Source organism: Bos indicus, chromosome 3 (genome assembly GCF_029378745.1).
Source record: "Bos indicus isolate NIAB-ARS_2022 breed Sahiwal x Tharparkar chromosome 3, NIAB-ARS_B.indTharparkar_mat_pri_1.0, whole genome shotgun sequence".
Lineage (NCBI taxonomy): Eukaryota > Metazoa > Chordata > Mammalia > Artiodactyla > Bovidae > Bos > Bos indicus.
Window position 1 is genome coordinate 108193665 of NC_091762.1, and position 122060 is coordinate 108315724.

A 122060-nucleotide genomic window follows, 5' to 3' on the forward strand; every position below is an offset into this window, starting at 1 on the left:
GACATGACTGAATGACTAAGCACAGCAACCTGCATCCATGAAACCCTAGTGTTGTTTGGGAACCAGAGGGTATGCAGATATGCACACACCCGTGTTTCAGCCTGAGTGGTTGGTACCATGTGCATCTATTAACCTGAGTCTACAGTGTGGGCAGCTTTGTGTGGGAGTGTGCTCCACCAAAAGCATTTAGGTGTACTCCCCACCTTCCTCCCACCTTCCCTCCAAGCAGGGACAAGGGAGTCAGAGCAGCAGGATCAAGCTGTGCTGTCCCAGGAACAGACTGCTGCTGGATTGGCCTGCTCCTCTATCCAACACCCATGTGATGAGTCCTTTCCTGGCTCAGGTCTCACCTCTCTAGATGCCTTTGTCATAAGACTGTCGACATTCACTTAGCTCAGCACCTTTCCAGACTGGGAAGCGCTTCCTTCCTGAAGGCAAAAGCTGCTGGCTTCTAATCCCTTGGCCCTTCTTCCTGTTTTCCAGGGCCCCCAGACCTATATCCCACCGAGTACATCCTGACAAAACAGGCTTTCATTTTAAGCTTTGTACAGAACATAACAGTCATGGAAATTAAGTTTTAACTTTTTTTTAATCTTTAAAATCCACACAGAGCAGTTCCCCCTCTAGGGAATGAGGTGTAAGCAAGCCTCCCAGAATCCTGCTCCTCCCACCTTTGCTCTAAGCATGCTCAGCCCTGTCCTGACTGGTCTCGGCCTACCATCCCTATATGGGCAGGGAAGGGAAGGGTGAGACTCTGGGAAGTCTGTGTCTGCTGCACACACCCTGGGGCTGGGGTCTCTATTTCCAGGGTGAGGGCCTGTACCAAGCCATTTATAGCCTTGCCATCAAGAACTGGCCAGGAGGGCAGGAACACAGAGCCTGGTCTGAGTTTCATCAATAAAGAAGTGCCCCTGTGAGTTCCTGATTCCAAGGGTTTCTACCTTCAGCTGTAAAGTGTGAAAGAAAAAAAAAAAAATCATTCCTGGCTAACTTTTTCAGCCACCTGAATATCCAATAAATGAAGAATGAATGAAGGTAAAATCAGTTTATCCACTAGATAAAACATTATGCAAATATTAAAAATATTTAGTTTTTACTGTGAGCATATATTAAAAATTTAATGATGTAACCAAATGGAAAAGAGCTAACGATTTAATAGTAAATGAAAAAAGTCAGCCATAGAAGAATTTAATTACAACTCCAAAACACAAACACCAACAGTGTCAACCCCCACAGATGGCGGAGACCACCCAGGGTGCTCTTGGTAGTGCTCGCCCCGGCTCCCCTGACGTCCTAGCCTGTAAGTATACGCAAAAGTTACCTGCTGTTCTTGAGTAAGTGTTGGGGTTAGGAATGAACTCATCTGTTTGCCAAACTTGCTATATAAAAGATTATACTCTTTATAAAATGAAAAAAATGAAATTATAGAAAAGTAAGACTGGGGTCAGGCAGTTCCACGCGGTTCAGTGGCTGGACTTTGGCACTTTCATTGCCCCGGGCCTGGGTTGGATCCCTGGTAGGGGAGCTGGGATCTCAGAGGCTGCATGGCTCAGCCCAAAAACAGACTGAATTCAACAACCCACAATTCAGATGGGGGAAGGGGCTTTAATGTTGTTTGTATCGAATGTCAAATCTACAAAAAAATTATGGTTACAAACAGGAAAACCAAGTCACTTCGACCAATGGAATTTGAAGTTACTGGGAGAAGAAAATGTAAACTCTGCTCCATGTGGAATGAGAAGGCTTATCTATAAACTTCAACGCTTCCGACGACTCTCAAATTTGTAAATAGCTGGGGAGTTCACCGTTTCTTTCTTCACTTTTACCTTCTGAGTTTTATCCTACAAAATAAAAAAGTTACCAGTAAAGGCTGTAACAAGAGAGGGCTGTGTAAAATAGAAAGTTTAATAACTAAAGCCCCTAATTCAGCCCATCTCAACATTCAAAAGAGACAAAGCCCTTCGTCCTAAGGCATCCCTGACTGGATGACTCAAGTCCTCCCCCAGGCTTCCGTAATGATGCTGGTTGGCTGTGCAGAAGTTCTTGTGAAAACTGAGAAGAAAGGTACTCAAATCATTAATTCTTTTTTGGTAGGGCTTCTCTTATGGAACCCCAGTTGAGAAAGGCAGACCAAAATGATCTGCAAAGCCAAAGAATTTGACATTTAGAGGAATGATAATAATATGAAAGGGGCATCTTATATTCCTTAGCTCTGCTATTTAACTACACAATGTTGTCTATTTTTAAATACCAGTGAACGACACGCACTGTTTTGTTAACCTGTTTAAATGTTACAGATAGCTGTTCATAAGCTATAAAGTTCACATGCCACCCAATCCTACCCTTGGCTGTTCCAAAGCACTGACTAATAAGCCCCTTATTACCTTCTTAATCAAGGAACATTTCAACACTGTCAGAGTAACAGACACTGGCTCAAACCACTGCCCCTGAGGAGCAGACATTTTCACTGGGGTTGATTTACACAAAGCTGAAATCCAGTTTCAGTTAAGACCTTTACAAGGAAAAAAATAAAATGAATGCCTAAGGCTCTCACTCCTCACCAGAAGGTCTTTGCGAGTCTGAATTTTCTGCGCAATAACGAACAATTTCCTCTCACGCTCAATCCGCTGTGTCAGGCAGTCATACTGCTTCTGCCTCTCTTTCGCTATCCGCTGCAGAGGAAGCACACCTTTTCAGTGAAACAATTAATACAATAAAAACGAGTAAGAAACTGTTTTTGAGTCCACTTAGGCCCAAATGCATAAATGGTTTCGTCAATTCCCTCCTTACTCCAGAATCAATGTAACAAGACACTCTGAAGTTGTCCATTTTAAGAGCACTGCATTCCAGAGGCCAATGGAACCTTGGTGACTTACCCAGGGACACACGGTTCACCTGGAGAGAGGCAGGACTGTGCCTCGAGACTCACAGATCCCAGGAATCTTTCCACTACTACTCAAAGCTGCTTCACCCTTTGTGTGAGCATCCCAGTCACCTAACGTGACACAGTATATAGAGAAGCAGAGAAGGGTCCCTGGGCAGTGACCGCAGAACTCAAGAGAGCAGAAGGACTCTCTGTCAGTAAAAGCTGACCTGAAAATTCTCAGTGCTGATGACCCCTCAAAGTCCAGTGGTCCTGAACTCTTCCTTGGTGACACGGTGCATAGGAACTCACCTGCCAGTGCAGGGGACACAGGTTCGAACCCTCGTCCGGGAAGATCTCACGTGCCACAGAGCAACTAAGCCCATGTGTCACAACTGTTGAGCCGGCGAGCCCTAGAGCCCATGCTCCGGAACAAGAAAAACCACCACGATGAGCTGCACCGCAACGAGAGAGTAGCCCTGCTCGCCACAACCAGAGAAAACCCCTGTGCAGCAAAAAGACCCAGAGCAACCAAAAATAAAAAAAAAAGAAAGAAATGGCCCTTCAATACGAGGGAATTATGACCTCTGAGAAACTGATGAAAGCTTTGGATTCTTTCTTTTTCTGGAGAGTCTTTCTTCACATAAATGTACATATATGTTTGTATAAATTCATACAAACATACATACCTAGTCACATAAAATTTTAAGGTGGGAAGAAGGTGTTCACAGACTTCCTAAAGCCATTCATGGATTTCCCAAACCCTCCAAGTTACAGACTAAAAATTCCCTTGTAAGCCACCACTAGCAGTCTCTTATTAATCAAAATAATTTTGCTTTCAATAAGAGATTTAAAACCACCACCACCACCAGACAAAAGGGCAAGATTCAAACTTTCCCAGCTTCTCCAAAGGTATGTTGGTGAACTGTCCTACACAGGACCAATCTCTTTAGGGACCACTGCATACTTGAGACGCGTCAGTAACACAGCTAATTGAAAACACAACTCCCTGACAAACAAGGTTAGCACTAGAACACTAGTCAGCCAGCTCTTCAGCTGGAAGTGTTATCTTCAAATATTACTGGGCCTCAGACGTAAACGATTCACCAATTCTAGCATAGTCTCACAGCAGTGGTTTCAGACAGCTTTTGTTTTCACTTCATTGCACAGACTGTCAAATTTATGGGATTACCCAATATAGTCAAACTAATTACGGGTATTTATATTACTAAAGCAAGTTTAGCTGCCTCTGAGCTAGAGAAGCTGCTGTGAAATTAAACATTGGAAGCAAAGCTGATGCGGTGTAAATGATTCAAATCAAAACAGAACAGCTGTCTGCTTGAAACACACTGACAGCAGTTTTTTAAATGAATCAGTCAGAAGTGAGAGTTCAACTCCAGAAGACTTGGAGGAAAAGCATGTCTTCTGCATGAACCCAGTTACAGCAATGGAAAACACCATAAGGACAAATCGATCCAAAATCTGGGCTACAAATGCAGAACATGAAAGACCTTGGGATATGCATAGGCACTGTTAAAGGTTTAATATCAAAGTATACCAAATCCCTTCATCTTCAGTGTCCCCCTCCCCCCTTCTCTGTATTTTAAAACTGTTACCATCTGTTACAGCATTGAAAGCATAAGCCCAGGGTCAGAAGTGGAGTCAAATGCAGACCTAGGGAATTCCCTGGTGGTGCAATGGTTAGGACCCTGTGCTTTGCTGGGGCCCAGATTCAATTTCTGGTCAGGGAACCAAGGTCTCACAAACTTCACAGCATGGCCAAAAAAGAAAAAAAAGAGAAGAAAACAAAGGCAGACCTAAAGACCAGAACCTATGGTCCTGACCACTATGCCACACATCCTCTAATCTTAGAAACTAAGAAACCTTCCTCCACTTCCATTCCCATCACCAAATTCTTCTGTTTCTCCAAAGAGAACTTAGTACTTTTTCCACAAATAATCTCACAGAATGCTGTGCGGGGGGGGTTGGGGGGTGGAGAGGTGAGACAGTATGGGGGAGACAGCGGGGGGAAAAGGAGGAAAGGAACCTAGATTCCCATAAACTCAGACCTGAAGAAAAATGGAGAAACTTACCTTAAGTCGAGTCTGATTGTTAACTCCTTTCACTTTCTCCTTCTGCAAGGTCTCTATCGTGGGTCTGTTAAAGACTCTGTCAACTAGTTCTGGGGCTGTTCGCAGGTGAGTGGCAATATCAAACTGTTCAACTAAAAGTCAAGACAATCCTTAAGGTGCTGTCTCTAACACCAAACAACACAGACCAACATGCTAGACTGTCCCAGAAACCTTCAAACATTTCATACCTTCCTTTTTGGTGTCAAAAAAAAAAACATGTTTATTCTGTTGCTTCCCCTGGAAATCCAGCAGATGGAGCTCTGCTTTTAGTCTTTCAATTTTCTGCAACACAGAATATGGTCTCATTTTATGTTGGGTTCTTCTAGGATATCAGAAATGAATTTGCAAAAGTTTAGACCATTTCACATCATTATCACCAGCCAGCAAAGAATTTGCTTCATTCTTTCAAAAGAAAGGATCACTAAAATGTATCAAGCCAGGCACTGCACAAAACTCATTTAATCCTTACAATAATTCTATGAGATAGAAATAAGGAAACAGCCCCAGGAAGTTCATTTGTCCATAATCATGGGGTTAATAAAAGGCAGGGCCAGAATTTAAACCTAAATCTGTCTCATTCTCAAACTTGACCTCTTTCTACTCTACCATGCTAACTATACCTTTAAAACATTATCATAATTAAGTGTACTTTAAGATTAGAAATGCCAGAAGGAATCAACTTATAACTTGAGATCAATGGATTTCTATTTCTCTTCTTAACCAATAAATACATATCAGAATAAACATTTTTAGTTGTTTACCTTTGCTTCTGCAACCCTTTTCATTTCTATATATTTGATATCCTGAGTTCTCATTAGCTTCAGCTGTTCTGGAGTTACTTCTTCCTTCGTCTCCTTAATAACATGAACTCCATCCTAAAAATCCAAATTGAGAACATACAGTTCCTATTACAGTAAAATCATTAACAAGTTGTTGGCACAGTTCATGGCTGGACCAAAGGCTACATATAACAGCCACTCAATGCACCAGGCCTCTAAGATACATGTTCAACTCAGCACCTCCTGTCACCAACTCAGAACAGCTCCGGCAGTATTTGGATTGAACCTGCACACTACAGACAGAGGTCTAAAGGAAGTGTTCTCTAAATATGGCCCAATGGCTGACATGTCTATTGCATTATGACCAGCAGTCTAGATGTTCAGGTTTGTATACTTTGAAAATGTAGATGATGCCAAGGAAGCAAAAGAGTGTGCCAATGGAATGGAGCTTGATGAACATAGGATCAGAGTTGATTACTCTATAGCAAAAAGACCACATAATCCTACACCAGGAATCTACAAGGGGAGATCTACCTACAGCAGCTCATGCCGTCAAGATTTTACAACAGAGGATATGATTGAGGCTATGATGTTCAGGACTGTCATAGTGGATCTTACAAAGGAAGTGAAGGAGGAAGATGGGGAACTGCTCAAGACAGGGATCAGACCTGCAGAAGACAGTCACCTTCTCCCTACTGTAGTTGTGGAGGATACAGATCACACTCTAGAGCTCAATCATATTCACCTCACTGCTATTAAAGCAAGAAGTTGAAGACTTTCTAAAGCCCGTCCTAGAGTTAGGATATTGTCTGTGGATAATATACTTTTTAAAGTGAACAGTGACTTTTACACCTTCTACGATGACTACTTTTGGTGGAATTAAAATCTTACTTTCATTCTGCATTCAGCACTTTGTTCAATGTTTTCAGAAAAGCATGTTCTGCATATATTTTTTTACAGTCTAAATTTTGATTGCCGAAAAGTTTCTACTGTACAAAATTTCATTTAAATGGTTTTTCTACTGAATCCAGGGTATTCTGAAGATCAAAGCCTGTGTGTAAAATCCTTCCAAACGCAAAAAGCAACAATAAAGTTCGGGTTTTACTTTTCTAACATGAAAAGGAAGAACGGAAACGGTTCCAGGCATCAAACGACTGAGACTCGGGCAGAAACGCATGGTGCTTGTGAAAGGGCAGCTTCACCTTGGATACTGACCAGGAGCACCTGACCAACTGGAGAAGGGCTAAATAAAAGCCCAAGATCCTGTCTCTCCATTTCCTCCCTCATCCCTATTTTCCTTTTTGAGCTGCAGCTCAAAATACCAACTGATCCATTAGGCACTCACCTGGAGTTTAACCCGGGTCATTTTATAGTAGAATTCATCTGGATTTTTTTCCAGAGCCTTTTTCCGGAGAGCTCTGAGGTATTCTTGCTTTTTCCGGTAGTCACTAAAAAGCAGGTTAAACAAGTTCACAGCAGAAAAGAAGAAAAAAAACACAACAAGCAAACTTTACAGGCATCTAGTGATATATACAAAATGAAACTCAAAAGAGCTGCAGTGGTAACTAGATTCGATCCACACTCCACTGTTGCAGACCTTGTTCACCTCTCTGTGGTTTCACTCCTATCCCAGTTTTACCTGAAACTAATAACAGTCATTTTTTCATGTAAGTTTTAGTGCCATTTACATCATTACAGGGAGAGACCCAACAAAGCACAAATTAGAACTACTCAGACAAGGCTTTGAGGCAAGTCTGAGCACCAAGTAACCAAATTAAACTACACGTTGTAGTACAGCACAGCAACTAAAATCGTGGACTCTGGAGCCAGACAGTCTGTGTTCAAACCTTGACTCCACCACTTCTGGCTGAGTAATCTTGGATACGTTAGTTAACCACTCTGCATCCCAATTTAATTTGGGGAATGGGCGTGATAACAGTATCCCCTCAAGGTTGCTAGGTGGAATAACTAAGTATAAAAATGATAACTCTCATAGAACACTGTCTCAGTTATTATTATTATCTGCCTGAAAAACTCTAGGACCCAGAGCAACCCACTGAATTCATCACCATCTGCTCTGGGAGCATAAAAAAGGACCTCAGCTGACATGCATGGCTAACAAATAATTATAAAATACTTTGCAAATAAAGTGCTAAAGAAGAAGAAGAATGGGGATAATTGTTTTATGTTTTCAGAGTTCATTATCACCCACGCTCAGTCCCATGAATCCATCTTTCACATCTCTTCATTCCACACCACACATGGTGATGTAAGAGACTCAACAACTGGAATGTTAGATTTTATCTTGAACGTCAAGAAAAGAGAGAGAAAAAAAGATTCAGCTTTTGGCTCAAACACCAAGGCAGAAGCAAATCAAAGCCACCATGAGAAAACGATCTGGAACAACATAATAAAAAAAATTCACAATGCAATGACAGTTAAATAAATAACACGCCACCTAAACAAAGAGAGAAGTTAGGGTCCCAGAAAAGTATCTGACGGGCCGCCAGAGCTTCTGGCCATTTTATCAATGGCAGGAAACTGTCCCTTGTTGGACTCAGGCAATTCAGCTGCAATACAGGGAGGTTGTAAGCTTTTTTGGCAGCACCTCTACTAGAAGGACTGCACTCACTCTGCACGAAGCTTGTAATCTTTCTTTTTCTCCAGCAGGCCCAGGTGTTTTCGAAAGCCGGGCTAGAAAACAAAAGGAAAAAAAAAAAAGTGCTTAGTTTCCTCAGCAAACACATATCCGAATCAACATGACACCTGACAGGAAGGAGAGTCTCTGGAGCGCTCAGGAGATCCATGTCCTGGCGGCCAATGTGCTACCCCGCTCCCTCCCTCCCCCGACTGGGCTCTGCCCAGGGCTGAGAGGCCACAAGCACTGCCATAGTAGGCTTCCTGGCCTATTAAGGACAGAGAAAGGCAACAATGACTCGGCACTAAACGAGCAGTTGCCAGCTGTACTAAAATTACTACGGACTTAATCCAGGGGTTTATAAAATACTATGAAGGGAAAACATAGTAACAGGGAAGCAACTGTGGTTAAGAGAGCTAAATTTAGAGTCTGAAGAACTGGGTTCAAATCCAAGCCGTACCTCTTAACAATCTATGACCTTGCGCAAGTCACTTCACTTCTCCAAGTTGCTGTTTCGTAACTATAAAGTGCTTCAAAAGATTGAAGTCAAAGGAAAAGAGGGTGGCAGAGAATGAGATGGTTAGATAATATCACGGACTCAATGGACATGAACTGGAGCAAACTCTGGGAGATAGTAGAGGACAGGGAAGCCTGGCGTGCTGCAGTCCGTGGGGTCACCAAGAGTTGGACATGATTAAGCAATTGAACAACAGCAACCATCAAGTGAGAATAACAGGACCTCCTTCTCATGATCAGCCTGAGAATCAAAGGAGACTTTCGAGTGGTAGCCGCCGGGACACAGCAGCTGCCCAGCATAAGTGTCCTGTCAGAATTCTAATTTTGGTACAAAGCATGAGAGAAAACCAAGAATGACAGAAAATACTTTCTCTAATAGAGAACTTGGATAGCATGGGAGGTACGAGGATTAAATCTTGGTATTATCTTTCTACAAGCTATCACTTGTTCAGTACTTAACCTATGGCAAGGTCAGTGCTACCAACTTTTGCCTACATCAACATAACAGGCCACGTTTGCTAAAAATTACTACTACATCTTAGGCAATTTTGAAAACATAAAATTAAAGGAAAGAAAAAATCATTATAAAGAATTTGCATGTACTTTTACTTTAGTTTGTAACATCTAGGAGCTTTGACATTCCCAGAAGGTTTTAAAAAAAAAAAGCCTATTCTCCTATAAGGATAAGTATATAACATGAGTAAATAAAATTTTTATCAATGTGGGAAAAAAAAATCACTACTACAAAGCAATCTGCTAGGCTCATTAAACACAATCTCATTTATCCCCAAACAATCATGGAAAGCAGATAAAGCAGGCACAACTGTTATCCCATTTTTCCAAAAAGGGAAGGCAGTTTAACGAACAGCTTGCCCAAGAACACAGACAGAACTAGTAAGTGGCAAAGCTAGAACTAGACCCATTCTATCTGGGGCCACAGTCTGCTCTTCCCCACTCTCCTACACTGCATCCTCTTCCACTCTGAATGATCTTCATCTTTGATGAAGTACGTAAACTCACTGTTTAAACTTCTATAATAACTTGGACGGGATTTTTAAGTCTATTTTCTCATCCTCACCCCTGAAGTGATGCAAGAAATAACTCAGTATTTAAAAGAATACCCAAGCCCTCTCCTGATCATTATTTTAATTACAGCAAAGGGAGGCTGACAGTAGAGAGAGAAAATCCAAGGGTCAAAAGAGCAACAAAGTGAGGCAGAAATCTTGAAATCTGTCATGTCCACTTGAATGTACACCTGCATTACAGAAGGAAGCCTGGCACTGAATCTGAAATAGTTCACATAATTACCCCTTCCATACCAACTATCTTCCAGTGCTCCCCTACTGCTGCAGTGAGGACCTACAGGAAAGAGTCCAAACTTTACCCAAATAGGGACTGCTCTCTTCAATGTGTTTACCACCCTTTCCAGTATGGCCTTCTCACCTCTCCCACAAAGACCCTCTACTCCCACTCACACATGGCCTCTGTCTTCTCTATGAATCTAAATCAACTACTCAAAATTGTGCCTTTGGTCACACTAGGCAGGCTCTTTAAGCATCAGATTCCTCATTTGTAAAATGAGGATAACATCCTCCTCACAGGGATGTTGTAGGATTACGAGATAATCCTTATACAGCACGTTAGGCTGGACCTAGCATATGGTCAGTGCTCAAAGGGACAGCTATTATCGTTGCCTTCCAAGTCCAACAGATCTCATAGTGATGCTTTCTCTCATCATCTCTCCTTGTTTTTCCTTTTTTTAAGAATTTTTTTTTCCTTTTTTTTCTCCCCCTCTCATTGGGCATTTTTAACACATCTCTTACAAAGCTGCTTCTTTGTTCAACCTTTGGTGGCTTTTGGATTCAGAGATCTGATCCCTGACTTTGTCAACTGCCAGCTATAGGTGTATGTCTTTGGGCAAATTATTCAACCTACCTAAGCCTTAGCTTCTCCATCTGCAAATGTAACATAATAGTGGTGCCTACTTTCACACACTATTGAGAGCTAAATGAGATAATAGAGTAAAGCATTCTGCACTGTCTGGCTCTGGCACATAGTAAGCACTGCTAGCTGTTATTACTTTTAGACGTATCTATATATAGATGGGGAAACAGTGGAAACAGTGTCAGACTTTATTTTTCTGGGCTCCAAAATCACTGCAGATGGTGACTGCAGCCATGAAATTAAAAGACGCTTACTCCTTGGAAGGAAAGTTATGACCAACCTAGATAGCATATTAAAAAGCAGAGACATTACTTTGCCAACAAAGGTCCGTCTAGTCAAGGCTATGGTTTTTCCTGTGGTCATGTATGGATTTGAGAGTTGGACTGTGAAGAAGGCTGAGCACCGAAGAATTGATGCTTTTGAACTGTGGTGTTGGAGAAGACTCTTGAGAGTCCCTTGGAGTGCAAGGAGATCCAACCAGTCCATTCTGAAGGAGATCAGCCCTAGGATTTCTTTGGAAGGAATGATGCTAAAGCTGAAACTCCAATACTTTGGCCACCTCATGCAAAGAGTTGACTCATTGGAAAAGACTCTGATGCTGGGAGGGATTGGGGGCAGGAGGAGAAGGGGACGACAGAGGATGAGATGGCTGGATGGCATCACTGACTCGATGGACATGAGTCTGAGTGAACTCCAGGAGCTGGTGATGGACAGGGAGGCCTGGCGTGCTGCGATTCATGGGGTCAAAAAGAGTCGGACACGACTGAGCAACTGATCTGATCGGATATATAGGTCCAAACAAGGTGGCAAATTACACTACTCCAAACACACCACTGAGCACACAGCAAGTTCACAATAAATGTCTGATAAATGCCATTAAGCCAGAAGACTAAACTGTGGTTGGAGGCCTTAGTTCCATCCCATCCCATCGGTGACACAACTTTAGACACATCCTTCTCCCTTTCCCATCTGTAATACGAAGTTGGACCAGACATCCCTACGGGCCTTTTTGGATAGGATATTGTGTGATTCCTGAGAGTAGTGGAATAATGGATTCTGCCTACATTAAACGAATTCCCACTCAAGTTCCCCACACAGGGACACCCTGCACAAAAGTCCTACGACTGTTTACCTGAATTTGGTGTTTATGACCGGGCAAGCCAATTCTGTTCTGTGAACTTCATTTTCCCCATCTATATAATGGGCTTGGAAAACATGAACATTACGGGGGGAGACATAACAAAAAGCATATGCAGCAGATCTTCAGGGAACCTCAAAACCCAGGCATGATGATGATACTGCATTAGTAACACCGATCTCTTTGGGCTCAGCCCACAGACACAGTGGACAGAGCTGAGCATCTTTAAATACGGACTCCGGTTCCAGTCGGGACACTTAATGGCTGTGTGAACTTTGACCTCAACTTCCCGTAAGAAAATCAAACACTTTTCACACAATATCTTATTTAACCACCTCACCGAAACCTTGCAAGATAGCCCTATCTCCCAGGATTAAGGACAGCCGTTCTTTTCCTAGCGAGAACGAACATGCTCTCCTCCCCAACGGCGAGGCTCCGCCCCAGCCACGCCGGCGTCGCTAGCATATATTTACATATATTTACTTGTACCAGGCCCGCAAGGAGAAGGCCAAGATCCGCAGGTGGTGGGGTAGGGAGGGCTGGGGCGGGAATAGCACATGGGGCCACCGGCAAGCGCTCAGTGGGGCCTGTGGTACCCTACCTGGCTTCGCTCTCGGTGTTCCCGCTGCCGGGACTTAGCCGCCTTCCGAAATGCCGCCGCCATGTCTGCTCACTTCTGGAAAACCTCTGTACACAATGCCGGTTTCGTACTGCTTCAGCCGCCGGACCACGGACCCTACCGGAAATAAGCCAAGCCACCAGCGACTTAGAACCGCCCACTTCCTCCCCGCAGCCTATCCAGCGGCTGTCTTTCCGGAAATACGTCATCTAGTGAAGGCGTCCACCACAGGCTACTTCTGGGAAGTGTAGTTCTCTAGGTCTAGTCTCGTGACTCTACAACCTCCCGTTCTTATTCGCCAGAGCTTGTCCACGTGTACCGAAACCTCGCCTTCGCGCTCGGCTCCGCGTTGGCACCTGGGAACACGTGGCTGGCACAGCCCTCGGACCGAATTGGGCCTGGAGTGTGCGCATGCGCGGTCTCCTACAGCGCCGCTCCACTTGCTGTATTTAAGCGGTACGTTTAAAGCTAGGAGCCTTGTGAATTTCCCGGTGTATCTGGAAGACCGCTCTAAAGAGAGACAAGAGTCCTTAAAACCACCTGTTGCTCTGCCACTTGTCTACATAACGTTGGACAGGTTACTCTGATACTGACAAGGGTTCCTGGCCTTCCCCAATCAACAGAAACTGACTAGAGATATGGATGTGAAAGTTGGATCATAAAGAAGGCTGAGCGCTGAAGAATTGATGCTTTTAAACTGTAGTGTTGGAGAAGACTCTTGAGAGTCCCTTGGACTGCAAGGAGATCAAACCAGTCAATTCTAAAGGAAATCAATCCTTAATATTCATTGGAAGGCTTGATGCCGGGGAGTTGGTGATGAACAGGGAAGCCTGGAGTGCTGCAATCCATGGGGCTGCAAAGTCAGACACTACAGAGCAACTGAGTTGAACTGATGCTGAAGCTGAAGCTCCAGTACTTTAGCCACCTAATGTGAAGAGCTGACTCATTAGAAAAGACCCTGATACTGGGAAAGATTGAAGGCGGGAGGAGAAGAGAATGACAGAAGTCGAGATGGTTGGATGGCATCACCAACTCAACATGAGTTTGAGCGAGCTTGGGGAGATGTTGAAGGACAGGGAAGCCTGGTGTGCTCCAGTGCATGGGGTCACAAAGAGTCAGAACGACTGAACAAGAGGCTAGACAAGAAATTCAGACAGGACTTGACTGCGGCCCCTGTAGCTCCAAGCGGGAGCAAAAAAAAGTAGCAGGTTCCTTTTCTAGGGAAGAGCTGGGAGGGGAGGCTGGTGCCTTATTAGGGGTGAGGGCAAGGGTGTGTCCAGGGTTCAGGCCAGAGGAGTTGCTTAGGTGTGTTCTGCCCACCCCTTTATGGTGTTGAGTGCAGGGGGCTACCCTGCCTTCTTAGCTCTCAACACCTGATTTTTGCTGCTGCAACCCAGGAAGGGATAGTTGGATATTTTGGTCTTTTTATATCTTTTGGTCCAGAATTTGCCCTAACTACACACACGCACACACACACACACACACACACAGTTACTTGACTTTAATGGCATCATTTTTCTCATGCATAAGCCAAGGATAATAATAGCATACACTGCTTGCCTCATAGGGCTGTCAAAGGGCTCATAGTTGAACAGAGAAGTCATATTATGGCACTAGTTACAAAGCTCTAAGTCACACCCTCAAGGTGTGGCTGAAAGAATCTCAGGGGCAGTACAATGTAATGATTGGGACCATAAACCACGGAGGTGTGTTACCAGTCAAGACACAGTTAGCTTCATTGAACCTTGGTCCTCCATCGGTAAAATGGAGGTAATAATATTATACCTACAGGATTGTTATGAGGTTTAAATGAAATAATATGTTTAAAGTCCTTAATATTGTGTTCACTCATTGGCAAATTCACAGTTGGATCTATTATTGTTATTATAACTAAACCTACCTGTAAGAATAGAGAAAATGTTGAATACAGCAGGACATTCCAGAGGCATTTGGCTTCTTTTCCCCCACATAGAGCTAACCTTCAGTGAGTTCTGTAATTGCACCCATTTTCATCACAAGGCTCACCCCTCCAGCTGTGGAGCTCTGCAGAAAACCTCTACTCAGTCCCCAGAAGTGTGAACCCAGTAAGCCAGTGGGCATGTAAAAGCTGAAAGTAGCTGAGATCTGCTGTGTGAAAAGTTTTTCCTGCCTCTGAGTCTGAGCCTTGCCCAACTAAGACCACCCACATTAACAAAATTCAATCTCACTTGTTATTAATCGGTGACGATCAAAAGACAAGGACCTTCATGATCTGGCCCTGTCAAGCTTCACCTCAATTAAGAAGCCCAGCTATCAGGCAGAGTGACCAGGTAGCAGCCCCAGTAGCTCCTGCCACTTTCCCTGAAGAAGGCATTTAGTGGCAGAGACGTTCAGGAGAAGGCAGCTCTGCACACTCGATTTGAATTGCACGTCCACAACCTATCAGCTTGTGATCTGGGGCCACCTTGTCAAACTCTCTGAGCCCTCTGTACTACTCAGTAAAATAGTGATAACAGTAATAACCACCTCATATGGCTTTGGTGGGGCTTCCCAGGTGGCGCTAGTGGTAAAGAACCTGCCTGCCAACGCAGGAGACATGAGTCACGGGTTCTAGCCCTGGGTTGGGAAGACCCCCTGGAGGGCTTGACCATCCACTCCAATATTCTTGCCTGGAGAATCCCATGGACAGATGAGCCTGGTGGGCTACCGTTCATAGGGCTGCGAAGAGTCAGACACAATCTAAGCAACTTGGCATGCACGCTGGCATGGCTTTTGTGAGAACCAAAGGAAGTAACAACTGGCACTTAGCATGATACCCTGCGTATAATTGGCATTTAAGCATTGTTTAGTTCTCCCTGTGCTCTGTAGAAGTCAGTCATTTCACCCTCTGCACCCACAGACCCATTGCAAGGCTTGGAGTCATGAGGAAGGTGTTTCTGGGCAATCTGAAAGAGGGTGTCTGCTCAGATAAGAGGCCTGCAGGGGCTGCAGGCAGTCCAGCGGGCAAGAATGAGCAATAAAGCAGAGAAGGAAGGGAGTTTTCTCACTAGGGGGAAGGAGGGCTTGTGGTTACAAGCATCAGAGAGTGATTCAGCAGCCAGAGGAAACCATGAGAGGCCTGCCAGTCACCAGGCACCCAGGGCCTCCTTTTGTAAACTTTCAAGGTGAGAGAACAGCTGGGAGACCCTGAATAAGCCGCTCTCCACCCCAAGATAAGGAAGGTGGGGACCTCTAGGGTTGAGGGGAGAGACAACCAGATCCTACTCACCCAAGGCCAGTCGGCCTGGCCAGCATTCAGGCTGTGCTTCCAGCCCCAGCTCAGACACACCTGTTCCCGAGAGGAGGGGTGGGGGGTGGAGAAGACTGATGGGGAACAGGAACAGGGAGTCCATGAGGCTGATCCCTAGACCTCCCTGGGGCATGTCCACCTGTGTCAAGGGAAATTAGAGCAAGCAGGGAAATGTGAGCCTGCTGGCAATGGACAGAGGAAAGGATACAGCCCTGCCCTACACCAGTCTCCCTCCCTTAGGCTGGGCCAAGTCAAAAATCTCCTAACTTTCCAGGGCTTCCAGATTCCAAGAAGCAGAATCTTACCACTTGACGAGGAAAGAGAGTGTTGGGGGAGTTGGGCGGTAGCTGGGGGCGGCAGGGGGTTGGGGGAGTGTCCCCCATTTTGAATACCTACTGTGTATTCTCACCCATTCCTCACAATTATGCAATGAGACTGGGAGTCCACCACTCTGAACAGACGAGAGTTGGAGAGTTCAAGAGGTTAAATGACTACAGAGGCTATGGAGCCTAATGATTAAGCTAGCTCCCTTTGTTTAGCTGTGTTTGTTTGTTTGTTTGTTTGTTTTTGCAGGGGGTGGGCCCTAAAGAGCTTTAACATTTGATTGTCTGGATTTGAATCCAGGTTTTGTTGTTACTAGCTGTGTAACCCTTGGCAGGGTACTTACTCTCTCTGCTGCCTCCATGTTCTCATCCTTAAGGATAAAATTACATATTTCACAAAGCTGTTGGATAATCAAGTGCATTAATATATGTAAAATGCTTAGGCGGGGACTGGTGCAAAGTAAGAACTCAGGAAACACTGACTCTTATTCAGGCTGCTCATCAGAGATTCAAACTGAGTAAAACCAGAGACCCCAAATCACTTTGCTGTACAGCAAAAATTAATGCAACATTGTAAATCAATTATTGTTGTTGTTCAGTAGCTCAGTCAAGTCCGACTCTTTGCGATTCCATGGACTGAAGCATGCCAGGCCTCCCTGTCCTTCACCATCCCCCGAAGTTTGCTCAAACTCATGTCCATCGAGTCAGTGGTGCCATCCAACCACCTCATCCTCTGTCGTCCCCTTCCCCTCCTGCCTTCAATCTTTCCCAGCATCAGGGTCTTTTCTAATGAGTCAGTTCTTCGCATTAGGTGGCCAAAGTATTGGAGCTTCGGCATCAGTCCTTCCAATGAATATTCAGGACTGATTTCCTTTAGGATTGACTGGTTTGATCCCCCTGCAGTCCAAGTGAATCTCAAGAGTCTTCTCCAACACCACAGTTCAAAAGCATCAATTCTTTGGCGCTCAGCCTTCTTTATGGTCCAACTTCAACTAAAAAGAAAAAAGACCCACAATGGTACCTTTGATCCAGCACCTTCCTTACTCACTCATAACCACTCCATTTCTGAAGGCTGCTCACCTTTACCGTCCCCTCAACCCAGAGCAAACCCTTTCTTACCATCTCCTCCAACCAGGCAGTCTTCCCTCTGCTCCCCAGGGCTGGGAGTCTCCTATACCTGCAAGGCAAATTCCAAAGTCTGGACTGGCTACTCCCTCCTGGACTCCAGGTAGTACGTGCCTGTGGAACCAATCTCAGCTTGGGAGTCCAAATGGAAGCAGTGTCTGTGATTCATTCATTCATCAGATATTTGTTGAGTGCCAGACATTGGAGTAGATACTGGGAATGCTGTGGTGAACCAGAATAACTCAGTCCCTGTGCACAGAGTAGGTGTCAGGAACAACAATAATTAATAAGCAATTAGTCTTGAAAGGAAACCTGGCCTCAAGGGTGACTTGGGACCAGGAAGGCAGATATGTATGTGATTCAGAAGTGGCAAAGCAGGGTATGCAGGAGCCCCAGTTTGGGAGGGAATGAGTCTCTGAGAGTTTGGCCAGACCCAGGCTGGGGATGGGAGCACCTCTGTGGGCCCTGAATTTCTACTCTAGACCCTGAGGTTATTTCCAGGGTTGGTTTGTTGTCTCCTGTTTTGCAAACAGCGGGGCACAGCCTCCTCCTCCCTCCCCTCCCCTTCAGATCGAGGCTATTTATTCCTAGTGACAAGCCTGAGGATCCCAGGGGGGGTGGCCTCAAGGACCTGGAGGGGCCTTGTGTTCCTGGCAGGCGCCAGTGCTCCCTCCCAGGCAGGGCACAGGGAGGAAGTCGGAAGGTTGGAAACTGCAAAGGTCGGGGAGAAGGACTTCCCTCCATCGCCCCTTGCAAGCGCCCCATCCATGCACACTCCTCACACCCCTTCTTGAGAAGCTCTGAAGTCATGGGGCCTAGGATATGGGTCTCCCCTGGGCCTCAAAGGTCAAAACTATTCCTGGGCACTGTGGAGACCAAGGAAGGTCTTCTCTGCTCCACGATGAGCTGGAGGCGGCGGTTACTTCTGTTTTCGCCACTTTAGAGTTGTGAAATAAAGCCCTTTGAAGGTCAAAGCCCTAGAGAGGGGGTCCTTGCTTCATTCCTTGTTTCCGGAGAACATCTTGGTTCCCACTGCCAGGGACGCGACAGCAGGGTAAAAACCACCTCCTCCTCCAGGCTGGCCTAAGTCCTCTTTTACAAATTCGGGCTGAGTGTGATCCCTGCGGGTAAACTGGGAGGGGGCGGTAACACGAAGTGGACACGAAGGAGGACTCTCTCTCGGTCCCCAAATGGACCTTGGTCTGCTGCCTCCGGGTATCCCTTGCCTAAGATTGAATACAGCTAGCTGCTGGGGGCGGCGAGGGGAAGGGAGATGGGGGGGAAGGGGGCGAGATGGGGGGGGGAAGGGAGGGAGGCCAGCAAAAGCTGAAGGGAGGGGACTGGGGCGGGGTCCTGGCGGCCCTGGAAGGTTGGGAGAGCCAGGTTAGGCCAAGGGGGCTGGGGCCAGCTCCAGTCTAAAAGGAAGGTGGGGGCGGGGTCTGGCCCCCAGCCTCCGGGACGAGGACCGGGGGCGGGGTCCGCACCCCGCGGGCAGGGGCGGCCGGGGGCGGGGTCCGGGCGGGGCGGGCCCCCGCGCTCACTTCCTCGGGGAGGGATTGGGGCCGCGCTCCCACTCGCCCACACAGTCCGTGTGCCGCCGGCAGACTGGCCGGCTGCTCGCTCGGCCCCGGCTCGGCCCAGCCCGCTGGTAGGAGCCGCCGAGGGACGCGGCCCCGGCTGCCCACCTTACCGCCCCCGCGCGTGAGCACCGCGCCCCGCTCTCGCCGCCCGCTTCGAGGTGAGCTCCCCGCCGAGCCTGGCTCCCCATCCCCGCTCCCGGCCCCCGCCCTCGGGCGGGAGGGGAGAGACGGTCAGCCGGGGGTTAAGGGTAGCCGCAGCCCCCGCCCTCTGCCCCGGGGCCCCGCCTGGGTCCGGCCGCGGGCGCCGGGAACCCGCTGGAGCCGGTGGCGCGCGGACGCCGAGCCCCGGGGGCGCCCCCCGGACCTCACCGCCCCGGGCCGCCTGGCCGGGGCGGGGGCTGCTACTCGAGTTAGGCGGGGGAGGGGGCCAAGTTTGAAATAGAAAAGCGAGAATCGAGAGAGACCGAGGGAGAGGGTTCAAGAAACCGGCTTCCAGAAAGCCCGGTGGGAGCGGGAGACCGAGACTGGACAGGAGCGGCGGCGAGCTTAGACCGGAGGGTGCAGAGATACCTGAAACAGGGGCAGAGACCGGGGCGCAGGTCACCAGGAGGCAGACCCGAGGCTTTGGGACGGGCCCAGGTTTTGTGGAGCGGAACACTTTAGGAAAAAAGCATGCAGGGACCCCAGACGTGTTGTCGGCCCAGTCTAGGGCCTTGGAGGGTTCAGCGCAAATGAAGGGCCCCTGAGCTTAAACTTTATTAGTCTTGTGGTCATCAAGCCTCAGAGAGGCCTAGAGAGACATCCAGAGACTGAAGGCAGAGACACTCAGACATACAGAGATGCTAAGAGATAGAGAAGGGCCACTGGTAAGGACCGAGACATTCCACCCTTTGGAGACACTGAGATGCCAAGACTTGGGTGAATGGAGGTAGAAATCCACAGAGGCTGAAGTTGGAAGATAGCCGGTTAGAGATACAGACAGGAGAGATACAGACACGAAACATACAGACAGCTGCTGAAGTACAGACACAGACGTCCAGAGCGGAGCAGAGTTAGACACCGAGACAGATGTCACGGAGGGACGGTGACAGTTTCCAGGACAGACCCCTAAGGACTCAGGCCCCTAAAGATTGGGAGGTGAGGACGTGGGGCAACAGAACTAGGAGAGCAGCGGACCTGAGACAGTAAGACATCAAGAAGGAGCCTCACACACTGCTGGAGACAGCCCCAGCTTATTTTTAAACTCCAGTCTTGGACGCTCTGCTTCAGCCCTGGGGGACCTGGGGTGAATGAACTGTTCCTCTTCTGTCCCCAGAGCAGCTGCTGGATCCTGCTTCCCAACCCCCCTTCTACCAAACTGCTCTGACTCCCAGGCCCCCATGGTGGAGGGAGGTGGGGAGAAAAGAGTGAAGAGTTTGGGGTTGATGCCTAGTAGCAAGGATGAGGCGGGGGGAGTTTGATTTCTCCCCTCAAGTGTCTTGTCAGCTCCTGAAAACTGGGGGAGGAGGGATCAGTTCTGATTGTGAGTCACAGCTGTGGGACCTGGCCAGGGTCCTCATGGACAGTGGGGGGTAGAGGGGGGCAAAGGGGTTGAGCGGTTGGCAGGGGTACTTGGAAAGACTTCTGGATGTCTTCCAGTCTCAGGGCCGGCAGCTGGGGAGAAGAGCCAGGCTCTTGTACAAGTGACATCACCCAGCATCTCCTGTCGTCGTCCCCCCCCTTAAATGCTGAACACCCCCTCCCCCACCGTTTCTAGGGAAATGAGAAAAGGCTCCCAGCTGGGAGGCAGGGGACCTGGACTCTCTGATACCTGAGTGACTTTGGGCATGCTTCTGCCTTTTCCCTGGCCTCTGTACTCAGCTGTAAAGTGAGGATGATACCCTATCCTGCCTGCCTTATGTGTGATCTGATAAATGGTAGGGGCTTCCCTGGTGGCTCAGCCATAAAGAATCCGCCTGTAATGTGGGAGCTGCAGGAGATACGGGTTCAATCCTGGGAAGATCCCCTGGAGAAGGGAATGGCAACCCACTCCAGTATTCTTGCCTGGAGAATCCCATGGACAGAGGAGCCTGGTGGGCTACAGTACATAAGGATGCAAAGAGTCGGACACGACTGGAGTGACTTAGTGTGTACACACAGATGGTGGGCGGGCTTTGTGAGAGGCAAAACAGCATGCAGACGAGTATACCTGTACACCTATGTTGGAGCTTTCAGAATTATGTTCACTGGAGTCAGACTTGCCCCCACTGGTCTCAGTGAGCCCCGTAGCCTGCGCCTCTTCGGTTTCCCCAGCACAACTAAGGGGTTCCCTTTTAGTTTTCTCCCCAGGCCCACCCTGAGAATGTCAAGGTCAAGTCCCAGCCCAGCCCCCTGACCCAGGCCTGGCTGAGAAACTGTAGTCTGACCTCAGTATGAGTAAGGGGCTAATAATATCAATAAAAACACTAAGAACTACCATTTACTGACTACTTAGTATCTCCCAAGTGCTTTCCAGGTATCATCAGATTTTTTTTTTCCATCATATCCAAGTCTGGCAACAACCCTAGGAGGTAGGAGGTAGTATTAGATGGGAAAACAAGCTGAGGGAGCCTAAGTGACTTGCTTGAAATCACCTAAGTTTATATTTCACAGTTCAGGCCTTTACATACCACAGGCTGCAGCCATTTAACCAGCCATTCTGAGCTGCAGATTTGCGGGGAGGTGTCAGAAGTGTGCGTCTGAGTCAGGTGTAGAGGTGTATGTGTGTTGGTGAGGGCAGCGGCTGAGCGCCATCTGGCAGACTGAGCAGTCTCCCCCGCAACCCCCAACCAGCCATGGAGGCTCCCTTTAGCTCCCCAGCCCTGCCAGGGAAGGGGGAGGGGGGAGGGGCAGAAAAAGGGCAGAGACAGGTGGGCCTTGAGAGTGCCCTTCACTCTGTCCTCATCGGAGCCCAGCTGGACAGACTAGGGGACCAGGGAATTCTGGGAGAGAAGCCGAAGCCACGCCCATTCCCTATTTGGGGTGCCCCTGTCTCAGAGTGGTGACTGCCTCCCAGGGGGCGGACCTAGGACTAGTCTGGGCCTGGGAAGGTGGTTGCCGGGGGCCAAGCCAGGAAGGAAGGGAAGGCCCAGGGCTCTCCCAGAGTGATGCATGGCTACTCTCCACCTGTGCGGCACCCTGCTGCACAGTGGACGGCAGCCCAGGCCACCCTCAGATGTTGGGCCAGAAGAAACCTAGGCCTGAATGGTGGGAAGTGGACTCCACCCTCCAGCATAGCCCCCAGCCCAGGAGTCTCCACTCTGAAAACCCCAGCCCCTGGTGGCTCCTGGCCTGGAGTAAGAACTGAGTGTCCTCCCATGACAGAAGGGTAGCTGCGAGCTCGAGTCACCCCTTCAGAAGAACCAGGCCCTCCAGGCCTGGGGCATCCGCTGGTGCCTCGAGTCTGAGCAATGCTTGTTGCTAGAATTTCCTGCTGGGGGTGGCTGAGAAAAGGAGGGCTTTTTCTTCAGCTTGAGCCAGGCCAGGCTCTGGGGACTGCCAGTTCCTGGGGTCTAATGAGGGGAGTGGGTTGGTGGGTCCCTTAGTGCTCCTCAGATTCATCTGCAGCTGTGAGAAGATCCCCTTCCCAGGGTCCTGGTGGTTCCTCTCCACCCAAGATCCCAGTCCTGAGAGAGCAGGCTTCTTGATGGAGAAGGCTGGGGTGGGGAGCTCCGAATTTGGGGCTCGAGATGGGAACAAGGGGCAGCAGAAGGGACCAGGAACCCCACTTCCTAATCCTCCCTACTCCCCAAGCTCCTGCTGCAGAGGCAGCTGTGTGGATGACCTCATCCCACAAACATGCTTTGTTCCTGAGAAAATGGAAAGTGTCTGAGGTTTGGTGGGGGGCTGGGTGTCTGCAGCAGCAGCTCTCCGTGCTCCCCCTTGCCTGACTCCCCACCCTAGAGGGGGCCTGACTGGAGAGGAGATGTCTTCAGTGGCTCCCACTCTCTCGCCCTTCACTCCCCCAGCCCCAAACCCTTAGAAAAGCTGGAGACAGGCTGTCTTCTCCCAGAGGCAAGGGGAAGGAAATAATGACCAAGGGGATGGAAAGATTCTGGGGCTCTGCAGGCACTGCCAGGAGTGATGTCCTGCAGGAGAGAGGGCAGAGGGCACACTGCGTCATCGCCTGTTCCCCTCTCTGTCCCCAAGCATCTCGTTTCCCTTTTTTCTCCCCTGTTGCTGGCAAAACCTGACAGCTGGCCATCTGTGCTGTCACAGCTGCTGCAGATGTTGCAGGCCAAGGCTGCCCAGGCTGATGTGGCCAAAGATGCAGAGGGAAGTGGAGTGGGGTGAGGGCAGAGGGTCCAGCTGGGGAAGCTTGGCTGTGTCCAGCTTGCAGGATTTCCTTCCTGGTTAAACCTGGGCTGAGCCTCTGAAGTCCTTGTTGCTGGGTTCTCCTGGGAAGGGAGGCCCAATGTCATTTCTCCCATCAGCCTCCTCCACCTCTACCATTCACTGGCCCAGCATCCTTCTTACACTCTGCTGTTTCCTGAATGGGATTGAGGCAGGGAGAGGGGGGTGGTACAAACAGCCCCATTGTCATCCCAAAGCTCCTCACTCCAGGGCTCTGGGTATGTCCCTTCCTGGGAGTCAGGAGCCAGTGAGAGTACTGTTCATACGGGAGAGGGTAGGGTGACTCCTTGCCCCAGCTCCTACAGCCTTTTGGAGACAGTAAAGACAGTGGAGGCTAAACTCAGGCTAAACGTAGGGGCAGGAAATGAGTCACTGACCCAGGAAAAGCCCCCTCCCCCCAGTTCTGCCAGGGCCCAGATAAGAAAAGAACTTCTGCTTCCTGATTTTTTCCTGATCCCCCTCACCCCCAACATTAAATACAGAAATAAACATACAGGACTCTTACGTTCCCAGAAGCACCCATTCCCCATCACCATCTGCTCTGACCTGGCATTTCCTATGCCTAGTCTCTTGTTCTTTTTTTTTAATGCAATGTGGCTAAGCCACAGCTCCTCGGGGTGACCCCTGCCCCACCTTGTGCCCCTAACAGGGCTCACTCACAGCCACCATGAGCGAAGCCTTTGACTGTGCCAAATGCAGCGAGTCCCTGTACGGGCGCAAATACATCCAGACAGACGATGGCCCCTACTGCGTGCCCTGCTATGACAACACCTTCGCCAACACATGTGCCGAGTGCCAGCAGCTGATCGGACACGACTCACGGGTAAGGACTGGACCACGGAGGGCAGGGAGTGGGTGGAAGCTGGCAGGAGGGGGCAAATGTGCCAGCACCCTTGCCACGCTCCCTCCAGGAGCTGTTCTATGAAGACCGCCACTTCCACGAGGGCTGCTTCCGCTGCTGCCGCTGCCAGCGCTCCCTAGCCGACGAGCCCTTCACCTGCCAGGACAGCGAGCTGCTCTGTAACGACTGCTACTGCAGTGCCTTCTCCTCGCAGTGCTCTGCCTGTGGGGAGACCGTCATGCCCGGTATGTTCCCAGGGGCTCGCTCTGCGTGGGACTGGCATGCCTGGCATCTGTGTGGCATCCATGCGTGTGCGTGGGACTGGCATGCCTGTCTGATATGTACAGGGAGGCTTGATAAAGAGCTGGCCATGCCACACGTTCCTGGAAACTGTGTGCAGGATCTGTTGTGCCTCTTTGCTCTTTGGAGCTCAGCACGTGCAAGGACTGACATGCGTGATACACACCTGGGGGCTTAACACATTTGGCACACGTACACGTAGTGTACTGAGATTGTCAGTGTTTGTTGCATTGGGGCTTGTGTGCAAAGACAGAAAAGACAGATACATAGAGAACTTAACACGTGTGGTGACCTGCATGGCTGATAGAATGTGGGGATTTAGAACACGTGGAACTTGGCATGATGAGGATATGTCGGGGCTTCCTATGTACTGAATGTATCATGTCTGAGATATTAGACTCACTTGCCTCGTAGATGGGGTCTTTGTGTGTGTGCTCACACTATCACATCTGGTGTATAAGGGCTTGCTTAGCATGTACTGAGTCATCGAGCCCATCACCTAGAGGCCTGGTTGCAGCTGAGGTCGTCATATTCTGGGACATGTGGGGACTTCACTTAGGCCAAACCCTCAGGTCATGTGCTTAGCCAGCATGTCTGGTGTTGGGGGAAAGTTAGCATGTGTAACATACGAGGTGGGGACCCTGGTGAAAATGGATGGACACCACTTTCAAGGCTGCGAGCGCAGCAGGGACCCTACTGGAGGGTAGCAGAGGGTGGCACTCAGGAGCCTGGGACACAGCCTCTGATGGGACCCCTGTTCCCCACAGGGTCCCGGAAGCTGGAGTACGGAGGCCAGACGTGGCATGAGCACTGCTTCCTGTGCAGCGGCTGTGAGCAGCCGCTGGGTTCCCGTTCCTTTGTGCCCGACAAGGGCGCTCACTACTGCGTGCCCTGCTATGAGAACAAGTTTGCTCCTCGCTGCGCCCGCTGCAGCAAGGTGGGGGCAGCGTGGAGCTCCACTGCACTCGGGAGGTGGTGAGCAAGGCTCTGTTGCAGGGTGGGAATCCCCACGCCCCCCCCCCCTTTGCTGACAGAGGCTGCTCCCACAGACGCTGACGCAGGGTGGTGTGACATACCGTGACCAGCCCTGGCATCGAGAATGCCTGGTCTGCACTGGGTGCCAGACGCCCCTGGCAGGGCAGCAGTTCACCTCCCGAGAGGACGATCCCTACTGCGTGACCTGTTTTGGAGAACTCTTTGCACCAAAGTGCAGCAGCTGCAAGCGCCCCATCACAGGTGGGTCAGGGGGTCCAAAGACGGAGTGGGTCAGGTGTAGATGGGGGGGCAGGGGACCTGGTCTCGGTGAGGCCAAGGGACAGGACCGCCCTCCAGACGGCAGCGCTAATCCTCAGCCTCCCTCCAGGACTCGGTGGAGGCAAGTATGTGTCCTTCGAAGACCGCCACTGGCACCACAGCTGCTTCTCCTGCGCCCGCTGCTCCACCTCCCTGGTGGGTCAGGGCTTCGTGCCGGACGGAGACCAAGTGCTGTGCCAGGGTTGCAGCCAGGCAGGGCCCTGAGCCAGGGCTCCGGGACTAAGGCTCCTTCTCCAGACGGCCTCTGGAACCCAGCCTCTCCCCGATTTGGGGCTCCCCTTGGGCTCCAGGATTCAGCCTCCCCACTCCAGCATCCTCAATCTGGTACTTCCTGACCCAGGGCCCCCAAACTTGGGCTCTCCCGGAGCCTTCATCATCATTCAAATCCCCTCCCCAAACCTGAACTCCAGAACTCTGTCCTCTCCCTTCAGGTCGGGCTTGCTTCCCAGACCAAGCCCTTTCCCCAAATCAGGGCTCTGTGACCCAATCCCCCTTCAACGTAGACTTGTCTCCAAAGACTTTAGGTCTCCTTTGGGTGCCTGAGAGGTCCTCAAAAGTCGAATATACTCAGGCTTGACGCTCCCCACCCCTGTCCCACTGGGATCCCCAAGGATGGGGCTGTCTGGGGCAGCACTGGGTAGGGGGTCCTAGGGTACAGGTTTTTGCCCATCCCGTGTTGTGAGTGTTTTCTCTTTTCATTTCAGCTCCATTTTGCCCAGAGATGGGCAGAGGGGTGGGTTTGGCTCGCCCCCCTGTTTCAGATTCTGCAATAAAGCAGTATGAGAAAGTGAAGGTCTCTGTTTGGCTGGAGGTGGGGGGAGCGGGCGGAGGCGGGTTGGAGGGGCAAGGAAGGTTCCTTCGCACAGCAAGGGACTCGGAGGTTCTTCCCACCTCCTCCCTGCAGGTCAGGAGGAAGCTTCCAGGCGGGGTGGGAAATCTCTCCCCAGAAAGGGGATCTCCGCCGCCGCTACCGTCGCTCTCTGGCTTAGCCGACCTCCCTTCCACCTCCCCCGCCTGCTGGCAAAGGGCTTTTTCCTCCGGTGAGGAAGGGAGGGATTTAGGGAGGTTGCGGACCGGAGCTGGGGCGGGGGCGGCTGGTGTTGGGTTCCCCGCCAGGTACAAGTCGCTCCCCTCCCTTAACAGCCCCCCCACGAACCCCACGGAGCATCCAGTGCGAATCCCGAGTCTGGGCCCAGACCCTCAGCCCCCTTCCCCCTCTTTCGTAGGATTAGCGGAGGCGGCCCGGGATCCGCTCGCGGCCGCACGTTTTTTGCCAAAAAAGGCAAGGATGCAGCTGCACGCGCCGCGGGAACATCTGGATCCGATTCCCGGCATGAATGGGTCATGGCCCCGCCCCACCGTGATTCAAGGGCGGGGGCGGGAATGAGCCCGGGGGTGGGGGGTGGGGGGGCTGTCCCCCAAAATGAGGCGATGGGCGGAGCGCTGCTCCCCTCTCCCGGCGTCCGACTCCCCTGCCCCTGCGCTCTCGGCGGCCTGCGATGTGGGCTCCGCGGTCTAGACTGGCGGAGCCCGACTCGTGCGTCCTGGCGGCCGGCGCGGGCTGAGCCACTGACTTCCCGCCCGCGGTCTCCCCCCGGGTGGGGGGCCCCCGGCCCCCGGCCCGGCGGGCTGGCGGGCGGACCTTCGGCGCCCAGTGGGGGAGGGGCCCTCCGGGCCGGCAGAACCGCGTGATTATATGTATCTGAAATGAAATCCTCTCCGAAATTCTATGGGGCGGGCGTTTTTCCATTTCACAGAGGTGGAGACTGTACTTGTCAAGTTCCCAAAATAGGTAGATCCGGGGTTCTACTTTCCACGCTGCCTTCCCGGACCAATCTGAATCCTAAACTTTGACATTTTCAACAAACCTTGATGAACGCCCAGCCCACCGTGTGTGCTTATCATTAATGATTGTATGTTGACATTTTCGTCTCTCTTCCACCAGCCTCTCAGGGTTGGATTCACACTTGCCTTGCTCACCCCTCCACACTCAGCCTCCGGCACTTAACTACATGTTCAATAAAGAACTTACCGAGGAAGAGTAGTCCAAGCATAGAAAACAGCTAATGCAAAGACCTGGAGGCCTGAAAAAACATATGGTGTATTTTGAGGAAGCAGCAGTAATTTCATTTGGAGGAAGTGCCAAAAGACTAAAGCAGCAGGCAGCAGCCAGGTCATGAAACGCTGAAAGCCAAGTGAAACAGACCTCACCCTGTGGGTAAACCAGGCAGTGGAAATCTTTAAGCAGGGGCGTGAGAGGATCACTTCGCTGCATAGTGAATAATGGATTGGAGGGGTAAGATGAGCAGGCTGGGGAGGAGGCTGGTGCAGTGGTCCAGGTGAGAGATAATGAGACAGGTGGCAGCTGGAGTGGAAAAGACAGGACTTGGTGACCGGTCTGAAGGAATGAGGAAGGAGAAGGTTTAAGGGGAAGGAAGGCATCAGGTGAATGGTGCTTAGGTGACCCACCCACCTAAGAGGAAAGGGATGTGCAGGTACAATAATGGTTCATTGATTTCAAGATAAACATTTTTCAGATTTATGACCTAAGAAACCCAGATGCAACCATATAATCAACCATGTGACACTGCTTAATTGAAAAAAAAAATTTTTTTTTCTTTCATTCTTAATCGACCATAAAATAATGGTGGGGTTAGCACACTTGGTAGTGTCTCGTATGTGATAAAATACAGTAAATCCCAGACCTTTACCCTCCACCCCCCACACCTCAAAAGATACACACACTGAGTCTCTGCAATCCAGAAGAGGAATTTCTTACCTCTCTCCCAGAGGTGCAGGAGAAATTTCTGGGAATTTGTTGTATCTGGGGATCCTATCCCTAAGTTGGAGGTCTTGCTTAAATTTTTAGACATTAATATAACCTTCACAACATCTCATGAGCAAGCAGGACAAAAGTCATTATCTCTGTTATTTTTCAAATTTTCGAAAACAAAAAGCAATTTATGCTTATTGTAGAAAAATTGAAGAATACCAAAAAAAGAAGGTAAATTACAAATAACTCCTTCATATATTATGACCTCCTAGTTCTTTTTTGTTAAGCAAGCATGTGCATATATGTATTTTCATACTTAGTTTTACATGTATTTTTAAACTGAAAAGTAATACATATATATGTTAAGGAAAATTTTTCATGCTGTACTTTGGACATATACAAAGAAAAATTTCCCTCACATTCCAGAGCTTCCAGTCTGTCTCCTCATAGACAACAATGGTTTACTGTTACTTGGATATCTTTCTGGAAATAATCTCTTTGCATGTCTATTTTTATAAAAACTATTGTGCCTCTAGTTGTTGTCATTCTGTATGACCATCTTTCCACCTGAGTTCATACAGATTTTTGAAACATCTTTATTGAGGTATGTTACATATCATAAAATTCATTCAATTTGAGTGTACAATTCAATTGAGTTCAGCAAATTTAATAGATTTGTGCAATTATCACCACAATTCAATTTTAGAATTTTTCTGCTGCTGCTGCCACTGCTAAGTCGCTTCAGTCGTGTCCGACCCTGTGCGACCCCATAGACACAGCCCCCCCAGGCTCCTCTGTCCCTGGGATTCTCCAGGCAAGAATACTGGAGTGGGTTGCCATTTCCTTCTCCAGTGCATGAGAGTGAAAAGTGAAAGTGAAGTCGCTCAGTCGTGTCCGACTCTTCGAAATCCCATGGACTGTAGCCTACCAGGCTCCTCCGTCTATGGGATTCTCAAGGCAAGAGTACTGGAGTGTTTCCTTTTCCAAGAATTTTTCTATCACCTCCAAAAGATTTCTTTTGCATTTCCTTTCCGTCTCACCTCTAGCAGCAGGCAACCACTCACCTACTTTCTGTCTCTATAGATTTGCCATCTGGACATACACTGTGGGTTTTTTGTTTTTTTTTTGCGTGTCTGCTTTCTTTCACATAACACGATGCTTTCATGGTTCATCCATATCGTAACATTCCTTTATTGCTGAATAATGTTCCATTGTATGGATACACCATATTTGGTTTGTATATTTACCAGTTAATGACTTTGGGGGTTGCAGCTTTGTTGATAATGAATAGTGCTGCTATGAATGTCTGCACATATGGACATAGGTTTTCATTTCTCCAGCTAGATGTGGGCATATAGACTTGTTTCATTCTTTTTTTTTTTCCCCAGTTATATAGTATTTTACTGCTTGAATGCACTATATTTCATTTAACCAGTCCCTTGAGTTTCCCAGGTGGCACGAGTGGTAAATAACCTGTCTGCTAATGCAAGAGACCTAAGAGATGTGGGTTTGATCCCTGGATGGGGAAGATCCCCTGGAGGAGCGGATGGAGACCCACTCCAGTATTCTTGCCTGGAGAACCCCTTGGACAGAGGAGCCTGGCGGGTTATGGTCCATAGGGTCGCAAGGAATCGAACATGACTGAAGCGACTTAGCACTCACGCAGCACTGCTGATAGACAATTAGGTTAACCTGTTTCCACATATCAAAACGAGAGGAAGGGAAGGAGAAAGAAAAGAAGAAAGTTAAAAAACCCCGTGATCATCCCCATTTTACTGAGGGAAAAACGTTGTCACAGGTCACACTGAGCTGGAGACTCAAGTTCGGTTCTTCAGCTCCCATCAGTGCTCCTCAGCTACTCAGTCCAGGTCCCTACCCGCCCGGCCGCACAGCTAGGGAAGTCCCCGCCGGCCAGGTCAGATTCCTTAACGCCAGACTGGTGGATTTCTGTGTGCCCCCTAGCTGCTAAGTTGCTGCTAAGTCACTTCAGTCGTGTCCGACTCTGTGCGACCGCATAGACGGCAGCCCACCAGGCTCCGTCGTCCCTGGGATTCTCCAGGCAAGAAAGGGTGCCCCCTAGAGGCACCTGCAAATCGTTCGGTATCGCGCCACACACCTCCGGCCAACAGGGGGCACTGCAGCAGTCTCCATAGCACGGACTGGGTCTCTAGCGGTGCTCACTTTTCCTCGAGTCCCCGAGGAACTTCCGGCAACCGCGGCGCTTTGGTGCCGCCGGACTCGTAACTTGCGGACGCGGGCGCGCAAGGCGGCTGGGGTTGTTTCCGGTCGTGTTGGTGGTCTGTCTTGAGTTGGGGCAGCAGTGACTGCGGCGGCGGGGGAGAAGGAAGAGGGAAGATGGAAACCATTCTGGAGCAGCAGCGGCGCTATCATGAGGAGAAGGAACGGCTTATGGATGTCATGGCCAAAGAGATGCTCACTAAGAAGTCCACGGTGAGTGGGCCTGGGCAGGGGCTACCGTAAGGCCGGGCCCCCTGCCCGGATTTAACCTCAGAGCTTTTTTCAGCCCTCAGACCAGCCCCGCCCCGAGCCCTTCGAGGGTATTCCCTCCCCGAGCTCAGGCATAGGTAGCCTTTCCCCGGGGCCCAGCGCCCAGAGGCCTCTGCTTGGGCCACTAAGACCCGAGCGGGTAAGCTCCGCCCTCGGGCGGCCTTCCCAACTCCAGAATTCCGACTAACAGCGTATATGTTACGTTTGCCTTTCTTCAGCTCCGGGACCAGATCAATTCTGACCACCGCACACGGGCCATGCAAGATGTGAGTGTCCCGCTGTCCGCTTCTCTTTGGGCGCGATGGACTGGAAGAGGAGGGAGTGGGTGCGGGGACAAAGGTAGCCTATTGGCCAGTCGAGGGGTTTGTATGCCTGCCGAATGTACGCGCGCTGTCAAACCTAAGGATGTTTAACCACCCTTACTCCCTTCTCCGAATGGAGAACTCTTACTCATTTTTAATTACTAGAGAAGATCTCCTTTATAGCATCCTGTATCTCGTGGATGTGCGAAGAGTAGTTATGAGGTGTCAGTGCCTCGGGCTGAGAATGTACTCTCCTCCTCCCCCATAGAAAAGAATAAAAGACCCTAATCAGAGTTTCTGATTTAGGGTAGATAAATATTACAAGCCCCTAATCCCTTATCTAGATTCCCAAATCCAAAGTACTCTGAAAACAAAAGATTTTTTAATTTGTTTTGGAAATTATTTGGTGGCAAAAATCTGACTTGATCTGATCAGATGAGAGGTTTTTTATGGTCTTTATCCCATTTAATAAATAACATAACTTTAATTGCAGAACTAATTAATGTGTTTTCCAGATCCCACTAGGGATATTTTATTTCATGTAGTACCTTCCTGAACTTAAAAATTCCACATTCTGAAGCAAATCCGGTCCCAAAAGTTTTGGAGAATGGGCTATGTACTTGTGCCATTCTAAGTTTGAATCCAGAGGAAGCTGTGTGGTGTTTGACTTAGCCTGAGCATTCCTTAGTCAAGCCTTTTGAAATAGTGAAAGTCAATTTGGACTACCCTTTTATCTTTGAGAGTCTTTGATGGGAACTGCTGTTTTCCAAAGGGTGACTCTTACATGGCTCTCTTTTACAATACTTCTATTGTTGTTTAGGTGTTAAGTCGTGTCCGACTCTTGCAACCCAATGGACTGTAGCTTATTAGGCTCCTCTGTCCATGGGATTTCCCAGTCAAGAATGCTAGAGTGGATTACCTTTTCCTTCTCCCGACCCAGGGATCCAACCCACGTCTTGTGCAGTGGCAGGCAGATTCTTTACCACTGACCCATCAGGGAAGCCCATGACTCTTCTAGGGAAAGTTAAATATGGGAACTCTGCCACCCCTCAAAACACATTTCTTAGGTAATCTTCAGAGTGACCTGTTTTAAAAATAAGCCAGGAGCCAGTGTTGTCTGTTAAGGAAGCATAAGAACTTTTAACACCACATCTCTTGAAGTTTTCCTGACATTTGACTAGAGAGCCCTTGTTGGTTGCTTGGGTCTCAGTTGTACGGACGGATTGCTTCATTCTGATGGATTTGTGTTTGCCTTCCAGAGGTACATGGAAGTCAGTGGGAATCTGAGGGATTTGTATGACGACAAGGATGGGTAAGTGACAGTCTCATTCAGTCCAGCAATTACTGCTTTTGAGGGGCCATGGTTAAAGGACTGACTTTGTGCTCTGTGTTTTCTGGATTTTTTTCTGAAATTGCAGGTTACGAAAAGAGGAGCTCAATGCCATTTCAGGACCCAATGAGTTTGCTGAATTCTATAATAGACTCAAACAAATAAAGGAATTCCACCGGAAGCACCCAAATGAGGTATGACCTTGCAAAGTTTTTTCTCCAGACCTGTCCAAAGAGTATACAAAGGACATGTGTTAGGAAAATGGAGATTGCCATTCAGATGTCCTTTCAAAAGGGAACTTACCAGTTAGCTATAAGCAGCGTAGTTAGGTGACATCCTGCAACTCCAAGTTCTTTCAGAATTTCCCTCAGCTTTAAGCTAAAGCCATTCTCTTCTTGGGCTTCCCAGGTGGCTCTCACGGTAAAGAAGCTGCCTGCTAATTCCCTGGTGGCTCAGTGGTAAAGACTCTGCCTGCACTGCAGGAGCTGCAGGTTCAATCCTTGGGTCAGGAAGATTCCTTGGAGGAGGACATGTGAACCCACTCCAGTATTCTTGCCTGGGAAATCCCATGGACAGAGGAACTTGGCGGGCTACAGTCCATGGGTCGTAAAGAGTCGGACACGACTGAAGCGACAGAGCACACGTACTCTTGGGCAGCCCCTAACCAGTGACTGAACACAGTAAGGGGGGGTGGGGGTATCACAGCCTGGTTATTTCTGCCCAGTGTGAGACTTTTAGTGAGATTTTGCATCATGGTCTAGGCTCTCCCTGCTCTATCCTTCCATCCTGCTCGCTCTCTCCTTTTTTTTTTGGTGGCCACACCTCATAGTTCATGGGATCTTAGTTCCCCGAACAAGAATCAGAACTGTGTCCCCTGCACTGGAAGCATGGAGTCTTAACCACTGGACCACCAGGGAAGTCCTTTCCTTTTTATCTTTCATGGGTAATCTACTGGCCAATAAACCACTTGTGTTCCTGTCTTGAAATATGCTGCCTGGAGGAACCGACTAACACGGAGAAGCTTTACTCACGTCCATTGATGATTACCCCTTCGTGATTCAGCCCAGAGACCAAGTCTTTCATGAAAATTGCTTCCTAGTCTATCTCACTCCTAGTTAATCCCAATTAATCCTTCCTTCCTTTATGATCTTGTCATGTTCTCTGACAAAGAATGTCTGCCCCACTGTACTGTAAAATTATAAGGAGCAGGGATTACATCTCAGTTGTTGAGAACTCATTAAACATCTTGCACAACTGACCAAAAGAATTCCAGGGGAAAGGGGAAGTGAGGCATGGCTGTAGAAGTGGAGAGATGGGTCAGTAATTGCACTGAGCGTTTATGACTCTGTAACTGAAAAGTTGTTTTTTCCCTTGATAGAAATAAGGAAGAAAGAACCCATTTGCACTGGAAGTGGATTTTTATGTATGTAGATTTTCAGGTGATAATATACCTAGGTAGACGTGTCCTATGACAGTTGAAGTTCGTGATTGGGGCTTGAGAATTAGCACATGGACTTGATGGTTGAAGCCTTGAGTCATAGAGTTGTGGGAGGGAGAGAGAGTATGAAGGGAGACTGTCAGCTTCTGGGTGCCTTGGGGCACTCACGGAAAGGGGGCCTGGGAAGCCTCCAGTACAGGTCAGTTGGCAGCTCCAGGTCATGTCTTATGGGAGCTCAGCAAATGAGCTTCAGAAAGGAAGTGAGTGGTATCCGCTGTTCCTGATTGGTAACTGCCAGGATTGCCGCTCAGTAGAAGTGGTGGGAGTGGAAATCTGGGAAATCTGGTCACAGGGAGTACTCGTAAATAATGGGGAAACTGTAGTGTGTAGTGTTTTAACATGCATTTGAAAGACTGGCAGGAAAAAGGAGAGGAGAAGCAGGAGGAAGATAGGAAGGTGTCCATATGTAAAGGAATGGGTAGAAAAATAAGAGACTGAAAATACTAGGCAGGAGAGGCTACTTAGTGGAGGTACATAAAGGTCTCCTCACTCTCTTTGGAAGGTAGAGTATTCAGTCTTTTGCTAACCAAGAGAGAAGACGTGAGTACCATTTTGGTGTGTAACCTAATCCCAGCTCTGGTGGAAAAGTGATGCAGAATAAATGGTTAAATTTATTCCAGGATATACTAAGGGGGAAAAAAATAAATCCAGTTATGTGAGAAGCAAAGTAATAATCTTGTCATTTGCCTGTATTATGGTTGCACAAATACATATATATAAACTCACAGAGCAATGGTTTCCAAATCTTGCTGTGCATTTGAATCTGAGGGTCTTTAAAAAGTGCTGATACCTCCCCCCACTTCTCATTTAATTGGTGTCAAGTATGTCAGGGCTTTTAGCGCTGTCTCTCAGGAGAAGGCAATAGCAAGCCACTCCAGTACTCTTGGCCTAGAAAATCCCATGGATGGAGGAGCCTGGTAGGCTGCAGTCCTACGAGTTGGACACGACTGAGCAACTTCACTTTCATTCGTTGGAGAAGGAAATGGCAACCCACTCCAATATTCTTGCCTGGAGAATGCCAGGGACGGGGGAGCCTGGTGGGCTGCACAGAATCGGACACGACTGCAGTGACTTAGCAGCAACAGCAGGTGATTCTGATGTGCAGCAAAGTTTAAGAATGGCTGACATTAAAAAAATTTTTAAATAATCTGTAGACAGTGGTTATCTATTTGCAGTACAGTTTTTTTTTTTTTTGGTGGAGGCAGGTTGGTGCCCAGGGGGTGGGAGTGCTCTTCAAGACATGTGGGATCTTAGTTCCCTGATCAGGGATCGAACTCATGCCCCATGCATTGTAAGTGCAGAATCTTAAACACTGGAGCACCAGAGAACTCCCTTGCGGGAGAATTATTAAAGGGGGTACCTTGATTTTTTTTTCCATTCTGTCTTTTTATGTTATTTGAATTTTTGTGAATGTTATTTTAGCAAATTTTAGTTAAACAATGGCAGAAAGCAAAGGAAAAGGCAAGGTAATTGGAAAGCAGAAGTAAACGCCTAATGAAAAATCCAAGCCAAGTAAAGCATTAGAAATCCAACTTTCTATATAGCTCATTCTGTGATATTGCAACTTTTATGTTGAAAAATCCACCTGAGCTTTTCTCTCTTTTCTCATCAGATCTGTGTTCCAATGTCAGTGGAATTTGAGGAACTCCTAAAGGCGCGAGAGAATCCAAGTGAAGAAGCACAAAGTAAGTAGGGTTTAATGCTTCTCTCCAGCACCAACAGAAGTACAGGTAAATAACAGACCTCAGATTTGCCCTCAGATCCCTGGAAAATGGCCCCACAGAAATGTATAGCGGTGTTCTCCTACTGATACTCTAACAAAGAGTTAGACTAAAGTCTGGACTAGATTGTCATCCTAAACTGGCGCTGGGCACAATGTTCATTTTGTGCTCATCCAACTTAAATGCATTGGCTGAGTCCTGTTTCACTCTGTGAGCACAGAGAGGGTATTTGGGTAAAGGGCTGCATTATGAAGCTGTGCAGTCCTCTTGAAAGGCCAGGTCCAAGAAAGTGGTCTTTAGTACCTGAATCACTGATACCTCTGATTGCTTCAGATTTGGTGGAGTTCACAGATGAAGAGGGATACGGTCGTTACCTGGATCTTCATGACTGTTACCTCAAATACATTAACCTGAAGGCCTCTGAGGTAAGACCCAGGATAGGGGAGGGTGGCTCTGATTCTCAGGGTGAGTCAGGACACTGGGCTGGGGCTACTAGACATGAAACAGAGTGTCTTCCTTCTGTTCTGGAACTGTTACGTAAATATTAAAATGGTGATGTGCTTTCTTGGAAGGAAACCATTTTCAAAGTGAAAATCGGGTTTCTACAGTGAATGAATAAGTCTGGTTTACTTACTAGTAAATTTTGTTTTATTATTACAACAAGCCTATTTTGCTTTTGTAAAAATAAATTTTTAAAACTTCCAAATACACATGCAGCATCTGTGTTAGGTATATATAGTAGTAGGTACATAAAGATACAAAAACATAATCTCTTCCAGGAATGACTATTTAATATCTTTAAAAAGATTCCTAAAAATAACTTACCGTAAGAGATGAGATTTAATTGACAGCCTCAGGAAAGTTGCAAGGAAGTATGTGATGAATTCCTCTTGGAGTTGTAAGGACATGTCCCAAAGTTGTCTCAGCTGTAGAAGCTCCATGAGTCCAGTCCTGCTGCCTCTGTCTTGTTCTCATGTGTATCCATGCACTGGGTCCAAAGATATTCAATAAGTGGTTGAATGAGGGAAAAAACGACACCTTCCAGGACCTTATTTAAGAGGCAGTGGGTGTCAGTCTTTGAACAAGTGCCTGGTATGTAGTAATGTTGAACAGATGTTTCTTTTAGCCTATGGTTTATTGACTTGATCTGTATTTTTACAGGCTAATTATGTGTCTCATATTCTACTCAGTCCAGTGGAATTAACACCCAGTTAATGTAGGAATTAAATGGTAGAAGAAAAAAAAGGCTTAAGTGAGTTGGGCTTTGTTAACTTTGTTAGGCTCAATTTTGATCTCATTTATTGGAGATTATGTTGTAATTTGGTGCAAACACCTAACTGAATCTCTTGTCATTTCTTTTCTCTTTTCAGAAGCTGGATTATATCACTTACCTGTCCATCTTTGACCAGTTGTTTGACATTCCTAAAGAAAGGAAGAATGCCGAGTACAAGAGGTAGGCATTATTAGCTTCCAGGCCTCTACTGAATGTGACTAGAAGATTATTTTAATGAGAAGATTTGAGGGCTGTTTTGAGTTTTGTTTCATGAAAGGCATACATGAATGACTTCCAAGATACGTTTTTAAAATCATAATACTTTGGGACTTCCTTGGCTGTAGAGTGGATAAGAATCCACTTGCCAATGCAGGGGACACAGGTTTGATCCTTGGTCCTGGAAGATTCCACATGCCATGGAGCAGCCCCTGTACCACAAGTATCGAGCCCCTCCTCTACTAGTGAGTCTGGGCGCCCTGGAGCCCGCACACCACAGCTGTTGAGTCTGCGTGCTGCACCTGCTGAAGCGTATGTGCTTAGAGCTTATGCTTTGCAACAAGAGAAGCCACCACAGTGAGAACCTGTGCACTGCAGCGAACAGTAGCCCCACTTGCTGTAGCCAGAGAGAGCCCTCGCAGCAGTGAAGACCCAGTGTAGCCAAAAAATAAAAGATTAATTAGTTAAAAAATAAAATCATAATACTTTGGCTCTGGAAGAATATGTGTCTGTGGGCACATCTGTGATCTTAGGCCCATACTCTTCTTAATTTTGTGTCACTGTAGAAGGAAGTCTCCCAGCCTGGTGCCTCTGCTTTGGAGTTGAGCAGAGTGGGGAAAAATGAAACTTTCTCAGAGGTGCCTGGGTCTGATGTATAGATGTTACGCTTTGTTTGTGTTGTTGTGCCCTAGTTAGTAATCTGCCTTCCTCTATTTTCTCATTTTCTTTTTACCTGCAATCTTTCTTATTTGTGAGTTAAGACTGTAGTATTTGGAATTGTATCTTAAGGATGAAAGAAGATAGGAAAGGTCAAAATCAAGATGACATATTAGAAGAAAGCCAATTGTAAGCTCATTTTTATTCCTTTAAAAGACTAGTATCACTGGAGTTATAAGTATATTTTATAGGGCATAACAGTATATCAGAAATAGAAACCTTGCTGTCTCTATATTACTTATTCCTTTGTAGATATCTGGAGATGCTGCTTGAATACCTTCAGGATTACACAGATAGAGTGAAGCCTCTCCAAGATCAGAATGAACTTTTTGGGAAAATTCAGAATGAGTTTGAGAAGAAGTGGGAGAATGGTACTTTTCCTGGATGGCCGGTGAGCTTCAGTGGGGGTTTGGGTGGAGGACATTCCAGGGAAGTAAACTATTTTACTTTAATCTTGAGCCTCTGCTTTAGGCTTTCAGGTGCTGGTCCCTTGGGATCAGTTGTAGCCAGGGGGTGTTCTCTGCCAACTGTGCTGAGTTTTCTCTGTGTACTTTGGAAAGAGATTTGGCAGGGCCCACTTGGCATTGGCTGGGCCCAGCATTTTCACCAACCATATCATTACTGCTCTGTGGTTCCTACTGACCAGAGGCTGATGTGATTATGTGCTAGAAATCTTTATTATATATTTTCATTCCTGGGGACAAACAGGAATTTTTTCTGAAATCTCTGGGAGAATTGGACCATCTAGTTTTAGTTGGTGTTTGTTTTTTTTTTTTTTTTCTTTTTGCTCTGCTCTTATAGGCATTTGATTCTCATTCATACATGTTTATAAGGGGCTACCCAGCGCCTGGTACACGCACACCTCGTCTTACAGCACTTTGCTTTCTTGCACTTCTCAGATGGTGCATTTATTTTTTTAACAAATGCAGCAACTCCCTGCATTAGGCAAGTCTATTATTGCCACTTTTTGTTTTGTTATGGTGGTCTTTGATTTTTATTACTACCAACACTCAGATGGTGGTTAGCATTTTTTCACAATAAAGTTTTTTAACTAAGACATGTGTGTTGTCTTGCTGCTGCTCCTGCTAAGTCGCTTCGTGTCCAACTCTGCGACCCCATAGATGGCAGCCCACCAGGCTCCCCCGTCCCTGGGATTCTCCAGGCAATAACTCTGGAGTGGGTTGCCATTTCCTTCTCCAATGCATGAAAGTGAAGTCGCTCAGTCGTGTCCGACTCTCAGCGACCCCATGGACTGCAGCCTACCAGGCTCCTCCGTCCATGGGATTTTCCAGGCAACAGTACTGGAGTGGGGCGGCATCGCCTTCTCCGTGATAGACTACAGTATAGTGTAAACATAACTTTGGTATGCACTGGGAAACCAGGAAGAATCACGGGACTGGCTTCATTGCGATAATTGTTCTACTGCAGTGGTCTGGACCCGAACCTGTAACGTCTCCAAGGTACGCCTGTAATTTGGATGGCTCCCTTGCCTTTGTTCTAATCCTGGGTCTTAATAAACATCACATTGTTTTTCCAGAAAGAGACAAGCAGTGCCCTGACCCATGCTGGAGCCCATCTGGACCTCTCTGCATTCTCCTCCTGGGAGGTATGTTTTCTTTAGCCTGTGCTGGTCTTGCCTGTTCACGCCTCAGAGGGGTCACTTGATCTCCTAATGCTATAGACTTATTATGGTAAGACACCAATCCTCGAGATAAGCATCTACGAAGAATGTAGAAAGATGAAAAGAAAAAAAAAGCTTGTCCGGTTTCTTTGAACACTGTTAACTAAAAATTAGCCATCTTAAGCTGTAGTGGAGGTAGTGGAACACAGCCAGTATGGTTATGTATGAACTTAAGCTCGGAGTCGGTCCTTTGGAGAGTTGGAGCATCCTGCTAGGAGACTGGCTATGGAACGCGTGGTCTTGCCACTGTTTCAGGAACACCCACACACCAGCCTGCAAACCGAAGTTTGAGCCTTTGTTGTTTCTCCAAGTCTATTTGTATAAAATTGTAACTTGTTTCTTTCATGTAGGAGTTGGCCTCCCTGGGTCTGGACAGATTGAAATCTGCACTCCTAGCTTTAGGCCTGAAGTGTGGCGGGTAAGAGACTGATTTTTCTGTCAGAAGTGTCTCGTTTACTTTGAGTTTCACAATCTTCTAAGTGGCTTCAGTTCCATTCTTTCTCTCCACACTGCAAAGAGAAGCAAGCCTAGATGGTAAAGTAATCCTGAAATCCTTTGCCCCTGTGTCTCCTTAGGACCCTAGAAGAGCGAGCCCAGAGGCTATTCAGCACCAAAGGAAAGTCCCTCGAGTCACTTGACACCTCCCTGTTTGCCAAAAATCCCAAGACAAAGGGCACCAAGCGGTGAGTGGGGGGGAGGGGGGGCACCTCTGCTTACATTTTAAGCTTTTTATTCCCGTGCAGAGTTCGTACCACATCACAAATTTTAAAGCCCATTCTATTACCGCTGTTGATCCATCCAGCTCCAGTCTGCTCTTTTTCTCTGCTAATGGCAGACAGTTCTCTCGTTGTTCTTATAAACCAAGGACAGTCTGTACTCAGGTGTCTGAGAGTGGGGGACATCTCTAAAGTTGAAACTGTGCCCCAGGTATCTTTTGTTACTTCTGTAGATTATAGAGCATAAGTTGGTTCAAAAATGTTCATCTAAGTGCATTTTTGCTAATAACAATTGAATCTGTACCTGAGCCACATGCTTGTACAGGGTATTTATTTTATATGTGGTTTTGCTAATTCTCAAAACAACCTTGAAAAATATTTGTTATCCTCATCTTTGACAGATAAGGACTTAGAAAAGTTATACCTGTTATCTCACAGTTACTAAGTAGCAAGGTCAGGATTTGGGCCCAAGTCTGCCTGTTCCAGAGCTTGCCCTTCTGTACCACATTTCCTTTGTATAGGAAATTGATAGGAACTTAAATACCTGGATATGTCTTTCACTCTCTAGAATGAGGTCAAAGAGGAAGCTTCTATGCATTCTAAGAAATGATCTCAGGGGAATTGCCTGGCAGTCCAGTGGTTTAGACCCTTCACTTCCACTAGGCGTGGGTTTGATCCTTGCTTGGGAAATTAAGATCCTGCCAGCCACATAGCATGGCCAAAAATGTTTTTTAAATAAAAAATAAATAAATATCAGCAAGTCCTGAGCTGAACAGAACATTTGCTTTCACAACATGGTATTTCTCTTGTGCTTGTAATTTTAAATGCACCTCTGGAATAAATATTCCCAGATATAGAGAACATGGCATTGGGTGAAAGAACCCTTGAGTGATAGTTTGTTTTTTATTTCCAGAGACACTGAGAGGAACAAAGACATTGCTTTCCTTGAAGCCCAGATATACGAATATGTAGAGATTCTTGGGGTAAGTGACTCTGCTGAGGGCTGTAAATGCTCCAAGTTGTGGAAGTAAGAGAGCTATGAACTTGTAGGATATTTTTTAGGATTGCAAGAAAAAAAAAGTATATATCAAACTACTTCAGCAGAAAATTGTGTTCTCCCAGGGTACTTAGCCCTTCACTGAGGTCCTGTTCTGTTGTTAGGGGTCTGTTGTTAGGTGACGTTCCTAAGTTTGCCCAATCCCCTGAGGCTAGGTGGGAGAGTAGACTCCACCACCCCCCCCCTCGCCCCACTCAGTGTAGAATCCAGATTCTTTCCCTGAGCTCCAGAATATAGCCAGGGGTGACCCAGAAAGCAAACACTCAAAAGGCAAATAAGATATGACTAGAGTCATATGTTGGCTCCCTGTTTTACACCTGCTTTGGATAAAAGGAGATTAGCCAGACATTGGATACATGGGATACTTACACTCTCCACAGGGAACTAGGACTGTGCGATTGTGGGCAGCAGTCTGAGTTGCCAGTCCCTGAAGACGACTGAGGCTAATCTTTGCCCCTGACATAAGGTGTGCCCACAACAGCAGCTCTTCATGAATGACTTACTCTGAAAAGGTGTAACTTACATGTTCACAGGGTTGTGCAGAGCTTGTTAGGTTTGGAGGTTAGTGGTACAGAACTGGCCGTGAGCTGCTCCTTGAGTATTCTTTCAAGAAGAAGCTGAAGGGGGTTACAGGTACAAAAAGGCCTACCTGACCAAGATGCTTATCTTAGAGAAAGTGGGGGGAGGAGCAGGAGAAAATGATTCTCTTTCAGGGAGGAGAAGGTGGAAGATGATCAGTGTCTCTGGGAGTCCTGCAGAGGACCAGCCTTTCTGAGTGTCTGTGTAGTTTTCAACTGCTCTCAGAGCCTTTTCCTTTACAGATACGCACATGGTGCTTTGAGTGAGTAGGTGGCTCTGGTTCAGATAGCTGGTCCGCATGTCTTTGTCTCTTGCCCTTGTTTGATGACCACGCATTAATAACTCATAAAACTAGAGTCATTGTTGGATCCCGCTGTTACAACTCCTTTGGATAAAAGGGATTAGCCAGACACTGGCTACATGGGATACTTATACTCTCCACATTGAACTAGGACTGTGCCAGCGTGGGCCCTTGGACTGCAAGGAGGTCCAGCCAGTCCATCCTAAAGGAGATCAGCCCTGGGTGTTCAGTGGAAGGACTGATGCTGAAGCTGAAACTCCAATACTTTGGCCACTTGATGCGAAGAGCTGACTCATTTGAAAAGACCCTGATGCTGGAAGGGATTGGGGGCAGGAGGAGAAGGGGACAACAGAGGATGAGATGGTTAGATGGCATCATCGACTCGATGGACATGGGTTTGGGTGGACTCCGGGAGTTGGTGATGGACAGGGGGGTGTGGCGTGCTGCAGTTCATGGGGTCGCAAAGAGTCGGGGATGACTGAGTGACTGAACTGGACTGAGTGTGGGCAGCGGACTGAGTTGCCCGTCCTTTGAAGCCGAATGCGAGGCTCATCTGTGCCCCTAACATAAGGTGTGCCCACAACTCCTACCTTTGAGAGCATTCTGCTTTCCCTGCCAGGAGGTGGCACTGTTCTCCTTGGAATTCCAGCCAAAATGAGTTCCAAAAGTTGATCTTGTTATGAATTGGTATTATTTTTACCATAACTTCACCATTTACTGACACCTGTTGGTTTCCAGATATTATGCTAAATCTTTGAGTACAGTCGTGAATGTGACATAGCCTCTTACCCTTGAAAAGCCCAGTTTGTGACTGAGGGCTACAGATAACTGCCGTATAATGTGATGTTTACTGTAATACTTTGAGATTGGGTGTTCTAAGTAGAAAGAGGGAGATTAAGATGATCCAGGTAATATTACTGGTAAATGAAGGTAAAATTACTGTGAAAGGAAATAATGAGAAAACAAACCATTGTCCTTGGGTATGTCTAGTGAGGGATGGTGTAGTCAGAGAAAAATTTGGTAAGTTATTGTATGTTGGGAGGTTGGACCTTGTCCTTTAAGTAGCAGAAAGCAAATTAAAGTTTTTTTAAGCAAAGTGTGCCACGAGATTGGTTTTCTCCAGCAGATAAATCTGGGGATAACATGGAAGCTAGACTGGACTGAGGACAGACTCGGGGCAAGTTAGAACATTGTCACCTTGGTGAGGGTGGTAACAGTGGGAAAGAGAAAGGAAGACTGGTTCAGGGAACGGTTTAGGGACAGAAGAGAAAAGACTTCTATTGTTCTGCGATGGTCTGTGGCCTCAGATGAGTGACCTCGGCAAGTGCTAGGTTTAACTTTTTCCTTTTTTTTTTTCTTTGAATTTTTCCTTTAAGATCAGGAAAGGTCTGCTGAAGAGGAATACTATTTGAAAGCAAGACTTTCCTTTTGCTCTGCAAGAAAGGAAACTTGATCCTTAAAAGTGAAGGATCAACAAGGGTTATAGGAAAATAAAAAATTTCCTTTCTTGTTCTGCACTTTCTCTCACCTCCCTTTTCATTCATGACCCTGACATAGGAACAGCGACATCTCACTCATGAGAACGTGCAACGCAAGCAGGCAAGAACTGGAGAAGAGCGGGAAGAGGAAGAGGAAGAGCAGATCAGTGAGAGTGAAAGTGAAGATGAAGAGAATGAGATCATTTACAACCCCAAAAACCTGCCCCTGGGCTGGGACGGCAAAGTAAGTCCCCCCTGCCACCTTTCCCCCTTCTCTCATTTTGGCAGCAGATACAGCCACTGGTCTAATACTGTTTTTTTTTGGTCTGATTTCTTTTAGCCTATTCCTTACTGGTTGTATAAGCTTCATGGCCTAAATATCAACTATAACTGTGAGATTTGTGGAAACTATACCTACCGAGGTCCTAAGGCCTTCCAGAGGCACTTTGCTGTAAGAGATTCGGCGCTTCTCCTGGACGTGGAAGCTTGAAACATGAGTCTTTTAGAGAAGAGGATAGGAGCAGCCTGAGAGGATCCCTAGCGTCCAGAGCAAAAGAGAATCAGAGAAGGAGTGGACATAAAGTCCAGCATGGGGCATTTGGCTTCTGGCAGCAGTGCCAGCCTTGGGTAGCACCTGAGACAGTTTCTGGAGGCATTCCACTATTTGAACCTTGTTTCCATTTTCTCTTGCTTGCTCTTTCTCTCTGCCTTTCTGACTCCTTGGTCATTTCTCTTTCCTGTTGCTAGTACTCAATACCAAAGAAAGGGCTGACCGCCTCCTTCTTTGGGTCTTAAATGGGCCTTTGCCTCTTGAAAAAAAAAAAAGAGGATGACATTTATCAAGCTATTCTTGAGAGAAGGCATTATCTGGGTGGTACTCCAGTAAGTGAATTCACCCTTGTTTTGTTTCTGCCTTCAGTCCTCAGTACTTGGAGAGAAATTTTACAGAATAGAAGACATGCTAGATGTAGCCAAGAATGGAGAATGTATGTGAATTCCTCTTTCTCTTCCTCAGATGTGCATATTACTGATTCTGGGGTCTTTTCTGCCAAACTCCAGTAGTCTCTAAGTCTTTCTCAGTACCACCTCCAGTGAATTGGAATTGGCATCCAGGGCCCATGCCATCTGCCATCCCTGAGCCATACTGTCATTGCATCGGCATCCCTCCCTGGTCTCTTTCGTATCCTTGCTTGTACCTGATGAACAGTCTTCTCCTTTACTTCTAAAGATTACACTGACTTGCCATCAGTAATGCTTATACATGCTGGTGGTGGGGGTTGCATAGGAGGTAAGTGATGAGTTAGAGTTGTGGTCTTGACACAGGTTTTGTGTAGATCTAGGTTTTATAAACCTGCCCAGTGAGGCAAACATACAGTGCTGCTTTGAACTAACTGCCTCTTGTCAGTCATAGCCAGCTGTCTACAGACAGGCACCTCAAAAGGAATGCTGCCTTTAGGATTAGGGAAGGCTTTGAGTAGGATTGGGGTTAGTGCTGTATGTCCAGTCAGTCCTATTTCACGCTGTCCTCTTGCTTCTCTTCTCCCAGGAGTGGCGCCATGCTCACGGCATGAGGTGTTTGGGCATCCCAAATACTGCCCACTTTGCTAATGTGACACAGATTGAAGACGCGGTCTCCTGTAAGTAATCATTTATTGTTCCCGAGGCCAGAGCTACAGTTCACTGTCCAGTACTGTCGTGTGTCCAGGCCTAAGGGCAGCAGGTTGTGGGTACATACAGACTACTACAGTCCTATATTTATTGCTTGTTCAGGGGATGGATTAGCCAGGAGTACTGATTCTTTCCCCGTTGAGAAGAGCTCTGTGCTGAGTATGAAACTGCTTTTAACTGGGGTCTGTGAACTCCCGGGTATGCAAGATTTTGAGTGAATGAGTGTATGTGTATTTTCTGAATTGATTTTACTGTGTTAAGAACTGCAGATACAAAGGAAGAAATAGAAGTGATCTTGGTAAGCTTATTTCTGAGATGACAGGGCAGATACACAGCAACAGGTCAGCAAAATACCTCTCAGAGAAAAAACCAGGCTCAACGTGTGTCCAGGAATGTGTTGTTGAAGCTCCCAGGAACCTCAGGCTTCCTGGCTACCTGGCCATGATAGATTTTTCCATCTTCCTCACAGTTTTATTTCTTTTTTTGGTCATGTTTTCACTGTCAGTGGGTTAGAATGTTAGGAAAAGAAGTTTACCACTCCACTTTGCTAAGCTTCAGGCACTGCCTCTTAGCATATCACACTACTCTGCTGCCTGGTCAGCTAACTGATTTGGCTTCCACCTCTGGGGTTCAAATCCTCTATGGTAAAGCCAAGTAGAAGTGACCTTCTAAAGAGTTCCCCAATCCCTGACTTAACCCGTGAGTTCCAGGGACTCTTCCATTGAGTTTCTCGAGTGTGGTAAACTTTGGGGACTCCTTTTTGCTGTTTTGTCTCTGTGCATTTACAAGTCAGGATCATACAGTTCCTCTGATCAGAATTAAAATATATCAGATTATCCACTTAGCCTCTTTTCATTTTTGCCCTTCACTCAGGAAATTAAAATAGTAATGAAATTTCATAGAATCATAATACTGCATTTTGAATGCCGTCACATTTTTAGATTTGTTTTCTAGCTACATATAGCTAATAAGTAGATAATGATTAGGCCGGGCAGGAGGGGTCATATTTTCTTAAATATGTCCTGCAAATTGCCCGAATTGATTTATTACTTGATACATTGAAATTGTAATGTAATGTAATACCTTACATTATTTTAGGCTTACAGTCAGGTTCACCTGCAAAAACATGTTTTAATTAATTTTATTCCATGTATTTATTTTTCCTAAGCATTACCCCTAAATCTTAAATGTTAAATAGAAGCAGGCAATAAGTCTTCCTTGCCTGAATGCTGTTTTTAAAGACCATGTGATGCAGCCTCACTAATTTGAAGGTTGGCTTACGATTTTATTATCACATTCCACGAAAGAAAAGTGACAGCATTTTTACTACTTTTGATCAGGCTTGGATAAAACAGCATTTCTGAATTATTTCATTCTGAGTAGTATTTTTTTTTTTAATGTAGTTATTTATCCTGTTAGAATTCTGTTTAGAAGTTTTGTTTTTACATTCATAAATAAAAGATGTGCTTTTTGCGTTGCTTTCAGACATTTGTCAGATTTAGGATTCAAAACCATATTTATGTCGTAAAGTCAATCTGATTACATGCTACATTCTCTTCTGTCATTTGAAACTTTAGATGGAGATCACTTCCTCATAGAAAGGGACTACTCTGAGAAGACTCTCTAGTTATAGCCCATATGATTCCTTGATTTAGTATGACAAAGTAGAAAAGTCAGTATTTTTATTCTGCATTTTACTATTTCCTTTTTCCTATTAATACTTTCTTTGATCTTGTTACTTTGTTTAAAAACTTACTTTCTTTGGAGATACTTTGATATCGTATTAGTTTCAGATGTATAACAGTGATTCAAAATTTTATAGATTGTGCTCCATTTAAAGCTATAAAATAGTAGGAAATTCCCTAGCAGTCCAGTGGCTGGGGCTCCCTGCTTTCACTGCAAAAGGGCCCAGATTTGGCCGCTGGTCTGGGAACTAAGATCCTCCAGGTCACGCAGGGGGAAAAAAAAAAAACTTATAAAATTGGCGATATTCCTTGTACTGTACAACATATCCTTGTAGCTTATTTATTTTATACATTGCAGTTTGTACCTCTTAATCCCCTGTCCTTATCTTGCCACTCCCATCGCCCCCGCCCTGGCCTTTCCCACTGGTGACCACAAGTTCTCTATATCTGTGAATCTGTTTCTGTTTTGTTATATTCATTTGTTGGTTTTATTTTTTAGGTTCCACATATAAGGGATAATACATAGTATTTGTCTTTTTCTGCCTCACTTATTTCACTAAGCATAATGCCCTCTGGGTCCATCATGCTGTTGCATATAGCACAATTTCATTCTTTTTTATGGCTGAGTAACATTCCATTGTGTGTGTGTGTGCATGTATATCTAGCTATCTGTATATACCACATCTTCTTTTGGGCTTCCTTGGTAGCACAGATGGTAAAGAATCTGCCTGCAATGCAGGAGACCTGGCTTCGATGTCTGGGTCAGGAAGATCCCTTGGAGAAGGTAATGGCAACCCACTCCAGTATTCTTGCCTGGAGAAGTCCATGGACAGAGAAGCCTGGCAGCTACAGTCCATAGGGTCTCAAAGAGTTGCACACGACTGAGCAACTAACACACACACACTACATCTCCTTTATTCATTTGTTGATGGACATTAAGGTTGCTTCCCTGTCTTGACTATTGTAAAGAATGCTGCTATGAATGTTGGGAGTACATGTATCTGTTCAAATTAGTGTTTTTGTTTTCTTCTGTCATATACCCAGGAGTGGATTGCTGGATCATATGGTAGTTCTGTTTTTAGTTTTTTGAGGAACCTCCATACTATCCTCCATAGTGGCTGCACCAGTTTACACTCCCACTAACAGTGTAAGGGAATCGTTTTTCTACATTCTCCTCAGTATTTGTTATCTGTGGTGTTTTTGATGACAGCTATTCTGACAGGTGTGAGGTGACACCTCTTTGTGGTTTTGATTTGCATTTCTCTGACAGTTGGTGATATTGAGCATTGTTTCATGTGCCTGTTAGCCATCTGTATGTCGTCTTTGGAAAAATTCCTATTCCAATTGTCTGCCCATTTTTTAACCAGGTTGCTTTTTTGTTTTTTTTCTATTAAGCTGTATGAGTTGTTTACGTATTTTGAATAGTAACCCTTTATCAGTCATATGATTTATAAATATTTTCTCCTATTCAGTAGTTTTCATACTTAATGTCTCTTTGTTTTGAATTCTGGTATGGACATGTTGATTCCAGTTGTAATTAAACTTCGTGTCTTGCATTTCTGCCAGTTTTGTGTTATTTGAGCCACATAAAACTCAGTATTACATTGTAACCTTATTGATCACTCCCATTAGCGTTTTGAAATTCCTGTTATCTGATAGCTTGTTTGTTCTACTGTAATAGACCATTTCCCCAGTTATCAAATATTAGCAGCAAATGTGGGCTCTTTTTTTTACCCTAGTTGTCAATATTCATCCTTGTATACAGATGAGCTCTTTACACTCAGTGTATTAACTGATCTAATATTTAACTCCTTGTTTTCTTGTTAGATTTCTCATTTTCTTGTTAGATTTCTCACAAAGATTATATAGTAAATTTGAATCTATTCCTTTCATACAGGAACATTAGAAATGTTTCTAACATTTCTAACTTTAATGTTTCATCTAACAGTTTATTTCTACTACAAATTTCTATTATCTGTTATTAGTATGTGTCATTCTGTTGAGTTATTTATAGGAGGTGATTATATTGATGATCTGAAACAGTAAATTCTATACATCTTACTCATAATGATTCAGTAGACTGTTTAATCTTATATCAATATTCTTATCACCTTGTTTACAAAAAGTGGTTTTTCTGCTTTCAGAATCCCATTATCTCCTTTTTTCTCTTTGACTTAAAATATTATATAATTTTCATGCATACAATGTAGTGACTCAAAATTTTTAAAGATTATACTCCATTTATAGTTACTTTAAAATATTGGCTCAATTCCCTGTGTTGTGTCCTTGTAGCTTACTCATTTTATACACAGTAGCTTTCACCCCCATTATGTCTTGTCATGTTGTTTTTACCCAAGGACTTTGTTGATGGATTCCCTTAAGTTCTTTATGTTTTCGTCTGGTCTTCTTCAAGGGTGAAGTTGGTTCAAAACCACATTCCTAACAGTGCAGACTCTGGAGGATCTAGGGTCCCGATCGTAGCTCCGCCACTTACTTCCTGGCTAGGGGACACAGGGCAAGTTATGTCTTTTAGTGTCTTGGTTTCCTTTATCTATCAAATTTGGGAGTTAATAGTATATCTACATCAGAGAGTTGTCTCAAATGAGATAATATATATATTAAATGAAATAATATAGGTAAAGTGCTACAGCATGCCTGACCACAATGTAGAATGTATCAGTGAGAAAGCATAAGCTGCCATCATCGTCAGCTTCACTTGTGGGCTCCTCTACAGAGTCCAAGGCGTGAGATCCGGAGTCACCTTTATCTTTCATTTGGAATTTAATCTTCCTGTTGCTAGCTGCCATATACCAGATGCTTGGTATATGCGAGGCAAATGGGAGATTTTTACACTCATTTAATCTTCAGAGCAATCAGTGAGGTAGAAGATCACCCCCACTTTCAGAAGAGGAAAAATGAGGTCAGTCTTTAGGTCATGTACCATAAGAAAAGAAAGCCAGGGGTCAGTCACATGTCTTTTCTACCACAGTCTTTTCTCTTCCCATAATCCTATACTGCCTTATTTTAAATTACCCCCGTAATTTTTTTTTGAGTTGATCAATAAGGATGTTTCATAAAGAAACTTTATAAATTTTCTCTTTAGTGATACAAACTTTTAGAAAAGAAAAAAATTTTTTCCAGAATATTATTGGCAGGTTCATGATTCAAAATGTTATCCATATTGTTTTCAGTATTTATCTCCTTGTTCAGATGTCTAGGTTTATCAGTTTCTCTCATATTATTATTGCCACATCTTTGATACAGTGTATCGTTTTCACCCATAATGACCTCCCTTGACACTTGTAGGTCATTTGTGTAGCATTTATAGTTTCACTTCTATCTCAATATCACTTTGTCTTTTCATCACCTCCCCTCCCCTTTCTTTCCCCAGGGACTATTCCTCCTCTTTAAGTATCTGGGGTTAACTCTCTGGCTTCCTTTCAGACTTTTCAGTAACAGATAGGTAGTTACAGACGTCTTGACTCCTGCAGGATCCTGACAGACTTTCATCTCAGGTATCTCACTACTAATAGGCATCCATTAATTATTTTTTAATTAAATTTATTTTTAATTGAAGGATAATTGCTTTATGATATTGTATTGGTTTCTGCCACACATGAACATGAATCAGCTACAGTTATAATCAATTCATTATTAAATTGAAGTTAATTCTATTATTCTGTAGAGTATGTGCAATTTTTCTTCATTTCCCATTGGTAGAATAATTATTTTTTATTAAACCTGGATTTCGTGTGTGGTTTTTGGATTTGGGGTTTTTTTTTAAAGCATCCAAACTAGACATCTTAAGGATTTGGGGCTATGAGGAAGAAAGCCCCTGAAAACCTAACTCCATGTCCTTCCATCCTGAGGAAGAAGGTGCTTTTCCATCTGTGCTTCCGTCTGTGCGTATGCCTTCTCCGCTTTCTCGTGTCTTCTCTTTAAGCCTTAGCTCACAGCGAAAGTAACTCCAGCCCTTGCCCTGTATGACCTTTTTCAGTGTTCAGAGCCTGCCTTCATGTAGTTCAATCTCTCAGTGTCCCAGTTTCTAATATCAGGGAAGGATGGTAGCAAGGTGCAGCTGGGTCAGGTTCCATCTGTTGTGCAGTCAGCTGTCACTTCAGTAACTGGCAGCAAAAGTAGCTCCTTGTTAGACCAGGATTGCTCCTTCCAGAGCACCTGGAAAGATGTGTGCCCTAGTGGGAGTGGGCAGGAGCAAGCCACTGGCACAGCTGTCAGACTGGCTTTCCTTGTCTTTGTTTTAGATCATTCTGTTGAAGTTTTTCTTTGGCATTTTTAGCACGAGGGATTCAGTACTGTTATTTAAGTTACAGTAGTTTTTTATTTTTTCAACTTAAATGAAGGATTTGATGTATGAATTCATTATTTTAATCATTCCATTGTTCCAGACTTACATATCATAAGTTGAACAAAAGACAGCTAAGAAAGAGCCCTATGGAACTTCTCACAAGATATTTCTCATTTAGGAGGTTGGTCACAATTGACCAAAATTCACTAGGTATAAGTCTACTAACCCTAATAAACTAATAGCATCAGGTTCAGATAGTATCATTTTGTTTATGACAGTATCATGAGAGATACATTTTCATGGATTCTCGGGACATTGCCTGTGAGAGCAATCGCTTTTCTAAAACCAAGATATCCTGTGTCTATAGCTTTTATCGTATTGGCTATTCCATCAAAAATAGGAAATTCGGGGACTTCCTTAGTGATCCAGTGGCTTAGAATCCGTGTTCCCAATGCAGGGGGCTCAGGTTCAATCCCTGGTCAGGGAACTACATCCCACATGCTGCAACTGACCTCACACTGTAGTGAAGGTCGGAGACCCTGTGTGGCACAACTAAGACCCGATGCCAAATGAATATGTTTTTAAGAAGATTTCAGCACTTACATATTGTCTCATCTGCTATTAATATTGCTTCACCCATCTTAGACCTCAGCTTTCTCTATAGGATATTTCTTCTAATCTTGTCATGTTTGGAGATGGTTCTCCGTGATGAGAAATATGAAAGCTTATAAGAATCAAGTAGCTGTTCCTTTTCACTGTCATCTCACCGTCATAGCAGCGACCTGTCCCATCTGTTGCACATAGCCCTTTGTTCTAAGGGTGCACCTTCCAGACACCATGCTTACAAGTTTAAGTTGTTCTTTCCTAGTTTTGTATCTGTCCTGTCTTTGCACATGTCTGATCCCTTCCTCTGGAGCTACGGTAGTGTCTGTAGATGTCTTTCCCTTTCCGTGCTCATTAGAATTGAACTGTCAGAATTATTCTTCTAATGTCTTCAGTGTTTATTGAGCTATCTTATCTTTCAAACTCTTTGGCCATGATATTTCATTGTTTTTTTTTCTCTGAATTTTTTGAAATACACGCATCAGACCTCAAGTAGTTGTATTTGACAATGTCTAGTGTTCTCTTGGGCCTTCCCTGATACCTCAACTGGTAAAGAATACGCCTGCAATGCAGGAAACCCTGGTTCGATTCGTGGGTTGGGAAGATTCCCCAGGAGAAAGGATAGGCTACCCACTCAAGTAGTTTGCCTGGTAGCTCAGATGCTAAAGAATCCACCTGCAATGTGAGAGACCTGGGTTTGATCCCTGGGTTGGAAACATTTCCCTGGAGGAGGGCATGGCAACCCACCCCATTATTCTTGCCTGGAAAATCCCCATGGATAGAGGAGCCTGGTGGGCTATAGTCCATGGGGTCTCAGAGTCAGACATGACTGAGTGACTAAGCATAGCATTCTCTTTCTCTTCTATTATGAACTTTAAAACAGTAAGGTCACTTTTTCCAATAATTCCTATATTTTGTACCATACTAACTTTTCCTTTGAGAGTCAGTTCAGTTCAGTCACTCAGTTGTGTCCGACTCTCTGCGACCCCATGAACTGCAGCACGCCAGGCCTCCCTGTCCATCACCAACTCCCGGAGTTCACTCAAACTCATGTCCATCGAGTCGGTGGTGCTATCCAGCCATCTCATCCTCTGTCGTCCCCTTCTCGTCCTTTCCCCAATCCCTCCCAGCATCAGGGTCTTTTCCACTGAGTCAACTCTTCACATGAGGTGGCCAAAGTACTGGAGTTTCAGCTTCAGCATCAGTCCTTCCAATGAACACCCAGGACTGATCTCCTTTAGGATGGACTGGTTGGATCTCCTTGCAGTCCAAGGGACTCTCAAGAGTCTTCACCAACACTACAGTTCAAAAGCATCAGTTCTTCGGCACTCAGCTTGCTTCACAGTCCAACTCTCACATCCATACATGACTGGAAAAACCATAGCCTTGACCTTTGTTGTCAAGACGGACCTTTGCTGGCAAAGTAATGTCTCTGCTTTTTAATATGCTATCTAGGTTGGTCATAACTTTCCTTTTAAGGAGTAAGCATCTTTTAATTTCATGGCTGCATTCACCATGTGGAGTGATTTTGGAGCCCAAAAAAATAAAGTCTGACACTGTTTCCACTGTTTCCCCATCTATTTCCCATGAAGTGATGGGACCAGATACCATGATTTTCGTTTTCTGAATGTTGAGCTTTAAGCCAACTTTTTCACTCTCCACTTTCACTTTCATCAAGAGGCTTTTTAGTTCCTCTTCACTTGCTGCCATAAGGGTGGTGTCATCTGCATATCTGAGGTTATTGATATTTCTCCCGGCAATCTTGATTCCAGCTTGTGCTTCTTCCAGCCCAGCATTTCTCATGATGTACTCTGCATAGAAGTTAAATAAGCAGGGTGACAATATACAGCCTTGACGTACTCCTTTTCCTATTTGGAACCAGTCCATTGTTCCATGTCCAGTTCTAACTGTTGCTTCCTGACCTGCATATAGGTTTCTCAAGAGGCAGATCAGGTGGTCTGGTATTCCCATCTCTTTCAGAATTTTCCACAGTTTATTGTGATCCACACAGTCAAAGGCTTTGGCATAGTCAATAAAGCAGAAATAGATGTTTTTCTGGAACTCTCTTCCTTTTTTGATGATCCAGCGGATGTTGGCAATTTGATCTCTGGTTCCCCTGGCTTTTCTAAAACCAGCTTGAACATCTGGAAGTTTGCGGTTCACATACTGTTGAAGCCTGGCTTGGAGAATTTTGAGCATTACTTTACTAATGTGTGAAATGAGTGCAGTTGTGCGGTAGTTTGAGCATTCTTTGGCATTGCCTTTCTTTGGGATTGGAATGAAAACTGACCTTTTCCAGCCCTGTGGCCACTGCTGAGGTTTCCAAATTTGCTGGCATATTGAGTGGAGCACTTTCACAGCATCATCTTTCAGGATTTGAAAGAGCTCAACTGGAATTCCATCACCTCCACTAGCTTTGTTCATAGTGATGCTTTCTAAGGCCCACTTGACTTCACATTCCAGGATGTCTGGCTCTAGGTGAGTGATCACACCATCGTGATTATCTGGGTCGTGAAGATCTTTTTTGTACAGTTCTTCTGTGTATTCTTGCCACCTCTTCTTAATATCTTCTGCTTCTGTTAGGTCCATACCATTTCGGTCCTTTATCAAGCCCATTTTTGCATGAAATGTTCCCTTGGTATCTCTAGTTTTCTTGAAGAGATCTCTAGTCCTTCCCATTCTGTTGTTTTCCTCTATTTCTTTGCATTGATCGCTGAGGAAGGCTTTCTTATTTGTTCTTGTTATTCTTTGGAACTCTGCATTTAGATACTTATATCTTTCCTTTTTTCCTTTGCTTTTCTCTTCTCTCCTTTTCACAGCTATTTGTAAGGCCCCCCTAGACAGCCATTTTGCTTTTTTGCATTTCTTTTCCATGGGGATGGTCTTGTTCCCTGTCTCCTGTACAATGTCATGAACCTCCGTCCATAGTTCATCAGGCACTCTATCTATCAGATCTAGTCCCTTAAATCTATTTCTCACTTCCACTGTATAATCATAAGTGATTTGATTTAGGTCATACCTGAATGGTCTAGTGGTTTTCCCTACTTTCTTCAATTTAAGTCTGAATTTGGCAATACGGAGTTCATGATCTGAGCCACAGTCAGCTCCCTGTCTTGTTTTTCCTGACTGTATAGAGCTTCTCCATCTTTGGCTGCAAAGAATATAATCAATCTGATTTCGGTGTTGACCATCTGATGTCCATGTGTAGAGTCTTCTCTTGTGTTGTTGGAAGAGGGTGTTTGCTATGACCAGTGCGTTCTCTTGGCCAAACTCTATTAGCCTTTGCCCTGTTTCATTTGTATTCCAAGGCCAAATGTGCCTGTTACTCCAGGTGTTTCTTGACTTCCTACTTTTGCATTCCAGTCCCCTATAATGAAAGGACATCTTTTTGGGGTGTTAGTTTTAAAAGGTCTTGTAGGTCTTCATATAACTGTTCAACTTCAGCTTCTATTTCCTTTGAGAGTATCAGTTCTCAATTCTAAGAGGTGTTTGGTTATATATGATCCAACTTTTTATTTTGCAACAAAGCAAACATTATGGTAAATTTTGCTATGAAAGGGGTTTGTCCACAGGCAGTCCAGAACCAAAATTCCCATTTGGGGCAGGCAGATGTCTTTAGGACAGGCACTCAGGGGGATCCTAATGAGGGATATGTTATAACACCCAGTACCCAATGGATACTCAGTGGAATCTGATTGCTGATCATTTCTTGTCCGGCAGTGTGGGCCAAGCTGAAACTGCAGAAGGCATCGGAACGATGGCAGCCTGACACTGAGGTGAGTGCTTATGTAGCATCAGGTGTAACGTCAAGCCACAGAGTCCCTCACGGTGCAGAAGGGAGTGAGAGACGGCCCCTGGTTCACTGTAGCAGAAAGTGTAGGGTGACAGTATCTCTAATCAGCTCTTGACTTGAAAAGCCTAGTTTATTTGTGATATTACATGTGTCAGACTTCAAATCTGTGTCTTAACGACAGGTTATATTCTCCCATTGAAATTTTGAAGTGGCAAGCAGAAGTACCCTGTGTCTTGTCCTGCCCTTGGGATTCATAAGCTAAGAGGCTGAAAATCTGTGTCGTATGTTAGATCTCCTTTGAGGAGAGCATCTGATGAGCTTGCTCATGGGGTGGGGAGGCGTCTTGTTGGTCTTGGGATGGTCATCCCTAACAGAGGATTTCAGAGATGAGGAGTGGTGTGTATGTGAGATATGGTAGCTGCTTCCTCTTAGGTCAGTGGTGTTCAGTGTTCCTTTAGCAGCAAAGCCCTTTTCAAGCTGTAACATAGAACTCCAATACATAGAAAAAGCAGAACTCCTCTGAATGTGGAGAAGCTCAGTCCTCTTGGCCTTTATCTCCTGTAGTGTCCTCTCAGGTAGAAACCTAGAGTTCTTGGGGCCCATTTGAAAACCATGTCTGAAGTGAGCCTTTCTGAGCCGGAGTTCCTCATCTTAAACACAGAAAGTGGTTTGAATACACAATTTTCTCAGATATCCCCAAGGATCAGTCATAATTGGTATCTTTCTAGATATCTAATGGATGCTGTGGGCAGTAGAGCAGAACCCCAGTTGAGAAAGGCTGTTTTAGATGAATGGCATGGAATCAGGCCAGGGCGAGCTCAGGTACCCAGAGGCTGGTCTAAATATTTCTCCCAGCAGTTGTACTTAATGGAGTCCTTCTTCCCTTTTAGGAAGAATATGAAGACTCCAGTGGGAATGTTGTAAATAAGAAGACATACGAGGATCTGAAAAGACAAGGACTGCTCTAGTGTTCGGGGATGTGTCTCAGCCGTGGGCCTTGCCCAGGCTTCCCTAAGATCTGCTTTTTCTATTTCTCCCAATCAAATGCTCCTAAAGACTCTTTGCTACTTAGTCTTATGGACTAGCATGCATCTTGTAGAAACAAGGCATGCTGGCAGATTGCAGCGGTGAGATGTGTTTTATCTTTGTTTTATATTAAAGAAGATTCCGTTGGAAAATAAAACCAGCCCTCGTTCTGAGTGTGTCTTCTTGTGAAGCCAAGAATCATGAACTAATTCAGTCCTCTAGTTCATAACACCTCCTTCTTTCTCACAGACTTGAGAAGCAACTAAATTAATGAGCACCTATTATTTTACGTATATTATGCTAGGTGATTCTGACCTGACCTTGTTCCCCACCCCTGTTTGCTGCCGCCTCTCCAAATGAAAATCACCCCCAGGAAAGCCCTGACCTTAGTTGAGTCAGCTGTTCGTGCATATACTGTACTAGGGAAAGTTTGGGAGGGTGAGCCAGGACCTTTGCTGAGGACAAAGCCGTGCCACCAAGGTTGCCTTTTAATTTGCATAAAGGGAGGACTTGGGCTTGGAATGGGGCTGCAGCCCTGCCCCTCTTCACACCTCAGCAGCCTGGCACATAGTGAAACCAGGAGCAGCAGTGACCACCTCCTTGCCGCTTCAGAATCAGAGTTTGGTGATCCCATAAGCCTTTGTCTCCTACAAGATCCCTGCTTGACTGTGAAGTGGCTCCAAGCCTAGAGTGGTCTCCAAGCCCCGAGAGCCACAGTTTGGGGGGACTCGAGCAGCTACCTCAGGATCTGAATCTGGTATCCCAAGTGGAGAGAACTAGGGGAGTCAGGGGGCCCTGATCTGCCCCCAGGCACAGTCGTCTGAATGGCAGGGCCTGGTCCAACAGGATCCCACAGAGGCTCCCTTTGCCCCTCAGCACCCAGAACTTCAGTTCACTTGTCATATATCCACTGGGGAAGATCCCAGCTCCAGAGCTGGCCTCTCCCCCACACTCATCTGTTACCCTAGTCATCTCCATGAGTAGGGTTTCCACACAGCTTGCCGCTGTGGTCCTTCCCTCTGTATTACTTTCCTTCCTGGTTCAACCTATCCCTTGGGCAACTCTTCACACATTCATGTGTACTTTGGCTCCTCCAGTTGCTTGAAACCCCATTTGGACAACCTCTCCAGGGCCTGAGCTTCTAAAGCAGAGAAAGTAGATAATTAAACCTAATCAAGCCAACTAAAAGCATTGATTACTGAAAACAGGCCCAAAGTGCAAGGAGACATTACCATTTTAAAGAGATTTAAAACCTGGAAAACAGGAAACACAGGGGCACATGTCCCTCCAGCATTGCAGCGAGGGCCTCCCCAGAACACTCCTGCTGCTTTCCTGCTATCACAGTCCTCGGTCAAACCCAAGAGCCCTTTTTTTTTTTTTTTTGCTTTACAGTGTGAAGGGGTAGTGGGACCAGATTCCAAGGAGTCCTGCCCTCAGCCTTGCCCAGATGACTGCAGTCATCCTGTGAACTTTGAGGAGAGCATCTGATGAGCTGCATTAGAAAACCTAGGGCTTCCCTGTCACTGCAGAGGCTTCTTCTGTTTATCTTTTCCATTTATCCAAATATCTATCTATTAGTGCCTTGCATGTGCCAGGCGCAGCTAGGTTTATAAATCTTGAGAATTGAGTGGAGGTGGGAGGGCGGGAGCAGACCCAGAGGCGGTCCAGGCACACCTGGGCCAGCAGGAATTGTGTGGCCAGCTTATCCAGCCCTGAGCGGGCACACAGCTACTAGGGGGGAGACCAGCAAACTTGGATCAGAAGTGATTCTCCCCAGAGGTGACTCAGTGAAGTCTGCTCTTCTTTTGTTGTTCAGTCACTCAGTCATGTCTGCCTCTTTGGGGGTTTGCTATAGGAAGAACAGGGTTTCAGCTGAACCCCCTGACCAGGCAGGGGAGAATGGAGAGGAGCTCTTTCTGGGTTTAGGTCAGTCGTTCTTAATCTTTTTAGGATCATAGTTTCTTCGGAAATATAAAGATACCTGTAGACTTTCTCCTTAGTGCTGTGCTGTGCTTATCGCTCAGTCGTGTCCGACTCTGCGACCCCAAGGACTGTAGTCCGCCAGGATCCTCTGTCCATGGGGATTCTCCAGGCAAGAATACTGGAGTGGGTTGCCATGCCCTCCTGCAGGGATCTTCCCAACCCAGGGATCAAACCCAGGTCTCCCACATTGCAGGTAGATTCTTTACCATCGGAGCCACCAGGGAAGCTTTCTCCTTAGTGTCAACTACAAATTGGCTCTTGCCATGGGCCCTTGTCATCTACCTGTCTACCTCTCCAACGGCTAAGTCATCTGCTGCTGTAGCTGCTGACCTTCCCCACCACCTGCAGAAATGAGGCCCTTTGTGCTTTGGTAGAGGAGGGGTGGAAACTGGCAGGATAGGTCAGATATTTTCAGGGGCTGATTTTATGAGCCCAATTCTTGAATCGCCCCATATGTAGAAAAACACTAAAATCCTTCATGATGACAATTGTTTCTCATGACTAGCAGAAGCCTCATGAGACCAACAGAAACCTGAAAAAATATGTGCTTGATTGCATGTATTCACCAAAATCACATACATGCTGTCCTTACCCCTAAACTCTTGGGAGCAGTTTCTCAGAGCTATCTGAGGTACTGTCTCCCAGGCTACAGCCCTCATTTTGCTCCAAAGAAAATTTAACTTGCAACTCACACATTGTGCATTTTTTTTAAGTCAACATTACAAAAATATGCATGCGTGTACTTTTTTTTTTTTTTTTGCCATGCTGTGTGTCACGTGGCATCTTAGTTTCTTGACCAAGGATTGAACTCACACTCCCTGCAGTGGAAGCTCAGAGTCTTAACCACTGAACCACCAGGGAAGTCTCTGCATAAACATCCTGTATAGTTAATCCCCAGAAGTGCATCCTTGGTTCCTGAGTCTTTTGAGAATCTCTCCCTTAAACCTGGAGTCTGAGCCTCTGCCAGGGCACTGCCTGCCAGGAACAGATGACTCAGCTCACTCTTCAAGGAGGAAAGCTCCTCCATCAGAGAGGCTGCAGGTCTCTACCTGCCCCTTCCAGCCCTGGGCAGGAATCTGGGATTGACCTCTGGATTGGCGCTGCTGACCCCTGAGGCTGACTTGGGGATGAACCTCCCAGAAGCAAGAGGACTTCTGAAAGCAAGTCCCTACTTCTGAAAGGAAAGCCAATAAATAAGTCTGTGTCCAGCCTCACCTGTCATCTATTTCCTCCACTTCCCTTCTGGTCCCCTCGCTGGGTCAGCTTGTGCTGGAAGTCTCCATGAAGGGAGTACCCTAAAGGTAACCCATGTGTTGGAAAGTGAGGGGCAGACAAAGGTGAGGTTTTCATCTTCCTTCTGCATTTGTTTACATTTTTTTTATCCTTGAGATAACTCTTTCCCTTCATTCTTCCAGTCTTGCCTGGCAGCAGCCTCACCTCAAAATTCTTTTGGTAGGAATGACCTGTGACCTCTCCTCACCCACTCCCCTTCCCTCTATCAGCCAGACAGACTTTCATTGCAAATGGACCCTGGCCTCCCCTCCCTTCTGAGAGCCTGCTCCACCTGCTGGCTTTCTCATCTACACAAATAAGGTACCTGCAGGCTTTCTTATCTACACAAAAGAGACACGTCCCAGTGGGGCCCTTCTATCTGCCAATTGGCTTTATATTCTCCTGCTTCCAGTCTGAACAAAAGCTTCCTTCTTTTGCTTGTGTCCCCAGGGGTGGCAGCAGTGTCAGTGGGAAACTCCCAGAGCTGACAGATGACAGGAGGGGATGAAGGGCAGCCACCAGCTTCCAAGGGCTGCACTTGCAGCCTCCTGACTCAGGGACACGTGCTGGTTGCCCTCCACACATTCAGGCACGCAGGTTAATCTACCGCTGGAATAAGCTGGGGTTCAGGGAACACTGGGACTCTAGTCGTTGAGGAGTGCACAGTCTAAAGCAGACAGGCAAGGAGCCAGAACTGACACAGACTAGCTGTAACCATCTAGGCCTGGCCCAGCTTTCCAACTTGGTTGAGGATCTGCTTCCCTCACACTCCTGAGCTGTCCCTCCGGCCTCAGCTGTTTCCAACCAAGGAGGGGGAAAGGAAGGGGCTGTGTGGGAGGCCTGGGCCCTTTCTTTCACAAGGACACAGGGGCTGGGGAGAACTTGGGGCTCCCCTCTTGACCTATCTGCCTTTGGAGACTGAAGTCCCCTTGAGAGGTGTTGACTGGATGAGAACACTTCTTGAGGATAGCCTTGGAGGAGAGGGAGCCATAGAGAGGATGAGGCTCCTGGTGATAAGAAGTGGCCCCTGTTGCCAAAGGGTCCTATCCTACCTCACCTCTGCATCTGGGATTCTGAGTACCTCCCCACTCATGCATTGAAGGCCACTGCCAAAAGGGACCCAGCCCAGACAGGATCCAGTCTCCCTTCCATATCACATCACCATGGCAACCATCACTTAAGAGGTCCAAGTGCTGATGGAGGACCAACCCATGAGGACAGGGAAATATGCCCTGTCTACTCCAGGAACTTTGGGGGCTGGATAGTACTCAGCATCCCAGGGTTGGGCAGGAAGATGGGAATAATGGCCCCCTCTCCCATCTCCAGAAGTTTTCTGCCTCCCATGGAGAAACTTGAACCTGGGCTTAGCAGACCCTTACAGATCTGATCCCTTCAAACTGGGAGAGGCAGAGCTGGGATCCAGCAACCCAGGGTCTGAAAGCTACCTCCTGTCCTTGGCTCAGCTCTGATTAGAACCCTGACTTTCGACTCTGTGACCCAGCATTTTCCTGCCCTGGGTTCTGAGGAAGCCTATCACCCTCTACTCCCCACCCTAGCACCTTCTGATGTCAGAGGCAAATGAGGCCAGATCAGAGGCACTGCGTGTCTATTTCCTGTCACTGCACCTGCGCCAGCTCTGTGTCCCCTCGGGCTTGGGATGTTGGTGTCGCCATGCCAACAACAACATTTACTCTCAGAGGGGCTGTTACCAGGCTGCAGGCCCCTTTGTGCCAACCTCAATATCACCAACAATATGACTTGCGGAAAGTGAAAGCCCAGCCCCCAGGACACTGTATTCCATATAAGATTCTCCCCGCTGCTCCCAGCCTTAGTTTACGCATCTGCATGGTCCTATATGGGAACCTCTGTTTGCAGCCCTCCCCTGGGTCGCCCAGGACCGGTCCTTCACCCTCTTGGGCTCCTGGAGTACATAATCAGAGATGTCTGCGACCAGTAGTAGCCATCAGGCTGCTTTGCTCAGAGGTAACTGTCCACAGCCCAGGGACACCAGCCTTTCCTGGTCCCTGTGACCAACCCTAACCTGTCAGTACTGCTGAGCCCTGACACTGTCCCTTCTTTTTTCCCCTATGTCATGACCTTTTTTGACTTAACCATGGAGTGTCCTTCCCTTAATCTTGACTCTAGGGCTGGTTACTTCCTGCAGTGGCCTTCTCTCCTTTTCTTCCTACTAGTCCTCCTGCAGGTCTTACTAGTAGCCCAGAACTACCACCTGGTGAGAAGCTAGCTCCCCGCACCCCGCATCCCGCCGCCTTCTGTCCAAGTAAGCAACAAAGCAGCGGGCAAAGGAGGACAGAGCCTCCTGGATGCCTTCTCCTGTGGGAAGAGGGCCACAGCGTTCAAACCCTCCCGCAGACATGCCACAGCTTCCACTGCTTCCAAGAGGCAGGCTACCAGGAGGCATTGCTCTCCAACGGAACAGCAAGAGTGCAGCCCAGGGGAGAACTACTGCAAGGTGTGGGGCGGGGCTGTTATAGGCCCTGGGCAGGATGCTGCCAGGAGAAGCTGCTGCAGGGCTGGAGGAGTGCTGACATCCAGGTACCTCCAGTAGGTGCTGGGAGGGAGATACCGAAGCCAGAGAGAGAGGAGTCGCTGTTGGATTGCCCTGAGAAGCTGAGTTTCAGTCCAGGACCCGCTGGCCCCTCCTGAACTGGCTGCTCCTGAACTTGCAGGCTCTCTCTTCACCCAACTGGTCCTACTCAACACTTTGCACCACACAGCTCAGTGCAGCCTGTGTGGAGCATGTGGAGACATGAAACCAGTCCCAGCCCTTGCCTGCAGGCCAACAAACTCCAGCCCCGACCCTGCTCTCTGCAAGGCTGCAGCGGTGGCCTCTCTGCCTGGCACTCAGCCAGTCGGTCTCAGGTGAGACAGCGCCCCCCAGCCTGTAGCTCTGAATCCCTCCTCTGTGCTCCTTCAACTCCGAGTCCTTCCTCCCTTTGGCCCCATAAGTTCAGAGCCCCGCCCCACCTGTCCCCTAGCCCTGACCCTTGCCCACTCACTAATGCCCAGCTCTGAGCCCCACCCTTTGGCAGGCCTCCAGAGCTGAGCTGTTTTTACCAACCTTCTCAACCTCTATCAAAACCTCAACCTCTCAACCTTGTCAGGCTGACCCTTAGCTTTGAGGTCTACCCTCCTTCCCCATGCCCCACCCCTTCAGGATTTCCCCTAACCCTAACTCCCCACCCCCACCCCCACTGTAAAGCAGTTCCTGTGCCTCTCCAGGTGGCAGAGATAGGGGAGTTTCAGGTCATGACATCCACACACAGGGTGCTCTCCCCTTGGGGCAGGGGCGGGGACTTCGCAGAGGACCTGTCCCCCAGCACATGTGTCACTGCACTTCCCCGGGCAGCCCTGCTCTGTCTCAGGCCTAGACCACCTGACCATCCCAGAGGACAAGCCGCTTCCCACTCCACTCCTGGTGATCATCACCCCTCCAGCCCCCCCCCTAAAAAAAAAAACGTGAGTGTCTACCCACACCTGCCTGCTCCAGGTGGTGGAGGCAGGAATAGGCAATAGTGGCTGAGGCCAGTGAGATAGGCAGCCAGCCCCCACCTGAGTCCAGAATTCACAGAGCTCCCCATCCCTCACTCTTCTTTCACTTTCTCTTCCAGAGGAAACCCTGTCCCACCTTCTCCTGCCAAGGCAGTGACTGCTTCAAAGTGACTGAGGGCCTGCACTTCTGTGAGGTGAGCCCTGGAGTGCTCCAAGGTCGAGCGCTGCCCTCCCTTAGAACTGCAGGCCTCCTCCTGCCTGGACAGAGCGGGGTCAGCAGCTGAATCTGGCTGGAGCTAGACCTGCTGGGGCCCAGGCTGCTGGACCCCTCTAAGCTCCACATAATGCTGAAATCCAGGATAGCAGCTGGAATCCTCCAAGTCCCCGTGACATGCCCTTGTTTCTGATCACCTTGGATGTTCTCTGAGGACTAGCTGGCTGGGAACCAGCAGCCCAGTGAAGTTCAACTCAGCCCACAGCCCCACTTCACTTTTTTTTTTTTCCAATATTTATTTATGGCTGCATCTGGCTTTAGTTGTGGCATGTGGCATCCAGTTCCCTGACCAGGGATTGAATCCTGGCCCCCTGCATTGGGAGCATGGAGTCTTAGCCATTGGACAACCAGGGAAGTCCCCCCACTTAACATTTTTTGCCTGCATGAATGGGGGACGAAGGCAAGGGGAGGATGAATAGTCTCGTCTCTTCTTGTAGCTGAAACAATCCAGCTCAGGCCACACTGCAGGGTGCAGCCAGGCCTGCACGGCAGGGACCCCCAGGTGTCACGGGGCTGTGGCTCAGCCCTGCTACCAAGAGCGCTGCCAAGCCTCGGGCCCTGACAGCTGCCTCCAGCTGGATGGGAACCTCCATTTCAACAGGGCAGCACCAGGGGCCACCAGGAGCCCCCTGCACGGGACCCTGGCTGCGGCTGCTTCTCCTCCACTCTGCCCTGCTCCTGGTCCTGCTCCCCTAGCTAGGCCAGGCTGAGTCAGGGAGAACCAGGCAGGAAGACCCTTTAGGCCCTGGAAGTTGCCAGGCCCACTGCCAGCTCTGATTCCTGTGACTGTATCTTTAGTGAAAGGGATTTATCAAGACTGCAGCTCTGTGCTAGAGGTCCCAGGGCCTAGGCCTGAACATGATGCCCTCCAAGGGGGCAGGCTGGAGTTTTGTCTGATAAAACAGAACAATCTCCTATCTGATCCCCATCAAGTTCGAGGACCCCAAAGTCGTGAAGGAGCAGTTTCTTTATCTGTAAAAGGTGCCCAGTCCTGGGACTTCACTGATAGTCCAGTGGTTAAGACTCTGCCCTTCCAGTGCAGGGGTGCAAGTGTGATCCGTGGTTGGGGAACTAAGATTCCTCATGCCTCTGTGTGGCCAAAAATACAAAAAGCAGAAGCCAAAAAAAAAGTGCTCGTCCCTGTCCACTTTTCCCTGATCCTCCCCAGACTTTGACACAAAGAGAGGGGCTGGAATTGGGGTTCCCCTGATTTCCTGAAGTGACCTCAGCCCTCTTTATCTCGAAGGATCTGAATCAATCCCCTTTCCCCTCGTCCTCAACTCAGCTTTGAAACCAAATTCAAATAAACTTGAGCTCCATTTGTGCTGTGGATATTTCCAGGAAAAGAAAATTGGGAAGAAGTTACTTTCTCTGGAAGAGATTTACTTATTCAAATTGGTCACTAGGGCAGCAACTCTGAGCTTAGGGGAAAAGGACGGGGAATGGACTAGAAGTCACATGGTCACTCCTTCCCCAGCACTGACCCTTCAGTTTGGGTCAGAGCTTAAGAGAAAAAGTACTCATTAAGATAACTCACTAACTCAATAAACATGTTCTCAGGGTGAATTTGTGTGCCAGAAACAACACTGGAGTGATAAGGAAAAGATACAGCCTGTTCTCAGGGAGCTTACAGCTTAGTGAAATGGCCAATAGACTGGGAGAGACTGGTCCTGGATACCCTAATCTGAGCTGGCCCTTCGTCCATCTGGAGCAGCCTCCTTATCTTAGGTGGAGAAGGGCAGGCCCCAAAGGAGGAAAGCCTTGCCCAGTGGCCAGTGAATCAGGGGAAAGGGCTGGAAACAACAAAGTGTAGGCTCAGGCTGTTGTGAGAGCTGAGCTGGGGGGGGGCCCTCCCTCGATGTCTCTCCTCAGGAGGAGAGAGAATGGGGCCTCAGCACAGGCGCTGCATATGAACACGGTCACACCCTTGACAACGCGCGTTGGCCTCCTTTTTCCCCACACAGCCCCATGAGGCAGGCAGGATGGGCTGGTCCCGTCACACTCCCCTGCTGAGGCTAAGGGAGGAAATGCGGCCGTGGGTGGCAGTGTCCGCGGCATGGAAGCTGGAGTCTCACGTTTCAGTTGCAAGACCTTGGTCAGGACGCTTAACCTCTCTGAGTCTCAGTTTCTCCACCTGGAAAATGGGGGTATGTGGTTCTTCATAGTATTGTTCTTCCTGAAGCTAGGACAGGATAGGTACCTGGGGAGGAAGCGTTCCAGCAGAGGCCAGTGTCGGCCTGCCTGGAGTGCGAGGAGCTGAGGATGAAACGGAGAAAACGTTTTCCCTTAAAGTGACCATCTTCCTTCCAGGTCCTGGATAAGGAACTCTGGCCGCTCGAGGGCTGAGGATGTCGGGGGGAGTCCTTAGGAAAAGCTTTCCAGAATAGGGAGCCGAGGGTACCACAGGACTTAAGGAGTTAACGGAGCGGCGGAGGGCGCAGGGAGGAGCCCCCCAACCCCCACATTGGCAAGCATGCTGGGACTTGCAGGCTGGCTGACCATCGTGTGGCGTAGGGGCTGCTGGGAAATGTAGTCTTTGACCGGTCCCGGCCGAGGTTCCGCACACCCAGCAGCGGTGACAGCTCAGGAGGTAGGCGGCAATAGCAGGGGGCCAGGAGTGAGTGCGGGGCAGGGAAGCCAGGGCAGGGCTGGACAGGAGGGACTGGGCAAGCTGAGAGCTGGGTGCCCTGTCCTGAAGCTGTCAGAACCGGACACCCCCAGCCTTTGGCTGATGCAATGTGGCCTGCTGGGCTGGGGGAGGGCCAAGGAGTAACGGGACACTTGCCCATCTCCAAGGCAAGAGGGACAGGACTGGAGTCCTGGTCCAGAATGAGACACTCCCTTCCCAAGATACATGCAGATACACCCCTGACACTTCCCAGACAGCTGTTAGCAGAACTCACACTGCTCCCCCAAAAGAGAGGCAGAGCCCCCGTCCTGGAGCAGTAAAGACCATAGCCTCCTCTCCGGTAATGGGACAGGGCACCACACGTCCTGCAAGTAGACTGGACCCCACTAAGGAGCGACTGGATGCCCTTCAGGACAGAGGCCGGCATAGCAAGTTGTACCTCGCATCAGAGGCAAAGGATGGCAAAGGGGGAGGGGGAGGGAGAGGATGGGGCCTCCTCCGCCTTCTCCCAGCAGAGCCCCCCATCCCTGCCGGTGGTCCTCAGAGGCAACTCCATCACATCCCCGGTGACATATTGACCTAAAGAACCTCCCTTCTGCCCTTCCCCAGGGTGTGCACCAGCATGGACCAATCTGTGGCCATCCAGGAGACCCTGGCTGATGGGGAGTATTGCGTGATCATATCCTTCCCTGCAGCCTGGAGCTCCCAGCCCCAGGGCCTCCCTGCCTGGGCTTGGGAAGTGGAATGGCAGGTGTCTACGTGTCTCTCTGGTTGCCTCCCTCTCTCTGTGCCATGGGGGGAGGGGGAGCGCGGGGGTGGAGGGAAGGAAACCAGTACTTACTATGTACTCAGTTTTGGACTCTCTGCCTTATGCTTTAAATACTCAGTTATCCTCCCACCCCCTGTGAAGTTGGGGGTTGATATCCCTATTTCACAGATGAAGGGTTAGAGAGGTGAAGTGACCTGCCCAGGGTCACACAGTAAACTGCATGGGTGAGGGCAGGGCAAGCCAGGGCAAGGCTGGTGGGGCGGGCCGGGTTGGGCAAGACCTGGATGCAGGCTTCCTTTCCCTTTGCCTTGACCCTGAGCGGCAGGCGGTGCAAGGTGTGCTGTGCGAGGGCGACAGCAGGCAGAGCCGCCTCCTGGGACTTGTGCGCTACCGTCCGGAGCGTGGTGGCCAGGAACACGCGTAAGTGATGGGGTTGGGCCTTGCCTGTTTGGGTTTATTATTTTCCATCATCCCTCCAGCTGGATTTCACACCTTCTAGGACAGAGTCTGAGGCTTCTAGAATAATTATAATAATGATAGTTAATAGTTTCTGAACACTATATGCCCAGCCCTATGTATTATTAGCTCATATAATCCTCAAAATCTGATGAGAAACCCCGTGGCCTGACTGTCTTGGATTCAAACCTAGGCTTTGTTACATCTTGAGCAAACCTCAATGTGTCCAAACTAAAGATTAAAATGAGTTTCTGCATATAAAGTAGTTAAAATGCTGTGAAGTACGTAAAAAGGGCTCCATAAATGTTGCTAGTAACACCCACCTATTACCCAGAAACAGCGAGAATAATGATCAAAGTTCTCACAGCTGAAAAGTGACCCTCAGGGTCTCAGATCTGGGAAGGAGGAGCCTTAGACATTTTTGAACCCATCACCCTTCCTTTACAGATGGAAAAGCTGAGGTTCAGGGAGGGAGAGGAGGAGGTGAGGATTACCCTGTTCTTGTCATATACAGTCCTAGAATGCACAAGGGGGGGATTACACATGGGTTTTACTAACAAAGCGGGGTTCCCAAAGTGAGGCAAGTCCAGCCTTGATAACCCATCAGTCTCTGATGGGCACCATTGTGCAGAGAAGCATGAGCACAGCCCCCAGGGACCAAGGAGAGAATGCGAGCCGAGCACGCTGAGGCTTCCACAGTGGACCGGAGGAATGGCCCCGTGCACCCTGTCCTTACGATGCTTCCTGCCCTCAGTCTCTTCCTGTATACACACCGGAGGATGGCCATCACTGGGGACGATGTCTCCTTGGACCAGATCGTGCCAGTCTCTCGGGATTTCACACTGGAAGAAGGTGCCACAGTGGGCGGGATGGGATGATCCCTCTCCTCAGGGCCCCCAGGTCATTTCTGCCCTTGTTGGGGGTGGAGTGGTGGGAGCAAGGATGATGCTCAATGGCTAAGGGCCTTTTCCTTTCCCTCCCTGCAGTGTCCCCAGATGGTGAGCTCTACATTCTTGGTGAGTGGGCCTTTCAGTCTGAGTTGGGTCCTAATTATCTATAGTGACCTGTTTAATATCTACCTTATTTGCTAGACTGTTTAGTTCAGTTCAGTGGCTCAGTCATGTCTGACTCTTTGCTACCCCATGGACTGCAACACTCCAGGCTTCCCTGTCCATCACCAACTCCTGGAGCTTGCTCAAACTCACGTCCGTCAAGTCGGTGATGCCATCCAACCATCTCATCCTCTGTTGTCCTCTTCTCCTCCTGCCTTCAATCTTTCCCAGGCTCAAGGTCTTTTCCAATGAGTTAGTCCTTTGCATCAGGTGGCCAATGTATTGAAGCTTCAGCTTCAGCATCAGTCCTTCCAATGAATATTTGGGACTGATTTCCTTTAGGATTGACTGATTTGATCTCCTTGCTGTCGAAGGGACTCTCAAGAGTCTTCTCCAACACCACAGTTCAAAAGCATCAATTCTTCAGCACTCAGCTTTCTTTATGGTCCAACTCTTACATCCATACATGACTCCTGGAAAAACCACAGCTTTGACTAGATGGACCTTTGTTGGCCAAGTAGTGTCTCTGCTTTTTAATATGCTACCTAGGTTGGTCATAGCTTTTCTCCCAAGGAGCAGGCATCTTTTAATTTCATGGCTATAGTCACCATCTGCAGTGATTTTGGAGCCCAAGAAAATAAAGTCTCTCACTGTTTCCATTGTTTCCCCATCTACTTGCCATGAAGTGATGACTGGATCCCATGATCTTAGTATTTTGAATGTTGAGTTTTAAGCCAGCTTTTTCACACTCCTCTTTCACTTTCATCAAGAGGCTCTTTAGTTCCTCTTCACTTTTTTTTTTTTTTGGCTAGATTATAGTCACAGTAGTGAAGTAGTAGTCATTATAAAAAGTATTGATAATAGAAATGAATACTTGGTCAAAGATGATCTTGGCCAGGTACTATGCTAAGAGCTTTACACACATCAGGTGGTGCTCTCCTCACAATTCTATCAGGTCATCATTGCTTTCATTCCTGTTTTATGGATGAGGTAATGGAGACCCAGAGAAATGAGGTAATTCAGTAAGTGGTGGGATTCAAACTTGGACTACAGACCCTGGAGCACACACTCTTGATCAGTCTGCTAGACTGCTCCTACTTATTCACTAGCTCAGCACGTGTTTTGGGCGATCAGGTTACGCTGTAAGCCAGACACCATCCACAGGCTGATCTCTTCAGCATGGTATTCACAGTGCCTAGCATGTCTGACTGCCAGAAAGCCCCTCCGTCCACCTCTGTGTGCTTTTCATTCCACTTGGGTGGTGGTGGTGGTGGGCTGGGGGAGTGGGTAGACTATAGTTTGAGAACTTGGTCTCTTCTGTCTCCATCCAGAAGTCTGTGGCAAGGCTTACTGGCTTTTCAGAGCCTAGGTCCACCCCCTCTTGTAGACTGAGGGTGTTAATTTGGAGCTGGGGGTACAAAGGGCTCCGTATCGTCCTAGCAACAGTCATTAAGTTGACCCATAAGTCAATTGCTTAAGGGTCAAAGGGGCTTTGGGAGCTTGGGCTGCTGATACTCCATTCTGGGGGCTCCAGCCCAAAGATGCACCTTAGCATCTCAGAAGCCAAGAGCTCATGTCCTGCTTCCCCTGCACAGGTTCAGATGTCACCGTCCAGCTGGACACAGCAGAGCTCAGCCTCCTGTTCCAGCTCCCCTTTGGTTCACACACCAGAACGTTCCTCCAGGAAGTTGCCAGGGCCTGTCCAGGTAGGTGAGACCCCAGGCTCCCTGTGACAGCGGGGGGAGGGAGTGGCTGGGCATTGACCTCCCCACCACCAGTTGACTTTGCACACTTTGAACTCATACTCCATAGTTTCTGTGCCCTCTTAAAGCTATTGGCATGAGGTCACAGTGCCCCCAGGCCACCAGCTGGCCATGGTGTTTGCATTTCTGTTTTCCCATTTCTGGATCAGAGTTTTAACTCCAGCAGGGCCCCTTTGCCCTCCTTGCTCTGAGCAGGGCTGAACGGGGTGAGGTGTGATTCTAATACAGAGTCTTCAGTAAATTAGCAAGATCAGCAGCTTCTAGAGGCCCATCTTCCCTCTCTCTGCCAATGACAACTAGAACCAAGGTAGGTCTGCCCTTGAACCCTGTGCTCCACTGCAACTGAGAAAATGGTCTAGCTTTGCACTAGCAGAGAGAGGTTAGTGGCCTCTAGGGCAGAATCTGTTTAGACTAGGAGATTAGCTAGGCAGGTAAAGGAGAGTTGTTCAGATCAGAAGATCAGTCAAAGAATATGCAAATTCGAGCCACCAGGTGCAGAAGCTTGGCTGTTTACCCAGCACTGTTACTTCTTTCTTTCCTAGCCAGCATCTTTGTTCTGCAGAAATGGCGGAGGTGGGGTGGGGGGGAGGGGGCGGGCTCCCTTTCTATTGTGGTCTCATCATGGAGCCTGAATGTCTGGCCACTCCAGCTTCATTTGCATGGTGTGCAGGAAGTGGACTGACTGGATGCGAACAGGGGAGTGTGCAAAAAGGAAACAAAATTATAGAGCCTTGAATGCTGAGTTAAAGGATTGATTCTCTAAGCAGGGGGAAATTAATCTCCAAACCTTCAACTAATAAGGATAACTTGTTTTATGATGATCATTGGTAGTTGTATGAGAAGCAATAATAGTTTATAGTCCTTGATTGATATTTTTGCCTACATAAACACAAAAAGTCTTCAGTATATCTGCATCAAAAATGAATTCTTTAGAAGATAAATGCTTTGATAGGAAACTGAGCAAAGGAGATGGATAGTGCACAAAAGAATACAAATGAACAATATCTTGAAGAAAAAGAAAAAGTATTTGATACGGTTTTTTTTAAAAAGTAATAATAGTCATAACAGCCAAGAGTATAGACTTTGAAGCTATATGACCTCTTGCATTTGAAACCTGTCTTTGCTGTTCCTTAACCGTGTGACTTTGGGCATCACCTCTCTGAACCTTGGTTTTGTAGATTTTTTTTTTCTTACGGTTTTTTGAAAAAATATTTATTTGGCCACACTGGTCTTAGTTGTGGCACCCTGGATCTATCATCTTCATTGCTGCATGTGGGATCTAGTTCCCTTAACAGGGATCGAACCTGGGCCCGCTGCATTGGGAGCATTGAGTCCTAGCCACTGGCCTGCCAGGGAGGTCCCTCCCTTTCTTCCAGTTTTATTGAACTCTAGTTAACATACAGCATTGTGTAAGTTTAAGGTGCACAGCATAATGATTTGACTTGCATACCTCATGAAATGATTTCCACAATAAGTTTAGTGAACGTCCATCATCTCATATAGATATAAAATTAAAGACATAGAAAAAAATATTTTTTCCTGGTGATGAGAACTCATGATTTACTCTCCTAACAACTTTCATATATAACATACAGCAGTGTTAGTTAGATATATCGTGTTGCACATCATATTTCTGTGTGTGCTCAATCACTAAGTCATGTCCAACTCTTTGCAACCCCATGGACTGCAGCCTAACAAAGTCCTGTCTATGGGATTTCCCAGGCAAGAATACTTGAGTAGGTTGCCATTTTCTTTTCTAGGGGATCTTCCCGACCCAGATTTGGACCTATGTCTCCTGCATTGGCAGGTAGATTCTTTACCACTGAGTCACCAGGGAAGCCCCATCATATTCTGAGTACTTAATTGTCCTATAACTGGAGCTTTAGACCTTTTGACTACCTTCATGTAATCCCTCCTCCCCCCTATGTTACCCCTCCCTCTGGTAACCACAAATCTGACCTAATTTTGAGTTTGCTTGATTGTAGATTTCTATATGTAAAGAATATCTTCCTGGGAATTCCCTGGTGATTCAGTAGTTAAGACTCTGAGGTCCACTGCAGAGGGCCTGGGTTTGATCCCACAGGCTGCACAGCAAGGCAAAAAAAAAAAAAAGGGAATATCCTGGGGCTTTGCAATGCAAGGGACACTGATTCAATCCCACATGCCTTAGGGCAACTAAGCCTGGCACCACCACTACTGAGCCTGCCTGCTTCAATTATTGAAGGCTGAGCGCCCTAAAGCCTGTGTTCTGCAACAAGAGAAACCACCACAAGGAGAAGCCTGCACACCGCAACTAGAGAGCAGTCCCTGGTCTCCGTACCTAGAGCAGGCCTGAGTGCAGGGACAAAGACTCAACACAGCCAAAAATAAATAAATATTTTGGAGGAAAAAAAAGAAAGAGAATATGTTCCTCAGGGAATTGTGGGAATTAAATGAGATAATACATATGAAAATGCCCAGCACATAGTAGGAACTCAGAAACTATTTCCTCATCTAACACTGATCATGGACTTATTGTGTATTAGACACTGTTTGAAGAACTTTCAGCACATTATCTCATTTTCTTTACCACAGCCCTTCAAGGCAGGTATTATATCTCCATCTTACAGATGAGGAAACTGAGGTTCAGGGAGGGTAAGTGCCTTGTCCGAATACATAGCTGGTATAAACAGTAGACGGAGGAGCCTGGTAGGCTGCAGTCCATGAGGTCGCTAAGAGTCGGACACGACTGAGCGACTTCACTTTCACTTTTCACTGTCATGCATTGGAGAAGGAAATGGCAACCCACTCCAGTGTTCTTGCCTGGAGAATCCCAGGGACACAGGAGCCTGGTAGGAGGCCGTCTATGGGGTCGCACAGAGTCGGACGCGACTGAAGCGACTTAGCAGCAGCTTAGCAGCAGCATAAACAATAGAGGCAGCATTAGACTGGATTAGAGAGTCTCCTCCAGAGCCTGACCTCTTGAGTTTCGCTCTAATGCATCCTAAACTCATGCCAACCCATCCCATCTAAACTGCTCAGGGAAGATTTCATGTAGGAGGTGATGCTTAAACGGAGACTTGAAGGACAAGTGAGGTTTTTACCAAGCAGGCAACAAGGACGAAAAGAGACATTTGGAGTTAAGAGCAAGTCACTGGGTGGGACTGAAGTTGCGGTGGGAGGAAGCTGTGGAGTGAGCTGAGCCAGAAGAGGCCCACAGAGATAGTACGTGAAGGGCCTTAAATAAGCAACAAAGAGCTTGGACTTTTCTATAGCCTGTGGACAGCTGATGGAGTTTTAAAATGAGGAATGACAAAGCAGGATTTACATGTTAGGAAAATTCCTCTGGCAACTGGTGCAGAAGGGGGGAACATCAAACAGGGAGATCAGTGGGGATGTATTTGTAGTGATTCAGGCATAAAAAATGAGACTTGGACCAGGGGGCATCATGGGGATGGGGAGGAGAGGATGGACTGGAGAGACCAAACTGATGAGAACGAAGGTGCCATGGGAACAGTGAGTTTGGGTTATGTTCACAACTTAACCCTCTGTGGTTACAACAGTGCCTAGCTGTGTGCCTATGCTTTGTTGTTTCCAACTCTGTGTGGCCCCCATGATTGTAGCCGGCCAGGCTCCTCTGTCCATGAAATTTTCGAGGCAAGAATACTAGAGAGGGTTGCCATTTTCTGCTCCAGGGGATTTTCCTAACTCAGGGATCGAACCCGAGTCTCTTTGTCTCCTGCACTGGAAGATGGACTCTTTACCATTAGCACCACCTGGTAGGCACTCAATAAATATTTGTTGAATGGAAGAACAGAACTTGATGTCTATCTGTGAGAATGAAAGAGAGAGAAGAGTCGATTTTCCTCTCTTAGGCTTACTCCTTTTCCCTACTCCTGGGGTCTACATGTGAGGTAACCAGCAAGGAAACTATACTAACTCAAGTTCTCTGAGTAGCTGTCATGATGGACTTCCTCAGAAAGGAATTGGGTGAGAGGGGACTCTCAGAGCCAACAGGCTCTTGGGAATCCATCTGCCCAACCCTTACATTTTATAGATAAAGCGACCAGAGTCCAAGAAGAGGTTATAGGTGAAAGTAACTAGGTTTTTCCCACTCAGCCCTTGGTGAATAATGTGCAGCACAGAAGGTCAGGGAGTGGAAGTGCCTTGGTCAGGAGATTGCAGTTAGAGAAAAGAATTAGCCAACATGAACTGAGTACCTACTGTGTGCCATACATTTTTCTAAATAGTCAGACAACATACAACCACCATGTTCTTCTGTTGAGTCTTGTGAGCAATACTTAAGTATAAGTATCTGTTTTATCCATGATAGAGTACACTGACACACGGTGCCTTACCAGAAGTCATTCATCAGTTGAAGTAATACGACCAGGTTTGGAACCCCAAGCTATACCTGCAAAGTCCATGGAGTCCAGAGATTTTGTTCAGATCCCAGCTCTGCCACTTCCTAGTTGTGAACAATATATTTAATCTATTTGAGCCTTGGCTTTATTGTTGTGTGTGAGTGTGTGTGTTTTGTTTTTGGCTGCACTGAGTGGCTTGTGTAATCTTAGTTCCCCTACCGGGGATTGAACCCATGCAGTGAAAGTGCAGCGTCCTGAACACTGGACCACCAGGGAATTCCCAAGCCTTGGCTTTATTATTTGTACAGTGGAAATATGAACTCGCCTTACTTACTACTCCAAGGGTTTTGTGAGGATCAGATGAGGTGCTGCTGCTGCTGCTGCTAAGATGAGGTGCAGTATGGGTTAATAACATGTAAATGCTGAAAATAATTTAAAAGCCATGTCTGGCAGTGCCATAATCAGTCCTGCAACCCAAGTCTTTTCATTTATGATGTTTTTACAAATCCAATTCAGTTTGGTCAGGGTCATGCAGTTCTACAAGGGGGACAGGGAAGATAGCATAGGAAACAGCAAGTGTTTGGGAGTCAGGCATACCTGGGTTTGAGTGAGAGAGGCAGAGAGGACTCAAGAATTTCTGGGAGAGAGGAATGGCAATCTGGTTAAGAGGGAACCATGGAGCTTCTCTTGAAGGTGTATTTCATAGCAAGCACACTGCTTTTACTTACAGAGTGTGTTTTTTGGAGAGGCCTGAGAATTGCTGATGGAGATCATGGGTAGTTAAAGCCTCCAACCGGCTCTCTAGCACTAACATCTATTTGAATTCCCACTCTGCCACTCACTCTTCCACCTTAGACTACACCTGAGCTGAGTTGCCATGGGATAATCATTGCCACGGAATAACAGTTTCCTTCCTCCTTAAATTAGTTGTGAGAATTAGGGACGTAATATACTTGTGAAGCACAGACCTAGGCACATAATTACCACCAGGTGGGAGGAGGTGGTGCTGGTCTATCTTGGTACAGCATTTTGTTTTCATATTTATTATTGTATTTGAGTTTCAGGTGCACCCTGTGCGAGAGGGAAACAGACTTGGAGCCTCCCCGAGAGGCTGATCGATTTGCTCACGGACGGACAACCGTGCCGAGGGGAACCGGCTCTTCAAGCCCGTGGCTCAGTAGTCCCTCCTTTTTCTTTCCACAGGCTTCGACCCAGCGACCCCAGATCCTGAGTTCCGGTGGCTGTCTCGATACAGGTGCCCAGAGCCAGAGCCCGAGCCGCCCACGCCTCAAAGCTGGAATTCGGCCCCAGGCACCTGGCCGGGGCGTGCCAGAATTGGCGGAGGCAGGTATCGGTCTTGGAAGGCGAGAAAGTGATTGGAGGAGACCTCGCCTCAGGGACGGGCCCCGTTCTGTTTTGGGGCGGGGCTACTAAGCAGGCTGGCCTTCGATTGGCGAGGGTGGCACGCGGGGGCGGGACCCTCGGGGGGGCGGAGCTGGGGCGGAGCGGCTCGGGCAGCGAGATGAAGAGCTTGAGGAAGCTGGCAGAGAAATGTCCGCCGCCGCAGGCTCTCGGGAGCGCCACTCTGCAGGTCTGGCGGGAGGTGAGAAGCTGGGCTGGGGCTTTGAGCCGGGGGTGGTGGCGGGCTTGGCCCTCGGGCGGGCGGGGTCTGCGGGGTTGTCCGACGAACGCCTGGGGCGAAGACCAAGGTCCTGGCCCACGGAGGCGGGGACATTGGGTCCGAAGGGCTCTGGGGATGTTAGTTCTCAGCCCTCCGTGATGAGGGCAGGCGCGGGCCAGTGGGGGTATTCAGGAATCCCGAGGTCGGGATTGTGATTGTAGTAAAGCTCTGTTCTTGCTTCGCTGTGTGACCCGGGGCAGGTGGCTGCCCCTCTCTGAGCTTCAGTTTCTCCATCCTGACGTTCGAGTCTGACTTGTGTTGGGGATGCACTCCCTATCACACAGCGTTCCTTTGGGTGAGCACTGGTGTGTGTACTGGGGCTGCCTGGCTCTCCTGTCGGTCCTCAGCCCCTCTGAGAGATTGGACTCTGTGCAGACCGGGAGTCCAGGAGAGCCCTGTCCACCTTGGGCCTGGAGGCCACGGTGAGGTTACAGGTAAAAGAGACTAGTTTTTTTTTTTTTTCCCACCCAGCCCTTGCTGGATAAGGCTGTGCAGCACAAAAGGCCGATTGTTGAGCAGGAGATTGTCTTTTGGAGAGTGAGAGGCCCCCGGCTGAAATTTGGGTCAGTCTGGTGCTTTGGGAGGAGGTATTTTTTGTCCAGCTCCTGGATTTTCTGTCCGGGGCTCCCTGGTATGTTTTATTCCTGGGTGTGCCCGTGCAGCTCCTGTTACGTCCAAGCTTTGGCATGACCGTGAGTACCCACTTGTGTCCCATTTCTCAGCCACTTGCTAGAGAACTGTCAAGTGCCTGTGTAAGCGTGGGCCGGCACTCCACTTGCTCTCACCAGGCTTGGAAACTGTGAGGGGCGGGGGGGAATAACACATTGCACAAGTTTGTAAAATGAAAGGAAACGAAGTGAGCAGAGGACTTCCTCCGCGCTTGTTCTTTACCTTCTTTGCAGCCGCCGCAAGACGCGGTCACAGCACCTTATGGTGCTGGTAGTTTGCGTCTCATGGGCTTATCTCAGTTATGAAGTGCTGATCTTGAGACAGCTTTTGCATCAGTTTCCATGACATTCTGGGCTCTGGCACTGGGACAGGTGAGAATTTAAGATTAAGAACATATCCTTCCCTGGCCCCTTGGAAAGAGGCTGCCAGCATCCAGACAGAAGACAGGCCCAATGGCAGCAGAAAGAGGTGGGTTCTGTCTTTTCGGCCAGCACGCCGGATCCTGTTGAAGCGCTTCATCTCTTGAATGGAGGGAGGTCTTCTGTGAGGAGTCGGGATGGCTCTGAAGCAGTTATCTGCTGTGGGGTCGTGAATGCAAACGGATCTCAGACTCTTTTGTGATCTTTCAAAAATCCCAAACTAGCTGCATGCTGGTGAAGAGTTACTGTCAAGGTGCTGGTTTCATTTTTAATCTGAAATTATTTGTCCCTGTCATAATCCCTACAATAAATGGGATTACACTATTAAATGGTAAGTTGCTTATGTTACAGTTGGTAAGAAATGGCCGTGGACCTCTAGTTCTGTTTGGGTAGCGTGTTTGCAGAGTTCTTTGGTCTCAGAGGTCTCAGAGGAGAGTCCTGTCATCTACAACAAGTAGGGGGAACCCTTGGGGCCGCCTCTGAATGTCCCAGACAGTCCAGACCCAGCGGGAAACAGATAGGGAATTTGGTGCTTCCAATATGCGTGTAATCAAAATACCCACTTCCTGATGGCTTCGGGAACCAACCCGAGCATTGCTTTAAAATGCTGTGTGTGATATGCATCAGGAGAAACAGGGCTTCTCCAGGGAGCTGACAGTGTCAGAGGGATCTGATGATTCACAGAGGTGAGTGAATGTGGGGTCGGTTCAGCAGGAGGGGGACCTTGTGGGGCTAGTCAAGGTCTGGCTATTTGGGGGGCAAAGTGAATCTGATTTTCACTCTCTGCCTTTGTTTTGGTAGAGAAAGGAAACATCTCACTTGGCTGCATCTCTCCAAAATGTCCATTTTTTTCCCCTTGGATTTGTCTTTCCTGCATTCAGGAGTGTCAGGCTAAACTTGGTAGAGGTTGCAGAAAAGTGAAATGCTGCTAGTTTTCGTTTGGGGTCAGTGTTCTCAGGTTCAAACCAGGATCTTTGAGCTAAGTTATGATGTGGAAGTGAGATATAAGCCTTCTTGTTGAGTGACAGCCTGTTCATCTGATTCTCTTGGCTTCTTCAGGTGCCAAGACCTTGCATGGGTCCCAGACAAGTAGCTGTTCTAAGTAGGGGATCTTTCTGCTTCTTCACTTAGTTAACTGCTCTGTGGTGTAGCTTTTTTTTTTTTTTCTTAAAAAGAAAAAAAAGAAATACCTTCCTGTTTCTGTTTAGCCAACTGAAGATGCTTTTATCAAGAAAACCCCTTGGGGAATCTGCCTCTGACTCAGTGCTCACCCTGTCATTGTGTAAAATATTCACCTGCCTCATCCTACACACACTCAAAGACCTGGAGCTGTGTTCTGGAGGACTCTGAGCTATGGGCTTGAGAGGAAGCAGCCACTCAGAAGTCCCATTGGGGTTGTTCTGGGCTAATTTAATGAAATGGTAACAACAGACTCATTGCAGAGTTCTGAAGTGGTTTTCTGATTCCATGGTTGATTCAAAACGTGATGGCTTTGTAGTAACTCAAATTCAGAATGAGATGTGCTATGGGTATTTTTTCCCCTGGACCCAGGAAATAAAGCATTGAAGTCTGTGTGGCCTGAGAAAGGAAATGAATGCTATTTATAACTCAGGGTAGCATAAAGGGTAACCTAGATTACTAGGGTAGAAGCCAGTGAGAATGTTGGAAAAACAGCCCCTGGGGTCAGTCAGTCGCCCTGCTCCTCCTCCTCTTAATAAATAAAATCTGTGTGACTGACATACCCTTTTAGCACAGAAAATGAATTTTCCTAGATGTTTATCTTACACGTAGAACTCTTGCCCATCATCTCCACCTTTGTGGGAAGCTCTGCTGGCTCCTAAGCAAATTAATTGGGCTCACTTTGTTTCTTTAAACAAAAGAGAACTGTGTTCCTTTTTCTTCCTTCTTGTGTTGTTCCCTTCTCCATTTCCTTGTGTTTGTTTCTTGAACAGGAGAACCCCCTGAAGACTTTTCTCTCCTTCAGGAAACAGGTTGTTGTGGAATTTTACAGTGGGAGCATGGAGCAAGCAGATGACCCACAAACATTCCCTTAGAAGGGGTGCTTTGCACAGGAAAGTCCTCAGGGACAGAAGGTTCAGGAAGAGGGAGGCATCAATATTTACTAGAGGAAAGACAGTCTGGAAACATAGACGCTCACTAGCTTGCTTGTTTTGTTTGCTGCTTCAAATCTACTGTAACAAACTTGTAGATTTTACCAGTGGTGCAAATGTGAACTAAAGCTCCAAAATGAAGGCTGAGGATTTGAGCAAAGTGTATGTCTACGTGGCCTACTTTAATTTTTATTTTTCCTACTGCATGTTAGTATCACATTGGACATACCTCTGACTTTCCTCTCGTCCCTCTGTAAGATAGGAGTGAAAGTTTGCCTCCTAGAAGGTCTCATAGGACTGAAGAAATTCAAATTTGGCGGGGGGGCATGGGGGGTGCTTCCTCTGGGAAACCCGTTTAGGATTTGCAGATGCCCACCTCCAAGAGCTTAGAAACTGGCTGCACTCCTCAGGGCCTTTCCTAGGCTGGCTTGTTCCAAGTTCCGTATTCATTCTCTTCTTTACTCCTTTCCTTCCTCCAGTTTCTTTTCTGTCAATACAATCACTAAAAACCTCAGTCATCCTTGACTCTTCCCTCCCCATGTCTAATAACCACATTTGGTCCATTTTTTCCCTGCAATTTAAAAATCTTTTGAAAATTAAAGAGATTAAGTCCCTGTAGTTCACGTTGGTATCCTCTCACTTGAACTAGTGCAGTGCTGTCTCTACAAGTCTTCCCCTAGGTCTCCTCCTCCCCCTGGGGCTTGCCCTCAGTTCAGTTCAGTTCAGTTCAGTCGCTCAGTCATGTCCGACTCTTTGTGACCCCGTGAATCACAGCACGTCAGGCCTCCCCGTCCATCACCAACTCCTGGAGTTCACTCAGACTCACGTCCATCGAGTCAGTGATGCCATCCAGCCATCTCATCCTCTGTCGTCCCCTTCTCCTCCTGCCCCCAATCCCTCCCAGCATCAGAGTCTTTTCCAATGAGTCAACTCTTTGCATGAGGTGGCCAAAGCACTAGAGTTTCAGCTTTAGCATCATTCCTTCCAAAGAAATCCCAGGGCTGATCTCCTTCAGAATGGACTGGTTGGATCTCCTTGCAGTCCAAGGGACTCTGAAGAGTCTTCTCCAACACCACAGTTCAAAAGCATCGATTCTTCGGCACTCAGCTTTCTTCACAGTCCAACTCTCACATCCATGCATGACTTCTGGAAAAACCATAGCCTTGACTAGACAGACCTTTGTTGGCAAAGTAATGTCTCTGCTTTTGAATATGCTATCTAGGTTGGTCATAACTTTCCTTCTAAGGAGTAAGCGTCTTTTAATTTCATGGCTTCAGTCACCATCTGCAGTGATTTTGGAGCCCCCAAAAATAAAGTCTGACACTGTTTCCCCATCTGTTTCCCATGAAGTGGTGGGACCAGATGCCGTGATCTTCCTTTTCTGAATGTTGAGCTTTAAGCCAACTTTTTCACTCTCCTCTTTCACTTTCATCAAGAGGTTTTTTAGTTCCTCTTCACTTTCTTCCATAAGGGTGGTGTCATCTGCATAGCTGAGGTTATTGATATTTCTCCCAGCAATCTTGATTCCAGCTTGTGCTTCTTCCAGCCCAGTGTTTCTCATGATGTACTCTACATAGAAGTTAAATAAGCAGGGTGACAGTATACAGCTTTGACGTACTCCTTTTCCTATTTGGAACCAGTCTGTTGTTCCATGTCCAGTTCTAACTGTTGCTTCCTGACCTGCATACAAATTTCTTAAGAGGCAGGTCAGGTGGTCTGGTATTCCCATCTCTTTCAGAATTTTCCACAGCTTATTGTGATCCACACAGTCAAAGGCTTTGGCATAGTCAATAAAGCAGAAATAGATGTTTTTCTGGAACTCTCTTGCGTTTTCAATGATCCAGCAGATGTTGGCAATTTGATCTCTGGTTCCTCTGCCTTTTCTAAAACCAGCTTGAACATCTGGAATTTCACGGTTCACGTATTGCTGAAGAGGGTAACTTTTATCACGCCCTGCTGTTTTGTTTGTGAACTTGAATGCTGCATCACTCCCTGTAGCCTGCAGAATAAAGTTCAGATTCTTTAGTGGGACATCTAAGTCCTGCAGGCCTGGCCTCAGCCCCTCTGTCGAGCCTTATCGTCCCCAACTCACCTTCATTTCCTCTTACTTCAGACCTGATTGCTTATTATTTCTGTGTTTTTTCATCTTCGTTGGCTGTTCATTCATCTGCATTTGTACAAGCTCGAACGTGCTACTTTTAGCATTTTGCATCCTGTCTCCTCCCCGAATGCCAGCCCAATGCCTTGTATATCGGTAGGTGCTCAAAAAATGTCTGTTGTCTTTGAGACCTGAACCGTTCCAGCTCCAGTGCTTTGTTGCCTGAAGGATGCCTGCCCCCTTCCTCTTTAAGCGGGTTCTGCACTTCTTTCCACCCCTCAACCCCTTCCTGGTTTGCTTTTGCCCACTTCTCTTTCGGTTTTATCACCAGACCACAGACAGTTCACAGAAGGCCAGCAAAGAGAGAGCCTGGTGGAAAAAGTCAAGTCATCTCTCCAGTAGCCTGTGACCATTATAACCTGTGGCTGAAAAGTAATTGCACGGTTGTAGTCTTTGCTCAGAAGCTAAGCTAGTGATGTTTATTTAGTCCTTGCTAACCTAAATTGGGGGCTTCCCTGGTGACTCAGGGGTAAAGAATCCACCTGCCAGTGTAGGAGATGCAGGTTCTATGCCTGGATCAGGAAGATCCCCTGGAGAAGGAGAAGGCAACTCACTGCAGTATTCTTGCCTGGGAAATCTCATGGACGGAGGAGCCTGGTGGGCTACAGTCCATGGGGCCTCAAAGAGTCGGACACGACTGAGTGACTAAACAACAACAAGAGCTCAAGTTGGATTTGCACAGGGGGCAAATTGGATTTTGAGACCAGGGCTTACAGGTTTGTGGGGCCTGGGATGTGTTTTTAGAGATGCCTCTGCTTACGTGAATTGTTAAAGTCTATGGTGCTTTTTTCTAAAGCCATGAGATAGTGGGAAATGTTTTTTTTTTTTTTAAAGGAAGGAAGACAGAAAGGAAGGAAAGGACTAAGAAGCATGGCTATTTGATTTTCAAAAAAGTAACAGAACTGTTTGGGTTGGTTGCCATGTTGGAATAGGATAATGCTGGGTGCCCTGGGCTATGGGTTTCTCTCAAGAGTTCTCTGCCCTGTGTGTGCTATGTATTTCGTTCCCTTTGGTCATAAGAGTCAAATCCAAACTCCACATGGCATTCAAAGTCTTACAGTTTGGCCTTAATACATATAATAAAAACCTATTCCTAATAAATTAAAACAATAAAATTATAGTTATACATAAAAATCGATTACTATTATAACTATTATTATCACTGGCAGTTAACATTTAGTAAACACTATGGGCCTTACCCAGTGCACAGAAAAGTTCTGTAAAAGGATGTCCATTTTTCACATGGAGAGACTAAGGCTCAGAGAGGGTAAGTGACTGTGAGAATAGAATTCAGGTCATCTGTTTGAATCTAATGCTTGAGCCCTAACCCTAACACTCTTCTTTTGTATCCCGTGATGCTTCTCAAACAAAACCTTGCATGTCTACTTATTTATACTACTTGTTATGACTTATTTCTGAGCATATCATGATGCCATGTCTCTGCGCTGGAATTATTTCCTCTGCCAGAAATGCTTTCTGCATGTCACCTTTTTCTGATAGTATAGTTTTTGATTAACTGCACAGACTCTTGACCCATATTCCCTGGGTTTGAATCCTGGCTGTACTGTTTATTAGCTGTGTGTTCTTGGGCAGGTTACTTACCCTCTCTGTGTTTATCTCAGTCTGTACAGTGGAGATAATAATGCCATCTACCTCATGGAGGAGTTGTGAAGATTAAGTATACATACGGAGGTTAAAACCATGCCTGACATGCAGTAAGCCTTAAGTATTTGCGATTAATATTATTCATGGTGATATTACTATCATTGTCATCGTTAACACAGTCTGACTTTGGGTCTGGGTAATTAGGTCCGGATGGCTCTGATTCCTTGTAAAGTGAATGAATCTCTTGCTAGTGTGTGTTGCCTTGTCTTAGACTCAGAGAGGCTGTGGGACGGCCCCCTGGTGGTGTGTACCCAGCATCAAGAAGCGTTAATCCTGCCTATGGGAACTGCCGAGTAATTTGCTCACATGGTTTTGCAGGGTCTTCAAGTGTGCTGGAAATGGAATGCCAGGGCCGGTGACTGAGGAGATAGGGACACCACCTCCTAGACTTATCTAGTAGATGCTCAGAAAGGGGCAGGATATGATTGTCACCCACTAGTGACAGCCATACACACACACAGCCTGTGCAGACCAGGGTGGTACTTTGGCTTTGTCATCCAGACTGACTTAATCCTTCTCTCCATGTAGTACTTACTCCTAAGAGTTCATAGTTTCATTGAAGATGTTGTGCTCATGTTGGCAAAAGGGAGGCTGTGGAGTTCTGACTGTTAATGTCAACGGTGCTGTTTCCTGGGCTAGCTCTGTGTTGCTGGGCATGTCTGCTCCCTTTCTGGACCTCAGTATCCTTATTTGTAAAATGAGGCCAATAATCAGAAATAACACATGAAGCATGTAGTGCAAGCCTAGCTATTCATATTAGAGGGGACTCGGTAAATGAGCATCATCATTATCAAGGCCGAGGGGGATGAGGAGTGGCAAGGCAGAGGGAAGAGAACTAACCATTCCTGCGTATGTGCTGTGTACCTGGCATGGTGCGAGGTTCTTGACCTGTTTAGAATTTCATTTGTTTATTCTTTTGGCCTCTCTCCAAGTGTAGTGGTGTTATCATCATTTTACAAATGAGGAAACAAATGAAGTAGTTTGCTTGAGGTTTCCTGTGAGGTTATGGATGCAGCCGGTAAAATGGCCAGGTCATTTTATTCCAAAGCCCCATGGCTTTTCCAGAAACACTCAAATGACCCTTAAAATGCTAGACAAGTCATACAGACTGGAAGGCCTTCAGAATTGAGAGAAATGACTGCCGAGGGCTAGTGTGGTCGTGGAGAGCTTGGTGGTGGAGGAGTTGAGGCTGGACTTTGAGGAGAGGGGTCCAGAAGTCAGAGTGAGGACGACGTGCATGGGGAACCTGTCTGTTTATTAAATCGGCTGTCTCCAGGTGGCAGATGGGGAGAGAGCGCAGGACCAGTTTGCAAAGGGCCTCTCCTGTGCCAGTGCAACCAGCTTTGGACCTTCACCTGCAGGCAGTGGTGTAATACTGGAAGTTTTAGAGCAGGGAGAGATGAAATCAGATTTTAACCTGGCCAAGTCCAGAGATAAAACTGGCAGATCGCGTCAGGAGAAGCAGGAAGCTCTCTCGTTGGGAGGCTTTTGATGTAACAGGCGAGGGGAGGAGGCCTGGAGGAAGGCAGCGGTGAGAATGAAGAGGCGGGTGGCTGACCAGCCCTGGTGGCCCAAGGAGAGTGGTGAGCGAAGGGCGGGTTGGCAAACCAGGCTGAAGGGGAAATGATGGGGCTGTGACAGAAGGGAGAGCCCAGCGGAAGTCCAGAAGTCAAAGCTCAGCTTTACCTGGGACCCACCAGTGTGCGGAGACGTGAGCAGCAGAGGGCCTGATGCCAGGCACAGCTGGGTAGCTCTGTTTGGAACTGACTGTGATGGCCAATGATTCTCGGAGAAGAGAAGAGCCAGATCTAGAACTGCAGTGGCCAATGTGGTAATCCCTAGTCACATGTGGCTATTTAAATTTACTCTAGGGGTTTAAAATTAACAGTTCAGTTTCTCATTTTAACTGTTCAAGTGTAGCTAGTAGCTACTCTTTTGGGCGGTGCAGTTATAGAGCATTTCCATCATCTGTTGGATTGCACTGGTCTGGATCTTGGGAAAACCTGTGAAAAACTGGGGGACATGCAGGGGGAAACCAGGGCAAGAGGAGCAATTGAAATAAGAAATATTGTAGCTGCCTTTTGGGCAATTCTCAAAAGAAATAGAGTACTTGAATTTTGATTTGAATTTGCTGGTTTGACTTCTAGAGCCCCTCTGGTCATGCAGTGAGGGGTAGCTTCGATTAACCATAGGAAGCAGTCATAGGCAGATACTGTTATCTTTGTTCAGTTCAGGAAGCAGAAGCTTAGAGAAGTGAGATAACTTCTTCAAGGTCATAGAGCTAGTAAGTAGCAGGGCCAGAAATGGAACCAAGTCTGACTCCAAAGCCTCTCTCTCTTTATGTGTGTGTGTGTGTGTGTGTGTGTGTGTGTGTGTATATATATATATATATATAGTGCTTTGTACATATATGTACATGCTATGTACAAAGGCCAAAACCTTTGACTGTGTGGATCGCAACAAACTGTGGAAAATTCTTAAAGAGATGGGAATACCAGACCACCTTACCTGCCTCCTGAGACATCTGTATGCAGGTCAAGAAGCAACAGTTCGAACCAGACATGGAACAATGAACTGGTTCCAAATCAGGAAAGGAGTTCATCAAGCTTGTATATCGTTACCCTGCTTATTTAACTTATATGCAGAGTACATCGTGTGAAATGCCAGGGTGGATGAAGCACAAGCTAGAATCAAAATTGCCAGGAGAAATATTAGTAACCTCAGATATACAGATGACACCACCCTTATGGCAGAAAGCGAAGAGGAACTGAAGAGCCTCTTGATGAAAGTGAAAAAGGAGAGTGAAAAAGCTGGCTTAAAACTCAACTTTCAAAAAACTAAGATCATGGTATCCGGTCCCATCCTAGATGGGGAAACAAGGGAAACAATGAGAGACGTTATTTTTTTTTTTGGCTCCAAAATCACTGCAGATTGTAACTGCAGCCATGAAATTAAAAGATGCTTGCTCCTTGCAAGAAAAGCCTAGACAGCATATTAAAAAGCAGAGACATTACTTTGCCGACAAAGCTGTCTAGTCAAAGCTATGGTTTTTCCAGCAGTCATGTATGAATGTGAGAGTTGGACAATAAAGAAAGGTGAGCACTGAAAAATTGATGCTTTTGAACTGTGGTATTGGAGAAGACTCTTGAGAGTCTGTTGGACTGCAAGGAGATCCAACCAGTCTATCCTAAGGGAAATCAGTCCTTAATATTCATTGGAAGGACTGATGCTGAAGCTGAAGCTCCAATACAGAAATCAATCACTGGCTACCTGATGCAGAGAACTGACTCATTGGAAAAGACCCTGTTGCTGGGAAAGATTGAAGGCAGGAGGAGAAGGGGACGACAGAGCATGAGATAGCTGGGTGGCATCACCGACTCAGACATGAGTTTGAGCAAGCTCCAGGAGTTGGTGATGTACAGGAAAGCCTGGCGCACTGCAGTCCATGGGGTCGCAAAGAGTCGGACACGACTGAGCGACTGAACTGACCTGTGCTGATGTACGTACATACTTCCCGGGTGGCGCTAGTGGTAAAGAGCCTGTTGGCTAACACAGGTGAGGTAAGAGATGTGGGTTTGATCCCTAGGTGGGGATGATCCCCTGGAGAAGGAAGTGGCAACCCAGTCCAGTATTCATGCCTGCAAAATCCCACAGACAGAGGAGCCTGGCGGGCTACATACAGTCCATGGGGTCACAGAGAGTCAGACACCGCTGAGCAACTGAACTGAACATGTTTGTGTGTGTGTACTCAGCTGTGTCCAATTCTGTGCAACCCTATGGACTGTATCCTGCCAGGTTCCTCTGTCTGTGGGACCTTCCAGGCAAGAATACTGGAGTGGGTAGCCATTTCATACTCCAGGATGTATATATATAGTACTTATATATTTATAGTATGAAGTGAAGTGAAAGTCAGTCCCTCAGTCGTGTCTGACCCTTTACAACCCCATGGTGTACAGTCCATGGGATTCTCCAAGCCAGAGTACTGGAGTGGGTAGCCTTTCCCTTCTCCAGAGGATCTTTCCAACCCAGGGATTGAACCCAGGTCTCCCGCATTGCGGATGGATTCAAGGGAAGCCCGTGTGTGTGTGTGTGTGTGTGTGTGTGTGTGTGTGTGTATACCAAAAAAATACATCTTATTTTATCTAACTTTGAAAGTACCTATAAGCAAAAAGAAAAAAAAATTACCATTGAGAAATAACTACTATTGACCTTCAGTGTATGCTTTTCAGACTTTCCCATGGGTATGTGTGCGTCTAAATAAATACATATATATGTATATTTATAAGCGTGGTATATATGTACAGAGACATGTTCCAGTCTTTTCTGACGCATGTAGGCCATGCTCTTAACTACCACCCTTAATCCTTTATCAGCATTTCTGAAGTCCTAAAAGCTCTGAAGATGGGAAAAAAAATTTTTTTCCTAAGTTTGGCCCAAGCTCAATTTGGCAATTAAGACTTGTCTGAACTGCCAGGAAACTATTTATAGGCTTTATTTATCCCACTAAGCATTACTACTCATAAGTTGCACTAAGGAGATACTGAAGCGATTGATTTCTGGATGTTCCCTTGACTCTGCTGGGTGCTGTATAACGTACAACACAGATTATGTGTTACCTTTCTAAAATCCCCAGATTTTGAATTCCAAGATACACTTGGCCCCAAGGGTTTCAGATAAGGGACTGTGGATCTGTATTAGGTTATACTGCTGCTTTAAGAATTTTCCATAGTTTGTTGTGACCCACACAGTCAAAGGCTTTGGCATAGTCAATAAAGCAGATGTTTTTCTGGAACTCTCTTGCTTTTTCGATGATCCAGTAGATGTTGGCAATTTGATCTCTGGTTCCTCTGCCTTTTCTAAATCCAGCTTGAACATCTGAAAGTTCACGGTTCACGTACTGTTGAAGCCTGGGTTGGAGAATTTTGAGCATTACTTTGCTAGCCTGTGAGATGAGTGCAATTGTGCAGTAGTTTGAACATTCTTTGGCATTGCCTTTCTTTGGAATTGGAATGAAAACTGACCTTTTCCAGTCCTGTGGCCACTGCTGAGTTTTCCAAATTTGCTGGCATTTTGACTGCAGCACTTTCACAGCATCCTCTTTCAGGATTTGAAATAGCTCAACTGGAATTCCATCACCTCCACTAGTTTGTTCTTAGTGGTGCTTCCTAAGGCCCACTTGACTTCACATTCCAGGATGTCTGGCTCTAGGTGAGTGATGAAGCTAAAGAGTCTCTTGATGAAAGTGAACGAGGATTGTAAAAAAGTTGGCTTAAAGCTCAGCATTCAGAGAACTAAGATCATGGCATCCAGTCCAGTCACTTCATGGCAAATAGATGGGGAAACGATGGAAACGGTGAGAGACTTTATTTTTGGGGGGCTCCAAAATCACTGCAGATGGTGACTGCAGCCTTGAAATTAAAAGACGCTTGTTCCTTGGAAGAAAAGCTATGACTGACCTAGACAGCCGATTAAAAAGCAGAGACATTACTTTGCTAACAAAGGTTTATATAGTCAAAGCTGTGGTTTTTCCAGTAGTCACGTATGGATGTGACAGTTGGACCATAAAGAAAGCTGAGCACTGAAGAACTGATGCTTTTGAACCGTGATGTTGGAGAAGACTCTTGAGAGTCCCTTGGGCTGCAAGGAGATCCAATCAGTCCATCCTAAAGGAAATCAGTCCTGAATATTCATTGGAAGGACTGATGCTGAAGCTGAAGTTCCAATACTTTGGCCACCTGATGTGAAGAACTGACTCACTAGAAAAGACCCTGGTGCTGGGAAAGGTTAAAGATGGGAGGAGAAGGGGACGACAGAGGATGAGATGGTTGGATGGCGTCACTGACTCAGTGGACATGAGTTTGAGTAAGCTCCGGGTGTTGGTGATGGACAGGGAAGCCTGGTGTGCTGCAGTCCATGGGGTCGCAAAGAGCCAGACACGACTGAGCGACTGCACTGAACTGATACTGCTGGTTGGGCCAAAAAAGGTGCCCCCAGGAGCAGTGTTAGCTATTTAGGCAGGCGTGTGAGAGGGGTGTAGTTTCCGTAATATGAGCAGTGCACAGAATTCACATGAAAAATGGTAGTTCTGCACATCTAGGTCAAGCTGCAGTTATCTCTTGATTTACCTACTAGGAGGTTCTTACTTGGACAGGGTTTCAATTGTAGATATGAAAGGACCATCAGAAAGCACCCAGAAAAAAAACACCCAGAAATTACTTTGATCTTAACCCTTGCCCTGAGGCTGTTTGTTCAGTATTTACTGACTGCCTGGTACATTTCATATGTTGTGGCAGGCCGGGATAGGGGTGTCCCAGATGCAGCATAAGAGGGTTCAGTCCCCAGGTCTGGAAGATCTCCTGGAGAAGGAAATGGCAACCCACTCCAGTATTCTTGCCTGGGAAATCTCATGGACAGAGGAGCTTGGCAGGCTGCATTCCATGGGGTCACAAAGACATTACTAAAGTGACTTAGCATGCATAGCATGCATGCATGGTAGGCTCGGGGCCACGGAGGAAAAACATCAGTCCCTGCTCCCAGAAGCTGCTGCTTTTGCTGCTGCTAAGTCGCTTCAGTCGTGTCTGACTCTGTGTGACCCCATAGATGGCAGCCCACCAGGCTCTGCCGTCTCTGGGATTCTCCAGGCAAGAACACTGAAGTGGGTTGCTCTTTCCTTCTCCAGTGCATGAAAGTGAAAGTGAAGTCGCTCAGTCATGTCTGACTCTTTACAACCCCATGGACTTCAGCCTACTATGCTCCTCCGTCCAGTGGATTTTCCAGGCAAGAGTACTGGAGTGGGGTGCCATTGCCCTCTCTCCCAGAAGCGGAGATCTAGCTAAAGAAAAAAGATGGATGAAAAGAGTTAAAGGTGGTTACAATTCTTTTGTGATAAATAAATGCCTTAGAGGTGAGCACTAGATATGTAAGGAGGAGAGGGCCCCAGAGGGCTTTTCAAAGGAGATAACTCCTGAGCTGAGTTTGAAGTTTGCCACATGAAGGTGTGATGGGCTTCCCTGGTGGCTCAGAGGTTAAAGCGTCTGCCTCCAATGCGGGAGACCCGGGTTCGATCCCTGGGTCAGGAAGATCCCCTGGAGAAGGAAATGGTAATCCACTCCAGTATTCTTGCCTAGAGAATCCCATGGACGGAGAAGCCTGATGGGGTACAGTCCACGGGGTCACTGAGTCGGACACGACTGAGGGACTTCCCCTTCACATGAAGGTGTGTTTGAGGGGTGGTTAAGCTATACCAAGGATCAGGGGTGGGTTGGAGGCAACATTTAAAACGATAAATGTCACCCACCACTCTCGGCAGTGAAAGCGCAGAGTCCTAACCACTGGGTTACCCTTAAAAAGGTAAATGGTTTTGGTGTGACTGGATTACTGGGGTGAGAAAGAAGTGTTTGTTTTAAAATCTGTTTATTCACAAATCTTTTTTTAAGAATTATTTGTTTATTTATGGTTGTGCTGCATCTCTGTTGCTGAGCACAGGCTTTTTCTAGTTGAGGCGAGCAGATGTAACTTCCTTGTAAGTGCACGGGCTTCTCACTGCAGTGGCTTCTCTTGTTGCAGAGCGCAGGCTCTAGGCACACAGGCTTCTGTAGTTGTGGCACATGGGCCTTGTTGCCTCGCAGCATGTAGAATCTTCCCAGACCAGAGACTGAACCTGTGTCCCCTGCATTGATAAATGGATTTTAACCGCTAGACCACGAGGGAAGTCCCGAAAGGAATGGTTTGAGTCAGGGGGTGTGGAAGATGGGTCTGGAGAGGTAGTCTGGGGCTAATTATAAAGGTTCTTGTATGTAGTACTTAGAGCTTTGGGTTTTGTTACAAAGGTGTTAGAAGTTATTAAGCCCTGCTTAATAAAGACCTGCTCAGATCTGCATTTTCTTCTAGCAGCTGGCAGAATCCACTGGAGGGGATGAGAATGGCGGCAGGGAAATCCCTGAGTGTGCTTTCCAGGCATATTAAGGGCCTAAACTAAGGCATGGCAGTAGGGATGGGGAGACGGTCGGGTATAAAAATATTTAGGAGAGAGGATTTATAGGACTTTGGGAACATGGAAAGAGGAAAACAATCCAGATGTCATCTGTTAGGTTGAGTGACAAGGGATTGGAGGTCTGAGGTTGGAAAAAGAGCAGAGAGGGGAGTAGGGAAGCAGGAGAAGAGGAAGGGCAGGAAGCTGTGGCCAGAGAGGGAACCATGGGCTGTGTGATGGTGAACTTGGTAAAGAGCTGCTGACAGCCGACTTCCGTGCCAGATTCAGGAGAGAAGAGATTCCGAGAAGGCTGCCCTGTGGCTGGAAATTCCCCCAACGGTGCCTTAAAGTTTCCATACATGAAGTCATGAATGGTGACGTTCCAGTTCTTGCTGGACTGAGTCCTGAGAGAGATATTGGGTGGAGGGATCGACAAGATACAGGTCAGCAAGGTGGTTTCCCAGTCTGTACACTGCCTGCTCTGGATGGAAGTAGAGTCCACAGGGACAAACCACTTGTTCCCTGAAAGATAGCCTGACGGAGTCCTCAGAAAGCACTGACATGCAGAAAGAGCCTAAGTGTTATTCTTAAGTTTGCCTTTGCATGTCATGAAGCTCTATGAGTTTTTCTTTTTTTTTAACTTTATAGATGAAGTAGACCCAAAGAGAGGAAGTAACACAGAAAGATGATGGTGGAGCTAGACTTCAACTTAAGTTTCCTAATGCTTACATTTAATACGTTGAGTACCTTTACTGCTCCAAGTCCCTGGAAAGTAGCATAAAGATGGCAAAGTCCTTATCTCATACAGCTTACATTTTAATGGGAATAGCATCCAATTGAAAAAAAATGAATACATATGTATAAGATTTGATATCAAATGAGATTAGTACTAAGCACAGTCTTGTCCTCCGGAAGCTTACAGGCTAATGGGGAGACGACACACAGCCATCAGGGCTATGACAGAAGTACAGGGAGCTATGGGAACATCCCTGTCAGAGCATCTGAACCAGTCTGGGAGGAGTCGGAGAAGGCTTCTTAGAAGAAATGGCCTCTAAGATGTGCCGTACACCAGGGGTTGGCTAACTACAGTCCCCTGGGCCAGAGCTGCCTGCTGCCTGCTTTGGGATACAGCCCATGAACTAAGAATAGTTTCTACATTTTTAAATGTTTGAAAAGAACTAAAAGAAACTAATATTTTGCGACATGTGCAAATAATGCGGTATGTAAACTTCAGTGACCATAAAGTTTTATTGGAATACTGCCATGCTTATAGCTGCTTTAACACTCTAATGGCAGAGTTGAACAGTGGCAGAGACTGTGAGGCCTGCAGCCAGGACATTAACCCTCTGGCTATTTACAGAAAAGGTTGTTTGCTAGCTCCTGGCCCCAGGATGAGTAGGAGTCAGCCGTGTAAAGCAGAGTGAGGAAGAAGGAAGTCTGCTTCCGATGGGATTGTTGTATAACTGCAGTAACTTTAGTATACTTGGACTACAGCTTTCAAGGAGCTAGGGGGCTGTGGTGAGCGATATGGCTGGAGAGGTGGGCAGGAGCCAGACTGAGAAGACACTTGGCAGCTGTATTAAGGGGTTTGGATTTATCCAATGGGGAGCTTTTTAAAGGTGTTATATTATCAGATTTTCAAAAAATCCTCTGGCCACAGTGTGGAGATTAGATTAGAGAGGGTGGGGTGAGAGAGGAGGCAGGGAGATTAATTGAGGTCTCTCTCAGCTTGTTCCAAGGAATTGTTGGTAACCTAAACTAGTAGAGAGATATTGGAGAATATATTGACTTGAGATGCAATTTAGGAAGCAGAATTGAAAGCCCTTGGTGATTGATTAGAGGCATTGAAATGTAATTATTTTCATGTTGCGAATGACTGTGTTTTCTTTCTCAACTCCAAAGTTGTTTTTTTTTCCTCCCATTGCTGTGAATGCATGGTTGACAAATCCATGTTTAGTAATAGTCTTCAGAGCAGAATTCCTTAGTGATGCTTCACGCCCACAGTGCTCCATGTACCTTGTGTATCGAAGCAGCATCTCTCTATGGCCTCTTCATGCAGTTCCCTGTTGACAAGGAATCTGGCTTTTAAGGAACAAAGAAGCAAGAAATTGGCAGATGAATTTTCCTTTTCTGGTTTCTCTTGGTTTGATAGCTTTCCCAAAATATTTCTTTGTTGCAAGTCCTCGGGCTCCTTGGTTTTCAGGGCAGTTTGTTGACAATGACAGGGACTACTCATGTTCTAGAGCACTTAGGCCCTCCCGGTTTTACTTCTCTCACCCTTGCCTTCTCTGTCCTTGAAGCTGAAGTCTCACTCACAGTAAGTGGTAATAACGTCACTACATTATATTTCATGATATATTGTGTGGCTTTCAAAGTGCTTACTCACACGCCAGCTATTTGATCCCCACAATAAACCTGTGAGGAAGGCAGGACAGGTCAGATTACTGAGATCAGGGGACATTAGATGGTTGCCCAAAGTCAAAAGATTAAAAAACAGCAGAGCTGATGATACAACTTAGGTCTGCAGATTTCTTAGCTTTGTTCCTTCTGTAATGCATTCCATCTCCAAGAAAAGCGGGTCAGACTAGTCGGGAGAGTTGTGTTTTCAGCAGTAAAGACATCTGGATGAAATACCTCCCGCCACCACCGTGCCCCCCCCCCCCCCCCCCCGCCCCCGTCCTGGCCCTGCTCTGTGGGAGCTTCATACAGACACTGGTAGGCCTTTCCTGTGCCTTCAAGCAATATGTAAAGCACCAGTCATTCCCAGACCGAAGTTTGAGCAGCTGTGGTCTGCATGGTAGAGCAGCAGTCCCTAACCTTTTGGCACCAGGGACCAATTTCATGGAAGACAGTTTTTCCAAGGGCCGGGGGTGGGGAGATGGTTTCTCCCCGCCCCCTGATGAGGCAAGTGCATTGCATTTATTGTGCACTTTATTTCTATTATCATTACATCAGCTCCACTTCAGTCATCAGGCATTAGACCCCAGAGGTTGGGGACTCCATATGAAAGCATGTATGTGTTTTCGTTCCTTCCCTCTCCCCACAGGTAGTTCTTCCTCTGACGAGCTGAGACCAAATGGGAAGGGCTTGCCTGTGGACCAAAGCTCCTGGGGTCAGAATAAACCAGAAAACTCGCTCTCAAGGTAACACAGCTCTCCCTTCACTTGTGCCTCTTGGGGCCGCGGTTTTCCTCACTGAAGAGCTGAGGCCACTACTGTGCGTAATGTATGTTGTCCCACAGTCGCTGGCCTCGGACATGTTAGACTTTTATTGAGCATTTACTGTATAATGTGCCACACATCATACACTTACACGGATTATCTTCCCTTAACCTAAGAGGTAGGTACCATTATTTGCTCTGTTTCACAAGTAGGGAAACAGGTGAAGAAGAGATGTTACATAACTCACCTACGACCCAGAGCTAGCAGGCGGCAGACCTAGGGTTCGAAACTGAAGTCTAAGCCTACCTTGGAAATGCAGATTAGAAACATTTGATTTCTCCTCCTCGTTTTTTAGAAGTTTCTTCACTCTGAAGATACTTCTTTTCCCCTCGTTTTTATTTACTCTTTTCTTTTTTCTAATGCCGTTATATTTAGTGTATACTCCAGTTCCCCCTACTGACCATAGCTGGAATCATCTGGTCAAGATAAAAGCTTCCATGTGTCTGGCTTCCCAGCTGGCTGAGACAGTAAAGAATCTGCCTGCAATGCAGGAGACCTGGCTTCCATCCCTGGGTTGGGAAGATCCTCTGGAGAAAGGAATGGCAACCCACTCCAGTACTCTTGCCTGGAGAAGCCCATGGACAGAGGAACCTGGTGCACTACAGTGCATGGGGTCACAAGGAGTTGGACACAGCTTAGCTACTAACACTTTCATTTAAATTATGCACCTAAATAGCAATGAACGATCCCTGCGTGATCACTCACCTAGAGCCAGACATCCTGGAACGTGAAGTCAAGTGGGCCTTAGAAAGCATCACTACGAACAAAGCTAGTGGAGGTGATGGAATTCCAGTTGAGCTATTTCAAATCCTGAAAGATGATGCTGTGAAAGTGCTGCAGTCAAAATGCCAGCAAATTTGGAAAACTCAGCAGTGGCCACAGGACTGGAAAAGGTCAGTTTTCATTCCAATCCCAAAGAAAAGCAATGCCAAATAATGCTCAAACTACTGCACAATTGCACTCATCTCACATACTAGTAAAGTAATGCTTAAAATTCTCCAAGCCAGGCTTCAGCAATACATGAACCACGAACTTCCAGATGTTCAAGCTGGTTTTAGAAAAGGCAGAGGAACCAGAGATCAAATTGCCAATATCCGCTGGATCATGGAAAAAGCAAGAGAATTCCAGAAAAACATCTATTTCTGCTTTATTGACTATGCCAAAGCCTTTGACTGTGTGGATCACAATAAACTGTGGGAAAATTCTGAAAGAGATGGGAATACCAGACCACCTGACCTGTCTCTTGAGAAATTTGTATGCAGGTCAGGAAGCAACAGTTAGAACTGGACATGGAACTACAGACTGGTTCCAAATAGGAAAAGGAGTACGTCAAGGCTGTATACTGTCACCCTGCTTATTTAACTTCTATGCAGAGTACATTGGAGAAGGCAATGGCACCGGACTCCAGTACTCTTGCCTGGAAAATCCCATGGACGGAGGAGCCTGGTAGGCGGCAGTCCATGGGGTCGCACAGAGTCGGACACGACTGAGCGACTTCACTTTCACTTTTCACTTTCATGCATTGGAGAAGGAAATGGCAACCCACTCCAGTGTTCTTGCCTGGAGAATCCCAGGGACTGGGAAGCCTGGTGGGCTGCCGTCTATGGGGTCGCACAGAGTCGGACACGACTGAAGTGACTTAGCAGCAGCAGCAGCAGCAGAGTACATCATGAGAAACGCTGGGCTGGAAGAAGCACAAGCTGGAATCAGGATTGCCAGGAGAAATATCAATAACCTCAGCTATGCAGATGACACCACCCTTATGGCAGAAAGTGAAGAGGAACTAAAAAGCCTCTTGATAAAAGTGAATGAGGAGAGTGAAAGAGTTGGCTTAAAGCTCAACATTCAGAAAACGAAGATCATGGCATCCGGTCCCATCACTTCATGGGAAATAGATGGGGAAACAGTGGAAACAGTGTCAGACTTTATTTTTCTGGGCTCCAAAATCACTGCAGATGGTGATTGCAGCCATGAAATTAAAAGATGCTTACTCCTTAGAAGGAAAGTTATGACCAACCTAGATAGCATATTGAAAAGCAGAGACATTACTTTGCCAACAAAGGTCCATCTAGTCAAGGCTATGGTTTTTCCAGTGGTCATGTATGGATGTGAGAGTTGGACTGTGAAGAAAGCTGAGCGCCGAAGAATTGATGCTTTTGAACTGTGGTGTTGGAGAAGACTCTTGAGAGTCCCTTGGACTGCAAGGAGATCCAACCAGTCCATTCTGAAGGAGATCAGCCCTGGGATTTCTTTGGAAGGAATGATGCTAAAGCTGAAACTCCAGTACTGTGGCCACCTCATGCGAAGAGTTGACTCATTGGAAAAGACTCTGATGCTGGGAGGGTTTGGGGGCAGGAGGAGAAGGGGAAAACAGAGGATGAGATGGCTGGATGGCATCACCAACTCAATGGACATGAGTTTGAGTGAACTCCAGGAGTTGGTGATGGACAGGGAGGCCTGGCGTGCTGTGATTCATGGGGTCGCAAAGAGTCTGACATGACTGAGCGACTGAACTGAACTGAACTGAACTGACTGAAACCTATCATTCTCAACTCACTTTTGAGTCTTCCTGATATATATAGATGCATTTTTACATAGCCTTTATTAGTATGTGGGAGAAGGCAATGGCACCCCACTCCAGTACTTTTGCCTGGAAAATCCCATGGATGGAGGAGCCTGGTAGGCTGCAGTCCATGGGGTCGCTAAGAGTCAGACACGACTGAGCGACTTCACTTTCACTTTTCAGTTTCATGCACTGGAGAAGGAAATGGCAACCCACTCTGGTGTTCTTGCCTGGAGAATCCCAGGGACCGGGGAGCCTGGTGGGCTGCCGTCTATGGGGTCGCACAGAGTCGGACACGACTGAAGCGACTTAGCAGTAGCAGTATTAGTATGTATTAATACATGACCATCAAGCACTTAAATGGCATTTATTCAGTGTCAGAAATTGTCTCAAGTGTTTTATATATCTTAGTTGGTTAAGTAATTTCAACAAAAGGTTTTTGAGCATTAGGATTCTTTTATATAAATATGTTAAATTTCCCTTAACTTTATATTTATTTTTCTTTAACCTTAAATGTTGGCATTTGAATAATTTTTAGTATGGCTATGAAAACTACACAAATAATAATAAAATATAAATTTTTACTGCTTTTCTCTTTTATTACAGATTATTCCTGTGGAGTAGAGACCCAGTAGAATTATCGAGTCAAAAGATCTAGACAGTTGTAGAGTCTTGTTACGTGAGACCCAGAGTCCAGAAAGAGCCCTGTGTAAACTGAGTTCTAATGCACAGTCTGCCACCGTCCAGCCTCATGAGTCATTCACGGTGCTGGGTCTCATTTTTCTCATTTGAAAAATGAAGAGTTAGATTAGATTATCTTCCAGGTTTCCTTCTGGTCTGAGATTCTATACAGTTAATATTTCTGGACCAATGTATATAATCAACAGCATATAAGGGGCTTCCCTGGTGGTCCAGTGGTTAATACTCTGCATCTTCACTGCAGGGGGCTTGGGTTCGATTCCCTGGTCAGGGAAGTAAGATCCTGCATGTCGTGTGATGTGGCCAAAAAAAATATGATAAAAACTTTTTTTCTCTCTTTTTTTTTTAATCCCCCTTTTTTTTAGGCACATGGGCTTAGTTGCTCCACAGCATGTAGGATCTTCCCGGATCGGGGATCAAATCGGGGTCTCGTGCATTGGCAGACAGATTCTTTGCCACTGAGCCACCAGGGAAGCCCTGATAAACACTTTCTATAAAAACTTTTGTTTTGTTTGTTTTTCTAGACAGAACAAGTCCAAATCTGAAATAACCAACATGGTTCGCTCCTCCACTATCACGGTATCAGACAAGGCTCACATTTTATCCATGCAGAAGTTTGGACTGCGAGATACAATTGTGAAATCACATCTAATACAGAAAGAAGAGGATTATACCTACATCCAGAACTTCAGGTAGCTCACTGGATCTTACACTGTTTCCACAGCAAAGTGATCGCTCAGCTCTCTGAAACAGAAGCACTTCCTCTGTACCCTACAGAGTCACTCCCATCATTTTCTGAATGAGTGATTCCTTTCACTCTTCCTTGGCAGGCATTTATTCTGTGCCTTTTCGGGCCAGGCATCGTGGGAGGTGTGGTGTGGTGGGAATGACACAATTTGCAGCAAACAGTTGCAGAGATATTTGAAGATAGCCCTGTGTGGAAGAAGGAGAGAGATCTTGATTTTTGGTTATGCCTCTGTGTATCTCTTGGTCATTTGGGGCCTTTGAAGAAAGTTGTTTGAATTTAAATTAATCACATGAAGTTAGTGACTGGTGATCTTTTTAGACAAAATGACTGAAAGTTCCATGAATAAAGGGTGCAGGTTTGCCAGGTCTTTTTAAATCACTGCACTGGGACTATAAGACAAAGTCATGTTGCTTCTAGAGATCAAGATACGAATTGTCTTAGGGAGTTTGGGATGGACATGTACACACTGTTACACTTAAAACAGATAACCCACAAGGACCTGCTGTATGGCACATGGAACTCTGCTCAATGTTATGTGGCAGCCGGGATGGGAGGGGAGTTGGGGGAGAATGGATGTATGCATATGTGTGACTGAGTTCCCTTGCTGCTTACCTGAAACTATCACAGCATTGTTAATCGGCTATACCCCAATACAAAATAAAAAGTCTCCAAAAAATTAAAAAAAAAATCGAACAACAGAAAAAACCCCAGTGAATTATCTGAACACTGGTATTGCTTTCTTTCCAAAAGTAGTTGCCGGGATACTTCTCTTTTCATTTCAGTAGCACGCACAGTACATAGTCATTTTGTGGACTGTGGCTCTCTAATTGCTATTAAAGCTAAGTAGAAATGTTCAAAGTGGGTCTCTACTGTCTGAAGTTATCACAAAAGCAACAAATGTCATGGCAGACTGCAGGTCACCCCTTGGTGCCACAGTCACTTGTCTAGGACAGCTGTGACATTTCTTAAGTCTTCAAATTCCAGCCCAGAGAGACTGAAACCTGCCAGAATCAGCATCCAGTGCTCTCCCTGTCATGTCCATAGTCCTCCCAAGTGACCAGTTGATTGTCTTTGGCAACAGATTTTTTGTAGGAACGTACAATGTGAACGGACAGTCCCCCAAGGAGTGCCTCCGGCCCTGGCTCAGCCACGATACCCAGGCCCCAGATGTGTACTGTGTGGGGTGAGTGCTTCTCTTCTCGTTGTCTCTGCATTTTCCAGAATGTGTAGCTGTGGTTGAAGGGATGGGGGCATGAATCTGTAACTGAGACTTCGCAGCAGGTGAAGGGATTGAAAAACGAGCATATGCTCAATAACAGCTGCTCCTCTGTTCTGTGTGCTTCCTCATAGTAAACAGATTTCTGGCACTATTAAAGTGATGTGCTTGGCACTGGAATGCTAATAGTTAATTTTGAGTGCAACCCTGTGTTAAAAGCATGCACCTTGAACTGAATTTTATTACTTAGACATTCAATGCTTTGTTGGTTACAAAGCAAAAATATCTTTTGTGAGGGAAAGAAGGTTAAAAGGAAAAAAAAAAGGCCCCATCCAAGGACTTCCTTGGTGGTCCAGTGGCTAAGACCCTGTGCTCCGATGCAGGGGGCCTAGGTTCAATCCCTGGTCAAAGGACTGGTCAAAGGACTGGTCAAAGGATCCTGCAGGCCACCTTGAAGATCCTTCGTGCCACAACTGAGACCTGAAAGTGAAAGTGAAAGTCACTCAGTTGTGTCCAACTCTTTGTGACCCCATGGACTATACAGTCCATGGAATTCTCCAGGCCAGAATACTGGAGTGGGTAGTCTTTCCCTTCTGCAGGGCATCTTCCCAACCCAGGGATCAAACCCAAGTCTCCCAGGCGGATTCTTTACCAGCTGAGCCACAAGGGAAGCCCAACTAAGACCTGGCAAGCCAAATAATTAAATATTTTAAAAGGGAGGGCCCCATTCATCAGTCTTTTTTTTTTTTTCCCCACACCTACTGTCTTCTTACCACTGTACCAAATATTGTTGTTGGGGAGGGAGAAGCAAAGACGCCTGGGTGGTAACGTGTAAAGGGACTAGAATTTGGAATTTATAGAGAGCTAGGTTTCAATCTTGGAGAAGGCAATGGCACCCCACTCCAGTACTCTTGCCTGGAAAATCCCATGGACGAAGGAGCCTGGTATGCTGCAGTCCATGGGGTCGCTAAGAGTCAGACACGACTGAGCAACTTCACTTTCACTTTTCACTTTCATGCATTGGAGAAGGAAATGGCAACCCACTCCAGTGTTCTTGCCTGGAGAATCCCAGGGACGGGGGAGCCTGGTGGGCTGCCGTCTGTGGGGTCGCATAGAGTCAGACACCACTGAAGCGACTTAGCAGCAGCAGCAGGTTTCAGTCTATTTGCCACCTGGTGCTTAGGTGAGCTAGTGATCTCGGATGTAAAGACTGGAGACTCTTCCAGGTACTTCAGGCTCATTATGAAGATGAAAAGGGCCACTGCTTGAGAAAGTACCTGGTGAGTTCCTGGGCCTTTAGTCCTTTGTCTCTGAGTGTTTGTTTTCTTCCTCTTTGAGGGTCCTGCAGTTTAGCTAGAAAGGTAGGCCTTACACAGCTTTACCAATCTGAGAATGTGCCATCTCGCACGTTACCCTTCTCTCCTCCCTGACTGGTTGCTTTTCCTGATAGGTTCCAGGAGCTTGATCTGAGTAAGGAAGCCTTTTTCTTCCACGATACCCCAAAGGAGGAAGAGTGGTTTAAAGCTGTATCAGAGGCTCTTCATCCAGATGCCAAATATGCAAAGGTATGAGAGGAGTCCGGGACCTTCTGACTTTGTGTTGCCATGCAGGGAAATGCTAAGACAACTTTTCACTTCTGCGACTTTCATCAAAAGCCAGCCCTAATGGGTGGTGGTCCCTTCCCTGGTGGTCCAGAGCTTGAGACTCTGCCTGCCAATGCAGAGGACACAGGTTCAATCCCTGGTCCGGGAAGATCCCACGTGCCTCGGGGCAAGTAAGCCCACGAGCCACACTACAGCTACGGAAGCCTGCATTTCTCGAGCCTGTGCTCCATAGAACCACTGCAGTGAGAAGCCCGCACATCACAACAACGAGTAGCCCCCACCTCGCAGCAACTAGAGAAGGCCCCTTCACAGCAGTGATGACACAGCCAGCTAGAAAGGAAGGGAGGAAGGAAGTCCTGTTGATGCTGTGATGTTCAGTTCTAGGAGAGGTTTCTCAGGTCTCGGCACCTGTAGGCTGCTGAGGTTATCACAGGGTGTGGTCAGTGAGTTGCTCGGGTAGTTACCCTGTTTCCTGGTGTGGAGCAGGAGATATAGGAGTCCTCACAGCCAGCTTCCCGTCCACTTATCCTTTCACCTCCCCATTAATGCCGTGACTTGAACGCATGCCTCTCTTCCAGGTGAAGCTCATCCGACTGGTTGGGATTATGCTGCTGCTATATGTCAAACAGGAGCATGCCGCATACATCTCAGAAGTGGAAGCTGAGACAGTGGGGACAGGAATCATGGGGAGAATGGTGAGTTCCTGGTTGGTACAGGGAGGGCCTTGGTCCCTAAGGTCTTGAGCCTGCTTCTCATGATACCACAACTACCTGTGTCCCAGCTTGAGGGTACTGGCAGCACGAGATGAACTGTCCCCTCATGCTGTAGCAGGAATTGATGGAGGAGGCCATTCCGAAATTGTATTTTAGTGACTTCCTGGCTGACTTGCCCAGTTAGCCCGCATCCTCACGGCCGCTCCACTCTGAAGCCCCCAAGTGGGTCCTTCCATTTAATGCATGACCCATGTCGCAGAAGCTGTACTGGATCACCAAGGAAAAGAAAGAAAGAATGCTAATAATAGGTTTGCCGTTTTTCTTCTTGAAGTTGTTAAAGTCCTCCTTTTAGGTTCTACTGTGAGAGCTTAGCTTCCCAGGGGGAAGGGAGAGTGTGTGGCTTGCCTGCAATCTATTGCAGAGTGGACTCGCCTTCGCCGCTGGCCGCCTGGTCCTTCTGTCTTCTTGCATTTGTTTTCCCACCTATAAATATGTAACCCTGCTTTACTCATCTCCCAGGATTGTGACACAGACTGACTAAAAGAGAACATTTTGAAAGCCCATGGGTTTGAATGACTATCACAGTGAAGTTGGGAACTGTGCCTTTTCCGGGCTCCCTTTCACAGGGTAACAAAGGGGGCGTGGCCATCCGGTTCCAGTTTCACAACACCAGCATCTGCGTGGTCAATTCCCACCTGGCAGCCCACACGGAGGAGTACGAGAGGAGGAACCAGGACTACAAAGACATTTGTTCTCGAATGCAGTTCTGTCAGGTCGACCCAAGCCTGCCCCCTCTCACCATCAGCAAGCACGAGTGAGTCTGGCCTTCCACCCCAGGCAGCGTGCCGGGCTGCGCGGTCCAAGCCCAGGGCTCTCTGTTTCATTAGGGAGGGGACCAGGGGAGGCTTCCCACCACCTGAGCGGGAACTCTCAGCCAACTCTCGGTTATACAGGGATTACACCTCTTGGAAATTTTTAGTTTCCCAACTTACCATCTGGCCAACCTCTCGAATTTTCTCAGACACCATTTGTTCCTGGAAAATGTGTAAGATGTTTTTTTAACACAGTCCGCCTTGATGCAGCGTCATGAGAAAAGCCACGCCAGAGCAGGCGTCTCGAGCGCAGGTTTTAGAAGTGTGGTTCAGGGTTCTGCTGCCTGTTGTCTGCAGAAGCATGTGCGGTCGAGGATGGGGCTGCATTTCCCAGTCTTCATGTCTTTTTCGCCTCTTGATTCAACATTTTGGAGCCATGGTTGCAGCTGCTTGGGATGTCTTGTGCTAATGTTTGTTCTCTTTATTTCATTTATCTCCAGTACTTGCTCTCTGTCTAAACTCAAGGCATATTGGAATTTCAGGCTTTACAGTAACACTTGAAACTTACGCCCCTTCTTCTTATAACAAGGAGGAAGCCACTGGGGCTGTGGTGTCTGCCAAGGAGTACACAGAGCCCAACCTCTCATCCACCTGCTGCGTCCATAGGACCATCTTGATTGGTGTGCTGGAAGCTGCCAGAATGGCTTTCCGTCTCCAGGGGACCTAGCAGGGACTGGGTCTTCCATTCTGCTGACCCGGCAGCATCCCAGTGTGTGAGGCTGCATGTCAGCTTGTCTGCATTTAGCTCGTGGGCGCATTCATTTTGGAGTGTGTATGCTGCCATGCGGCTTCTCTCATAACCCAGCTCTTGGCTTCATGTAGAGCAGTACTGGTCTCCCCAGAATGTGCAGTGTCACCTGGGAGCATCCAGTCATCGTGTTCCCAAAGCAGCAGGTGCAAGAAAACACCTGTCGCATTCTGCAGAAAGAGCCGGCCAGTAACGCAGTGGTAGTTAAACTGAGACACCACTGGGCAGGTCAGGCTTTGTTTCAGAGGAACTCTGCTCCAGAAACAAAGGCTAAGAGCATGCTTTGGGGGCTGGAGTGTGCATGGAGGCAGAGGCAGCATTGTGGCATCATCTGGCTTGGGGTCCCTGAGTGATTGACAGGACTCCCAATACTTGATCTTTCCCCGTCTTCCCAGGAGAGGTAAATTATTGTCTTGCTTTTAGATCTTATTAGACTATCTTTCCAGCTGTGCTCGGTCGCTTCAGTCGTGTCTGACTCTTTGTGACCCTATGGACTGTAGCCCGCCAGGCTCCTCTGTCCATGGGATTCTCCAGGCAAGAATACTGGAGTGGGTTGCCATGCCCTCCTCCCTTTCCAGCTGTATGGGAATAAAATAGTCAAGGAGAACACAAGGCTGTTGCCAGTGAACTTGGACCAAGATAACTGAGTAAGAGGCATGCTAGAGATGATGTTAAATGGGATGGCAAGAGGAAAAGAGACCCTGAGCAGTCAAGTTCCTTCCCCATGCAGCTCCCAAGAGACTGAGCCTCCGGGCATTCTGTCAGAAGCACACCGGATAGGGTGGGCGAAGCCCCTCCTAATCCCTGTGCCCTTTGTGCTCTGTCCCCGCAGTGTGATCTTGTGGCTGGGGGACCTCAACTACAGGATAGAAGATCCGGATGTGGAAAAAGTGAAAAAACTCATCGAAGAGAAGGCCTTTCAAACGCTGTATGCGTATGACCAGGTACCAGCGGCCACCCAGGCACTCTTCAGGCAGCTGTCGTTGCCCTGCCCCACCCCCCAGGGGGCACAGAAAGCCTGGCTGCCCAGCTCCAGCTCCGCCTCTTCTTCCTCATCTTGGGAGGGTTCCCTGAGGAGCTGGCGCCCGCCATCCCTTCCTTCCCTCCATCTGTGCTCCCTCTCCTATAGCTGTCTGCCCCACTGGTCCTGCCCTTGAGGTTTGTCTCCCCTGGAGGCAAGAGCTGTTCTCTTTCTCTCTGTCTCGTGTGTGCCCATTCATTCAGTCATTCAAGTTGGGGCCAAAAGGGAGCCAAGCTTCTCATCAAGACGATATTAGTCCTTTGTATATTTCAGATGATTTACTGATGTTTCGAGTGGGCCCCCTGCGCCCCCTGCCCCTCAGCAGACCTGTGCCGTGTGCGGGACCACTCTTTTTCTAAAGGGCTGTGTTCACTTCCAGAAAGAATCCGTTCCGTCTCCTGCTAGCCTCTACCGTTGTTTGGGTTATCATTCCTTTCTCAGAGCATTAGCTGTTTCCCAGCTAATGAAGGTCTCTCTGACCTTCAGGGTACTCCTCTCAAGAGATTCTGAAACTGTTCAAGCAGTCAGAGTTGTTCGGGATGTCACGGTCCTTTTTCTTTCTACCCTGTATCTCCCTTTTAATCATCTTTGTATTGTCGTTAGTCTAAATCTTTCTGTTACCTTTATTTTTCTCCCAGTGGGATCAATTAAGGGGAAAAAAATCCCAAGTCTGTTATGTCTTTCTTTATAGAATAATCTCTTTAGTGACCCATTTTTCTCTCCCATTCTTTTCCTTGGTAAATTAGTCTCTTTATTCCCCTTTTCAGCATTATCCCTTGTCTGTCTTTTTTCTAGACTGCAGCATTCTTATTTCCCTGGGAGTTCAATACCATCTCTTCTTCCCTTCTTTTCTGGTCTCTCCTTAAGTAATAGTAACCAGTTTGTGTGTTGCCTTGCTTTCCAAATGGTTTCAAGATTTATATTTACCCATTTCTTGTTTTTAATTTATTTTTTACTCTTCTTATTCTGGCCATGCTCAGTCTTTGCTGTGGTTTGTGGGCTCCAGGGCACGTGGGCTCAGCAGTTGCCACATGAGGGCTTAGTTGCTCTGAGGTATGCAGGATCTTAGTTCCCCCAACCAGGGGTCAAAGCCAAGTCCCCGGTATTGGAAGGTAGATCCTCAGCCACCAGACCATCAAGAAAGTCCTCATATTTACCCATTTAAGAGTCATCTTGGACTTCCCTGGTGGTCCAGGAGTTAAGACTGTGCTTCTGTTGTAGGGGCGTGGGTTCAATCCCTGGTCTGGGAAGTTCCGTATGCCATGCAGTGCATCCAGAAAAAAGCAAAAAGGAAAGAATCATCTTACACTATTTTAATTTCCTGTTGCTTTTTCCTTAATAGTATTTTATTTTTAAGGAATTCCTATTTGGGGGTTTGTCAACTGTTGTCCCCTGGATAGCTGACCCTTTCACCAAAGTTAGAGCTTACAGTTCGTCACCAGGCCACACAGCACCAAGCTTGGTGCTCCAGGGAGGGGGCAGGAACACCCATGGTTTTTCTCTTTTGCTGAGAAGGAGCTCTTAGAACCAGTGCAGTGGCAAGGAGGCCAGTTACTATCGTAATGTGTCAGGCACTGTTCTAAGTTGACAGCTTATCTTTGTAACAATCCTGTGAGGCAGATTCTATTATAAATCCAGAATTTACAGATGGGGAAACCAAAGCATAGAGCTCCCCCCAGTTCATATAACTGATTTGACAAACCTCTTTAAAGAATTTAGTTTAAACTTAATTCATAATGGTTTGCTTATACCTGTACTATATATTTATACATACTTGGAGGTTCCCTTTTACTTTTTGGATTGTATCTTTACAGACTTTTTTTAATGCAGTTTTATCCCTCTGTATATTGGAACACCTGTGCTACACAGATGATGTGTTTGATACCTGGAAGAGAAACTATATCCATAAACTAATCCTCCTAGGGGCATCTCACTGTGATGGAGCTCAGGCCCCTCAGACGTGGATATGGTTTATAAAAGAGCATTAAAAATTGTACAGCAGGCAGAATAGCCAGCATGCTCCTCTTCCTGGGAGTTAATTAACTCAAGGTCTTACAGAGTAATTTTCTTTCTGTTCTTTTTGACACTGCAGTATGTGGGGTCTGAGTTCCCCAACCAGGTATCAAACCCATATCCCTTGCAGTGGAAGCATGGAGTCCTAACCACTAGAGAATTCCCACAGAATAGTTTTCTCATGGGCTTTTCCTTTGGGGTTAGGGTTTAGATTCCAGATTGGTTTCCTTTCTTCTGCTAATTCAAGGTTTGACCTTTTTATGCTGAGATTTTTTTTTTTTTTTTTAATTCCATCCTTTGTGTAGCTGAGAGCTCAGGTGGCTGCTAAGGCTGTCTTCGAGGGCTTCAGCGAGGGTGAGCTCACGTTCCAGCCTACCTATAAGTATGATACTGGCTCCGATGACTGGGATACCAGGTAGGTCAGAGGTTGCTTCGGAGGCTGAGCAAATAGAAACTCAGAAAGTTTTGGAAGTACTTTCCCTCGGGGACCTACAGAGGAAGATAGGTTTCCTGTCACTTCTTCCTCAGGTCGAACATTTTCTCTCAATATCTGTTCATTAAGCAGACTGCTTTCCTACACTTTAAAAAAAAAAAAAAAAAACTTATTTCTTTGCCTGGTCTGGGTCTTAGTTGCAGCACGCAAGATCTTCGTTGTGACAGACGAACTCTCTAGCTGTGGCTCAGGGCTTAGTTGCCCTGCGAGGCATGTGTGATCTGGTTCCCTGACCAGGGAGCGAACCTGGGCACCCTGCATGGACAGCATGGAGTCCTAACGCCTGGACCCCACCCAGGAAAGTCCCCACAATAATTCTTAAGACGCATTTCCCTTCCAGCTATGCTTAGGGTGATGATTCCAATAGACTGAGCTTGTACTTGGTCATTAATGGTAGTTCATATTTTTATGAGAGCCTATGGGATGCTGTTCAGTACTTGTATTATCTCATGTAACCTTCTTAACAACCCATTGAAGTAGGTATGATTTATTATCTTCATTTTATAGACTGGGGAACAAAAGCCCCCCACCCCCAAATTTAAGATCCTCCCAAGCAGGCAAGCGTTGAAGCAGGATTTGAAGCCAAGCTGTAGGAATTCACGACCTGTTTTAACCAGCATCTTTTGAGGCCCACAGAGTGCTTACCCTCAGATGGCCTGATCCCCATAGGAAGGTGGAGAGCAGAAATCATCCTGAACAGCGTTTTCGCTCTGAGTGCTCACAGCTGTTTGGGGGTGACACCCGCAGGATACACGCTACCCCAGGCGTCAGGCGCCGCTGTGCCTCAGAGGGCTTTCAGTGTGGGCTTTGCGTTTCAGCGAGAAGTGTCGTGCTCCCGCCTGGTGTGACCGGGTCCTCTGGAAAGGGAAGAACATCACTCAGCTGAGCTACCAGAGCCACATGGCCCTGAAGACCAGCGACCACAAGCCTGTCAGCTCAGTGTTTGACATCGGGGTAGGTGGGCAGCTGAGACCAAGCTGCCATCATCCTCTAGGGAATTGGTCCCCACAGCTGAGACCACTTTTGTCTTTCTGGTCTCCTCCTCCCAGCTTGAGTGAGAGGAGGCTCCTTTTAAAAATGGTTTTAATTTAAATTTAATTCATAAATGTTTTATAGGCTTATACTTTATGTCTCTGCGTACATGGAAGTTCCCCTTTGCTCTTTGGACTGTTTCTTTCCAGACCTTTTTCTATGCAGTGTGTCAGTATTCTATATATAACATAGAGGAAGTTTCTCCCTTTTTGTAAAAGAAATCTATCACACCCATGGTTCTGAGAACATCTTTTCCCCTCACTGGCTATTTTTTAGGAGATCTTTTCATGTCGGTAAGGGTAGAGCTCCCTCCTCATTATTTTTAAGGGCTGTAACATGTTTCATAGTATGGATGAACCATGTTTGTATTGATAATTTAAGTTGTTTCCAAAATGGTGCTATGATATACATTGCTATAGTGACCAGCCTTCACATATATCTTTGTGTGTCAATATGAACATTTCTGTAGAATGAAATTCCTGGAGGTGAAATGAGTGGTTCAGAGAAAAATGTATTCTATTTTTATTTGAACCTACAAAATTATCCTCCCAGCATCCTTACCATTTTACTCTTCTGCCAACCATGGATGAGCTTCTTTTCCCACAGTCTGGCTAATACTGGGTTTTAGCAATCTTTTAAATTTCTACCAATCCAGTGAGCCAAATGAGAAAGATACTTCATTCTTTTAGATTATACTTCCTTGATTACTAGTGAAACTGAACATCTTTTTTTTTTTTGTCGAAGTATCGTTGACTTATAATAAATATTTTTTTTTAATCTTTTTATTTATGTATTCTCCACTTGCATCTCCTCTTCAGTGACTTCTGTGTTTCCTTGTATATTGTCAGTTCTCAAGGGTGCAGGCAGAGGTGCCTCAGAATCCACAAGGGTGTGGGTGGCTTGAAAAAAGCCTAATGAGTGTTGTAACTAAGGTTTTATTATTGGAAGATGACAAGAATTGTAATTCAAAATATAGAAGGGAAACCCTGACAAAAGCTTCTTGGCTGATGGAGCACAGGTTTAAAAAGCCTGTGAAATGCTGCTTTGACTCAGAGCCCTAGAGAAGCTCCCGCCTGCTGGCCTGTCGGCAGCAGCAAGCATAGCAGAGACAGGCAGGGGCGTCTCTCTGCCCTGGCCTCAGACCCTGCAGAACCACTCACCCAGCTTTCACCCCCATATCTTTTTTTTCTGCTAATCGGGAAGCAGTTGATTTTATGAGAGGCTTTGCCTCTGGGGGACCCTTCTACGTCTACTGTTAATTGGCTTCTTTGTTCATTAATTAAATCTGTTTAGTATTCACTTTCTGCGTTGTGATCAACTGCTATTTCCCAAGGCTGTGAATGTCCTCTAAAAGCAGCCGTCTCCAGCCTTTTTGGCACCAGGGACCGGTTTCATGGAAGACAATTTTTCCATGCATAGGGAAGAGTTGGGGGTGGTTTGGGGATGATTCACACACGTTACATTTACTGTGTACTTTATTCTATTATTACTACATCAGCTCCACCTCAGACTATTAGGCATTAGATCCTGGAGACTGGGGACCCTGAAAAAGAGAAAGTGGGTGAAGCCAAGGCACTAAGTCTCTGTTGTTTCCCTTCCAGGTGAGGGTCATCAATGAAGAGCTGTATCGGAAAACTCTGGAGGAGATTGTTCGCTCCCTGGATAAGATGGAAAATGCCAATATCCCTTCCGTGTCCCTCTCCAAGCGAGAGGTAGAAAGGATGTGATAACGCATCTGGCTCTTCTCTTTGTAGAACATAAATCTCATCTGCTAGGTCTCAGAACTCAAAGGGGCACCTGTCAGACTCCTGGACTCTATAGTCTTCCTTGATTGGCTGCTTCTAGACAAACTGAGGCTGATGATGCCAGCTGACAGGAGAGGGGGTGTTGGTTTAGATTTGGTTCACCTCTTGATCTTTTAAACCAAAAGCCTGAAACCTTTTGTGACTCCTGTATTTTACCCATCCATGGGCCCTCCATCGGAGAAGGCAATGGCACCCCACTCCAGTACTTTTGCCTAGAAAATCCCATGGATGGAGGAGCCTGGTAGGCTGCAGTCCATGGGGTCGCTAGAGTCGGATACGACTGAGTGACTTCACTTTCACTTTTCACTTTCACGCATTGGAGGAGGAAATGGCAACCCACTCCAGAGTTCTTGCCTGGAGAATCCCAGGGACAGGGGAGCCTGAGGGCTGCCGTGTATGGGGTTGCACAGAGTTGGACACGACTGAAGCGACTTAGCAGCAGCAGCAGCATGGGCCCTCCATGAGTTAAATAAGTCACAGAGGATCCAAAATATGTTTCACTTGATCTTAGTATAGCTGTGTGCATTCTTGCCCTGGGTTTGTCTTCCTACTGATGCTTTGCTTTGAGATTGAGTCCAAAATGTGGGGTACCTATGAGTTGATGAGAGGGAAGGCAGTATGGAAAAGTAACAGGCATTGGGAGAAGTCAATTTAGGGCTAAAGATTTTTCAGAGAAGTGCCACAGTATAGATCATTCAGAATTGACAGTAAAAAGTCAATTAAATGAGGATTTATGGTGAGGGTATTTTTAATGTCCTAGATGTCCAGCTGCAGGGAAGGAGGAGCTTCAGTTTCACATTTGGGAGTGGAATGTGTGAAGGATATTTTGGGTATGGTCTTTGGGTATAGGAGATTTAAACTTGGATTCTGTTAGGGAATTTTTTGTTTTTTTTTGAGTTTAGGATTTCTGAGTTAAACACTAACAACTGGTCTTTAGTAGGAGCAGCTGTGGTCTCCCAGGTAAATACTTAAAAGCATGATTTGAAAGAGATGGTCCTTCGTTTTCTTCCCAGGAAGGGCAAGGATCGCCCAGTTGGGGTGGTTGGGCAGGTTGCCGAGGAGAGGGCCCTGGTCTGACTGGTCCCGGGCTTGTCCCCAGTTCTGCTTCCAGAACGTGAAGTACATGCACCTGCAGGTAGAGTCCTTCACCATTCGGAATGGACAGGTGCCATGTCAGTTTGAGTTCATCAGCAAGCCTAACGAAGAGTTCTACTGTAAGCAGTGGCTTCGAGCCAGCCCCAGCCGAGGGTTCCTCCTGCCAGGTAAGGCCTCTGTCCCTGGCTTCCTGGTGGCTGGTTTGGGGAACACCCTACCCTGTCTTTTGCCCATTCTCCTAGAATAAACTTTTTGTTTCTGAATGTTTTGTTGTTTGCTTGAAGCTTTTTCAAAGCCCTGTGGATGTTCAGTTCAGTTCAGTTGCTCAGTTGTGTCTGACTGTTTGTGACCCCATGGACTGCAGCATGCCAGGCCTACCTGTCCATCACCAACTCCTGGAGTTTATTCAAACTCATGTCCATTGAGTCCGTGATGCCATCTAACCATCTCATCCTCTGTTGTCCCCTTCTCCTCCTGCCTTCAATCTTTCCCAGCATCAGGGTCTTTTCCAGTGAGTCAGTTCTTCACATCAGGTGGCCAGAGTATTGGAGTTCCAGCTTCAGCATCAGTCTTTCCAATGAATATTCAGGACTGATTTCCTTTAGGATGGACTGGTTGGATCTCCTTGCAGTCCAAGGGACTCTCAAGATGGAGATCCATCCATAGATAAGATGTAAAATAGTAAAGGGCGTGAGTTCATTGTCAAAAGTATTCTCAGTCATGTGGATGCTCTATAATTTCACACAGAAAACACAGTTCTGTGAAGCAGGTGTGGCTGTAACAAGAACCCTTTCACTTTCTGTCTCACTATAGTCAATTCCTAATTGTCTGCTCTTGTGGCGAAGATAATAGGGTGGTCATCCAGAAATTATGTCCGGCCTGACCACCCGTATCTCTCTCCCAGCTTCTCCTTGGCACTGTGTTATGCTGTGAAGCAAAGGGGTTAGCTTGTTTTGTGGTCAGTTCACATGTCATATACAGATGAGAGAGCTGGACCGTAAAGAAGGCTGAGCGCTGAAAAATTGATGCTTTCAAATTGTGATGCTGGAGAAGACTCTTGAGAGTCCTTTGGACAATGAGGAGATCAAAACAGTCAATCCTAAAAGAAAGCAACTCTTAAATATTCATTGGAAGGACTGATGCTGAAGCTGAAGCTCCAGTACTTTGGCCACCTGATGTGAAGAGCTGATTCCTTGGAAAAGACCCTGATGATGGGAAAGATTGAAAGCAAAAGAAGAAGGGGATGGCAGAGGATGAGATGGTTAGATAGCATCACCAACTCAATGGATATGAATTTGAGCAAACTCTGGGAGATAGTGGAGGACAGAGGAGCCTGGCATGCTGCAGTCCACGGGGTCGCCAAGAGTCAGATACAATTTAGTGAGTGAACAAAAGCAAGTGGACAGTTCACAGTCTAATAACATGTTATATTTTCTACTGGATCCACACCTTCTTATTAATTGTTTCTAGCTTGAGTGTCTGAGAAGGCAATGGCACCCCACTCCAGTACTCTTGCCTGGAAAATCCCATGGACGGAGAAGCCTGGTGGGCTGCAGTCAATGGGGTCGCTAAGAGTCGGGCACGACTGAGTGACTTCACTTTCACGCTTTGGAGAAGGAAATGGCAACCCATTCCAGTAATCTTGCCTAGAGAATCCCAGGGACGGAGGAGCTTAGTGGGCTGCCGTCTATGGGGTCGCACGGAGTCGGACACGACTGAAGCGACTTAGCAGCAGCAGCAGCAGCAGCAGCAGCAGCTTGAGCGTGAAGTGAAGTGAAATCACTGTCGTGTCCGACTCTGTGCGACCCTATGGAGTGTAGCCTACGAGGCTTCTCTCTCCATGGGATTTTCCAGGCAAGAATACTGGAGTGGGTTGCCATTTCCTTCTCCAGAGGATCCTCCCGACCCAGGGATCAAACCCCGGTCTCACATTGTAGGCAGACGCTTTATCGTCTGAGCCACCAGGGAAGTAGAACCTAGCTTGAGCAGTGCTACCTAGAACGTGAATTTAATAGCAATTACCTATTCGTGTTTTTGTTTACTGTTTTCAATTCCCCTTTGGACCATAAACTCCTTGTTCACGTGTCTCTTGAGTGTGTGTGTGTGCATGCTCAGTCTCTTCAATCGTGTCCAACTCTTGTGACGCTATGGACTGTCGCCCGCCAGGCTTTTCTGTCCATGAGTTTCTCCAGGCAAGATACTGGAGTGAGTCGCCAAGCCCTCCTCCAGAGGAGTCTCTTGAGTGCTGAGCATGTAGATTCTTGCTGGTTGGCTGATACCTCTTATTTCCTTCCCCTAACTCTGTATGCCCGACCCTCTGCCAGCCCGTCTTCTCGCCCCCTTTCCTCTTGGCCTCCTGCCAACCAGCATTTCTTTTTACTTTTTTTTTTTTTTAGATTCTGCCATTGAGATTGAATTAGAGCTATTTGTAAATAAGACCACAGCTACAAAGCTCAACTCAGGTGAAGACAAAATCGAGGACATTCTGGTTTTGCACTTGGAAAGGGGAAAGGATTACTTCTTATCTGTGTCTGGGAACTACATACCAAGCTGCTTTGGATCGCCCATTCACACGTTGTGCTACATGAAGGAGCCGATTTTGGACTTGCCACTAGAAACCATTAGAGAGCTGGTAAGTTACTTGCCACAAGAAAACATCTACAAGGATGTAGCAGCCAAGCCAGTCAAGTGAGAGGCTCTCATGCCTGCCTTGCCAGGGACCTGAGGGTTCTCTAGCCTCCGTGGTGTTTGCCTATGCTGTCAGATGTGTACTGCTGTGTATCGGACATCCTGACAGTTTTTTATGGTTTGAAACAACAGCAAGTTATTGCTTCTCATATGAGTTTCCATTGTGGCTCTTTTGCTGGTCTCGCCCAGGCTCATTTTTGTCAATGGCAGCTGTGCTGGCCAGAGGGTTCAAGGAAGCCTTCCTCTCTTTCTAAAATAATTTTTCTTTGTTTATTTTTGGCTGTTCTGGGTCTTGGTTGCTGCAAGGGCTTCTCTCTAGTCGTGAGCGGGGCCTACTCTCTAGTGCGGTGCTTGGGCTCTAGGGTGTGCAGGCTTCAGTAGCTGCGGCATGTGGGCTCAGTGATTGCCGTTTGCAGGCTCATTGGTTGTGGCACATGGCCTCCGTTGCTCCATGGCATGTGGGATCCTCATGGACCAAGGCTGGAAGCTGTGTCTCCTGCATCAGCAGGTGGATTTACCACTGAGCCACCGGGGAAGCCCCTCCCTTACTTTCTTGGTGTTGGCTGCTCACTGGGCCTCTCCCTCACTATGGGCTCTTGCCATTCAGTAGGTTGGTCTGAGCTTCCCTCAGTAGTGGCAAGAGTTTGAACGCAGAAACTGTAAGGTCCCTAGTGGCCTAGCCTCTAAACTCACATGGTACCATTTCTGCCACATTTTATTGATCAGAACAAGTTGTGAGGTCAGTCCAGATTCTAGGGACAGGGCAAGACTACCTCTTGATGGAAAAACTGTGAAATGTTTTGCTGTGTTTTTTGATCCTTCATAATATTATTAAAGAAATTCAGCCACAGATACTAAGATAATGCATGTCCCTGCCCCACAATAGTTATTTCTTTTCCTGTTTTAGTCATCACTTTTTTGTTTTGTTTTGTTTATTTTGTTGGCTGCGCTGCGTAGCCTGTGGGACCCTAGTTCCCCAACCAAGGACTGAACCTGGGCCCTCGACATTGAGAGCTCGGAGTCCCAGCCACTGGACCACCAGGGAATTCCCTGTTTTAATCATCACTTGGTGTATTATCCTAAAATAATTTTCTGAGATCTAAAAAGATTCATATGCAGACTTACAGGTATTGAACACAAAGTTATGGTTACCAAAGGGGAAGTGTGGGGACAGAGAAATCAAGAGCTTGGGATTAACATATACATACTTCTATATATAAGACAGATAACCAACAAGGACCTACTATATAGCACAGGGAAGTCTGCTCAATATTCTGTGATAACCTGTATGAGAAAAGAACCTGAAAAAGAATAAATACATGTATATCTATAACTGAATCATTTTACTGTATACCTGAAACAAACACAAAATTGTAAATCAACTATCATTTCAGTTCAGTCACTCAGTCGTGTCTGACTCTTCGCAATCCCATGGACTGCAGCACGCCAGGCTTCCCTGTCCGTCACCAACTCCCGGACTTGCTCAAACTCATGCCCATCAAGTTGGTGATGCAATTCAACCATCTTGTCCTCTGTCGTACCCTTCTCCTGCCTTCAATCTTTCCCAGCCTCAGGGTCTTTTCTAATGGATCAGTTCTTTGCATCAGGTGGCCAAAGTATTGGAACTTCAGCTTTAGCATCAGTCCTTCCAGTGGATATTCAGGGTTGATTTCCTTTAGGATGGACTGGTTGGATCTCCTTGCAGTCCAAGGGACTCTCAAGAGTCTTCTCCAACATCACAGTTCAAAAGCATCCATTCTTTGGTGCTCATCTTAATCAACTATAGTCCAATAAAATTAATAAAAAGTTCCTATGGAGATAATTTTAATACAGGGGAGCTAGTTTGGAACAGATTTTTGGCAATAGGTATGCTTTTCTTTTTCCTCCATTTCATTTTTTAATTTAGGGACTCCTGAACTCTCTTCTCTCCATTTTATGGATGAAAACAGAGGCCTAATAAGGGGAGTGATTTTTGTCACGGATCTGTGTAGTGAGTTAATCCTGGACCTCAACCTTGCTTTTGGGTTTTGGGATTCCTAAGTCTGTGCTCCTTTTTCACCAGACCACACCATTTCTCTGGTTCTGATGGTGAAAGTGCTACAGGCAGGATGTTTGTTTCTAAGATGCTACATATTTCACCTGATTCATTGAAACTACTTGCCATAAGCCACTCCCAATTCTCAGGAGTCACTTTTCATACCTTGATCATGCCACCTGATTTCATTTTTGCCTGATGAGCATTTGCTTAGGGACATCAAAACGCTTCCCTTCTTCCGTGCGTCTGCGTCCCCATATCCTGCATTCTCCTGAAGCCAGCCTGGTGAAAGCTCCATTGGTGGACCTTCTGATCATGCTTTTTATTTCTTTTCAGACTGTGATGCAACTCCAGACTGAAGATAATGGGAGCCAATTGGAGAAACCCATGGACATCCCCAAGGAGCTCTGGATATTGGTTGATTACCTGTACCGAAATGCCATCCAGCAGGTAGGTGGTGCTGAGGTAGGTATTCACACCTGACAGAGGCCATGCTGCCTTGAGAAAGAGCATCAGCCCTGAGAACTTTGGGCAGAAAACACCTTTACCCTGCAGAACCTGTGGAACGCTGCTCTTCCACCGTGGAGTGGAGGTTGACAGGTTCACGTGCCACACTCCCATGGGGCCCCGCTATGACATATAGCACCCAATTCTTCCTAGGGGAAGCAGCCTGGGAGGGCCTTCTGGGCAGAGCATACTCCCTCCCTGGGCCTCTGGGGTCCCCCAGTAGAAAGGCATCTGAAACCTTCTCAGAATGTCAGCCTGCTTTCCTTTGCAGGAACTCTCATCAGCTTCTAGGAATGGGAGGGGCTCACTTGTTGACAAGCCAGACAGGCAGGGGTACCCGTGCCGTCAGGCCGTGAGTCAGGAAGCCTGATTTCCAGAGTGGGTTGGGCAAGCTTCCTGCCATCAGATTGGTCAGTTTCACTGACTGGTTTGTCTGGGGCCCAGGGAGACCCATAGAAACTCTGATCTACTGCAGCTCTGCCACTTCAGAGCAGTGTACATTCTTAGCACAGTGTCTCTCTGCTTTTCCCCTCAGATTTATTGAGCATTACAGTGTCCCAAACTCTGTTCTAAGTGTTTTGCAGCACAACCTGATTTAGTTCTCATAGTAGTTCTCAAATGAGGAGACAGATGCTCAGAAATGGTGAAATAATTTGGCCAGGGTCCCAGAGCTGACAGATGGGCAGGATCGGGATTTAAACCCAGGGAATCTCTAGAAGTCACCTTCTTAAGGACTGTGCTAGTCTACCTTCTCTTCAGAGCTCCTTCCAGGTGTAACTTTTGAGCAATACATATAATATTGTTACTGTTCAGTTATTGGGCATTGAGTCATTTTGTAAAACAAATGAATGTACGGGATCCTAGGATTCATGGAAATACCTTTATTGCCATAATCTCATTTTCTCAAAGCACTGAGATACCTTTTTAACTTTCTCCATCTTATAAATGATATATCTTCTTTGTTTTTTTTTTTTCTGGTTAATCCCTCTTAACACTGCAGGAACCATAGCTACTTTAAAGTTTTCCCTTCAGCTCCAGTACACTTGCCTGGAAAATCCCATGGACTGAGAAGCCTGGTAGGCTACAGTCCATAGGGTCGCAAAGAGTCAGACACGACTATTTTAATAAATGTTTATAAAAAAAATAATAGTTTTCCCTTCGGTCAGATCTCCAGGGATCAAACTTGCACCCCCTGCAATGGAATCACAGCATCCTAATCACTGGACTCCAGAGAATTCTCTCATAATAGAAACATTATTATGCTCAAGACCTGTTGTGAGAGCATGACTGGGAAGGCCTGAGAGATGAATTAGCCACATCAGCCTACATCACATTGTCTACTGGGTTGATTCAAAAGCCTCAACATGCTCTCCCTTTCTGTACCCTGCTGGTGATCATGTTTCTAGGTCAGGAAATCATTGCTGACTTTCTGAGAATAGAATTATTTTGTGACTCTCTTCCTTTTTTCAGGAAGATCTGTTTCAGCAGCCAGGCCTGAGGTCGGAATTTGATCATATCAGGGACTGTTTAGATACTGGGATGATTGATAACCTCTGTATCCTTTCAGATGTTCGTGTGCCCGTGTGTATATGTGTGTGTGCATATGAGTAAGAGAAGTGAGCAGAAGGAAAGGGTGATATTTTAAGGCTCAAAATCAGACACTGTGAACTCAGCTGTCATGTTTTTCTTATTTAAAGTTTGCATAGAGAAGACTTTACAACCTTGCTGCTGCTGCTAAGTCGCTTCAGTCGTGTCCGACTCTGTGCAACCCCATAGATGGCAGCCCACTAGGCTCCTCTGTCCCTGGGATTCTCTAGGCAAGAATACTGGAGTGGGTTGCCATTTCCTTCTCCAGTGCATGAAAGTGAAAAGTGAACGTGAAGCCGCTCAGTCGTGCCCGACTCTTAGCGACCCCATGGACTACAGCCTACCAGGCTCCTCCATCCATGGGATTTTCCAGGCAAGAGTACTGGAGTGGGTCGCCACTGCCTTCTCCATTTACAACCTTAAGCAACCAATATATCAGGAATTTAGGAGAGCCCAGCTAAGCTAACAGCTTGGCCCCTTCACGATGTCGGTCCAGCATCTGAGCACTGAGCAGAGAGCCTGACTGGGCACACAGCACTCTGGCACGTGCTGGCTCCCAGGCCTTTTCCTAACAGTGACCATGGCAGCAGTGTCATCTATTCCTTAACGATGGGCCCAAAGCTGCTAGCAATCATTCTGTGGCTGAAGCCCTGCTGCTCTTCTTGGAGAGCCTGCCAGAGCCTGTCATCTGTTACAGCGCCTACCGCAACTGCTTGGAGTGTTCCGGCAACCTCGCAGCAAGTAAACAGGTGAGGGCGAGCGTGGAGCATTGCCGTGTTCATGGTGTAACCCTGGGTCTCATGGGGCCTACAGGAAAAAAGTGGCTACCATCCCCCAAATGCAATATCTTAGAAACTCAACTCCAAGTCTTTCCTTCCCAAACCCATTCTTCCTCTCATGTCCCTTTTCCTCTTAATGGCATCACCATGATTCCACTGACTCAGCCCAGAAAACAGCGTCATTCCTTCCTCCTCCTCTTCTCACCTCCCACATGTGCTATCCCCTTACTCTGCCACTCTCCTTCTTTCTTCCATTCTAGTCCCACTTTCCTTGGTTCAGGGCCCTGCATTCATGCTCTGCCTCTGCTAATTGGTTTTGCGAACTGCCATTAGATCTGGGGTTCAAAAGTTCTCATCAGGTCCCCATTAGTCAGAAAGGCTCTCCACTGCCAAATAAGGATTTTCTTAAACCAGTATTTGGGACTGTTTATGATCTCACCTAGTCGTACACATAAGTAACCTGCTGGAGCAGAATAATCTAGAAAATATGCTAACAATACAGGTTCCCGAGTCTTACCCCACCTCCTCTGAATCAGAATCTCTTTTGAAATATATTTTGTGCAAGCTTTGCCACCAATTCTGAAAGGCAGACAGCCAGAGTACTTTTTGAATTCTAGCCTGATCAACCGTTCCAGGCTTAGGGCCTGTTCAGACAGTAGTGCTCTTACCAAAACTGACTTCTCACAATGGGTTCTCTCTTCTTATCTCACAGTTTTCCTTATCTTGCCTTTTCTACACTTTCTTTTGCCCTAAATGCTCTAGTCCTTACCTCTGCAAGTCCAATCTTCACTTATATTCAAGACCCAACTGAGATGTTTTTGACTTTTGAGAACATGCAGTTAGAAATTTGACCTCTAAATTCACGTAGCACTTGATCTGTGCTTCTCTTTTGGCACCTGTGATGAGTGATCAGGGTTTTCTACACACAGTCTTTCTCATGTACCTGGATCGTGTACAGTCAATTCCTGGAACATAACAGCCACTGGAGAAATGATTGAATGAACAAAAAGACAAATATCAATTCTCCCTCTCTCAGGTCATTACTGCCCTTCCTGCGTGCCACAGAAATGTCTTCACCTATTTGATGGCGTTTTTGCAAGAATTGCTGAAAAATTCAGCAAAAAATCATTTGGATGATAATATTCTAGGTAAGCCAAGGATGTGTGGAAAGCAGTCTGCAAACTGACTCATTACAAGAAGGGTGGTTGAGGAAGGTCCCAAGTCCACTGCAGTGGAACTAAAACCTCAAGCTCTGGGCAAAGTTTACCCTCAGATAGTTATTTTAAAGCAGAAACTATTGCCACGGGGGCAGCCCTCCCCACCCTTTAGAACACGAGAGTAAGTAGTACTTCTGCTGAATTCTGTGTCTTATGTGTTTTTCATGCAGCCAGCATATTTGGTAGCCTGCTGCTTCGAAACCCAGCTGGTCACCAAAAGCTTGAAATGGCAGAAAAGAAGAAGGCTCAAGAATTTGTTCACCAGTTCCTCACTCACCCGGAGCCTCTCTCTCTCCTCTCCTATTCTGCCTGAGACAGCCAGTTACCAGCCCCACCTGTTTCAGCTCCAGAGCTGCCCTAAGAGGATATGAGCCCACAGGGAAGCCTGAGTGGCAGCTGCCTGTTTCTTGAGCCCAGACCGCCCTGTCCACCATGACCATCACACTCAGTCCTGCTGTGAAGACATTGAGGGGAAATCCACCACAGTAAAACTGACATGCAGTGTTCAACTTTAGTTTTTTAACATTTTTTTTTTTTTTAACGTTTAAACAGCCATACTCCTTGTGCTCAACCTGCTTCCAAGGCATACAGTGCCTTCCCTGTAGCTTGGGCCGAGCTCCCCACAATCAGATATTTGAACAAACTCTGGAGTCCTGAAGGATGAATGAGGATGCAAATACAAAGAATTAAATGGAAGCTGCTGGATAAACAGGCCACACAGCCTCTCCAGGTGCTTTCAGTGCTCTGTCCGAGGACACGGGTGTACCCATATGCAAACCCTGCCCCGCTTCCCACTCATAAATATGGCTCAACAACTCTGGAACTGGCCACTTAGCCTCCAAGGGCAATACAGTGGCTTGAAAATGAAAATGCTGAAGAAACTGGTGTTCTGGTCAAACAAGTGGAGTTTACCAGGCCAACAAATCCTCCCAACTGTATATAATGCATTCCCTCTGTGTGTAATATATTTTAATGATAAATGTATTTTTAACAGTGGTTGCTTGTTTTTATCTTTTTAGAGATGGCAGGTCTCAGCAGCTGGACATTTGTGGCATAAGCACTGGGGGCAGCTGGTCAGGGGCCAGAGAGATACTTGCCTGGCAGTCTGGTGATAACAACCACTATTTACATTTTTCAAGGAAGAGCTAGTACAGGCATGGCCCAACCCCTTGACCCCTGATCTAATTTCTGAGGGTTGTCCCACGCTGAATAAGTAGCTTATAGGGAAGACGATTGTGGCTGATAAGAAGTTCCGACAGCTAGATCTAACAGGCATTTATAAGTCTGGAGCAGAATGAAAGCACGTTCAAAATCGCTTCTTGGAACACCACCACTCCTTGGCAGTGTACCGATTCAGATACGGGCAGGCTGTACGACCATGTGAACGGTGAAAGAAAGGGAATGGCCAGTAGGTGGCGTTACCTGGCCCGGGTGCGTGTCCGGAGGAAGCCGGCAGTCCTCTGGAGAAAAACCTGGGAGACACGGCCTGGGCAGGCGAGTGAGGAGGGACTTGGGCGTCTTAAAAGAGCCTGTGAGAGGGGGAAGAGGTGGCGGCGCCCTCTGGCCAGGCTTGGAATACTCCCCATTTCTGCCGTTTGGGTCCAGGATTCCTTTCTGGAGCCCTCCTGGCCTACTAACTTTGTTGGGTGAGGAGGGGAAGCTGGAGCTACAGGAGAAACGCGGGAATGCCACA

The 122060-nt window shown here is 46.8% G+C and overlaps 4 protein-coding genes, 1 long non-coding RNA gene and 1 pseudogene across 8 annotated transcripts; 4 read left to right on the forward strand and 2 right to left on the reverse strand.

Annotated features, from left to right (window-relative positions):
- Positions 1–570: 570 nt before the first annotated feature.
- On the reverse strand, positions 571–12770 carry UTP11 (UTP11 small subunit processome component). Its single transcript, XM_019957793.2, has 8 exons — positions 12612–12770; positions 8407–8468; positions 7120–7222; positions 5757–5870; positions 5184–5277; positions 4957–5087; positions 2562–2672; positions 571–1841 (listed from the first exon to the last, which is right to left on the reverse strand). The coding sequence occupies exons 1-8, from the start codon at positions 12672–12674 to the stop codon at positions 1758–1760; spliced, it is 762 nt and encodes a 253-aa protein (XP_019813352.1). The 5' UTR covers positions 12675–12770; the 3' UTR covers positions 571–1757.
- On the forward strand, positions 5977–6608 carry LOC109556476 (transformer-2 protein homolog beta pseudogene; annotated as a pseudogene).
- A 4032-nt stretch (positions 12771–16802) lies between the features above and the next one.
- LOC139182283 (uncharacterized) lies at positions 16803–18582 on the reverse strand. Its single transcript, XR_011565937.1, has 2 exons — positions 17340–18582; positions 16803–17212 (listed from the first exon to the last, which is right to left on the reverse strand). It is a non-coding gene; the product is annotated as an uncharacterized lncRNA (long non-coding RNA).
- Positions 18583–18887: 305 nt separating this feature from the next.
- On the forward strand, positions 18888–26543 carry FHL3 (four and a half LIM domains 3). The gene is made up of 6 exons (XM_019957795.2): positions 18888–19083; positions 23946–24119; positions 24208–24382; positions 25205–25374; positions 25487–25673; positions 25801–26543. Exons 2-6 carry the CDS (start codon positions 23964–23966, stop codon positions 25953–25955), a joined length of 843 nt encoding a protein of 280 aa, XP_019813354.1. The 5' UTR covers positions 18888–19083; positions 23946–23963; the 3' UTR covers positions 25956–26543.
- Positions 26544–30743: 4200 nt separating this feature from the next.
- Positions 30744–57155, forward strand: SF3A3 (splicing factor 3a subunit 3). Its single transcript, XM_019957796.2, has 17 exons — positions 30744–30975; positions 31251–31298; positions 32594–32646; positions 32753–32858; positions 35775–35847; positions 36217–36308; positions 37254–37336; positions 38342–38480; positions 39627–39695; positions 40121–40188; positions 40346–40453; positions 41400–41469; positions 43981–44145; positions 44242–44352; positions 45448–45538; positions 55884–55939; positions 56847–57155. The coding sequence occupies exons 1-17, from the start codon at positions 30880–30882 to the stop codon at positions 56922–56924; spliced, it is 1506 nt and encodes a 501-aa protein (XP_019813355.1). The 5' UTR covers positions 30744–30879; the 3' UTR covers positions 56925–57155.
- Positions 57156–66505: 9350 nt separating this feature from the next.
- INPP5B (inositol polyphosphate-5-phosphatase B) lies at positions 66506–121363 on the forward strand. Of its 4 annotated transcripts, XM_070786821.1 has the most exons (24): positions 66506–66614; positions 67263–67332; positions 67748–67842; positions 68633–68730; positions 68865–68894; positions 70526–70636; positions 76240–76384; positions 94762–94854; positions 98719–98886; positions 100024–100125; positions 101609–101723; positions 102341–102457; positions 103102–103289; positions 104928–105039; positions 107435–107544; positions 108441–108576; positions 110256–110366; positions 111559–111721; positions 113951–114186; positions 116614–116727; positions 118255–118339; positions 118993–119120; positions 120187–120298; positions 120538–121363. In XM_070786821.1, exons 2-24 carry the CDS (start codon positions 67276–67278, stop codon positions 120678–120680), a joined length of 2769 nt encoding a protein of 922 aa, XP_070642922.1. In that variant the 5' UTR covers positions 66506–66614; positions 67263–67275; the 3' UTR covers positions 120681–121363. The 4 variants fall into 4 exon arrangements, with proteins under 4 accessions (XP_070642922.1, XP_070642923.1, XP_019813357.2 ...); XM_070786822.1 differs by lacking the exons at positions 118993–119120; positions 120187–120298; positions 120538–121363 and adding an exon at positions 118811–118986; XM_019957798.2 differs by lacking the exons at positions 66506–66614; positions 67263–67332 and having other exon boundaries at positions 67754–67842; positions 94758–94854.
- Positions 121364–122060: the final 697 nt, after the last annotated feature.

Excerpts from the sequence above, each read along its gene's own strand:
- UTP11 (XM_019957793.2), bottom strand. The coding sequence starts at position 12,674 with ATGGCGGCGGCATTTCGGAAGGCGGCTAAGTCCCGGCAGCGGGAACAC. Across the intron at positions 5,088-5,183 it reads TTTTGACACCAAAAAGGAAG|TTGAACAGTTTGATATTGCC; the intron begins GTATGAAATGTT and ends CTTGACTTTTAG. Across the intron at positions 2,673-4,956 it reads ACAATCAGACTCGACTTAAG|CGGATAGCGAAAGAGAGGCA; the intron begins GTAAGTTTCTCC and ends CTTCCTCTGCAG.
- FHL3 (XM_019957795.2), top strand. The coding sequence starts at position 23,964 with ATGAGCGAAGCCTTTGACTGTGCCAAATGCAGCGAGTCCCTGTACGGG. Across the intron at positions 24,120-24,207 it reads TGATCGGACACGACTCACGG|GAGCTGTTCTATGAAGACCG; the intron begins GTAAGGACTGGA and ends CGCTCCCTCCAG. Across the intron at positions 25,674-25,800 it reads CTGCAAGCGCCCCATCACAG|GACTCGGTGGAGGCAAGTAT; the intron begins GTGGGTCAGGGG and ends GCCTCCCTCCAG.
- SF3A3 (XM_019957796.2), top strand. The coding sequence starts at position 30,880 with ATGGAAACCATTCTGGAGCAGCAGCGGCGCTATCATGAGGAGAAGGAA. Across the intron at positions 41,470-43,980 it reads AATATGTAGAGATTCTTGGG|GAACAGCGACATCTCACTCA; the intron begins GTAAGTGACTCT and ends ACCCTGACATAG. Across the intron at positions 44,353-45,447 it reads CCTTCCAGAGGCACTTTGCT|GAGTGGCGCCATGCTCACGG; the intron begins GTAAGAGATTCG and ends CTCTTCTCCCAG.
- INPP5B (XM_070786821.1), top strand. The coding sequence starts at position 67,276 with ATGGACCAATCTGTGGCCATCCAGGAGACCCTGGCTGATGGGGAGTAT. Across the intron at positions 67,843-68,632 it reads CGTGGTGGCCAGGAACACGC|TCTCTTCCTGTATACACACC; the intron begins GTAAGTGATGGG and ends TCCTGCCCTCAG. Across the intron at positions 114,187-116,613 it reads TAGAAACCATTAGAGAGCTG|ACTGTGATGCAACTCCAGAC; the intron begins GTAAGTTACTTG and ends ATTTCTTTTCAG.